This window comes from Zalophus californianus, chromosome 2, assembly GCF_009762305.2.
Source record: "Zalophus californianus isolate mZalCal1 chromosome 2, mZalCal1.pri.v2, whole genome shotgun sequence".
Classification (NCBI taxonomy): domain Eukaryota; kingdom Metazoa; phylum Chordata; class Mammalia; order Carnivora; family Otariidae; genus Zalophus; species Zalophus californianus.
The window spans coordinates 177,059,207-177,202,112 of NC_045596.1; the positions used below are offsets into that span (position 1 = coordinate 177,059,207).

The following is a 142,906-nucleotide window of genomic DNA, read 5'->3' on the forward strand; positions in this document are numbered from 1 at the left end:
CACACCCCTGTTGGTGTAACTACTGCATTGTACCCCGGTTTGGTTTCTGTGGCCGGTGCAGTTCCAGACACCTGTTGACATGAATGAATGGGGGAGGGAAGGAAGGAAGAGGGGGAGGGAGGGAGGAGGAAAGGAAGGAAGGAAGGAAGGGAGGGAAGGAGGGAGGGAGGGAGGGAATGGCAACATCTTTTACCGGATGAACGGCTCAGTGAAGCTAGTGTGGTCACCTAATATGGCCGTTTTACTAATTTGACTTCTTAAGAACTTAGCAATTTCATGCGCCCGGTTGCTCTAGTTTTTTTTTTTTTTTTTTAAGATTTATTTATTTATTTGGGGGGGAGGGGCAGAGGGAGAGAATCTTCAAGCAGATTCCCCACTGAGGGAGGAGCCCCTGGGGGGGATTGATCTCAGGACTCATGAGATCATGACCTGAGCCGAAACCAAGAGTCAGTTGCTTAACCAACTGAGCCACCCAGACGCTCCGCTCTAGGTTTTTTGAATGGGACGTTTCTCTCTAGATACCATTAGGAAAATAAAACATGGAAAAGCCTCATGGTGAACTAACATTTTATCTTTCTCGGCAGGGAGAGCTGTCGCAGTTGCTCAGCCATGGTGGTGATCTTCCCACGTCCTTGAGCGAATCAAGCATGTCGTACTGTAAAGAGTTGTTGACTCTGAACCCCAAGATTTGGGTTTGAAACTGGGGCTTATCATTTACCAGCTGTATGATTTTTCTGGACAAGGAACTTGATTTTCTGAGCCTTGGTCTGTTTCCTTGTTTGTAAAGAAGGGGATAAGAGGAACTCTTACGGGATGATGCGCAGATGAAGTGCCTGGCACAGAGGAAGCATGAAATAAATGTGGTGTTTCTTGGGAATATCGTCATTCTTATTTGCACTGGAGTGCCGGAGTGGGTGGGCTGAGGCCTCGTCTCTACCTCTGGCTAACTCTGGAGGGGAGGAACATGGGTCAGTGTGGACTAAGTGGAACTTCCTGTCTGAGAATGTGTGACCCTGGGATTCTACACTCGGGTCATCTCAGGGCTGGCAAGGGAAAATGTTCCTGGTATGAATTAATTGTGTCATTTTCATTTTCTTCCTGGCACGTAGATGTGTGTCTGTACGTGCGGGATACACACCATAATCATTGTTCCAGATGCAGCACAGACCGATGTTTAAGGGACCTTAGCAACAGCGAAGAATAGCGCGAAGGGCGGAGTGCTGTGCCCAGACTAGACTGTAGGTGGCAGCAGAAACTCAGGCATGGAAAAAAAGCCAGTCCATAAAGCCTTCCTTGGAACTGCCCTGTAGGGGGTCTGCTACTTGCTTTTAGTAATTTATGTAAAAGACCTGGAAGCATGTAACATCCATAATTTGTAGATTTGACACACCATTTGAAGCTATCTTATCTGTTCTTCAGCATGAATGAAGATATCTGAGGTCATTTGTACAAACTTCCCCAAATCATGTGTTTGTGGTTCTTTATGTTAAAAAAGAAAATCAGAATGTCTTCAGCAATAGGGCAGTATTAGGTGAAGTTCAACATTTAATTAGAGATAGCTTCCAAATTATGGCCTGTGACAGCCATCATTCATGTTATTCGTGGTGGGACAAGTTCTCCCCCCCCCCCCTTTTTTTTATTCATTTGAGACACAGAGAGATACAGAGAGAGAGAGCATGAGCAGGGGGAGAGGCAGAGGCAGAGGGAGAAGCAGGCTCCCCGCTGAGCCAGGAGCCCGATGTGGGGCTTGATCCCGGGACCCTGGGATCATGACCTGGGATCATGACTTGGGCCGAAGGCAGGTGCTTAACCATCTAAGCCACCCAGGCCCCCCAACTTCTCCCCTTAAAAAAAAAAATATTTATTTATTTTAGGAGGAGGTGGGGCAGAGGGAGAAAGCGAGGAACTCAAGCTGACTCTGTGCTGAGCGTGGAGCCTGAAGCAGGGCTCGATCTCACGAACCTGAGATCAGACCTGAGCCGAAACCAAGAATTGGCCATTTAACTGACTGAGCCCCCCAGGCACCCCACACATTCTCCCTTGTGGAAATAATGCAGACTCTCCGAGGGGTAGACAGAAGATGGCGAGGTCTAAAATGATTTCTTTTTTAAAAAAATATTTTATTTATTTATTTGACAGAGAGAGAGAGAGAGAGAGAGAGAGACATCGAGAGAGGGAACACAAGCAGGGGCAGAGAGAGAAGGAGAAGCAGGCTTCCTGCTGAGCAGGGAGCCCGATGCGGGGCTCGATCCAAGGACCCTGGGACCATGACCTGAGCCAAAGGCAGACGCTTAACCGACTGAGCCACCCAGGCGCCCGTCTTCTAAGTTTTTTAGAAAACAATTTTATGATTAGAAAAACAAAACTAGGGGCCCCTGGGTTGGCTCAGTCAGTGGCACGTGTGACTCTTGATCTCAGGGTTGTGAGTTCAAGCCCCATGTTGGGTATAGAGATTCCTTAAAAAGAAAATTAAAAAAAAATAAGAAAAAGAAAGCTGGTACAAAGAACATCTACACTGCCCTTTGTCAGACTTACCTATTAACATTTTTACCCCGATGTCCTCTATCATTTACTTTCCTGTACACACACACAGATATGGTTATTTTTTGAGGGTAACTTACATATATACCCTTATATCTACTCTTATCTCTAAACACTTTGTGTGTATTTCCTAAGAAGAGTGATATTCTCTTACAGTTTCCATTGTAAGAGAATATCCATTTGTCTTCCTCTGTCTGCTTTATTTCACTTAACATTATATCTGGCTAGGTCCTTCCACATTGTTGCAAATGGCAAGATTTCATTCTCTTTATGGCTGAGTAGTATTCCATTGTGTGTATATGTATATATATAATAAATACATATGTATGTGTGTGTGTATATATATATATATAATAAAAAATATATATATATATTTACCACCTCTTCTTTTCCATTTGCTTATAGATGGGTACTTTGGTTGCTTCCAAATCTTGGCTATTATGAATAATGCTGCAATAAACATCGGGGTGCATGTATCTTTTGGAATTAGTGTTTTCATTTTACTGGGTGAATACCCAGTGGTGGAATTACTAGATCATATGATATTTCTCTTTTTAATTTTTTGAGGACCCTCCAACTCTCTTTCACAGTGGCTGCACCAGTTTGCATTCCCACCGACGGTGCACGAGGGTTCCCCTTTCTCCACATCCTCGCCAACACTTGGTGTTTCTTGTGTTGTTGATTTTAGCCATTCTTACAGGTGTGAGGTGATATCTCTTTGTGGTTTTGATTTGCACTTCCCCTGACGAGTGATGTTGAGCATCTTTTCATGTGTCTGCTGGCCATCTGGATGTCTTCTTGGAAAAAGTTCACATTTTATAAGAGCAGAGTTTCCCTTGACATTTAAAAAATATAAGGTTGTTTACTTTGTACTTGTCTGATTCTTCCACCATGATTAATTCAGGTTATGCATCCTTATCTCGCTCTCATCAGGTGAGCTTGGGTCTCCCTTAGTTTATCTCATCTGCCCTCACACAATACCTACCTGCCCTCCACTGCTGATGTGAAGTTCGATCACCTGTGCAGACTGTTGTCTTATTCTCTGTTCTGTCATTATGGTTTTCTTTTTCTCCCTTGCCACTAATAAGCAGTCCAGAATGATATACCTCATTTCCATGCAACTCCCCCCTACATTTATCATCCACTGATGGTTCTTGCCTGATCCGGTCATTACATATGATGCTTGCAAAATAGTGATTTTCCAGCTCTGTTACTTCCTGCACATTTACCAATCAGCTTTTGGCATTTTGCTGTAAATAAGGGCCCTTATTTTATCTATCTATCTATCTATCTATCTATCTATCTATCTATCTATCTATCTATCTATCTATCTATCTATCTACCGAGCTACCTACCTATCGATCCAATCTATTAACGTGGACTGATTAATCCCGATATTTTCAATGGTTTGTAATTCAATACTGTACTTCATTATTTTGGCACTCAAATTGTGTCAGATTTGGCAGCGGGAGTCATATTTGTGTGTCCCTTCTTCCACATTGAGAACTTGGCTCCTAACAATCAGCATGTTTAGTCTGCTCAGTCCTTTAATTCAGCTAAAATAGTTTCAGAATTACTTTGTCCATGCTGCTAAAATAAGCCAATCACTAAAAAGAGTTCAAGATTCATTTTCAATTCTTCCCCCACCTCAATGGCCCAGAATGAGGCAATGTAGGCAAATACTGTGTTCACAAGGTACTTGGATTCTTTGGTTCTTTCTTTCTTTCTTTGGTCCTTCCTTCCTTCCTTCCTTCCTTCCTTCCTTCCTTCCTTCCTTCCTTCCTTCCTTCCTTCCTTCCTTCCTTCCTTCCTTCCTTTCTTTCTTTCTTTCTTTCTTTCTTTCTTTCTTTCTTTCTTTCTTTCTTTCTTTCTTTCTTTCTCTTCCTTCCTTCCTGTACACACATACACAATAACAATTTGAGCAAAGAGATGTTTAAAGAGTGGTATTGGGAGAATCGAGACCAGAGGCCGAACTCGGGATCTGACAAGATGGCCAGGCTGCCCCACAGGATTATCAAGGAAACCCAGCATTTGCTGGCAGAACCAGTTCCTGGCATTAAAGCAGAACCAGATGAGAGCAAGGCCTGTTATTTTCATGTGGTCATTGCTGGCCCCCAGGATTTCCCTTTGAGGGAGGGACTTTTAAGCTTGAACTATTCCTACCAGAGGAATACCCGATGGCAACCCCTAAGGTACGTTTCGTGACCAAAATTTATCATCCTAATGTAGACAAGTTGGGAAGAATATGTTTAGATATCTTGAAAGATAAGTGGTCCCCAGCACTGCAGATCCACACAGTTCTGCTGTGGATCCAGGCTTTGTTAAGTGCTCCCAATCCAGATGATCCATTAGCAAATGATGGAGTGGAAGACCAATGAAGCCCAAGCCATAGAAACAGCTAGAGCATGCACTAGGCTATATGCCATGAATAATATTTAAAATCGATCTGATCATCAAGTGTGCATCACTTCTCCTGTTGGGCCAAGACTTCCTCCTTTTTTGTTTGCATTTAACAGACACAGTCTTAGAAACATTACAGAATAAAAGCCCGGACATCTTCAGTTTTTTGTGATTAAATGCACCTTAGCAAATCTATGTCTTGTCCTGATTCACTGTTGTAAAGCATGAGCAGAGGCTAGAAGTACCATCTGGATTGTTGTGAAATGTTTAAAAGCAGTGGCCCTTCTCTGCTTTTATTCACTTCCCTCATCGTGGTTTAAGTATAAAGCACTGTGCATGAAGGTAGTTGTCAGGGTTAGCTGCAGAAGTGCGGGTGTTTTTTTAATTATTTTTTTTTGCAGCGAAGAGGTAGTTATTTTAATTTTATGGGCTCCTTTCCCCCTTTTTATGGTGATCTAATTGCATTGGTTAAAAGTAGTGAACCAGTTCTTTAGAATATGTTCTCTAGCCAAGTCTAACTTTATTTAGTTGCTGTAGATGGACAAACTTGATTGTTTGAACCAAAATGGGAACATTAAACAAACATCACAGCCCTCACTACTAATATTGTGACTGTGTAGAATCCTTCCTTCAAGAAAAAGCTTGTGACCATTTTGTATGGCTTGTCTGGAAACTTCTGTAAATCTTGTGTTTTAGTAAAATATTTTTTGTTATTCTAGAAAAAATAAAAATAAAAAGTAGTATTGGATTATGACAGAAAGCATAAAGTAAGAATCACTCAGTTCATGTTGGTATAAATACAGGCTTGAAGAAAAAAGGAGGGAAGGGAGAGGGAGAGACGGCATAACTTTGTATCGTTTGTGCTCATTTGCGTTTGGCCTTATCAATTTCGATGTATACATTTTATAGGAATATATACGCTTGTCACATTTTTTTTGTATTCTCACTTTTTTTCGTCATTAGGTTTTGGAATTGAATTAAATTTTCTTTTTCTTTCTTTTTTTTTTTGGAGCATTGTGTGATTTCCTTGATAATGGAACAAGGGTGATACATTTCTGAATTCTTGAACGTCTACAAATTTTCTTCTGCCCTCACATCTGAATGGCATGTTTCTGTCCACGGCTCCGAGATCACAGCCCTTGTCTACCAGAAGTCTGCACATGAGACGTTTGCTGCTAGCCTAGATTCTCTTATTTTGCAAGTACTGTTTCCTCTGTCTAAAACCTTCTATTTTCTCCGTTCTCGGGGTTCAGAAATTTCAGTGATGTATGGCCAGATAGAAGTCTGTTCTCATTTTGCCTGGGAATTGACAAGCACCTTCTGACAGAAAACATTCTCTCTCCAGCTTAGGGAGATTTTCTTCTACATTTATACAAGCATGAATTTTTCCCCATCTAGTGCTTTTTCTCCCTCAGAAGCTCTATTATTCACATAATAAATCTCCAGGAAAGACCCATTCTTATCTCTTCCTTCATATTTTCTATTTCTTTGTGTTTTGCTTAGTGGGCTCAGTTCTTTTTTTCCATTTCGTCTCCCAATCCCAGTTCGGCTCTCGGCAGTAACCACTGTACTTCTCATGTCTGCTGACTTTTTAAATCCATAAATCGTATTTTGAAGTTCCGAAAGTCTTCTATTTGCTCCAGTTAAATCTCCAAAGAGTTATTTTTATGTATTTATTAAAATGTCCTCCTGTCTTGTGTGCTGATTCTACCTCAACCGAACCCCCCTGTTCTCAACCAGCCTGCTCATCCTTCCTCACTCACTGCCTGCTAATGGGCTGCGGCGGGGGGGGGTCCCTCAGCTCCCACCGAAGTGAGGCTGTGGAAAGCCATGGTTAAGTGGTGAACCAGCAGGACATTGTGGCAAATTAGTTTGATAGTGGATGGGGGAGCTCGTTGTTTTGGGAACGGGGAAGCCATGCACACTGGGCAGAAGGGTTACAGGGAAAGTCTCTTCTGGAGGTGGCTGGGGAGCAGCTCATTCCTTATGTGGCTCAGCTCAGGATCTGCAGTCTTCCCCAGGACACATGCAGCAAACACGCAGAGTGCCAGAAAGATCCGCCGGAGTCTCTCTGTTGGGCTTCCTCAGACCGCCTCAGCATCTGCAGTCTGTATCCTGAAGCCTCTCTGTGGGAGACGCAAAGCTTTCTGCTTTCCACCAAGCATGTCCAAAGTCAGTCTCTGCACCTGTCCAGCGCCCGGAGAATGTAATCCTCAGACGCACTTAAGAACCCCTCAAGGGACCTATGCATGTCCAGCAGCAGAAGCAGCCTTACTTGGGAGTTAGAAATGCAGACTCTCATGCCCCCCTCAGATCTATTGAAAAGGAATGCACATAGTAACAAGATCCCTAGATCACCTGTCCATATTTTAAAGTATAAAAGAATCGTGCCCTGGGCCACTGCCCCCAGCCATGGACACCTGCTAGCACATCAGAGACATCTTGGTTGTTGGGTGGCCTTGGAAAGGAGGTCGGAGGCTGGAGGGTCCAGAAATGTACACTTAACCTGACATTTTCTCAGAATTCCATCCTTATAGGTTTTCAAGAGTGTTTTTAGATGCTTGTAACAATCTGGTTTTCAATTCATAGAATGTTGAAGTTTAGAAAGATCTGGAAGAGAATCGGTTTTCCATCATCTGATTTTATACGTGAAGTCCAAAGAGGCTCCAGAGTTTAATAAACGTCATCGAGCAAATCAGCAGCAGGGCAAGGGGAAGAATTCAGGTCTCTTCATTTCTAGACCATGGCTTTCTTTCCCCACTTCACCACCCAGATCTTCCTGGGCGGTAATTTTTATCGATGTTCTATCAGCGAATGAATATGATCTTCAAATATTACCAGGACACACCTAAACTAGAACCAAATCAAGACAACAAAAACCACCACCACCACCACCACCACCACCACCACCACCACCACCACCACCACAAAAGATAAAAAAGAAAAGGAAAGAAAGGAGGAGGAGAAAGAAAAAAAAATCCGGTAAATGAAATAACAAGCTGCACTTCCAAAAGTCTAATAAAATCAGGCAGCTCTGTCTTTCTCTTAGACACGATCTTGCAGTATCTGGTAAAAAGAAACAGAGAAAGAAAATTTCTGATACAGCAGGATCTGTATTCCATGGAATATAAGACTGCCTGTGGCCGCGTCAGAGAGCAGCCTGCTGCAGGGACGTGAACGGCCCCCAAGCACGCAGGTGCCAAGCACAGACACCGAATGCAAGCCTCTGAGAAGGGCACGTGGGAGGCGCCCCTGGGGCCAGAGCTGGGGTGCAGCCAGGGGACTTAGGAGGGGGGTGATGTGAGAGGGAGAACCAGGTAGAATAGGTGGAATTATTTGACCTGATGAATACCTGATGGAACCAACAAGGCAACTGTTATTAGGGTATAGAGGAAATTCACTAACAAATGCTTTTCTTCTTTTTTTTTTTAGGATTTTATTTATTTCAGAGATAGAGCATGAGAGAGTATGGGGGGCGAGGAGCAGAGGGAGAGGGAGAAGCAGGCTCCCCACTGAGCAAGGAGCCCCATGAGGGGCTTGATCCCAGGACCCCAGGATCATGACCACAGCAGAAGGCAGACGCTTAGCTGACTGAGCCACCCAGACGCCCACGAATGCTTTTCTTGTTAGAAACTTAATATGTAAATAGAACATTCTGGCACGGACACTGTCCCCAAACATTCGGCTGCAGCTCTGAGGTCTTGCTATATCTGTACCTTTTGTGGTCCCTGCTGTGATGATTCCATGCTGACGTTTGCCACTATTTTTAAGATAAAGACTAATAACGCTATAAAGGAAATGCCAGTACGGGACTTACTATTTTTTCCTGCTCCATAACTTCAAGATCTTTTACTCTCTGCCTTTTAGGTTGAGTGCCCCGGGGCATACTCTTTGGAGAAACACAGCAAGAGTTAAGATGACTCATTTTTACTGGTGACAATAACATTTGAATGACTCATTAGAAATGGAAAGTGTGGTGTTTTAAATGGAAATAATCCAACAACACAGATTTGGGCAAGGAGTGAAGTCAATGCATCCATGGAATGGAGACTCCTCCAAGAAACATGGTTAAAGTCATTGGTGGAGAAGCAGGTGGCCGTTTTCAAAATGTCTCATGTCACACCAGATTATATTAGCAATCTGTTAATCAGATGGCCCAGATGGACACCCGCAAGGGAGGCTGGGAAAAGGTGATTCTCTGGTATTTATACTCCAACAGATGGGTGCTTCCAACATGGTTCAGCTTGCCATTGCTGCCAATTCAACAGCTAGGGAAATTAACACAGATCTGACTTGCTACATAAATGATCCTCTGTAGCATGTTTCTTTTTTCTTTCAAATGGCTGCTTAAATTTCACCTCTTTCATGAAATCTTTACAGACTAATATCTCTTGGCACATCATCATTCAACATTTATTCCTTTTGGCTGTTTGAGACTTACGTGGACACCCACACGGTTCTCTGCTACCCAGCTTGGCAGAGTATAAGGTATTGGTGAATCAGCTCACTGACGCAGATTCACGATGCTTAAACATATACAAATTAGCAAATCCCACAGTTAGAAGATAAAATACTTATAACACCAAATTAATAACTTTAGTATCAATCATTCGTATAAAGCTTTGTAGCAATATGCCCCATCATTTTATTATTAATCGCAATCATAATAAGAACCGCAAGGGCCGATCCGGCCACAGTTTTGGTCGGGAAAAGTCTGTGGGGGCTGCAGTGAGTAGTGGGGCCCAGGTGAGCGCCCCAGGCATTCCTACTTGACAGGCTGAGGCCAGACCAAAACATTGGTTTAACGTCTGCAAGTAGATCAATATAATAGATCATATTAGTAGAAAATAGGATAAAAACCACATGATCATCTCAGTAGACTCAAAAAAAGCACTTGACAAAATCTAACTCCTTTCATAATAAAAATACCGAACAAACCAGGAATAGAAGGAACTTTCTCAACCTGTTAAAGGGCGTCTATAAAAAAACCCATAGTGAACATCTTATATAATGGAGAAAGTCTGAATGCTTTCCCTCAAGATTGGGAATGTTGCTGGCTTAAAATTCAAAGTCCCAGGGGAGATGAATGAATCAGCCATGTTTGGGTTATGTGCCTGCTCCCTTACCCTACTGGGGAGGGCAGAGAAAGAATCTGACCCTGGCCATTAGTGAGAGGCAGGGGCTAGGCTCCCACCAAGATGCCCCCACAGCATGGAGGAGGTAATTCCACAAAGCAATTTAGGTGCTCTTAAGAAGGTGCCCAGATCCCAAGGGGCCAAAAAATCAACAAAGTGTTGCTGTATGGTAATATTCAGGTCTTCTCACTCCAAGTTCTTTGCCATGTCACTACATTTCAGTATATCTTTGAGAGTTCAAAAGATTTTTTGAGATCCTAATTATGAACTTCAGTGTTATTAAAGAATCTATGGCCAATGGATTTTTGAAATAAAGGTTGTTGTCCATCCTCGCCTCCAGACCATTCCTCTCCTGGCAGATTCCATGTCTGGTGACTCTACCCTTCTCCAAGGGGCCAGGGAGAGGGAATTCGGCAGTATGGATATGGTTTCTTACTTCCAGTTGCTGGACCATGGCTCCATCTGGTTAGAACTTCTAGAATGGCTATACCTGCAACCTGTTCATCACCTCATCCCTTCCCCACTGGATCTCCTCTTTACCTCTTGAAGGCTCAACCTGGGTCTAGTTTGAATCTTTGTACTCCTATGTGGATGTCCAAAGTTTTCTTCAGCTTAGCTCATCAGGCGCCTCATGCTCTAGGATCCGCCTAGACAGTCCAGCTTCCTCGCCCGTTACCACCTCATGAGAACCCTTCACTCCAGCAATCCTCCATTAATGGGAATTTCTTAGAACATGCCTCAGTGTCTTCACAGTTTCTACCCTGTCTGCCTGGAATGTTCTTTACATAGCTAACATGTCTTTCAAAAATTAGCTCAACATCATGACCTCTCTGAAGCCTGTCCTGACTGTGCATCTCCCAGGCCAACCCCTGTCTCCTCTCTGTGTCCATAACATACCTCTGTGTTCCTGTGTTACATTTATCGTACTGTTCTGTCCTGTTGCAGCCATTGGTGTGCTAGGCTGTTACCACTGCTGTAAATTGCAGGACACATATCTTCAATTATTTTGAATCTTCAGGGCTTGGTGCTCCATAAAATTCTGTAAGAGCCGGGGGGTGGGGGGACGGGTTAGCCTGGTGATGGGTATTAAGGAGCACGTTCTGCGTGGAGCACTGGGTGTTATGCACAAACAATGAATCATGGAACCCTACATCACAAATGTAGGTAATGATGATGCAATGTATGGTGATTAACATAACAATACAAACATTTAAAGAAGGAAAAAAAAATTCTGTAGGAGCCTACTGCATAGAGTGCAGAGTTTCACTTCCTGACATTTTTTTTTCTTTAAATCAACCAGAGCGCAGAGGGAGGGCTGTTTTATTAATATTAATCAACTAAATTCATAAAGCACTTTAGTTTTTATAAAACAACCTGTATTTTCTAGATCGGATCAGAAGGCTGAGGCATTAAATTAAAAAATCGAAAATAAGAAAAAACCTTTAACAGCAGAACAATCATTAAGAGCAGTTCAACTTGGTTCCACATTTATCGTGTATATCGTGTAGGCAGGACACTGGTTACTAAGATATCGGTTCATTTTCACTAGACATGGAACTTCAGAAAAAAAGTAAAAATATAAAGTTTCAGAATACCTGCATGATAGATCCCACTTGTGAGAGTTCAGCATTGCAGATTATATTACATAATTTTTCTGTCTTGTTTTCCTTATATGGGTTGAAATTTTGGGGCATAACCATAAATGCAAATCTCCTGCTAAGATATGTATAAAAATAGGAGAACTAATATAAGATTTTTCTAGACAGAATCTTGAACGTGCCAAAAAATTACCTAATAGAACTCTAGAGGCTCAGGCGTTGGAGTCTAGATTTTGGTTTTATATACGGTTCAAATTTAGGATGACATTCATTCAAATTTCATGACACTGATGGATTAGTCAGGGTTCTCCAAAGAAACAGAACCAATAGGATATATAAAGAGAGACATTGATATAGATATATGGATAAGAGATTTATTATGGGAATTGGCTAACACGATGATAGGGGTTTATATATACCACGATATGCCATCTGAAAGCGGGTGAATCGGGAAGCCAGGGGGACTGCTGGTGTAAGTCCTGGAGTCCAAAGGCTGGAAAACCAGGAGCCCCGATGTTGGAACACAGAAGAAGATGGATGTCCCAGGTCAAGACGAAAGAGAGAATTCACAACTTCCTCCATGTTTTTGTTCTTATCGGGGTCCTCAATGGATTGGATGATGCCAGCCCGCATTGGCGAGGGTGGATCTTCTTTACTCAGTGTACTGATTCAAATGCTAATCTCTTCCAGAAACATCCTCACAGACATGCCCCAAAAATAATGTTTTACCAGCTACCTGGGCATCGCTTAGCCTCTCAAGCTGACACATAAAATTAACTATCACGACCGGTTCAGTTAAGCCCCTGTAGATGATTGCAGGATGTGTCTTGTTGGGCCACACCAAAAGCCAGTTAAGCATTTGACCACTAGGTTCTGGAGCATTGTTATAGAAGGACGCTGTCTTCAGTAGAGAACAGAACAGTTGGATCCTCTCCTTTAGAAGTTATTCACCCACACAACTATCACAGACTTTTCACTTATACCAAAAATGTGCTAGATGGTGGAGTTCAAAGATGATTAAGAAAAGGTTCTTACCAGGGCACCTGGGTGGCTCAGTTGGTTAAGCATCTGCCTTCAGCTCAGGTCATGATTCCGGGGTCCTGGGATTGAGTCCCACATCAGGTTCCCTGGTCAGAAGGGAGCCTGCTTCTCCCTCTGCCTCTGCCACTCTGCCTACTTGTGATCTCTCTCTCTGTCAAATAAATAAAATCTTAAAAAAAATTATAATAAAGAGGTTAAGGTCTTTCTATCTAGAAACATATGTATCTTTGTATTAATATTAATAGGAAATATTATAATATACTATTTTAATATTAATAGAAATATATTATAATATGTAACATATTACATTTACCATATATTGTATTTAATATTAATAAAATCTGGTAAGTTTTTATAGTCCCAATCTATGTCCTGTGTCTTTTTTATTGTAAGTATTTTATAGATTTTATTTTTAATTTTTTTTTTGCATTTCCATTTCCACTGCTTTTTTTGCTTTCAGAGAAGGTACTGTCATATTGTTTTCACCCATGTTAGCAAATTCTCTTACTAATTTTAGTTTGACTTAGGGTTTATTAAGTTTTCTGGATATAGCAGCATTGGTAAATAAAATATCTTTCCTTTTATAATACATTTTATTGTACTGTTATGTTTCCCTGTCTTATAGGAATGGCTGTTGAATTTCATCTAAGTTTTTGAGCATATATTTACAAATCATATGGATAATATAACATTAACCCTTCAATTTTTGAGTTAATTAATTAAAGATTTCCTAATGATAAATGAACTTTGCCTTACCAAAATAAACCATACTTATTATTCAGTACTGTTTTTTAAACTACTTGATACAATTTACTTTTATTGTGTTTAGACTTTTTGTCTCCATTTTCATATATAATATGTCTGTTATGAAGTATTAAATTATATTGATTTCATAAGATAAAGTGGAGTTATTTCCAAAATTTTCTCTGATCAGTAATGGTCTTAATAGCTTCCAAATTATCTTTCCTTTAAAAGTGAACTAGATCTCAGGCAAAAAAAAGAAAAAAACTCAACTGAGCCTAACACTTAAAAAGAAAAAAAAGCATCTTTTGAGCTATAGTTTACAATAAAATGCCCTCATTTTAAGAGGGTAGTCTAGTGAGTTTTAGCAAATGAACACACCTGTGCAAGCACCATCCCATGCACGATCATCTCTGAAAGTTTCCTTTTATAGCTTTGTAGTCCCTGTCACCCACCCCAGACAACCACTGGTCTGGATTCCATTCTATTGCTTAGTTTTGCCTGTTCTAGACTTTCATATAAATGGAATCATACAATATGTACTCTTCTGTGTATGTCCTTTTTACTTACCATGATGGTTTTGAGAATTATCCAAGTTGTTGGACCTATCAGTAGTTTGTTCTTTTTTATTGCTGAATAATATTCTATTGTATGGATATACCTCACACACTGTTGATCCACTGTCGATAAATATCTGCGTTAGTACAATTTGCGGCTCGAGTGAATAAAGTTGCTATAAAATTCACATAAAAGTCTATTTCTGAACACATGCTTTCATTTCTCTTTGTTAAACATCCGGGAGAGGGATCACTGGGTCATATATTAAGTAGATGTTTAATTTTATAAGAAACTGCCAAACTGTGTTTCTAAACTGGGTGTTGTATTTTACATCTTACCAGCGATGGATGAGAGTTCCAGATGCTCCACATCCTGATTAACATTTGGTATTATCAAGTTATTTTTTTACTTGAGCTTATCTAAGTGCTTATAAAGCTGTGTCTACCTAATTTGTATTTCTCTGACAATTACAAGTATAGAAATCTCTTTATGTATTATTGGCCACTCATATATCTACTTTTGTGAAGTGGCTGTTCCAATTTTAACCAGCTAAAAATTTTGGTCATTTAGCTTTTTTAAAAAAAATAAGCTCTGGCCAGTTTTATTAAAGAAACCTTTTGCGTGATTTACTTTTCACTGGTCTGTTCTGGCATGCTTCTAATGATATCAGAGTCACCTGGATCAATGAGAGACAGTGCTCATATCCTGTAGTATTTCCCACATGTTGGGCCCAATTCAGTATTATTGCCACTATTAGTGGTAGACACCGGTTCTAGCCAACATGGTGTAGTACTCCACCTCAGATTTCCTTAAGGCTGGACAGTTGTGGCAAGGATGACTGATTTTGCTTTGCCATGCCTGATCATTTGAGTCTGCTCGTACCCCAGCATGTACTTTCCACTTCTCATAATGAGTTGGAGCCTAGAGTTGATTGAATCCAAAGACTTTTGTTTTCTGTGCAGCCACCATCTTCCTGCCTTAGGTGTGGGACAGCCCCAACAACAGCAACTGCCAAGGTGGCTGGGAGCAAGAAAGGGGTCAGCTTAGGAACTCCATTCCTAGGGAGTTATAAGAGTTCTTTATATATGGTGGATATGAGAGCTTTCTGAGATGGTCTATGGATACCTGTGGGTCTACAAGGCCAAAACTATTTTCAAAATAATATTTGCCTTTTTTGTTATGTTGACATTTGCACTGATGGTAAACAAACAAACAAACAAACAAACACTAATGGTGGGTAGAACTGCTGCTTCCTTACCATGAATCAAGGCAGTGGTACCAAACTGTACTGTACTGTGGTCAGTATATTCTGCACAGCCACATCCTTGTAGTTTTAAAATATGCCTTTTTTTTTTAAAGATTTTATTTATTTATTTGACAGAGAGAGACGCAGTGAGAGAGGGAACACAAGCAGGGGGAGTGGGAGGGGGAGAAGCAGGCTTCCCGCGGAGCAGGGAGCCCAATGTGGGGCTCGATCCCAGGACCCTGGGACCATGACCTGAGCTGAAGGCAGACGCTTAATGACTGAGCCACCCAGGCACCTGTCTTTTTTTAAAACAAAACAAAACAAAACAAAAACTTGAGAATGTACTTCATGCGGTACAAATGATTGATTTTATTAAATTTTAGCCCGGTAGTACATAGCTTTTTAATGTTCTCTGTTACTAAATGGGGAGTTTGCATTAAGCCCATCGGCTGCATACCAGAGTTGGAGGAGGAAACCACCTGTACCACCCTCTGAGTTGCAAGCATGCCGAGCCCCACTTCTCACAGAATACCGTTTTTACAGGAAAGAATGACTGATAGACATCTGGTTATTCAGACTCGGGTACTTGGCAGACACGACCCTCAAAAATGAATGGTGCATATGTGTCCCTTCAAGGAAAACAACTGGCAGTATCTATTACCAATGATACAATTTGAGCTTTCGAGGAAAATTATAGTTTTTGGAAACTGGAGTCCACCATCATGCGCTTACCAGCTTTTCACCAGTCAAAACCTTTTCTGATGAGAGCAGTAGGGATGTTCACAAAGGTGACTTTTAAAATATTGTAGGATAGGGCGCCTGGGTGGCTCAGTTGGTTAAGCGACTGCCTTTGGCTCAGGTCATGGTCCTGGAGTCCCGGGATCGAGGCCCGCATCGGGCTCCCTGCTCAGCAGGGAGTCTGCTTCTCCCCTGACCCTCCCCCCTCTCATGCTCTCTATCTCTCAGTCTCTCTCTCTCAAATAAATAAGATCTTAAAAAAAATAAATAAAATATTGTAGGATAGAAGGTGTCAACATTTGGAATATCAGCGTAACTTAGCGAACCCCTATTTTCCAAATGATCAATGCATGATGTTACAAAGTCATGCATGGGTAAAAGATCCACTCAAAGTACAAAATAGGCTGATGGGTTTTATTTTATTTTAAATATTTTATTTATTTATTTGAGAGAGAGAGAGAGAGAGTGTGTGTGTGTGTGTGTGAGCCAGGGGAGTGGCAGAGGGAGAAGGAGAAGCAGACTCCCCGCCCGGGAGGGAGCCCGACGTGGGGCTCGATCCCAGGACCCTGGGGATCATGACCCAAGCCAAAGGCACACGCTTAACTGACTGAGCCACCCAGGTGCCCCTAGGCTGATGGATTTTAATAAGAACAGTATGAAATTGATGTGGTTTCGGATCCCACACTGCAGTTAACCTTTCAGAAATGACCACTTCTTAAATTCTGGTCTTCATATCTATACTAATTTCACAGGACTGACATAACAAACTACCAGCACTGGGTGGCCTAGAAGAACAGAAATGTGTCGCCTCACAGTTCTGGAGGCCATAAGTCTGGAATCAAGGTGTCCATGTTCTCTCTGAAAGCTCTAGCAGAAAAATCCTCCTGGCCTCTTCCATCTTCCGGGAGCTTCAGATGCTCCTCGGCTTGCAGAAGCATAATTCCTATCTCTGTCCCCACCTTCATAGGACCTTCTCCTTGTGTTTCTTCACACCGTTTTCCTTCTATATATATATATATCCGCATCCATATTTCTCTTTTATAAGGACACCAGCCATATTGGATTAGGTCCCACTCTAATGCCCTCCTCTGAACTTGAGTAAATCTGCATAGACCCTTTTCCAAATAAGGTCACATTCTGAGGTACTGGGAGTTAGGACATTGACATATTTTTTGGGAGGCAGAAAAATCAAACCAGTAACAGCATCAAAGAGTAACTACGCTTAACTGGAAAGGCTGTTACTTCTTCTGTAGCCCAACACTTCTCTGTGTGAGGCCAGATTTTCTTCATATCCTGCAACCAAAACAACAATAAATCACAATTTACAGGCTCTGGGGATTAGAATGTTACCTTTTTCAGGTGGTGGTGGGACATTATTCTGATCACCCCAGGCTGACAGAGCCGATTGAAAAGGTGAAATGTGGGGACAGACCTAGGAGAGGACAACACATGTCACTAAGAACGAGTCGGAATATAAGGATTTAAAGACAAATATAAACGTTACCGAAATTCTTACTTCTATCACTCATGTCTGTGGCTTTTTTCAGCTGGTGTGGGTTATTAAGAGTCGACACTGGCTGTTCATAACAATATAGCTACCACTTGTATCCACATATCACTTCATTTAGCTGAGACTGAACCCAGGTCTCCCACACTTGAATTCCAGGTACTCACCACTAGCTTCAATTCCTCTCTGGGAGGAAAACTAGTCTATATTCTTAAAACTCTGAGTTGCTCTATTGTGTCACTCAAGACCATTAAGCATCTGAGATAATCTGTTTCTAAAGCAACAACGTTTCAGCAGAAGTCAGTATGATATACTAGGAGATTTTTGTTAAAAGTGGAGGGGTCTTTTTAAGTGGCTTATGCAATCAGAGCATACAACGAATTTAAAGAAAACTTCAGAGCATATGGCATTCTGATATCTTCAAAGTGTGGTTTGATGGGACCAGCAGTGAACATGAAGAGGAGGTATGATTTTAAAAAAAGCCGTTGGAGTACTGTGTTGCAAATAAAATCTAAGAAGGCACTTTGCAATTCAGTTTTCTGTTTCTATTTTTTTTTCCTGGTGTTTTTTGCTGCTTGAGCTCCCAAACACTATAAATGTTCCTTGCCAGTTTAACGTTCTAAAATTCTAACTCGGTCGTGTTCTCTCCGAGAATGTGACACTCACTTCTCTGGGTGTACTGGAAAGAAGGAGTGCCACAGCTTAGCTAAAGAAGGGGACGGGAGGGTGGTCTATGTCTTTGGTAACCTGTCACCAACTCTCATTTTTATCCATAATCTCATCCCCGAATGGCAGCATTTGGATAAAATGACCTTCGAATCCTTCCCGTCCTAGAAGTCTGCGACCCTCCAGGGATTTCCACCCACCAAATCCATGTCGGTGTCCCATGGTTGATGAGAGCAAGCATTCCACTCCCGCAGGGACACAGACTGGAAGAGGAATGGTGTTTTTCAGGGCTTTGGAGCTTTTCAGGGCTGACACCTCAGAGCCATCAGCACAGACCCAGGTCAGGAGGGCCTGCTTCTGCCACGGTGCGCTGGGAAGGCAGGAGGCAGAGCGGGAGTCCTGGCAGAGAAGGGTTCCTGAGACCTGGGTTCCCAGTGCTACCCTAGTTTGGAAGCTATTAAGCCCTGGGGTTTCAGTGTGAGGTCTGAGGACCAGCAACAAAGGCATCACTTGATGACGATTTTGTTAGAGACTCTCAGGCCCCGCTCCAGACCTGTAAGATCAGAGTCTGCCTATTAAGGAGAGTGCCAGGTGATTCCTGTGCTCTTAAAAGTTTGGGAATCCTTTGGTTAAGCATGGCTGAGCGCTCCCACTTTGCCCCTCCTCGTGGCAATGGCTAGGCCCCGAGTTAGGCGAGTGTCTCCTGTCCCACCGCAGGAGGGGAGACCTGCGGAGAGGCGGGCGCCGCGCTCCCGGCAGCCTGGCTGGGGCCCGGGCAGCGCGGCCCCGGCAGCTGGCGGCGTCGGTGCTCCCCACGCCCCGCCCACGGCCCCAGCCAGGCCCAATGAGCGGCGCGAGCCGAGGAAAGCCCGCCCCCGGCACCGCCCGCGCTCCTCCCGCCCGCGGTCTCCTCCCGCAAGCGCCACGCCAGCCCCGAGGCGCCCAGTCCGCTCCCTGCCATGGGGCGCCGGGCGCTCCTTCTGCTCCTGCCGCGGGTGCTGGCCGCGCTGGGCGGCCTCGCGGACTCCGGGACCGGTGAGTGGGGCCGCGGGCGGGGCGCCCTGGAAGGGACGGCAGCCCGCTTCACAGGGTGCAGGGGTGGCGGGCTGGGGGGCCCTGCAAGGGGCGGGAGGGGAGCTTGGGGCACCCTGTCTGGTGTGCGCGACGCCCCCCAGCCCCCGTTCTGCAGTGACCTTCCACAGAGGAGGGTGACGTCGGGCCTTCGGGGGGGGGGGCGCCAGATGAGTCGCGTGGTCCCCTGCTTCTCTGCCCTTGACTCCTTCCCATTCTGCCCAGTGGGTGGAAGGGTAGGTGGGCTCCGCGGACACCCTCTGTGTCTTTCCTTCATCCTTCCCCAAGCGTGTGGGAGAGAGCTCTCTGCACACCTGAGTGCAGGGCGCACCCTCTTCCTTCCCCCAACATCCTGGCCTAGTGGGATCCGCTTTCTAGCCCTGGTCTCCGAGGGGACCCGCAGCTCAGGGATCACCAGGCAGCAGATTTAGCCTGGGTGGAGGCCCGGGGCCTCGGGAAGACATAACCTCACTCCAGAAACAGCACGGGGAAATGGGGCTTGGGTCTGAGGTGCAGTTCTGTGGCACTTGATATACCACTCAGGTTCAGGCAGACCCCAGGGCAGAGGAGAGCTGAGTCCATGCCCCAGGGTGACTGAGACACCCACAGTTTCCAAGTGGTGGGTGGCCGGTTGTTGGCTTAGCTATGTCTAGGAGGTGCCTAGCATTTGTCAAACTGTCTGGCCTGCGGATCTCTCCCGACAGGTGCTCCTCAATAGCCCTCATAGATTGAAGGCTGGTTTTAAATCATTTTAACTTATGCAGACTCTTGGTCAAGGGGGGTGTTAACTAATTTGGAGGAGGTGCCGCTTAACTGAGTTGTTGGTCTTCCAGGAGGGATTCTAACCCACAGGATTTTTGCCTCACCTGGTGGGGCATCTCTGCAGTGATGAGAAGCCCTTGCTCTGTGTGGTCTTTTTGCATCACTCCTGAAGCACCTTTACAGCTACTTGCATTTTTTACAAAGCGGTGGTTACCGAAGCCTTATGGCATGCAGCCCTCTTTAGGATGTCTGTTCTAGAATAGCATGTGATCACCCTACTTGGCATATTAACAGACTATGAGAAAGCTACCCTATACTTAACATAGAAGTAAATATATTAATACATTTCTGATTTATTCACAGTAAGCATCTACATAGGTGAGAAGTAATGTCTTGAGACCCATCTGCGGATGTGTAGAATCTACATGCACACTTGGTCTCCAGACTGAGAATCACCAGGGCAAAATATTGTTCAAGGTGTGACTCACCTGCAAGTGTGAGTCTTTGAGGGCTGACTGGACCCCTAATTGGGATCCTTCTGGAAGATCCTTCCAGAGTTAACGCTTTATGAAGATTTATATGGTGGGTATACTGCGCCAAGTGGCTTTGTGGCCATTTAATCTACGAATCTTTCTCTTCTGATCACTTATTTACTAGTCTCATTTTATAGGCAGAAAACTGAGATCCAGAGAGAGGAAGTAACTCTCCCAAGGTCATGTTGTTAGTAAGTGATCTCACTGAAATGCCAACCTACGTAGCCTGACAGCTAAATCTGTGCTCCATATTAATGGCTGGTAACATCACCTGCTCTCAATGGTTTTGGTCAAGCTAAGTGAGAGGGCTTGCATGGCACGTGAGTAGATGGCAGAGTTGTTAGCTACCCATTAGTAACCAATACTGTCTGAATATTTGAAATGTTTTTATAAGTCAGCCTTAAAACAAAATCAAACCTTGAGTAGCTAAGCTAAAAGTACTATCTTAGAGGGATACAAGTAAGACTAAGGAATGGTCGCTTACCAAAGAAGGTGTGGTCTACACAATGGCCTTCCATTGTCAATTTCCATTACACAACCTTGCGTACCACTTTCCATTCCATGTACAAATTGTGTCTGGGAGTAGGACCATGGAGGGGGGTTCTTCACTGCATCTTGCAGAGACTTCTAGTACAGGCCATGTGGTTTATCTTTTCTAGGAACTAAAGATTGGCTTTTTCTCTGTGAAAGTTAGGACAGTGTAGTAAATTCAGTATAGTCAGCCCTTCCTGGTGCTTCCTTCTGAGGACCACATTCCATAACAGGCTTATTTTTGAGCATTAATCATTCAAGGTTGATAAACACAAGTTCATGACTTGAATAAAACAGATAGTGTAAATCAGTCTCATGCAAATAACTGAAACCTAACCTTAAAGATTTATAACCAACCTATTAGAGTCATTCTTATGAAGATAGTATGTAGGACCCAAAATCCTAATCTAATTTTTAGATGTGTCTGCACATGCTTAAAAGTAAACTAGAGTCCAGGCGCCTGGGTGGCTCAGTCGTTTAAGCGTCTGCCTTCGGCTCAGGTCATGATCCCGGGGTCCTGGGATCGAGCCCCGCATTGGGCTCCCGGCTCAGCGGGAAGCCTGCTTCTCCCTCTCCTACTCCCCCTGCTTGTGTCTCTGTCTCTCTATGTCTCTGTCAAAAAAATAAATAAAATCTTTTTTTTTTTTAAAGTAAACTAGAGCCCAAACTTTGAGCTTAGACTTCTAAATGTGCAACTATTCATACAGAGTCTTTAAGATCAAACCAGATCTGGAGAAGTAGCTGGGTCTCTTTGAGCACAGTGCAGGTTGGCCCCATTCGAATGGGAAAACAGAGGTGAATGGCAATTTCCCAACTCCACACCACCAGAAAGAACAGTTTCCAAGGATCATTACTGCAGAAGTGCTATGGATTTTTATGGTACTGAATCCCCCTAGTGTTCTGGGTATTAGATGAAGGACCTTCCTCTGAATGACCTTTTCACTGCAGCTTCTCGTGGAAAGGTGTTCTCTTGTACCCAAGGAAGCCAGGAACTTGCATGATTTGCTCTTTGTTCATCCAATGCAGATGAAGTAAGGTGTAACATGACGAGGCAAGCTGCGTGTGGGGAAAGGTGCATTCCTGTGACCTGGCTCTACAATGGACAGCAACATTGCCCTGATGGGACTGATGAGCAGTGTGGTGAGCACTCCTCGCTCTATTGTGTTCTCACCCATGAATGGCCCTTAGTGCTGTGTGCCTGGCTGACGGTGTCAGGTCTTAGGGTTTTCCCTCTTAGGGGGTATTCAGGAATATTAGGTGTGCTGGGTTGTTGCCGGCTTTCAGCAGGTTGAGTCTAGGGATGTACATGTTGGTAGCACTGTTCTCAGGACAAGTGTGGGGGGCTAGTTGGAATAGAAAATCCAGCACAAGTCTGGCTTCTCACCTTCAAGTCTAGCTTAAGCATGGGACAAGTACTGAAACTGGGATAAAACATTTTAAATAAGTACCGAAGCTGGAAGGCAGGGGTATGGTGTGTTGTTTCGGGGTGACATGGAAAGGGCAGGCAAATTTAGGATGGACTCCGTGGCAGACCGGGACTTAATTGTACTTTTGCTAATGAAAATACTTCATACGAAACCCAAATTGAAAAGCTGCCAACGCCCTGACAAACACCTCTTCCTCTCTGCCTCTCGAACACTACCCCCGGCCCGCAGAGGAAGTGTGTCGTGGACACCCACGGGCCTAGCAGTGTGACGACGGGAAGTGTATTTCTGTTAGCTGGCTCTGTAATGGCGCAGGGGACTTGCCTGGACGCTCCGATGAGGTTAACTGTGGTACGTACAATTTATTTTCTCTTCGGACATGTTCTGTGTTAGCCACGTCGATGAACCTCCACGCAGTTAAGTGACACCAGCGAGTCACTGGATAGTCTTCTGCCGGATGTTCGATTGTCGCCGGGATGACAGGTGACCTTTTATCCACTTCTGCATTTTGCAAAATCACCTAAAAGATTCTTGCCTCTGTTGGCTTTTTAAACTGCTTTGGGGGTGAAACTTCAGTGTACAGAGTTGGGGGCCACATCTCCAGGGGCCCGCATCCCGTTCGGTTCTTGGTTTTCTGGAGAACAAATCCATGAGCAAACTGTGACTACCCAAATACACAAGCCTGCAGCTCAGCCGTTCCACCACACTGAGCCAACGCCTGCCTTTTACAGAGGTCTCCACGGCATGCCCTGGCCAGAAAGTCAGGTGTCCGGGACATTCTCAGTGTCGCGAGGCTTGGGAACTCTGTGACGTCCACGCGGACTGTGGAGATGGGCTCGATGAAGCACGCTGCTCCCCAAAGCGCTGCCTGGCGGGCCGGTGGCGGTGCAGGAACCAGGTGTGTGTCGCGGATAGCTGGAGGTGCAATGGGGTCAATGACTGTGAGGACTTCTCAGACGAGGACGCCTGTGGTGAGTGCCCCTCCCCCACCCCTCCCGGCCTGTCCTCTGAAGAGGACCGTTGTACCATGTGGGCTGCTTTATAAAAGTTGCATTTTAATTCCTATAACCGAGACTTCCATCCTATATCTAAAAACAGGATGTTTCCTAGCAATGACCAAGATGTAGTTAGCTGTCCATGGAAGCATCGAGCAGTGCTCGAATAGTAACTCTGCTGGACGCTCTAGGCCATATGGCCACGGCTCAGAACCCCGGAGCGTCCACATCTGAAGGAAGCCTCCTAACGGATGCCTCACGTCCTTGTGCAGTCAATGCCGGGGGGAAATTTTCATTAAAAGAGGACTCCCTCCCCCACCCCCCAACCCCTGCGAAGAACTTGATGAGTACCACGTTCCTTTTCTTTACCCCACATACACAATGCAGTGGAACCCCCAACTTCATGGCAAACCACAATCCCACTTGATCTTTCTAGAATTAAATCTGCAATATTGAATATATTCAGATTCTAACATTTTTATCATGTATAAACTGGTTTTGTAAGAGGGTCTTCCTTTAGGGTTCATGTTGACAGATTTTAACACCATTTCAATTACAACTACTTAATACTAATTCAATTCGAATTCAATATTATTTCAACCCAGCGCCCAGTGGCTTGGGTGACTTCATCGTTATCAAGTCTTAAGTCCCAATTCCCTGATAACTCTGCTTAAAATGATAAGACTTTCTTTCCTACCTCGACTTGCCTTGGTTCTGAAAATCCTGCCGCCTTACTGTAATTAATGGTTGTCTGTTTTGACTCCTCCTTCCCCCACGTGCTGTTGGAAAAGAAGGCTCTTCTTCCTACACAGCCTCCTGTCCAGAAGGCATGGTTAGATGCGATGAAGGGAAATGCATCCTGGAATCCCTGATGTGTGATGGGGAGGCAGACTGTGCGGATGGTGCTGATGAACCCACTACATGTGGTGAGGACCCAATTGCCCGGTGTCACGTGGGGGTGGGGAGACTCCGATTACATCAGCCAATGCCTTAGTTGTCATGGGGGTCCACGCTCTCTGGGAATGCTTGGACCAAACCCCTACGTCAGCAGTCACCCTTCCATGATGGGTCCCCCACATCCTACAAGTTCCGGGCCTCGGCTCTGGTCTCCTGAGTGTGTGCAAAGCTTCCCTGAGCTGTAAAACTTTGTGAGTTCTCCTCACATTATGGCTCTAGGGAAACAGACTAAATGCCTCAAACCACATTGCTCCAAAAATTCTGGAATAAAAAAACACAGACTTTGCCACTGAGAAGCGAATCACGTGTTCAAGACCATATGGTGAATTCTCTAAGGATTTAACTGAGGAAGGACTGAGGAAGACTGTTTCCTGGTGAGGAGGGAGGCTCCTGAGCAAGCATCTCAAACCTTAAAACCTTGTGATTCTCACTATAAAAATCACTGTTGTTTCAAGTTGGGGGGGGGAGCACCTGTCCCCAGGTCACTTTGTCATCTGTCTCACTTCCTCCTTAAATCTGGGCTTAGATGTGTATGATGAGACCTTTGTAGTGCTGCTAAGGGCTGTGAAAGCCGCTTTCTACTAAAGGAACACATAAGACACTGAAAGCATGAACAGTGGGACAAAGCACAGGTTTCCGGTGCTGTAGAGGTAATTCGCTGAGACTAAGCAATTACTATATTGCTTCCTGAGGCGAGGGTCCTGGCCACTCCTGTTTTCTAGAGAAAATAGGGAAGAGGTTGCTGGCCCTTCCGTGGGTGAGCAATACACTAGCATTTGAAATTATCCAGACTGTCTGCCTAGAAAAGTCCTTTCCCCTGCGCCATGATTCCTCACTTGCCCTGTTCTATGGTCTTGCCCCAAAGCCTCCACATTCCTAGGTCAGAGGGCAGGGTCAAAGGTTATTGTTCAGACATCCTCTATAGTCCTCTCACCGTGTAGGGGGTTGTAACACCACGTTTGATCCGGACTGTGTTCAGCTCTCCTGACCGCTGCCCTATCTCTACCAGGGAAAAACTGCTCCCTGGCTAATGGGGGCTGTGAGAGGCAGTGCAGTGACACCACCTGGGGAGTCCAGTGTTCGTGTGGAGCTGGGTGGCGGTTACAGCCGGACGGGCAGAGCTGTGCAGGTCAGAGTTCGTCTGGTGCATCTTCCGAAGTTTTTATGGCAGCGGGACATACATGCCATACAATTTACCATCTTAATCACTTTAAGGATGTAATTCAGTGGCCTCCACCACATTCACAACGGGTGTACACATCACCCCGATCCATCTCCAGAACTTTCTCATCTTCCCCAACAGACACTGTCCCCATTAAACAAGAACTCTGTCCCCAGTCCTTGGGAAACTCTATCCACTTTCTGTCTCTCTGAATTTGCCTGTTCTAGTCCTGCATCTAAGTGCAGTCATGTGGTATCTGTCCTTCTGTGTCTGGCTTATTTCACTTAGCCTGTCATTAAGGTTCATCCATGTCGTAGCAGGTGTCAGACTCTCCTTCCCTTTTTAAGGCCAAATACCTCATTCTATGTATATGCCCCATTTTGTTGATCCATCTGTTGATGGGCATTTGGGTGGTTTCCACCTTTTGGCTATTGTGGACAATGCTATGGACAATTGGTGTACATATGTCTGAATCCCAGCTTTCGATACTCCAGGGTATGCACCAGAAGGGGAATTGTCATATCATGCGGTAACTTCTACGTTTCACTCGACAAAACTTCAAACTCTTTTCCACAGGGGGCTGCCCCACTTGACATTCCCCCCAGCAGTGCACAAGCATCTTACCATTCATTCTGAATCAGCAACAGCGCCAACAGTGTTGCTAGGGTAACTTCCATCTGGATTCTGTACCAGCCACACATCTGGGGTCTCCACACTGACGTTCCTGCTGAATTACACTTACTTGTATGGCAACTCCATAGAGGCAGGGACTGTCCGTCCCAGCACCCAGCACAGGGATTTCCACATAATACATGTCCAGTGAGCATCTGAAAGGGGGCCCAGTGGCCCCAAAACACTCAAAAGATTGCTCCGTGGTCATCTCTGACTTCTGACTCTCTATCAGATATAGATGAGTGCTCCAAGGCCTACGGTCCCTGTGGTCAGCTATGCCGTAATGTCCCAGGCTCTTACTCCTGTGCGTGTGTTCAAGGTCACCAGCTCTACAATGGTACCAGTTGTCGAGTTACAGGTGAGTTTTGCAACCCTAAGCAAAGCCTAGCCCTTGCTCTGTCCTTAGCAGTAATTATAGATAGCAGTGCTATCGATGATTCACTTTAGGGTCTAATATTAGAGGTGACTTTATTCTTTCCATAAAGAAGCTGCTATTACAACATTCCTTGGCCAAATCAAGTATCAGTTGCTATTAAGTGTCTTTATTTTTCTTTATTTTTATTTCCCTAAGTAATCTCTACTTAGGGGGCTACATCTTACAACCTCAAGATCAACAGTTGCATGCTCTCCTGAGTGAGCCAGCCAGGTGTCCCCATATTAAGTATCTTTAAAATGACTTAGCTAGGGTACTTGGGTGGCTCAGTTGGTTAAGCAACTGCCTTCGGCTCAGGTCATGATCCTGGAGACCTGGGATCGAGTCCCGCCCGCATCGGGCTCCCGGCTCGGCAGGGAGTCTGCTTCTTCCTCTGACCCTTCCCCTTCTCATGCTCTCTCTCATTCTCTCTCTCTCTCAAATAAATAAATAAAATTTAAAAAAAAATAAAATAAAATGACTTAGCTCTTCTGTAGGCTATACACCTAGGTGCTCCAGAGACCCCCCCCCCCCACCGAAAAAATGTTAACTTGGCCTGCTCTGCTTTGACGATGGAATGGTGAATTGCTTTTGGCTGCCTAGGTAACTAGGTAACTCGTGTACGAGATGGAGGTGGTGGTGGAGGGCACCTCTGTCTAGGTGGGGGAAGGACTGCATCTGAAATCAAATAGGCCCAAAGTTGCAAAGATGAGTTGGAAAGTGTTGGACTTCAGAGGAGGAATTGTAACTTAGGGTGGTCAGCTAGATCTCCTCTGGACACACCTGAGTCCAGACTTCAGGGATAAGTGGATTTTAGCATGGGAGATGGGACAGCATCTTTGGTGAAAGAGAATGGCCTGAAAGAAAGTGTCAAAGGGATGTGTCACTGTTCCTTTTCCACCTTCTATTGCAGATGATGCTGTTAAAATTCTTATAGCTGCAGACAGAGAACTTGGTGTCCTGGATCGAAGAACAGGCCTCTATGAGACTCTGATACCTATAAAATCGAGGCCTACTTCTGTTGCCTATGATCTTGAGAGAAGCATGTACTTTTGGGGGGATGAAGTCTTACATGTGTTCATCCTTGGGCGGCCAAACTCGGTTCCTCTCTATCCAGGTATATTTCTTGACGTTAAGAGCCTTAACTTCTTAAAGCTACTTCAGCAGAGTATAAGCAACCTATGTATTTATCTGGACATCGTCTGTGGACTCACTTGTCATGAATCATGAGAGTGTATACAATCCCGATTTGAGATAAGACCACGTAATTTGGCTCAACAGGAGCTTTGGTAGAGCATAACCGGAGAATGAGGTCCCTCTAAAGAAGTACAGAAAGTTTGGGGATGTGGCCTCAGGCCAAGGTTAGTCTCCGCTCCATCACTAGGTATGTGCCTTTGAGCAAGTTGTTAACTCCTTTGAGCCACGCTCAGTAAGACGAAAGGGATAGCCCTTGTTTCATTGGGTAAGCATGGGTGGGGTGGGCTGGGGATTCAAGAAGAATGGTATATGTGAGGAGGTGTTTGACATTGTCCTGGGCACATAGAAATCCTCTGCTAGCAGTTAAGAGTTGCAATTCCTAATAATCCCCCTGAGACTTCTGTAATAGATGTTGCCCCAAACTGAGCTCATTGCATTCTCTTGGATTTCTTGGTTCTGCTTCTGCTAAGGTCCCTCTCTTTCCCTACTGCCCACTGTATATTGAACATAGCACATCTCTGGTCTTCCTTCCCTGTGTCCCGTTTGCTGCCTCATATGGCTTGAAATCAGAAGATGTAGAAAAGTTTAGTCCGAATCTTTTTTTCAAGGCAAGAAGAAGGTAGAAGAATACAGGAGCATAATCCTGTCTCATGTATCCCCAGAACTTAAAACCGTGGACAGCATCTCTTTGGACTGGCTCACGGGGCAGTTGTATTGGGCTAGCAGCTTCGCGAGGGTCATCGGTGCTGGCTTGAGTGATGGCAGAGGCTACGTCAAGATCTTGGAAAAGGATCTGGTGCCAGAGCAGCTAATCGTGTTTCCCACGAAGAAGTAAGTATTGTTTCTTTCAGAATATATCCTAAATCATTGGTTATCTTAGATACTTAAGTTGATAAGGGAGCCCTTCCACGTTTTCAGCATAGGTCTCATTTGCTCCAAAAATGTCTTCATTTTAAGTCTAAATTGAATCCTAGGGAGAGCAGCTTTTCAGCCCACTGAGCCTGAGGGCAGAAATCTCCTGCATTCTTAGCTGTGCGGTGACCTGGGGCCTGAACAAGAGCGCTAAGAGGGCCTGGCTGTTCAGGACAGCATATGTGCAGTGCGGCGGGGAGGGGGGTACTGTTAACACTTTGTGCTTTTGCTTTCCTCAGGTCCTTGTTTTGGGTAAATCGTGCTAAGAAAGGCAGGAGAACTATCGAAGCTGCGGGGATGGACGGCTCAGATCGGAGGGTGCTCACAGCCGTCCACATGGAGGAGCCTGTGGGACTGACGCTTGACTACGTGGCCGGCCAGTTCTACTGGATCAGCGAATGTAAAGAGGTACTGGAGAGAGGTTAGGAAGAAAATGGTTTTAGTAGGGGCTTGGTAGGACTGTAGGTAACTACAAAGTTCTCCTAAGTCTCGCATCAACACTGCAAGGTGCCTTCTGGCCATGAAGACTGAGAAAAGCAAGCTATGATGGCACAGTATCTTTAGGTAGAGCCCGACCAGATCAACATAGGTTGGGAGACTTAGTGTGACTTTCTCAAACACGGCAGTCAAACTTAACACTGGAATTTCCTGGTAGTATAGGTCATATTCCATGTTGTTACCCAGGATATAAAACCTTTTAAGATGGCAGACCACCTCCTTGAAAGCATGTCGTTAAGTACTTCTTACTTTGTACTTACTTGTACTCCTATTTCTAGGTCTTAATATTACAGTTGATTTTATCTTGTTTTTGGAAACATCAAACTGACAGACCAATATGACATGGTGGCTAAAAGCATAGGCTTGGGAGTCATGGTTTTTTTCTAAGACTTTAGTTGTTGTTGTTGTTTTTTTAAGATTTTATTTATTTATTTGGGTTGGGGGAGAGCATGGTGGGGAGAGGTAGAGGGAAAGGGAGAGACAGACTCCCCGCTAAGCAGGGAGCCCGACGTGGGGCTCCATCCCAGGACCCTGGGATCATGACCTGAGTTGAAGGCAGATGCTTAACCGACTGAGCCACCCAGACGCCCCCATTTTTTTAAAGGAATCTCTACACCCAATGTGGGGCTCGGATTCACAACCCTGACTTCGGGAGTTGCATGCTCTACCAACTGAGCCAGCCAGGGACCCCAGGAGTTGTATTTTTAAGTCTGTTACTTCAGCTGTGATTTTGGCAATTTATGGCACCTCTTTGAGCTCCCATTGCCCTCTCTGTTTATCTCAGATAGCAGTTAGAGAATGTAGGGAAAGGACTTGGTACAATGTCTGGATGCAGACAGTAAGATATAGAAGCTACTTATACAACATACCTGTGACCCCAGCCAGTCCAACCACTGGCTTTGGCCTTAGCGTCCGTGGATTCTAAGATGCTTTCATCTTTATCAAGTTGATAGCGTGTGAAGATGTTTAATTGGCGTCCACGCAAGAGGCGCACTGACGTCAGCACCTCTTGCTAATGCTGCCCGGCTCTCATGACTCTACCCTTCAGTCCATAGAGACAGTAAACGTGGATGGCAGTGGGAGGCACACCTTTCCTGAGATCTTCTTGGAAGATGATGACCCGATAGGGCTAGCTGTATTTGAGAACTCTTTCTTCTGGGCAAATAAAATACGGCTGTTTCACACTTCACCCCACACCCCAAAGGAGAGAGTGGTATTGCTCAATGCTTCCATATCTGCTTTCTCGGTCCTCCACAAATCCCAACAGCCCAAGGGTATGTCACTGACATGTTAACTGTTGATGACGTAGAAGTTTTCAGTTCTTGACAGAAAATTGAAGAAAGCCCAGCATCCTGTTTATAGAAGGAAGTCAAATATTCATTGACTAGGAGTTAAAAGCTTTTGTTAATCAGAAATTATATGTCAGATTCAACTCAGATAATACGTCTTAAATGGGTCCGAGAGACTCACCAAAGTAGAGAGCTGAGACCACTATTTACTTCTAAAGGAGTCTTCCTATCAGCAACCAGGGCAGTCCTTTTGCCTTAACTCTAGGGCAGAAGATGCTGTTAGTTGAAGACTTATTGGCCTGAGCTTAATATGGGTAAGTAATTGCTACTATCCGAAAGGGGGTCATGGGAGTTTAAAGGTCAGCATGCCTAACCTAGAAGGTAACGAGTATACTGGGATTCCTCTTAAGGCAAAACTAACTTAACTCCCCTTGAGTATTAAATTTTGAACTAGTGTGGAGAATTCTGAAATCATATCTAACCTATTTCTATTTGAAAATAGGCAAATACCCAGCATGTGCTCCGGGCTCGTGCAGCCACCTCTGTCTCCTGTCCCCTGTCCATCCCAAGGGCTATAAGTGTGTTTGTCCAGAGGGAATGTTCCTTTTACCTTCTGGGATATGTAGTGGTAAGTATGCTGGGTGAAATGGGCTTGGCTCAAGGAGGCACATTCCATGGTAGGCCTGGAAATAATGGAGTTTCCATTTTGGGATCAATCACTTTAACACTGACAACCTTTGATAAGTTTTGTTGTCCAAAGATCTTGATTGGGTTTTTTTTTGTGTGTGTGTGTTAAAAGTATAGAACGTAAAACTTGCTATTTTAACCTCTTTCAAGTGTATAGTGGCTTTGAGTGTATTCACATTTTTATGCAACTATCACTACCATCCATCTCCAGACCTTTTTCCTTTTTCTTTTTTTTTAAAGATTTACTTATTTTAGAGAGCGTGTGAGCAAGAGGGAAGGGCAGAGGGAGAGGGAGAGAAACTCAAGCAGACTCCCCAGTGAGCGCAGAGCCTGACGTGGGACTTGATCTCATGACCCTGAGATCATGCCCTGAGTCGAAATCAAGAGTCAGACATCTAACGGACTGAGCCACCCAGGCACCCCTCTCCAGAACTTTTTCATCTCCCTAAACTGAAATTTTATACCCATTAAACAATAACTCCCCATTCTTTTCCCCCCAGCCCCACCCTTAAACCACCATTCTGCTTTCTGTACGAATGTGACAACTCTAGGAACCTCATATAAGTGGAATCCTACACTATTTGTCCTTATGTTGCTGGCTGATTTTACTTTACTGTCTTTAAGGTTCATACATGTTGTAATATGTGTCAGAATTTCCTTTCTTTTTAAGGCTGAATAATCATTTTATTTATACTATATTTGATTTCTCCATTCATCCATCAGTGAATATTTGGGTTTGATTGATTTTTGAAGCAGGAAAAAATAGCTAACACCTCTCAGTTTTACCCAAAAATTAAGTTGGTATGAAAAAGAAATTCTCCATCGTCTTATGACTATTGTGTATTCTGACTTAGGTTTATAAGCAGGGTCTACTTCAGTATTGTTAATTGTTTTGTCTTTGAAATATTAAGGCTTATAAGCTCCATTGAGCATCTCTATCCCAATTACTTTTTTTTTTTGAAAGATTTTATTTATTTTAGAGCGTGAACAGGGGGAGGGGCAGAAGGAGAGGGAGGGAGAATCTCAAGCCGACTCCCCGCTGAGTATGGAGCCCAATGCAGGGCTCAATCTCACAATCCTGAGATCATGACCTAAGCTGAAACTAAGAGTTGGATGCTTAACTGACTAAGCCACCCAGGTACCCACCCCCCCCAATTACTTTTTGCTAGAGAACACTCAGGTTTTAAGAAGGATAAATGATGTAAATACGTTCATGCTCTAACTACCTTTAAAGAACATAATTCTCCAGGATAGCGACTGAATGTGATCATGGTGTATGTAATAGGCTGTTGTGCCAAACTCAGGACTTCAGCTTAAATTGTATCTTGAACATTATATATAGAGTTAAATACCCAAGTAACTTTTCTTTAAGTAGGCAATCACATTTAAAATTCTTTCTACTGAGGCTTGTGTGCCATGAGCAAGGATTTGAGGACATTACCGAATCAAATGGGGCACCGCCCAGCCCTAATCCTTGTGGTTCTGTGTAAACTTTCAGCAGAAATTCGAAAGACTTAGTGCCTTTGGAAAGCAGAGCAATTCTTCATTTGCCCAAATGACTCCCTTCTCCAAGGAAGCTAGGGCATTGGTGTTCCTCGGGCATTGGTGTTGTATATGTGTTTCAGAAGGGAACTTGATAAGGCCCCTTTAGAAGTGTACCTCAGCTGGAGAGATTGCTCAAGAAAGGAGCATGGGGCTTATCCGACAAATGGCCAAACAGTAAATCTCTCCTTTTTCTTGGTAGAGTTAAAGCTAGTGTTTTCTTCTGGCAAACGTCTCTACTTATTGAAAGTTGGTTTTATGGGAACTGCTATAGAGAGAACCCTAGTTCAAGAGCATCCAAGGAACATCTATTTACTGGATATTGACTGGAAAAGAAACCTCATCTACTGGACAAATGCCCAGGGACAGCTATTCTGCTCAACTGGCTATTCAGGAGAAAAGCAAGAGATTTGGACAGAGCATACAGGTAAGCTGGGTGGCAATTTTGGATTTTCCTCTTTATTTTCTGGCTCTAAAATTAATTAGAGCCAAAAAAAAAAAAAATCTACCTGTTCCTGATCTGAATCAACCTTAATGCCAAAGAATGGTTTTAAAGTAATTTAAATATGAACTATCTGACTTACCCTTTTACTTACGAAAGGTGCACAGGCTGTTAAAAGGCTACCGTGATTTGGGAAATCCTAAGGTCAATGGTAAGTTTTTTGAAATTCAATTCTATTTTTCTGGCCTTAAGTTTGGGTAGGATAGAAATAGACCTTAAATATTTCAATTTTGCATTTGCATTTCAGTTTTCTTGCACTAATTTAGAAATGATTTGCAATGCAGATTTCTGAGAGAACTAGCAAGATATCTTCTTATTGTGGTAATATATACTTTCTCTCCTCTCCCACACTGCTGAATGGCACAGCCCATCCTTATCACCCTGTACTCCACCTAAAGGCAAACATCTACTTTATAAAAGAGAACATGAGGCTAGAGCTCTGGGCTGAGTAATTTGATTTCTGAGTGTCTGGGCCCTGGGTACTCCAAGTACCAATGATGTGCTTTACTACAAGAAGCGCCATATTGAAATGCGTGTTCCTGAGACATCCTTCAGAGCAGTAGACTCTACCAAGTCCTGTGGGCAAGCACAACGCCTGGCACCTAAGAACTTCCAATACCTGCCCCGGAGAACTTTCAGGAAAAAGTGAAATGGGCAGCGTTCTTGAAATACATCTGATGGCTGTCTGAGGAAACTCGTCATCTCGAATTTCTTCCCATTTCTTCCCACCAATTAAAAAGCCACCTTCGCTCCACTGGCCAATCTTAGCCAATAGGTTTCTGTGTTACAATGATCACATCAAGGATTTGTAAGGGGGACTGGCAACTTCATTTGAGCTGGCTTCTACTGTGGAACGTTGAGTCCCTGTGATAGGTGACTCTGAAATAATAGGAAATACATAGGTCTCTGTCCCTGGTTACTGGCACAGAGTTCCTGAGACCTTTGTAACTTCCTGAGTGATAGCATCGGACACAGAGCTCCCCTAAGTCCTTTGGAATTTTCTAGGTGATAGGAAGAGCTTGGTTTGAATGAGGCAATTTTGGTGGGGTCTGCAGTGCAGTACAAAATTGAATTTAAGGTCCATTTCTACATTATCCAGACTTAAGGCCAGAACAAATTTAAAAACCTTGCCACTGACCCTGGGAGGTTGTTTACCAGAAAGACCAAGCCATGACTAGAAGCTTAGAACTTTCAGCCCCACTCCCTGTTCGCTGGAGGGTGGAGAGGGGCTGGAAATGGAATCAGTGATCAGCCATGCCTGTGTGATGAAGCCTCCATGAAATCCCCAAAGTAGGGGGTTCAGCGAGCTGGGTTGGTGAACACATCCGTATGCTGGGAGGGTAGTACTCCCCATCTCCATGGGAACAGAAGCTCCTACTTGTGGGCCCTTTGGATGTTGCCCTGTGGATCTCTTTGGCTGGCTGTTTATCTGTATCTCTTATGAAATAAACCAGTAAATGTGTTTCCCTCAGTTCTGTGAGCAGCAAATTCTTAAACTCAAGGGGGTTGTAGGAGCCCCGATTTAGAGCCGGTGGATCAGAATGCAGGTGACAACCAGAGTTGTGACTGGCATCAGAAGTGGGGGCGGTCTTGGGACAGAACCCATGGGCCTGTCCTCCTAGATGCTAGCTCTAGGAGGACAGGGTCAGAACTGAACTGTGGGACATTTGGCTAGTGTTGCAGAATTGCTTGGTGTGGGGACCCCCCCCACACACACACCCACATCTGGTGTCAGAAGTGTTGGAGAAGTAAAGGTGTAGAAGTAAAGGTGCCACACGGGTGTGTTTTTTCCTGTACAGTGGCTGAAGACTTGACAAAGCCAGGCAGGCCCTTCACAGAAGGGATCAGGCTGGTTACTACCTATCAGGACCTGTTTGCAGATCTCAGGACCTCCTTACAACTCATAAGCATGCAGCTTTTAGCTTATCCTTATATTAGAGGGTGCTAATATCAGTGTTTTCTCTTTAAAAAAAAAAGATTTATTCGAGAGAGAGAGATTGAGCACACATGGCAGGGAGGGCCACAGGGAACGAGATACGTAAGCAGACTCTGTGCTGAGCATGGAGCCCAACGTGGGGCTCTATATCATGACCCCAAGATCATGACCGGAGCCAAAACCAAGAGTCGGACGCTAAACTGACTCTGCCATCCAGGTGCCCTAGTGTTTCCTCTTGAATGAGTTAATCTTGTCCTCATTGAAAAGTGTTGCTGGGAAATACAGAGGAGATTGCTAATAAAAAATGGGAGGGCTTCAAAATTCTGTTTTAGGCAAGAGTTCATGTCTTTAAGAACCTGCATAGAATTGCTCAAAGAACATTCTGTGTCCCTGACAACTGGCCCTTCAACCTTGAATCTGCACGGTACTAGTTAGATGTAATGCCAGAGAGAACATGTCTTCTGTGCCGATGGCTGAGCCCAAAGGAGAAGAGAGAAGCTGAACTGGGTGCGGCCAGTCTGTTCTTAACTAACTGGCCAACCTCAAGTCCCTTCTTTCCTTAGAGTGACTTAAGGAATGTGCGGGACAACTCTGTGCAAGTTCCTCCACATGAAAACGTGAGGAAGAGTAAGACCTCCCAGCCTAACACCCAGGCAGTGGGAAGAACTAGAACACACGAATCATGTGTGTACAGGCTTCTCCATTCTGCTACCCATGGCCCAGCTTTGTGGCTCGTCTGTTTGTCAGCCTCCCTCGTAGTTAACATTTGAGTTCTGAAATACGTCCCAGCACACTACAGGGTATTCTATTATATAAAGACCCAGCTCTCTGGGGGGTGGGGGATGTGCGCATAGATAGGTTATATATGTTTGTAATAAAGCTTACTGATATAAAGGTTGTAACAGTTCACAAATAACAAAATATACAACGTCCTTTGTTGTAAATTTCATATAGCTACATGATTTTCAGATTGGCTACAGATCCAAGAATTCAGAACAAAAAAGCAGTTTATAGTTCAATCAAAATTTAACAAAATCCAACTGTGAATAAATGCTTGATTGCGATCTGATTTGGCAAGGAGTCGCTGCCATTGCTGAGTGAATACAGTCCTACTGTAATGTTATTTGACACTTGTTCCCGTAAACAAGCAAGAAGTGCACCAGTGAAAACTAATTGGAATGAGTTTATTGACCCAAAGGACTTATTCGTGGATTTGGATAATTGTTTTCAAATACTAGGAAAATGTTCCCCCAACTTTTGTGGTCTTTAAAATGTCATGGCCATAGGTGAGACTCATGTGAGTTTAATTTGCAATATTAATGTTTTTCCTCTGCCACTTAAGTCCAGGCCAGGGGTTGTCAGCCTCTTTCTAGAAAAGGCCAGACAGTAACTACAGTTAACTATTTCAGGCTAGTCGGGCACTCTGCCATTGTATCTGCAAAGGAGCCAAGGACCATATGTGCACGAATGACCATGGTGTGTTCCCCCGGAATTTACAAAAACACACCGCAGGCTGGAATTGGCCCAAGAGCCATTGTTTGTCAGTCCCTGGTCTAGAAAACAAAACCGAAAACAAATCAAGCCCTCCCAAGACAGGGACTGTTTGCCAATGGCTCTGGTTAAAAATACGCCCACAGTGCCAGGTTTCAAGCTCCCAATGTAATGTCACTTAACGTGGGGTTAGAAAGGGGTGTGCGGTAGCAAAATGCAGGAATGTGAGGACTGGAGTATTTTCATTTCAAATACGATTAAGTTGAAGTAATTTAGTTTTAATAATGATTATATCGGACAGCAAGCTTGCGGCATTCCTGAATTTAACAACTGGCCATTCCAGCACGTGGCTCTAAGATAACAGATGCTCTCCTAAGCTCTTCATGGGTGCGAACTCTAATCCTCAAAACTGAGAGAAGCACCGTCCCAACCAGGCATTTGCAGAAACTGAGGCATAGTAATTAGCTGACACCTTATTTTGGAATGTGCTTCAAAAACAGCAATCTGACTTGCTAGCCTAATACTGCTCTTTTATGCTATACTGCACCCCAGGGTGGGTACTTCCTAGCTGAGACCCACTGGTGCAGCTCTACTGGGCCAGGATGGGAGTAGGGAGCGCTTGGTGGGTTAGTGCCCATGTCTGTTACATTTAAAAGCTACCACTTTGTGGCTTTCACATACTTGGTCCCTACCCTATCTCTGTCTTCTAGCTGTAGGTCTCCTCATTATCCATCCGCTCTACCGGTGACCTTTCATACCACTGTTGTGGTGACACTTTACCCAGTCTCTGCTTTCCCATAGCAATTTCAGTTCTAGCCACTTGGCATATCATTGATTGATTTTCATACTTAACTGACGAAGAGGGAGGTGAATCCAAAGTTGCAGGTCTGCATGCAAATGTAAGCATTGCCACTTAGATATCTAACTTCTAAAAGGCGGTGGATATCATCCCTCACCAGCTGGTTGTGAGGATCACCTGGGCTCGTATGAGAGATAAGGTGCTGGAACCAGAGTAAGCATGATGGGACTCCTCATGTGAATGAGGCATGTAGACTTGTAGGGACCAGGCTTTGCATCTCTCTAAGCATCTTCTATCCTTGACCCAAGACGTTAAGACCGTGCACGAATGTATTTGAATGTCCTTTCTAATGGGAGTTCCTTTCTCCCCTCACAGTCTGCTCAGCAAATGTGGACATATCCACGGGGAACTTGTACTGGGTGCCCTGTGACCGAAGTGCTATCCAGAAGACTAGAATCCCTGGCCCAGACACCCGGACCCTCTACAGAACAGGCAGCATTATACTGCATCTTCTTCTCGATTGGCCAAAGAGAGTGCTCTACTGGGTAGAAAGTGGGAAATACTTGCAAAGTATGACCCTCGATGGCAAAACCAGACAGCAAGTCTGGACAGGCACCTGGACGGCGGACACCCACATGGCCTTAGACCTTGGCTCATCTAGCATCCTCTGGACGACCAAAGGGTCAGGTAAGCGCGACACAGAGCAGCGTGGTTGGAAGAAGCTGGGGGAGTGGTGGTGGTAAGGCTCATTTCAGCATGAGGATCGCTGTCGGCCCGAGAACTAGCTAGACCTCGGCTCAAATTCTGATTTTCATAGTTACAGCTTGGGCACACGTCCCTCAGCTCAAACTCAGTTTCCTTTGTAAGTCTAGATTCTGACTTGAGAGGTAGAAAACTGCAGAGCTAACATATACTTAGTTGCTTTTTGTTCGGAATCTGTTTCTGTCTCCATGAGTAGAAGTAATAGACCCAAACTTGCATTGCAAATGAAACAGAGGTGCTTTAGGTACACTGGATATCAGATACAACTTCTACCCTGCTGCCCACTCTGATGGTCTCCTCCTCCAGAAGCCACCTCCAATGGCTGGTGGCTGTGTGCAGGCGACCGAGCGTGTTAGCACACCGCCTGAAAGACAGGAAATGCATGCCTGACGCTTCCACGTGGCAGATCTCGCATTCCTGGAGCTTTAAACACTTCCTGGGACTATCTTTAACTACAAAACTAAAACCTACAAAACTCGATAGGAAGAATCTGTGCTTATTATCACTGGGGCTCACTGACCCTTAATCGAGGGCTACCCATGCCCTCTGTCACGGGTTACTTGTTCTCTGTCAGCTTGTAAGCACTTGACTCTTCCTTAGGGTTGCAAAGTCTGAGTCTCCTAAAAAATAGAACGTACACTTCGAACAAAACCTGGAGTGACGGCATTATAGCGGCTCACGAGCCCTACCTGGTGACCGTGCACAGCGGAGCCCTCCTGCTGTGGGACAGGAGGACGCCGGAGCCTTTCGCGGTGTCAAAAGAGCCGTACGTGAGGAAAATGATCATCCTGGCAGAGAATCAGCAGGTTTCAGGTGAGTCTTCCTCTGTGGGCTGCTTCTTTGAAATCCACTTCCTCTGCCTCTCGCCTGTGTATTTTCAGAGGATAAAATCCTGGGTATCTTTGTATTGGCAGCTGTCTTGACCCACAGTGCAGCGGGCCTTCTCCCTAACTTGGCCTTATCCTGGAGGAGTAAGAATCGGACACCTTTCTCAAAGTTGCTAAATGACACAAGACCGCAGGCAAAACTCCCGGAAGTTTGCCCACCATAACCCCTTTGGGGAGTCCTCTCGCATGTTAGCATCTTAAACCTCTTAATCTGGCAGTAAAGAGATCCATTTAATTTGTTCTAAAGCACTTACCCGAACAGATTTTACCGAGGAACCCCCGCTTCCCCCAGCAGCAGCATCTCGCCGAGGATCCTTTGCGAAACCATTCTGGGGCTGTGGATACCAACCAGGACAAGCAGTTCCTTCCGGCTGTTGAAGCTGCACCCGTAGTTCAGATTACCCTGCTTCCAGCTGCTTTTTTTTTTTTTTTCCCCTCTTCACATAAGCCTTTGGCCTGGCGCCAAAAAAATCAGATCCTGGATCTTGAGGCAGACAAAGCAGAAATCCTATCACAGGATCCGGGGGGGGGGGGGGGGGGAGGGCGGGGGGCTTTGTTATAGGCTATAGCAGGAAGCCAGACAGAACAAGTTCCTGTCTGCAGAAACTTTATTTATTTTTTAAAGATTTTATTTACCTGACAGAGACACAGCGAGAGAGGGAACACAAGCAGGGGGAGTGGGAGAGGGAGAAGCAGGCTTCCCGCCGAGCAGGGAGCCCGATGCGGGGCTCGATCCCAGGACCCTGGGATCATGACCTGAGCTGAAGGCAGACTGAAGCCTAACAATTGAGCCACCCAGGCGCCCAAAACTTTACTTTTCCTTCCTAGCAGATAGCATCAGGCAGTGAGAAGAAGTTATTAGGCTTGAAGGAGAAAACGATTTGCCCAAATATGAAGCCATTAGATGATGGACCGATGGACCTCATCTCACCTAAGGATCTAGGTTTTGAGGCCATTTCACTTTTTTCTTCCTACGAGGTAGACACATGTAGCTGCCCAACCCCCGCATGGCTTTTGGAGGAGGGGGACAGTAGAAGCACATCTCTGGTGCCGAGACCTCAGGGCCTGCCTCACTGAAGCCACTGTTTATTGTAGATCCTGAGCTTGAAGAGGCGGCCACAGACGGTCCTCCCCCCGCGCTTCCTGTAGCACTCCCGCTGCCTTGCACCCCATCCTCTGTCCCCTGTCGGAACGGGGAGGGATGTGTTTCTCAGGAGTACCTCTGCGATGGCAAGCCGGACTGTCAGGATGGCTCGGATGAAGGGGACTGTTCCCGGTTCTGCAACAGACCAGGTCTGTCTCTGTGCCAGGAATGCTGATTCAGCTTTGGGCACGTGGCGTGAATGACCAGCGTTGATCGCAATCACCCTTGCTTCCCCTAGGTGAATTGTCGTAGCTAAAGGTCCCAGTCTGTCAGATTACAGACTCTGCTAGTATCCGTGTTATCACAGTGAAGTCAGATGTTTTACCAGGTGTAATTTTTAACTATCGCTTCCTTGCCTCCTCAAATTTGCTTAAGTGTTCCAATATTTGCCTCTATGAAGGCTGAGCCATAAACTGACCTGAATGGACCACTTAGAACAGATTTGGCAGTGTTTTTCAACAAGTTGTTAAAGTCACCAAACCAATATGAGCCCTTATTACTTGAACAAAACCTCGTTTGGCTCGCTAATTTAATTGACCTGAGCACTTTATTAAAGCTTGTTTATGGATTAGATAAGCTATGGAGCTTGAACAGTTAGGATGCAGTCCACCTACCCCTCAACCTCCAGGATGAGGGTGAGTTAATCTAACTTTAAACCTTCAGTAGGACCGAGTAGATGGCACGAGCCCTTGGTCCTTTCCACTTAAGGGGTCTTCCAGTGTCTGAACAGAAACCAGTGCATCGAGGAGAAATACCACTGCGACGGGGCTCAGCAGTGCTCGGGTGGGTCTGACGAGCTGGGCTGCTGGAAGCCCACTGAAGATTGTTCTTTACGTTGTGACAACAAGACCCGCTGTATCCCCAAGCACTGGCTGTGTGACGGCAATGCAGACTGTTCTGACAAGAGAGATGAACAAGGATGCGGTAAGTACCGTGCAACTCATTTGTGGTAGGTTATGTTCTCCGGAGTTGCCACCAGCCCTGGATGAACAGATATCACATCATTGCTCATAGGAAAAATGTAAGGTGAGGTTTCCGAGAATCTGTCGTGATAATATTTTTGTCAACTAATCAACATATAATCTTGTTTTAGGTGTATTGCTGTTTAAAGACCACTTGATATACGTATTGTTGACTCATTAACATTGAAGTCACAGCCAACAGCATTATAATTCCTGCCCGAACAAAGCTTAACACATGTATTTGCTCTGTAAGGCAGCTCACAGACATCTCACGCTAGGAACGCGAGACTGCGTTTTCGCACTACCCTTGGGGGCCCTTTTCAACAGCAGAATCCCCCTAAAGTACAACATGGGAAGTATGGCTCTAAATAGACCACAGAAAGGACACTTGTTTGCAGTGTCCTGAACTGAAACGAGAAGGCAGAGCGTTGCCTTGTTCCACCTCAACTGGAAACATGCGCTAGGCAACGCAAGTGTTTTTGCTACTTTGTGTATGCTTATCTTCAAATGACCATGAAAGTGTGGGAGCATGGATTTGGGGGGAGGGTTACGAATTTTGGCAAGTAGGTGAATGTGCAAATAATGAATCTGCAGATAACGAAGATGGACTGTACTTACCACGAAGTTAGCAGACTAGGATGAAAGGGTCTGAGTTGGAGGGATGTTGGAAATCATGGTACAACGCTTCCCTCTCTGTAACGAGATTCCCATTAGTGGAAAACCAGTCTACTTGACACAATGTTTCTTGAGCTCGAATCGACCATCTTGAAGATTTTAATTTTGATCCTAGGTCTTCTCATGCGGTGGGCTGTCCTTATTTTAAGATGTGATTGCTTTCCCCTCTTGTCGATGGGATACTCAGTCTTTCTTTTTAGTCTTCCCAGTGACCTGTTTCAAGAGCCTTAATCACATTGTAAGAATAGGGTAGAAGAGAGAATTTGGAGAGTTGAAGTGGGCAGAGGAGGAGGCTGGGGAGGTACCATGATAGGATTGCGTACAGAGGTCACTGGGTAGCCAGACCATTATCAGTGCACTCGGACTTACGAGAAGAACAGCAGGAGGAGAGGCAGGAAGGAACCCCAAGTATAATTTACTTTTCAATGCATATTTATGGTTTTGCCTAGGACCTGAGCTTTTTTTTCTTGAGCCCAGTCAAGCAACTTCTGTCTGTAGGAACTGAGCCCAAGAACAAAACATGTAGGGTATGCTGGTTGTCATGAGAGGCATGACATCTCCTCATGGATGTTGTCAAGGTCCTGAGAGGAGCCCTACTCCTCACCCTACCCCAGTGTCCCTCATGTGTCCCCTGCCTGTCCCCCCACCCTCATTCTCCAAGACGGGGTTTTTCTGGGCTAGCTTAGTAGGCCTTTTCTGGCCTAACACTATTCAAACCACCTTTGAGGGCTGGGGTTTAGTTCCCCGGGTGACAGCAGAAGACTGGAGAGTCTTCACAACGCTTCACATGCCTTCAGATGGCTTCCACATCTGGCTGAGTTCTTACCTAAAGCTCTGTTTTCCAGTTCAGGCAGAATGCAGAGCCCCAGAATTTCGATGCCAGAACGGCCAGCGCATCTCGAGCTCTCTGCGCTGCGATGGGAACCAAGACTGCGTGGACCACTCTGATGGGACAGCTGTCCTGGGACCTGGCCACTGCGGCGCCCGTTGGGGGAGGTGAAGTGCCGGGGGAGGGAAGAATGCATGCCCGCCGCATGGCTCTGTGACCGGGACTTCAATTGTGAGGATGGGACCGACGAGCAGGTAGCGCACCCTTCTTCAGAAAAATTGATTTCTCCTCACAACTGCAACGCTTGCCTTCCTTATAGAAAATGTGAGAAAACCCAAGAACAGAGAAGGCTCTCATCCCTACTGCCCAGAAAACCACTCGTCACAACAACAAAGTGTCCAGAGTGAGAAGAGCTCTTGTCGAAAGACAAACATTTAAGAGGTTTTTATTGTAGGTTTGCAAGTGTTAGGTCTTCATGGCCGTGGTGTAAATGTCCCCCCAGAGATCTGCTCCGAAGCTCTGCTTCCCCATCACTGAGAAGTGCACTGACCCTGCCACGTTGTGGGACATGCAGCCTGGCTTGAATCCTGCTGCTTGCGTTTGACCTGAAGAAAGTACTAACTCCCTCATGTTCTACTTCCTCATCTGTCAAATGGGTAGGAGATAGGCCTCGTGGTGCCTGAGGGGTTGAGAATGCATCTAAAGTTTCGGGGCTATTAGCAGGGGCACAGATGTCCCCTCCCTCCTCTAGTACATCCTGCCCCAGAGCCGAGTGTCCAAGTCAGGAGAGGTGCGAAGGATGCCGTAATGTTTAATGTGCTAGGGGTGGTTTTGAACTGGCAAAGGAATCCTTTTTTTTTTTTTTTAAGATTTTATTTATTTATTTGAGAGAGCGAGAGCGAGCGCATGAGCAGGGGCAGAGGGAGAGGGAGAGGCAGAGGGAGAAGCAGGGAGCCTGATGCGGGACTCGATCCCAGGACCCTGGGATCATGATCTGAGCTGAATGCAGACGCTTCACCGACTGAGCCACCCAGGCGCCCCCAAATGGCAAAGGAATTCTAAAGGAAGGTTCCAAGAGCACATTCTTATGCTTAGATTTCTCAAATGAAGATGTCCTGGTTTGACAAAATAAGACCTTTCTTTTCACTTCACAGCCAGGTTCGCTTTACCTAGACCTCCTCACCTAAACTCTGGCTGCTGAAAACGTTTTTCTGAGTCTTGGGGCTTCCTCTGGCCTCGTTGCAGGAGGGACTCTAGTGTTGTCTTGTAAGCCAGGCTCGTTCTCCCTCCGAGAACCCCATCCTGGGCTCTGAGTGCAGGTGTCGCTGACCGAGTCACTGTCCCCTCAGGACTGTGACCCGGAGGAGCTTCGCTGTGGCCCCAGGCAGTGGGCCTGTGCCGGCGGAGAGCAGTGTGTGCCTGGCGTGTGGCGCTGTGACGGGCAGAGAGACTGTGAGGATGGCAGCGACGAAGCTGGGTGTAAGCGCGGGGGCACCCCCTGAGGGGAGGGGGCTCCCAGGGGCACCGGCTGCTTGCTTCCTCTAGGCCTGAGAAGCCAGCTTAGCCAGCAAGTGCCACGGGCCCTGACATCCATTCCCTGACCAGGATGGAGGTGTCTTGACTGTACATCCTTGCCGCGGGAGGGATGTTCAGGGCGGTGGGGAGCAGACTCTCAAGTAGAAAGTTATCCTCTCTAGGCCCCCCCAGGAAGTGCCAGAGCTCTGAGTTCCAGTGCCGCTCCCACGGCTGCCTCGCCCTCCGCCCGGTGTGTGACGGGAAGGAGGACTATGCCGACGGCTCCGATGAAGGTGGAACGTGCTCGCCGTCGGCATGCCACCGAGCGCGGTGTCCCCACGCCTGCTACCAGTCCCCGCACGGGCCGGTGAGTTCATGCAGCTGTGCTCACCAGCAGCTGTCAACTTGGTTTAGTGACGGGCGCAACCTCGTCAGTCAGGCTGGCCCCCACTGCTCATGAGGCCCTGAGTCTTATGTGGCTGAGCTGTCCTGATCGGTCCTCCCGTGTCCGCCGAGCCCTTCCTGGCTCCTGCTGAGTCCTGTCAGGTTCCTTCCCTGTGTCGTGTCTCCTGGAGTTTTACCACCTAGCCTCCAGAAACCCTGCTGCTGTGAGCTCCAGGCGACACTTGGGACTAAGCCACATGTTTTTGTGGACGTCTCTTCCGTGTGTGTATTTGGAATGTGACCTGCCCTTAAATCGAGGACTGCCCCATGTTCTGGTCTAGCATTATTAGCTGGCTGAACATCGTGAACTTAACTCTGATGGGCAAGTAGAAGGAAACAGTGTTCTGACGTCTGATCACGGTAACCTCTCCGTTGGCGGGCAGCCCGTTCAGTTCAGTCTCCCTGCCTCATACTGAATCTGCTGGGGTTCTAGGTGTCCTGGGCTGAACTTGGATCCCTTCCTTAACTCAGGACCCACGGTGGTGGCCAGGGTGTGAGGTGTGCGTCAGCGTTGACAAGACTGACGGAATGACGGGATTTTAAGTGAAATTGGTTCTAAGAACTTTTTTTGTTTTGAGCTGCTGAAATCAAGCTCATCGCCATGTGCTTTTAATAGCAAGGTCAGGCCTTTTCATCAAGGTTATGTCTCCGTGTCTTCAGGAAGTCTTAATGTTTTTGAAACCCATTCAGGTATGTGCTTGTGAGCGGGGCTTCGAGCTGGGGAGCAATGGCCAGGTCTGCAAAGATGTGGACGAGTGCGGGAAGCCGGGCAGTCAGCCTTGCAGTCAGACCTGTGTCAACACCCAGGGCTCCTACAGCTGCACGTGTCACCCTGGCTACTCGCTGGAGCCCGATGGCCACACCTGTAAAGCAACAGGTACGCTGGAACCGGGATGTCTCCTAAGACCTGGGTCAGGACCTTCGAAGTCCTGAATCTCCCAGGAATACAAATGTAAACCTTCTTTCTCAAGTCTTAAATGCTCCCGCCTGCTTTCTGTCTGCCGCGCAAGCCTGGCACATTCTCCAGATCCCCTTTTTAAAGGCAGCAGTTCAGATGGAATTAGATCTGAAGGTGTCGACAGATAAGCCAGCATGATGACAGAACCACGACTCTGGCCCCTGTAGCCACAGGTCAGCCTTACCTCAAGTGAGACTAAATGTCAGAAGTCTCGATAAGCCCTTCTTTCCAGCCCACCTACGCTTACATACTTAGTTAGAAATTTTTTTTTCCAGTTTGTGCTACTCATGCCTTTATTCTAAGTATCTTTAAACTGTGGGTATTAGCACAAGCATCACATCGAGGGGAGAACCACCAGCCAGCTGGTGTCCCAGTCCTGGCAGCGAGAAGGCCAAGACTACTTTATTCTCTTATTCCTTAGCCAGGGCTGAGTCCAACATTCAGGCTCCGTAAGGCCACATGCTGAACACAGTTCTTATCTGGCAGGTACTGAACCAATCTTGCTGGTGGCGCTTCAGTTCAACCTCCTCCTCTATGGCTTGAGGAGCTTGAAGGAAGGCATTCTGGCAACTGTAGACAAGAATGTGATGATTGTCTCTATTGACTATGACTTAGTGGGGCAGAAAGTCTTCTGGACTGATCTCGGTGCAGAAAGCATTAAGTGGATAAGTATGGACACAAAGAAGAAGGGGACCGTGGTGAAGGGTGTGTCCCCTGTGCAGGCTTCATCCTGCCCTTATGAATGACACATAACATGAAAAATGGCTGTTAACATTCTAAACATTGGTTCAGTGAAATCTTCTTAACTAAAAGGGACCAAGGCCTGCTAGTGGGCTAGAAATGGAAAGCTGCATTGTTACCTCAGTAGACCACGCGAGTCTTCCAAACTGTCAGCCAGTGGCTGTTGTTTCTAATGGTCATCTTCCTCTACAAATAGAACCTTGGAGGAACTTAAAGATTGCTCTGATGGAGATGTGTATACCAGTTGTAAAATGAATTAACATGGTATTCAAGTCTGATGCCTATGAGCTGAAACCTGGTAAAAGCCATAATGTAACCTAGATCCACATGGTGACTGGTTTCTGCTCTCTCTTCAGGGATAAAGTCAGACTGTATAGCGGTTGACTGCATTGGGAGGAACCTCTACTGGGTGGTTGGGACAGCTGGCCGGATTTTGGCAGTTCAGCTGACCGCTGTGTGGAGAGGAAAATCCGAGCACACGATTGTCCTGGATGACTTGACTCAACCGCGGTCTTTGGCTTTAGATCCCCTAAATGGGTGAGTCTGGGGGTCAAAATGCCAGTCAAGTCTAGTGCTACTTTGGTTGTGTTCCCTCAACACAGAATGAGTAAAAAAAACCTATCTGACTTGACTTTAAAATCTTATGGTGATGTGGGTCAACCATACGTATAGTAATCTTAAAAGCTTCTGATAAAAGTTCTTTATTTCAGTGAGGTGAGATATAGGTGTTCTCACTTGGTGGCCCACCTGTACTTTCTTCTGTGAAAATAATTCTCCATTCAGAGGTATATTTTTTTATGGCTTTAAATGGCAGGAGGAAGGAGAATGGAACTAGGGATAGGATTTATTTTTTTTTTTAAGATTTATTTATTTGAGAGAGAGAGAGAGTGCAAGCAGGGGGAGGGGCAGAGAGAGAATCCTCAAGCAGGCTCCCCACAGAGTGCAGAGCCCGACGCTTGGCTTGATCCCAGGACCCTGGGATCATGACCTGAGCTGAAATCAAGAGTCGGATGCTTAACTGACTGAGCCACCCGGGCGCCCCGGGGCTGTGTTTAATTTACACTAATGTGCTTGGTAGTAGTGGGGGAAATAACTGTGTTGTGGTTGAATCTAGGTTCTTCCCTCCAGAGTCCTTTCTCTCTGGAAAAGCCCGGGAACTTAGAGACAACATTTCCTAGCTGTCAGAGCCAAGCCCTCGTTGGGGTGGCCATGTGTGTGTCAAATGTAAGAACAAGATGGAGCAAAACTTAGGACCGAAAGGTGACCCAGACTGGGTACACTCTCTCTGCTTTTCTCACCTTTTCAATACCTTCAACCCGGAATCTGTTACCATGGTCCTCAGAAAATTGGCAGTAGTTTCTGTGGCATCTAATGGCCTTGACTGCGACCCGTAAGGTCCGAGGTGCACATCTTCCCATAGAACCAGCCTGTTCTCTAGCCCAGGAGAGATTGGTCCAGGAACTACTGGATTCCTTGGCTGCTTATAACTGTCATGATATTTTATCTCCAAGTGATGACTGAACAAGCATCATAAGATTCCAAGGGAAACTCTTTTTACTTCACAATTTCACTTAAGGAATAGACCAAGTTTGAGGAAAAAATAATTGGGCTAGAAATCAGTGGTTTAAGGGATGAATCGATATTGTCTGTCAGGTAATACTTTAAAGCTGACTTTTATCCACACAGGTTAATGTACTGGTCTGAAATCGGAGGAGAACCTCAAATAGAACAAGCTGGGATGGATGGTAGCAGCAGAAAAATCCTCGTCAGTCAAGGTCTTGGCTGGCCAACCAGCATAGCTCTCGACCAGTTGAGCTGGAAGATATTCTGGTCTGATGACAAATTTCACTGTATTGGCTCTGCTAATCTAGATGGTACTGGTGTTCATGTAAGTATTCCTTGGTATTAGGCTGTGTGTGATGTCTTATGCCTTGTATAAAACTCATCCCAGAAACCTCATCATCCCCATTCGAGATGTTGCAGCTAACGCAAATCAAGCGCCCCTTTTCAGTCGCTGTGTTCGAAGATGAAGTCTTCTGGTCTGAGATGAAGACGAGAACAGTACAGCACATGAAGAAGACCACAGGCAAGAACAGAGCTGTCCTCTTCAAGCGTTCCCAACAGCCTCATGGACTCAAGGTCTACTGTGTACTCTTCAAAATATCCCCCCTAATTCTCCCTGAAAAGGCTACATGTATGAGCTTCCCAAGTACAAACTGTAGTGACTGTCTTCCATCATGATTAAAACAAGATTTATTCATTTGCTGTTTGTAAGGATTCAGGAATGCATAGTGACATCCAGCTATGCTCTTGCAGATAATGCACAAAGTGCTCCAGCCCAAGTCTCCTAATCCTTGTCTGGACGCTGGCTGTTCTCACTTGTGCCTTCTGAGCCCGCGATCCAAGGGGAGCTGTCATTGCCCAGTGGGACTCCTGCTGGCGGATGATGGCATCACCTGTGTTCCGCTCGAGGAGTCTGCATTTCTGTTCCTCGTGTTGCCCACAGTTATCATGCAGGTACTGTACCGTAGCCTCACTCACATGTCTGTGCCTGGGCTGTGGTCTGTTTCAGAACTGAATAATTAGAATTCTCCAGGCACAGTGATACATAGTAGGGCCCCTGGCCCTTGGAGTAGTCTTTTTTTTTTAATTTATTTTTTATTTTTAATTACTCCTTTTAATGTAATTGCTACACCCATCGGTCTCAAACTCACAACCCTAAGATCAAGAATTGCATGCTCTGCTGATCAAGCCAGCCAGGCGCTCCCCATCCCCCACCCCCGGAATATTCTTCAAAAACAACTTAAATTTTAGTATTTACTGTGTGCTGGGCGCTATCATGACCAAAATAAAAGGCGCTATGTGCTAAAGACTCCTTGAGAACTAGTATGCCAGAGCTAGGTTAGGGATCTGAGATAGGGTTCATCTAGTGTAGTTGTCCAAGCATCTCACTGATGATAGAGAGTAATTCTAAATCCAAGCAACTCAGCTGGGTTCTAGCTTGGTGAGGGGGAAGTACATTTTATGAGGGAACTTTTCTTAAGTCATAGGAGATACCAACAAACAAGTCACTTCTGACTTCTACCATATAGAGGATTTATCAACTTGGACACTTTAAAATGACAAATGTTGGGGTTGGAGGATTGACTTCAGTTTCAGTAAGATATTACTAGTGGAGTTTCATTTAAAGGGGAGGGCCTTTCATATATGAATGTATCCAAACAACACATTATACACCTTAAACTTAGACAAATGTTATGTCAATTATAGCTTAAACATTTACAAAATAAAGGGGAGGGCATTTAACAAAGGAGTCAATCTTTGAACCACGTGGATTCAAGGACTTTTAAGTGCTTAGTACTCCAGGAAGGGGGAGAAATAATGGCTATCTCTTTTTAGATGACAAATTCAGGTTTTCATACATTCTAAATATTGTAACATTAATGCAAAATCAAGATGAATTATACTAGATTCAGCTGGTGCCATCCACCTAATTTTTTTCCCCATAGATTTATCTGAAAAATCTAGAAGCTTTACTAGGACAACCAGCTTTACCAGAACATAGGATACTTCCCTTTACCAGTGTGAAACAGCTTGCATCCCTGGACTACATAGTCCAGGAAAAGGCTTTCTACCTTTCAGAGTTGGATAATGGTGATATCAGGCTACTGAGTCTCAAAGAATCTGGAAAACTCTCTTGGAGGAAAATCATATCTGTGGAGGGAACAGTGATCGACCTTGCTGTGGACTGGTTGAGTGGAAACATATATTGGATTGACAGTGAGAATCCTCACATCAATGTAGCTTCCTCAAAAGGCCAGGATCCCACTGTCCTGGTCAGTGAAAATCTCTACCGCCCAACCTCTGTTGTGCTGCACCCACCCTCTGCAGTCATGTGCTTTGTGGACCTGGGTGCCCAGGATGATGGTAGGCGTGGGTCCAGCATTGAATGTGCCTCCATGGACGGCAGCAGGAGGAAGGTGCTGTGGCAGAAATCCCAGGTCCCTGAGGGCCTGACCTTTTCGGATTCGGGAACCCGAGTTTACTGGGCTGATACTGGTAAGCAATTATAACACCCCCTAACCGTGAGTCTGAAGGACTTTGACCAGAGTGAAATAGTGACGTTCTGCTTTCTGGTCTTCAGCCATGACTTCAAACAGCTTTTAGGTCTGAGTTTACATATTCTACACCACCTTCCAAACAAACCCAATGATTCCCCATTCTGAGTAGAATGTAATAGCCTGAAGAATCATGCAGGTGTCCCTTTGTGAAGGAATAAAATCGAGAACTTAACAAATGTGCATGAGCAAATCTTTGGTGTATCACTGTTAGAGTAGAGTGAATGAAGAACCGTCCTTCAGAAAACACGTGGTAGACAATGTCCTCCTGGAGGGGAGGCAAGACATGCAAAGAGCTGTAGGATAGAGTGGAGCTGTGCAGGCTAAGTGAAATTAACTGAGCCTCTCTTTCCAGGGAGAGGACTCATAGAGAGTATTCAACAAGATGGCTCTAGATACAGAGTAGACCGCAGAGGAATTGAGGGCCTTACCCTCTTTACATTTGGCCAAGGCATGATGTTCTGGATGACAACTGATGATGGTAGGTCTTATTCAACATCTGATTGTCTTTGTGATCTGAATTTACTCTTGGGTCTCTAAAACGAATCTGCTAATGCCTAGCACTGATCTTTGGCAAGGTCTTTCTTCTGGAAGAATAATTAAGCAACTTCCCTAATCTAACATGTATGTATAACAGGGATTCTATGATTTGGGGAAACTTTGACTTATTTGGTCATTCTTTATCTATGAAGATGCTTAATGCTGTTCTGCCTGAGATTTCTGGCTTTCATCTGAAGCTCTCTGCTTTAGACGTTGTGATGTGGTACAGAGAGAACTGGACCAGGAATTGGAACCAGGTAGTGTAACTGCTCTGTCAGTTAGTAGCTACAACAGCTTACCCGTAAAACGAGGGCAGTACCTGTCTCAGTTGACTCACTACATATAAAAGTACTAGGTGAACTACAGAATATTCTGTACTTGCAGGATATTACTAGTATTTAAAGAGATTTGCCTAAACAACAGTGTCCTAGTATGTTTTTTTCTGGCTGGAGTCTAGATTTGGTGAAACTGGAAAGTGCTATTTAAAATCTCTCTCTTTAATATTTCTAAATGCTGGTCCATTGACCAGTTGGGCTGGCCACATCACAGTTGCAAAAACAAGTTGTCAGATCCTACCCCCAGAGGTGCTAATTTATTAGGTATGTGGTGAGACCTTTGCTAACTGTTTTAAAATCCACTGGTGACACTTATTGCAGAAAGCCATTTGCATATATGTTCTAGAACAATGTTTAAAATCATTACCCATCATTTGCATGGACTACATTTAAGTGTCTCATATCCTAATTATCTATCTTTGCATATCTGGATGTATATGAATGCTCAACATAACTTACACTTGACTTTATTTTGGAGGAAGGCACAGAACTAGTTTTCTTTGTCTTGAAATTTCTTCCCAGAAAAAAAAAATTTAGAAAAACACATGTCTCTTCTGTAAAACTCTTGTTATTCAACTGGAGTTTATGCCGATGGGTGACGGTTTTCATAGGGAGCAATTTTCTTTGCACAGGAAGTTGTCTTAAAATTAAAATTTGCTTTTCTTAAAAGTATTTAAAATTTGCTTTTCTTAATGATTGTTCACTGGCTTTTGTTTCAGCCCAAATCACTAAAGTTTGGTACAGCAAGGCAGAACTTTCAGAAAACCAGTGGTTCCAAATAGACCAGAAGATTGTGGATTTAAAAGTTTATAGTAAACTTAGTCAACAGGGTAAGCAACTTTGCAATGATTACAACAACACTGAAGCCTGCTGAATTTCCCCGTGAAGGGGATCCTCTGTCTCCTGCAATATCTCCTTGAAATGGCTTTGTATTTCCCACCAAATTATTTCTCTGGCAAGTTCTTACAGATCTGCATAACTCTCTTGTCTTTATTCAGTTATATATAGTATAGTTCTGGTATGTAATGAGTCCTGTTACTTTTCTAGGCGACAAAACAGTGGTAAATATTTGGGGCTGGAGTTTGGTATAATTTTAAGTTCTATTGTAGATGGAATTCATCTGTGGTATAATTGAAATCGTCTTTTAGTTCTTCAGTGGAACTAGTCTTTATTCTACTTATTGTCACTTGTATCTACTTGTGATGTTAACTAATCCTTGAAATACCAACTTGGGGGTACTCAGATGTTTTTCTCCAGTGTTTCAGTAGAGTGATGATGGGCTTAGTTAAAGTAGTAATATACAGTCTTTTCCTAGTCAAGATGAACACAAACAATGTGAGCTCAAATGTTAACCACATCTACCACTACCATGGATGTTGAGTATATTGGTCTTAAGCGCCATGTAGAGTATATTGGTCTTAAGTGAATGCTGCTCCATTGCTTTGTTTTGGAAAGCTAAACTTTGTAAACTAGTGTTAGTCATGCTTAAACTTCTGAAGTCTTGGCTTTTCGGAGAGAACCTTCTCAGAATTCTTCAGTGTGATTAATGGTCATCCAAGTGGTGATCATCTGTGGCTTAGTTCTGAGAAGCAGAAGGTGGGTCCTTGCCACTCTTGTGGTAGGTTTTATCTGTGCTGTATACATACCTATTCCACAGTTTCTGGAATATCTCAAAATGAGACCTTACTAGAAGTTAAACCTTGAGATCTGAGCCTTGCAGAGCCACGGTCAGCTATAAATGGCTGACTTACTACCCGGATTCTTAGGGATAACAGACACCACAGCCTTCATGTTTTCATCTAAAGAGAGCTTTATTTCTAAGACCCTTCTAGTTTTGATGTTGGGTGCTTGGTATGAGGGGAAAGGAGAGCTCACAATGGGGTCTTGGACGGGCCAGAGTTCAGCTCAATTTTTATTAAGCTGGTCCCTTGTCTGAACTCCCAGCCTTCTAAAGCCATCCTTACCCATGAAGAAGAATCACCGATCACTTCGTACCTGGTTGACCAAAAGGAGTTAAACTGAAAAGCTATCCACTCTGGAAAAAACATTTGGGTCCTGTAACTCTGATAGCGTATTTGTAGAACATCTGCAAAAGACCCTTCTGAAACCACCTAAATCAATGTGTCTTTTTGGGGGTCGATCCACAGGTAGTAACAGCTGCTCAAAAGACAATGGAGGCTGCCGCCATATGTGTTTACCCAACCCTGAAGGAGTGACTTGTAAATGTCCCAGTGGGCACTACTTGGCTAACATAAGCAAATGTGTTGAAGCTATCCCGTGCTCTGAACCATCCCAGTCCTGTAAGGATGGTCAGAAGTGCATTTCCATGGAGCAAGTTTGTGATGGTCATGCTGACTGGATGGATGGATCCGATGAGCTGAGCTGTGAGTAATTCCTATCTGGGAGCCCACTGTTCATCACCATACATGACATACTTTGAATATTTAATGAAATAATTCTTAATATCTCAATCTAATTCTTAATATCTAGTTCTATAGTATTCCTGAAGCTTTTATGCTCTCAATCATTGCCTTTTATTACTGGCATTTTTAAACTGAACAACATAAAACATCTAACTATGGGCAATTGGCTATAGATTACGTGGACGCCTTCTGGAAAGCTAATGAGCTCTCTGATTCAGTTTTAGAATGGGCAATATGATAGCTCCAAAGTGCTCAACAGTTTGTATGTTGTCTGAAATAGCACTTATTTAACAAGATTTGATTCTGTCCATTTAAATTGATCACATAGTGAGCATAGCCCAGGAGGAGGAGGTGGGGTTAATGATTTAACCTGTCTTGGCTCGGTTCCCCCTTTTAATATAGAAATAGCACTTTCTAGGGGCGCCTTGGGTGGCTCAGTTATTAAGCATCTGCCTTCGGCTCAGATCACGATCCCAGGGTCCTGGGATCGAGTCCCACATCGGGCTCCCTGCTCGGAGGGAAGCCTGCCTCTCCCTCTCCCACTCCCTCTGCTTATGTTCCTCTTGCTCTCGCTATCTCTCTCTGTCAAATAAATAAATAAAATCTTAAAAAAAAAAGAAATAGCACTTTCTAACTCAAAGAGTTACGGAATACAAGAGAGTGTGAATAAAGCTGCCATATTAGCACATACCATTGTCAAGTGACTTCCTACATGCTGGCTAGTAGATGGTTGTTACAGAAATGCTGCTGCCGAATACCGCCTTCATGGAAGGGTGTTGTCATGGCCAGTCAGCTGAGCAACTGTGATATCCAATTCTGTGGTAGTCACTATCCTCAAATTCTACACCACTCCAGGGGTAGCCAAGTCATGTAAGCCGTGGAATTGAAGAAACCGTGGGCTCAGCCCCGAGACTTGTCATAACTAATAAGGAAACAAACTGGAAAAGGAATCTTACAGTGAGGAGTGCTTACCGACTTCTCAACTTAAATCCTCATCCTCCTCAAAGCTGAGGAGTTGGAATACGAGTTGTTCCCCCTAATGACTTCATCTTAAATAGAAAAGCTAACAGATTTTGATTCCCAGAATTGATTCTCGTGAATGAGGGTGGTTTTCTCAAAAGCCCCATGTTACAGTGACTCTAGGAGGCAGGTCAGTGAGTGAGGAATGGATCGCCGTCCCGATCTGGTTTTAGAACTAAACCGGAAGCCTAACCCACCCTCACATGCCCTCCCATCCTGATGACCAGGGGTTGGCTCTACTCCTCAATAAGTATTTCACGCTCACTTGTACATTAAACTTTTTCTGGGGGGATGGTACTGAGCATATAAAGCTAGACTGCCTTCCTCTGTATATACCCAACTGTCAAGGACCCCAAACTGCCCAGGAGAAGAAATGCTCCTGTAACACCGGCTTGAGGCAGAGGCAGCGGGTGGTTTTATTGGTAACACTGCTGCCTTCCCTCTCCGTAGTTTGGTCTTTGGTATTTCCGTATGGAACGATGCTCGTGCCAACAATGATGGGGGATAGGGTACAATGTCTTACACGCAAACCTAACTTTCAGATTGTCGGTTAGAAGCATCTTGTTGCCTACTCCCTCCCGCCCACTACTGCCACCAAATCTGGTCCAAGATTTGCAGCTGGTAGATCTTGTGAAACCAACAGTTTACTTGAACTAAAAAAAAAAAAAAAAAATTATATTTACAGATAAACATACATCTCAAAAATCTTTCTAGATATTTACCACTTAGACCTACCATACTATGCTTTATAGAAGAAACTATTTTGGTAGCTGAGGGAATCTGCCATGGCTAAAACTGGGCATACCATCGTTTAAAAATAGAGTGGTATGATAGACTGGTCCCCAAACCAAACATTTTAAGTGCCTTAGGATATGCAGGGATTTTTTTTTATATGTTTTTAATAGTTTTATGGTTGGCCAAAAGGTAATGGTAATGCTTTGATGATTTCATAAATTCAAACTTATCTGGTTGTCTTCTAGAGTTCTTGTTCTTCCGAAATCCTTTTTAACTGACAAATATGTGTATATACACGCACTCATACCTGTTTTTGTAGGTACCTATCCAGATAAAACCCATTCAACACCAACATCTAAAAATGCAGAGGCTGGAAAAAGGTTGACTCCAAAAACTGCCCTACCTCTCCAAGCTACCAAGTCCACCAAGGCTAGATATCCAGGTCCAGAAGGGATGAGTTATCCTGTCAGAAAAACACTAATCCCTCCAATTCCTGCTAGAGAAAGCAAGACCCCAGAAACCAAGGAAAAAGGCGAGCTTGTGCAGCCCAAGGACTCACAGAGGGCAAAACATCTGCCCTGTAGCACGGACTTCTGTAATGGTAGGGGAATCTGCACAATGGTAGGCGAGCTGAGGAAGTGCCGCTGTCTGATGGAATATGGCGGGGAGTTCTGTGAAGAGCCAGCGCATGGACCTGCCCCTGGCTACGTCGCCCTCAGCTTAACCATGGTCTCTCCAGTTGTGCTAGTCCCTCCGGGAGCATTTGTCTGTTTCAGAAGGGAGCACAAATTAAAAAGGTGAGCAGCTCTTAATGTCCTCATGGGAGAGTTCATTTCAAAGAAGGCTTATAGGATTAGTGGGGGTAGAGGTATGACTCTTCCCCTAAGAGCTTGTCCTCTGAGGAAAGATTTAGGGGATGAAGCAGATGACCCGGAGAGACAACAGAGGCCACCTCTTTGAGCCCCGGGGCAAATGCCATTGTAAGGGATAGGAGGCCTTCGTGCAGGTAAAATCTGCCCCAGCAGCAGTCACTGGCTCAATTGCAGGGATGAAGTGAGGAGATTCTTTACCAACGAGGCAGAGTTCGTGCCAATGACTGGAGAAAAAAATTCAGAGATGGGTTAGTTTGCCGGGGCTGCTATAACAAACACCACAGACTGGGTTTCTTAAACAACGGATTTATTTTCTTCGTTCTGGATGCTGGAAGTCTGAGATCAGTGTGTCTGTGGGATTGGTTTCTCCTTGAATTATAGATGCAGACTTCTCCCTGTGCCTTCACATGGTCTTCCCTCTGTACATGTCTATGTCCTAATCTCCTCTTAGAAGGACACCAGTCATATTGGATTCGGGCCCAAACTGATGAACTCATTTTAACATAAATACCTCTTTAAAGACTCTATCTCCAAAAACGGTTGGTTACACTCTGAGGTACTCGGGCGTAGGACTTCAACATACTAATTTGGAGGGGATACAACTCAGCCCATAGCGGGAGGGGAAATGAACTCGGGAAAGATTTAAAGCAAACACATTAAGTTTTGCCTGGGAGCAAGAGAGATTAAAGAAACAAACAAGAATAACAAAATGCTGGCTTAGAGTAGGAATGATGACAAAAGTGGCTTTAGTATAAGAAGTTATAGTAACTGAAGACACTGATTAGGTTACACATGCTGGTTAGGGTCCACGCATATGCTGAGAAGGGACATTAAGCAGCCTATGTATCAAGAAATATAAGGAAAGTTTGAAAAGTTACATCTCTGTCCAGCACTCACAGACTGAAGAAAAAGGCAAGGAGAAATGGTGTACCTTTGCCTAAGGTAACCCTGGTTAATAGATTACTAATGTTAAGACTGACTGAAATGCTACCCATGGGGTTTTGATGGTCGCCTCAGGTCTTTCCACCACATTAACACGCTTTCTTAGCTCACCTGCGTCCAATCGCCACTAACTTGTCCTTGGATTCTGTGCTGCCTGACCCCAATTAGTAGAGTCCCCCAGTTGAGAAGATGTATTATTTTGGAAGTGAATGCCTACTAACAAATCATAATTGACACAAGTATCACCCATTCTAGGTCATTTGATTTCATTCAAAAGACAGAAAATTCCCATAACAATAGCCTTTGATAGGGGTTGAGCTGGCCCTTTCCAACCATCGACCCATCCCAGCTTCAATCTCAAGGAAACACTCTTTTCTTTCTTTCTTTCTTTTTTTTGGAAAACTTTTTTTGACTCTGTTTCTTTGATTCTTAGAAATAGTGCAGCAGCGTCAAAAAATTCGACCCGCCATAAAGAAAACGGTCAAGAAGAGGAGAATCTAATGAATAGTGAGATTTTGTCAACGAAGCCTATGATGAGCAGGTATGCCTGGGAAGTGTCTTTGAGGAAAACAGATTGTGAGATACAGCTAAAGAATGCCCCTTCTGAAAAATTTGCGCTGGGTGAAAGTAGGCAGTGTTAACTTACAGAGCTTTTTGTAATGGGTGGATGATGCTATTATGTGTATCAAATGAATGTTCAGCAACTTGTTTATCTTTAGACTCTGTTCAATCTCTAGTTCAAACCAAAGTGAAATGCACATGAAATAGTAATCAAGACATTCAGCTTTTGGTGAACTTCCACAAGGGGCTCAGTCCTATGGTGGGGTGGGATGTTATTAGGGTTAGTTGGAGTTACCCCTAAAATTATGTCCCCCTGTGATCTCTCCTAACCTCTCTGTCACTCGACCACCTCTGTGTTTTGCTTTGTTTTAATGTAGTGTGTATTCAGGGGCATCTGACTGGCTCAGTCAGTAGAGCATGTGACTCCTGATCTCAGGGTCATGAGTTCAAGCCCCACACTGGGCATAGAGCTTATTTAAAAAAAAAATAAATCAATAAATAAGAATCAAAAAAAAATATATATATATATTAAGGGGTGCCTGGCTGGCTCAGTCAGTGGAGCATGTGACTCTTGATCTAGAGTTTGTGAGTTCATGTCCCATGATGTTGTGTATAGAAATTACTTAAAAATAAAATCTTTAAAAACCCAAACCAGGAAAACTATCGTAGTGTATATTCTCTAACTTGAAGTCTCTTTTCCTACAGGAATTGTTAACTTTACAAAGTGACTAACCTGATAAAAAAGGAGCTGAAACATCTCAATAAAAATTGTTTAGATGTTGCACTGTGTACTGTTTTAACGTCTGTAACTATGTGCTAAAATGGTAACTTATCAAAATAACTGCTTTTTAAATTGGAGGAGGTCATCCGGGTTTGTTGGGGGGTGCTGGAGGACTGAATAGTCACAGACAGGGTCCAATTTCAGTACAGGCTTTGTGTGATTTAGGTTAGGGTTCACCTGCAGGAACTGTCGAATCCCAGCGTGCCTGGCCCATTGCTAGTCAGAGGTTCTGGATTTGAATCTTGGCTCTGTCACTAACTTTGAGGTGTACTTAATTGCTCTGAACCAGCTTCTTCATCTTACAGAAGGGAATGATCTCTCTTAAATCTTTACCTCTCAGGTAAAGGTCAAGTTTCTGCAGTGTAGCCAGTGTTCAAGTATTAGTTCTTTATCACTCCCTCACAGATACGTTTTATTACAAAGTTAGTATTCGCTTTTGTTGGAACTTTATAAAAACTGTTTTTCTTACACTCTCACTTGATTCTAAAACTAAGCACAGTTGACCTTGAACAACACAGGTTTGAACTGCACGGGTCCACGTATGTGCAGGTTGTTTCAATCAGTACGTACAATACTGTGAGTGTATTTTCTCATGATTTTCTTAGTAATATTTTCTTTTCTCTAGCTTACTTTATTGTCAGAATATAGCATATAATACATATACAAAATATGTGTCCATCGACTGTCATGGGTAAGGCTTCTGGTCAACAGTAGGCTGTTAAGTTTTGGGGGAGTCAAATTATATGTGGATTTTCTACTGCAGTGGGTGGGTCCCCACCCATCTGCCCAAGGATCAACTGTACAAGTGAATCCACTTTACTGATATAGAAACTCAGACAAGTGATTTGTTTAAGACTTAAAGTGGGTAGACACTGGGAGCCTTAACATAGTGTTGCAGGTATGGACTGAGGTTCATCTTAATGAGCTCTTGCCTGCTGGGGAAACACTCGGATGCTACTTAGATCCCAGACTCCCTTTGACCCTCCAGATGACATCTTATTTCACATTCTTTTTTTTTTTTTTTAAAGATTTTATTTATTTATTTGAGAGAAAGAATGAGAGAGAGAGAGCACATGAGAGGGGAGAGGGTCAGAGGGAGAAGCAGACTCCCTGCCGAGCAGGGAGCCCGATGCGGGACTCGATTCCGGGACTCCAGGATCATGACCTGAGCCGAAGGCAGTGGCTTAACCAACTGAGCCACCCAGGCGCCCATCTTATTTCACATTCTTATGTAAGGAATCAAGGGCACTGAATTTGTGTTGGGAGATGGGTGACAGGAGTGTTGTCTAAAATTCAATAGCAACCTTGAGCAAATCACTTAATCATGAAACTGTTTCCCCGATGATAACAAGGGGACAACAGAACCTACATCAGGCCAATGGATCATCGTTTGAAAATACAAAAATGCCTGTGCACTCCTTTGGGCATGGGACCAGAGGCTGAGAACCTAAGTCCAAATTGTAAGCACGACTTGACTTGGAAGTCTTTTCTTGCTTGGATTTTTTTCTAGAGTCTTCATAGTTTCTTGCAGAATGCATTTGTGTAGGCTACCAGGCATAAAGAGAAATCCTAAGCTTATTACTGTGGGTATGGCACATAAAATCCACTGTGCCTTGCAGTCAAGTATAAAAATTCTCAAGCACAGATCAACGTGACCGGAAAAACAAATGCTGGCGGCTCCGGCCTTCCTGAGGCTGGGAGACACACGCAGCCGGAGTTCAGTTTCCTCCAGCGCTTAGCTGTGTTTGAGGGAAACCCTTTCAGCACCGAAGCGCCCGAGACCCTTCTCCGCCACGGAGGGACTCTGGTTTCTCTTGCCACCTCTCCCAAGAACCATCTCCCGGCCAAGCTGGCCCTTGGCAAGGCTCTGCCTCCATCTGTGGAAAAGTGAGTAAAAAAGACATGAGAGTCTGGCTTGAAAACACGCACGAATGACGTGCAGCAGCATTATCACTTTGTCCGGACAACTTTAGCTGTCGCCTTCACCTCCTTCACACCCTGAGCCTCCACCAGCCTTCCAACGCTAGAGTTCTGGCTAGCTCCGACTTCCCACTTCCGGACTTCCGCAGGCCCCGCCTCCTGGTTAGACTCCAGACACATTCACCATTTCCTCTTCCAGGGAACAGCCAAATCTGTGGGTCATGGAGGCACTCCTTGTCTCTACTTCTTATCGTGGCTTAGTTATGTCTTTTCCTATCCTTGGTTTCCTGTGAATGTGTGCCTAAGTATTATCCCACTTGAATCTAGTTTAATGCATCCTGTTTTGCTTCCCCAATTCAAGAATTTACAAGACACCGGGCTCCTGGGTGGCTCAGTGGGTTAAGCGACTGCCTTCGGCTCAGGTCATGATCCTGGAGTCCCGGGATCGAGTCCCACATCGGGCTCCCAGCTCAGCAGGGAGTCTGCTTCTCCCTCTGACCCTCCCCCCTCTCATGTGCTCTCTCTCTCTCTCATTCTCGCTCTCTCGAATAAATAAGATCTTAAAAAAAAAAGAATTTACAAGACACCTCTGAAAGTCCTTTTCACTGGAAAGTCTTAAATAGAAATAAGTACCCATTCATAAGATTAACAATCCTTAGGCACCCCTGCCCCCAAAATTGGCTTTCATATGTCAGTTACATAATCTTACCTGTTTGGAGCAAAGGCATGTTAACTGTTAAGAACCTTCTTTTGTGATGATCTCAGTATCAGGTGTTAATTTCTTAATTTCTCTCCACCTAAATAGATGAAGCAGTAAACCCCATAGCAGATGTAAAATTTGAATTTCTTTATAGAAACTCAACATCTGTAACTTGGTGGTAGGTCTGGGTTTTCTTCTAGAAGGACAAGGAGCTTTAGAAAAGTTCATTGGTGGGGGCGCCTGGGTGGCTCAGTTGGTTAAGCCGCTGCCTTTGGCTCAGGTCATGATCCCAGGGTCCTGGGATCGAGCCCCACATCGGGATCCCTACTCAGCGGGGAGCCTGCTTCTTCCTCTCCCTCTGCTGCTCCCCCTGCTTGTGCTCTCTCTCTCTCTCTCTCTGTCAAATAAATAAGTAAAATCTTAAAAAAATATAGAAAAGTTCATTGGTTCATGCTTTAGGTTCAAAGAGCCCTATGCAAAACTTGACCTTTTAGGTTTCTAGCTAGCAATTCAGTTAAACTCTTGATACTTACTCGTTTTAGGAAACAAATGGGGGAGAGATCATTGATGATGGGAGGGATGCACCACGTTGCTACTATTTTAACTGCTGGAAGGCTTGTGAAATTCAGAGAAACCAGGAACTAGAACTTGGAGTTTGTTGCCATCAGATCAGTTACTATATTTACAGATCAGTCTGCTTCCTCAGCCTTCACTATTCACATTTACTGCTCTCAGCCTCATCTCATTCTTAAACTTCACTCTTAAGATACTAAATTTATTATTTTTTAAAGATTTTATTTATTTGACAGAGAGAGACACAGTGAGAGAGGGAACTCAAGCAGGGGGAGTGGGAGAGGGAGAAGCAGGTTTCGCGCCGAGCAGGGAGCCCGATGTGGGGCTCGATCCCAGGACCTTGGGATCATGCTGAGCCAAAGGCAGACGCTTAACGACTGAGCCACCCAGATGCCCAAGATATTAAATTTAGAAAGGCCGTGTCACCACAACTAACCCGTCTTCCCACTTGTACGGATGAGAAAACTGAAATCTCACAAGGGCAGGGCTTCTGCTATTAGAAAGCCTCTGTCCCCCAAATTCTAAAATTGCAGTGGCCCTCAGCCCTGTGATGAATGGCAGCTCTTTGGGAGGCACCCGTGGTGGTTGGAGAGAGCCATGGCGGGGGCAATTGTTGAGTGAAGAGCAGAGGTGCTGGGTACCTGTGAGTGCACATGCTGGTCGCCGCCTGGACCTCACGCTGATTTAGGCGATCGGCTGCGCCCACCTGCCTGTCGGAGGCGGCGTTGGACAGGCCCAGGCCAGTGGGACCAGAGGGCGGTGGAGTTGTCTTTACCGCGGGTTTTAAGCCCTCCTCAACACACGCCAAACTGAAGAAGCAAGCCTCTCGTCAGCCTTGCCCCCCCCCTCCACCCCAAAAGCCTTGTGGGTAGTTTCCTTGATTCCGACAAAGGTCCTTGTTTTCCTGGGTTCAGCCCTGTGTGATGGAGATTTGCTGGAGGGGGTCATTTAGCTGCGCACAGTGAGGAAGGAGAGGAATGTACGCGGAGGCCATTGGGAAGATTGGATGAGAAATGCATACGAGTTTGGTTTTTTTTCCCGTCCCTGGCCCCTCACACAGGTTTTTATTTGAAGTCGTGATGGTGTCTCTCATTTTGTTCCCTTCACATGGAGAAAACCTCTTCTGTGATGTGTTGGGACCCGGGGCGGGGGGGCACCAGTTGCGTTGGACTGGTCTTTGCCAGCCGTTCACGAAGTTGCTCCTGTGGCCCATTCCCCCCACACCCCGTGTCAGTGCACCTCCACCCCGGGTAGGCCTGTGGCCCTGTACAAGACAAGTTGTGTATAAGGCGAGGAGGCACTTAGGGTACAGAAACAGATTTTAGAGGTAACTTTAACTTAGAAAATTCTGACGGGCCCTGAACAAGTGTTAATACCCATTTTGGGACTACAAAGATACATAGAAACCATCACGCCCTTACCTTCAATCTAGAGGTAAAACAGTTAAGTACATCAAGAAAATGCCACACTTGAACACGGGAGTGATATGTTCCAATATGACCCCTCAAAGCTGATGGGGGAAAGTAGCCATTTAGGGTATGTGGGGGTGATAACATAAGCCTTGGCCAAGCCATGAATGGAATTTAAGCTGAGAGTGGATGGCAAGTAAGGAAGGTCCCGAGGCTTTTAAAGACATGATTGACAGCCCTTCATTTTCAGAAGGTGGGATTGAACGTATGGGGTGGGTATGGGGGCGAGATCCACAACTCTGGGGATGTGATGAGGCCTGGAGATTTGAATTTCTCTGCCCACCGCGCTGTGGGCTGTCTATGCGTTGACAGAATAGGATGTTCCTCATGAGGTAGTCACAAGTCAAATTGTTTATACTTGATTCCGAAAACATTCTATAAAAGGCTGAGTTTGTGCCAGACTTCATTCCCTCCTCAAGAAGCTCTTAGCCTGACAAAGGGTAGAGGGCAAGATTTTCCCAGCCACACTCAAAGACACCGCTAACTTCTTCCTGTCCTTAGCAGCCAGTTCTAGAGCCAAGGAGAAGCAAAATATGCTGCCGGTGCCAGGCCTGCTATGCCATCACTGTTCTCTGGGCCTGGAATGTGCCCCCCTCCCTTCTTTCCATTCTCTCCTCAAGCATCACCTCCTTCCTGACCACCTTTCCTAAAATAACACGCTTTTTTCCTCCAGCCCTTTTCCCTGGTCTATTACTTCGTCATTTTCCTCGTACATAGCTCTCAGGCTGGGCTTGGGTGTATAAGTTCCCCAAAGGCAGAGCTGGAATGGTGGCTTCCCAAGGTGGCCACAAGTGTGCTGACAAAACGACAGGTGTACCCATACCTACTGGTTGGCTGATCTATGCAGTGAAGAGGAGAGGGGTCGAGAAACCTCTCTGGCAGCACCTCCTACCAGCATCTGCAAAGGTTCAACAGCTTGTGTGCTAAGAACGTCACCCCTCCTTAGTGAGGGCATGCTTCTAGATCAGAGCCAGACTGGCCAACAGGCAGAGCAGGAACCCTGTGAATGCCGAGTCTGCTCTACTTTCACACATTCCTCGGTCCCTGCAGGCACAATCTGAGTAATCTTGAGAAGACTTCGCCCATTAATTGGGGACACATACTTTGTATGTGATTGGGATCATTAACGACAGGTTGTGATGGTGCAAGGGGGCAGGGCTGTTTCCCATCAGTGTCTTCCCTGTGGGGAAGTTGTCTGGCTAGTCGGTATTCAGTTTAGGGTAAGTCCATGCCCACAAGAGAGGCTCCGGAGGCTCCCGCCTGGTCCAGCGTCTTGCATGTCAAAGTCATTGTGTCTCTGTGCCGCTGGGACACAGAATGACCTGTGTGCCCAAAACAGATCCCAGCCTGACACAGGAGTGCCTTGCCATGCTGTCTTGACTATTTTTATAGCAAAAACCAGGTTGCATTTTTTAAGGGAGTTTTGGTTTCATTTCTGTTGCTAGGGCAAAAACAGAGCTCTATTCTTGACAACAATTCCTTAATCAGCAGAGGCGGAGTGTTCTGAATATAAGCCCCCAAGAGGATAATTGGGCAGGGAGGAAAAGTAAAAACACACAAAACACTAGTTTTGTTTTTACCCAGGCCTCCCTGAGAAATATTTGGAAGTATCATGCAGACAAAATTCAGTAGATTCAGTACTTGCTAGGAACTCAAGTCTCTGTTTGTTATTGGCTAGGTCCTGACTTCCCAGACGCTTATCCCTGCCTTTGGAGGTGTTAACTGAGAAACCAGGGTTGCCTTTTCTCCATCTGGCTCTGTTCCCTGGAGCAAGTGCCCTAGCTCATCCAGGCGGCAAGCTCTCAAAGGTCTGATTCTCTGCCGCCAGTTGGGGTCGCAATTTGAGCGAGGCACGTCCCAAGGAAAGTCTCGCAGCCCCAAGTGGGGGCCAGGAACCATCAGCTCTGGCTCCCTCCTGGGAGTGGGCTAGGAAATCAGTTTCAGGCCTCACTGTAGACCTACTCAATGAGAATTTGCATTTGAAAGAGATCACCGGGTGATACGCCTGCACTTTAGGGTTTGGTTGGAAAAAGGTAGAAACAGGTGATTCCCGTGTAAAAATAATAGTGTATCGGTACTATTCCTTCCACTGCTAATGAGTAGTGTGTGCTCTTTAGTCAGTTCTGCTATGACTCTCTGTTATCAGTGCTTACTGAACTGAACGTTCCTACCTCTGCATCGGCTGCCAATGGTAGGTTTTAAAGATGAAATTCAACTCAGTGAAAGGTGTGCATAAATCAACCAACCCCTTGAAATTAGAGCGGGCCCTGCCTGAGATTTAGTCCCCTTCGTGGAACACAGGGCTGCCTACCTGTGATTTTAGGCTCCACTGTTTACAAGAGGAAAAGATTTCCAGTCTCACTTCATGTTGGAAACTGGTGCTTCTAGTTTTTTCAACAATAGACTTGGCTTTGCCCAGAAACAGCACGGACTTGAAAATAAAGCAATCAGGGATTTGAGTGGGGCCCGTTGGCTCCTTTTAGTAATCTTATGCTAAAGAGGGGCAAAGATCTGAGTGCCAGATTTCAGGAACAGTGCCAAAGCAGCCAGGGAATTGTTAGTAATGATGAGTAAACTCCCAAAGTTTGTATTGGAGACAAAAAAGCTTTTGTGTGTGTACTGAAACTCTTGTGTTCAGCTTTTGTTTATAAATAAGAGATATATGCCCATGTTCTTTAACCTAATGTGATTAACAGGTTCCATTCTGTACCAAATATTTAATTTATGGTCCTCTATGTCCCGTGTGAGGTAGCCAAGGAAAAGAGCAGTATAGAGTTTAGTTTGTTCAATCCCACCTGGCTTCTAGGACAGAAACGCCAGTGACCTCAATTTTCACACCAAAAATTAGTAATAAAGATAAATCCTGTGTATACTTGAAGAAATGTAAATAAGAGTTAATCAAGTTATTCCATAAAAGCCACAGAAGCTGCTGGTGTTTGCATGGCTCTACGTTTATTTTAAGAGCTTCAATCAAACATAGCCAGTATATTGGTCTCTTGAGAGCCTGCAGGAGAATAAATTATACAACGGAAAAAACATTATATTTATGTAAGGTTCACTGGCATTTCCGGATACTGTTTCAAGGTGTTAACATGGTTCCTGAGCCTCTATTTGCTGATTTTGACTTTTCGTCCCATGTCAACACGATGCAAAGGCACCCTTTCTAGATCTCTTTCAGCTTCGAGTATGAAAAGCCCGTCACTCCGTAAGAGGATCCTCATCCCTCTGGGGAGGAAAACTAAATTCTACAGACAGAAAACCAAACCCAACCTGACCTAATCGTCCAAGAAGTCTCGCTTAGCCACAAGAAAGGAAGATCACCCTCCAAACCAGTTACAGGAACGCGTCCCGGGTTCGGACTCCGAGTCAGGTTATTTCCAGCCGCAAGGTAACAGGCAAGTTCAAGGCTGGACACGGTGGGGCAGGTCCTTGGTCAGCGCATCACCGGCCCAGAGCAGGCCTGGGGGGCGGGGGTGGAGGGCGCCGTCTACAGGTCCGAGTCGCAGGGCAGCGAGGCGTGGCAGGGCTCGGTGCTGCCCAGGGAGTCGCCGGCGGAGTGGGCGTCCTCCCCGCGGAGCACGTCTAGCTGGTTGGTGAAGGCGCCGGGCTGCGGCCGCGGCATGGGGAAGCCGGCCTTGGGCTTGCGGGCGGCGCCGAGCTCGGCGGGCCGCGGCCGGTGCTGGCCGTCGCTGTAGTACTTGATGGCGGGCGGGAGCGCGGGCTCGGGCCAGTCGACGTGCACCGTGCTGATGCTGCTGCGGCGCGGGCTGCCGGGGGGCTCCTTGCGGCGGCGGCGGCAGCGCCCCTCGCACCAGGGCGCGAAGCTGAGCGCCAGCGAGAAGCCGCCCAGCAGCAGCAAGCAGCTGCCCAGGTAGCCCAGCACCAGGCTGTAGCTGACGTGCACCGTGACCGGGCTGGCGTCGGCGGGCAGGACGGTGCGGTCGGCCAAGAAGTGGTTGTACCAGGAGACCGGCACGAGGCTGAGGAGGCCGGCGGCGAAGAGCACCACGCCCGAGAAGCCGGCCAGCGCGAATCGCGGCTCCTCCTGCCAGCAGCGCACGCCGAGCGACGCCAGCAGCAGCCCCAGGGCCGTGGTGGCCAGCGACGTGACCATGAGTGCCCGCGCCACGCGCACGGGCTCGGCCTCGAAGTAGCCCCACAGGTCCGGCTGGTTGCAGTGGCGCTCGTGGCTGCTCTGCTCGCGGCACATGTCCCACAGGCCCTGGTACAGCTCCACGTCCACCGGCTGGTTGAGGAAGCCCTTCACCAGCCGCCAGCCGGGCGCCAGCGTGGCCGTCAGGTTGAGCAGCAGCCCGCAGGGCGCGAGCACCATGCCCAGCGTCATCACCACCGGCGTCCGCATCCCGGGGTCCGCACTCCGCGCCCCACCGCGCACCTGCCGCCTTAGCCCAAGTCGGCGCGGGACCGTCCCCACTCCGCCGCGCGTCGCCCGCCGCTCCGGCCTCCCGCCCGGCCCGCCGTCCGCAATCGAAACCAGCTCGCGGGCGGGTCTGACCGAAACCGCCCGCCAAGGCGCGAGCGCCCGGACACGGCCGGCCGCGGCCCAGCCCGCCCGGGTGGGAAGGGCGGGGGTGGGGGTGGGGATGCGAGCGGAGAGGCGGCGGGGAAGCTCGCGCGCGCGGCGGGCTCCGGGCGACCTCCACAGCGCGCCGCGCCGCCCGGGCTCTCCGGGACCGAGCAAAGGTCGCCCCGCCCTGCTCCTCGCGCAGCTCCGCGGCCCCGGCCGGCCCTGGGCGGGGACCGGGTGGGGGGAGGTGGGGGGGAGAGGGAAGAGGCGGCGCCGCCGGGACAGCCGCACCTGGCTCGGTGGCCAAGCAACTGCCTTGCTTCGCGGCGGATCTGAGTTTTGAGTGTCTTCCGTCCCCGCCCGTCGGCCCGGCGCAGGCAGCCTCTCCCCGCTCCACTCCCAGCGGGTCCGACGTCCGCTCCGAGTTTTGCGCGGTTGACTTTGGGCCACCCGCGGCCGAGTGGGCGGTGCCAGCGCTGCTCTCTGCGCCGCTGGGGATGCGCCTGGCGGGTGTGCGCCCGGGGTCCCTGTCGAGTAGCGCGTCCCGGGATGCTGCGCTTAGGTTGCTTCATGAACCTTGTTCAGCGTGCTTAGTGAAAGCTCCGTACTCCACTCCCAGTTCGACTCGAAGGGAGTGTTTTTCTGGGATGAGGCGTTCCAGAGGATTTATTTTTATTATTATTATTATTATTAGCCCCATGGAAAATTTTGAAGAGGCCAAAAAAGGGAAGGGTGTTACTGGGTGTCCTGTGTGGCACACTTTTCATTTGTATCTAACCATATAGGGTCCTGTGTCCGGTCATCGCCTTTGAGCTACTTTATACCTCCGTAAATTGTAGAAAGCCTATAGTACGGCCAGTGACTTTTGTTCATAGGAATGCAGATGAGGGGCGCCTGGGTGGCTCAGTGGGGTTGGGCCTCTGACTCTTGATTCCCCTGCGGTGGTGATCTGCAGATGTGGGATCAAGCCCAGCCTGGGGCTCTGCACTCAGTGGGGTGTCTGCTGGGGACTTACTCTCTCCCTCTCCCTCTGCCCCTACCCCTTACATCCTCCCCCCTTTCTCTCTAAAATAAATAAATAAATCTTAAAAAAAATAACAAAGAAACGCAAATGGGCTTGAGTCAGTAGAACCTAAATGATGATTGCTCAATGGATACTGACCAATTTGACATTGATTTGTAAATTCTTTAGCTGTTTACCTGCAAATGTGTTCTTTGCATTCTTCTTTGAACTGGTTGTAACATCATACCTCTTCCCTTATTAATAATGAGTTAAATACAATCTTTGACACATGTTCATTTTATATTTGAGAGTCATGATCTTACATTTTTCTAAAAATTATTCTTAATATTTTTCTCATTTTCCCATATTTCTTACAATGGAAGTGTGTTACCTTTATAATTGGTTAAACTGAAAACTATTTCTAAAAATCAAAGTTGTGTTGATTTGAAATAAAACATTCTAGAATGGATAATAACCAGGTATAGGAATCACTACCCTTGTCTTTAAAAACATTTTTTTTTTAAATTGTGGTAAAATACACACGGCATGGAATTTACTGTCTTAACCATTTTTAAGTCTACAGCCCATTGGCATTAAGCATATTCATACTGTTGTGCTACCATCACCATCTCTCGAACTTTTATATCTTCCCAAACTGGAACTCTACCCATTGACCAATAACTCCCCATTCCACCACCACTCCTCATGCTTCCAGACCCTGGCAACTACCATCCCACTTTCTGTCTCTGTGAATTTGAGTCCGGGAGATACTTCATATAAGTGAAATCATACAGTATTTATGAGGCTGATTTCACTTAGATAATGTCCTCAAGTTTCATCCATGTTGTAGCATGTGTCAGAATGTCTTCCTTTGTTTATCCATTCATCCTTTGATGCACACTCTGCTCCCACCTTCTGAGTTGCTGTATGGGTGATTAGGTGACATTTCAGAGCCTTGAATCAAAAAGTCACCCTCCAGAAGTCGAAACTACAGGCTTCAGCCATCTTTGTCTCCAATCAGTACCAGGGACTTTGATAATGAACACAATACCTGTTACTAATGCTCTTTCACTGGCAAAGTCATTCCTGTCTGAGATTTGTGGATTGGCTAGAAATACCAGCAAGGCATTCTTGGCCCTCCAGGAACAGGGTGCTAGAATCTAGACACCCAATATCTGCAAGAATACTGCCCCCGCCTTGATTTATAAATCACCCTGTGATTAGAGGCTGCCTCAGAGAAGCCTATCTCTCTTGACCCCGGCCCGAAGGTTAGCTAATCCTGCTGCTAGAATATTGCTTCCAGTCAATTTTCCTGAGAGATGCTCTTGGAGCACCTCAATGGACAGAGAGAACTGAGATTTCATCTAATTTATGGAACAGATCCAAAGACTGTTTTTGCACCTGCTTGCTAATACGTTGTTGATGAATGTGTTCTGAAATTTGATCTAAGACGCTCTGAGACTGAGTATTGGAAGTTACTGACCTATATATATTTTTAATGAGGTATAAATGACATACAGTGCAGTGCACACATTAACTTTTCTAAGTTTTGATATATACATAACACCTGCGAACCGATCACCATAATCAAGATGGTAAACACATCCATTACCTACAGAAGTTTCTTTTCTGCCCTTGCTAATTCTCCCTCTTCTCTCTCCCTGCCTATGCCCAGGGTCCCCAGGCAACCACTATCCCCAGGCAACCATTGATCTGCTTTCTGTCAGTATAGATTGGTTTGCACTTTCTAGAATTTTGTATGAGTGCAGTCAGACAACAATATAGATGGCATACAAGAGACTATCAGCATGTCTCCTCGGGTCCAGCAGCCCCCTAATTTGTCTGAACTCGAGATCAGCTGGGGCTACCACTTAGGGAAAACACAGATTCCCACCGAATGGGATTCCCCGGGGCAGTGTGAGGGTTTGCAAGCCCCCAGGGGATTCTTAGGTTTAGGGAAGTATGGGACACAAAGCCAGTGTAGCCAAAAACAATTGAAATCCCCTTCAGTTCTGAGAGGACATTTTTGCTTTTGAATGCATTTCACAGCTTATCTCTAATTTACTGTTGTTTAGAAGAGCAGAGAGACTTTGTAAAGACTTTACGGGATCTGAATCCTTTTTCCGTGTGGAGTCCTGCGTGGAATGAATGAAGCCCAGGCAGTGTGACCTGGGAGGAGCATGGGAATCTGCTCTGTTCTGCCTCCTAAATCTGTCTCCTGCCCTTGCACATCCCCTTCTTCCCTTTTGCCTCTACCTCAACCCATGACATTCTACCATCTTCCCCTTCAACAGGCTTTTAAATGGTTTCCTACACCCACGCTTTCTCTCTCTCCCTTTCTCTTAGCCACCCAGGCCCTCAGAACTGACACTGTAAAACTGAAACTGAATCTTGTGCCTACATTAACCACCGCCTTTAAAAAAAATTTTTGAGAGAGAGAGCACTGTGCGGCGGGGGGGGAGGGGGGAGGGGGGCGGGGTAGAGGGAGAGAGAGAGACTCTTAAGCAGGCTCCACGCCCAGTGTGGATCCTGACTTGGGACTGGATCTCAAGACCCTGAGATCATTACCTGAGCTGAAATCAAGAGACTGAAGCTTAAGCGAGCCACCCAGGCGCTCTTACATTAACCCCTTTTAAGGCCACCTACATCCCAGCCCGAACTACCCGCTCCTGCCCACCTCCCCTCCCCCCACCTCTTTTTCCACACCATTACCCCCAAAACCTGGATGTTTTTTCTCATTTTTTCCCCAAAGCGTTGTGCTCCTTTTTGTCCTTAGATCTTTGCATATGCTGTTTCTTTTCCTGGAGTCCTGACTGCCCTTTCCGGACCCCAAGGCACCCTTCAGATCTTTGCTTTAAATACTATTTTCTCGGGGAGGGCTTCTCAATCTCCTGGGTTGAGTTAACTTTTCCTGCTGTGTCCTGCCGTCCACTCTCTTCTACTATAGCACCTGCCACAATTTCTCGTTACTTGAACCACCTGGTTGTCTGGCTAGGTTGTAAATTCTTTGAGGGCAGGGGTAATGTTTGTCTTGTTCTGCTCTGCCCTGAAATCCATCTTAGGGCCTGGCCACAGTAGCCACTCAACAACCCAATTGTATCTCCTTCTGCCCTGCATTCTTCCCCATAGTATCCGCAGACTTCTCTTACAGATGACTGCCTGGCCAAAACAGGTTGTTACTGCATCTCACTAAACAAATTTGCTTGTTTGTTGTATGAGCACTTTAGTGTTCATCAGCATAGAAAACAATGAAAAATAGGCTAGCTCCAGATATTTCTGACAAAGAAGGGTAGCCCTGTGGGGGTAACTTTCTATGGTAGTAAGAGAAAGAAAAGATTGCAGTAAGTGTAGCATCTGATTGTAGACCTGCATCACTCTCTCTCTCTGTTCCATGGGCTTCCAGGTTCATCGTAAGGCTGAGTGAGAAACAAAGCACGAATCATAGTGCGGCAGGAATGAATTATTGCTAAGATTAGTACCTGTCAGTGTAAGCTGATCCCCAGGCCCTGTAATAGCTTTCTTTTCTGAAGACAGGTCCTATTGTGAGACAAGAATCTATTTACAATGCCCTAGGTTTCCAGATGAAGAGTGAGCTCCCAGCCACTAATTCTAAAGGGACTAAGGCTAGGTCCCGTTAGCCTTCACAGGCTGGGTCACAGATAACACCTAGCACACAATTCCAATTTTCTGCAGTGACTTTATCTTGGAAGTCACACGACAAACTTTGGCAGGCCCCAGGGGGCCCAGCTCATCAGTGTGCTCCTTTGAGGTGTCCTCAGAGTTGCTCTGCAAGGTCCTTACATTTTACTCTCCACAGACAAAGGCCCTAAACACTGTCGTTAGTCTGTCAGTGGCAAATTCAGAAGGTTATAGGATAAAAAATAAATTATAAAAAGTTAAACTATAATCATTATTTTGTTTTTCATTCTCTATTTTAAAACAGCATTCAAACCGCTAGAATTGAACAAAGTCCCTTCAATATAGCATTAGCTTTCCTTGTTGGCAAATAGCCCAACAGCTCTTTTGCTAGTCTTTGTGCCTCATATTATAAAAAACTAATAATAACTTTTGATATCTCATTTAAAGGAGAACCCAGTCAGCTCAGTATCACATCACCCTAATTTATTTTCTTTATGGAACTTATCACTACCAAAATTTTGTTTTGTTAATTATGTATTGACCTATTTATAGTCTGTTTCTCCCACAGCTTTGTTAAGTTCCAAACACTAGGGACCTTGCTGGTCTTGTTTGTGGCTGTATTTCGGCACCTAGAAGAGTACCTAGCTCATAATGAGTACTCAGTCGTTGCAATATGTAAATATGTACTAAGCTGATGAAAGAAGTTTTGTAAAATGTCCACGCAATAACACATAAGGAAGTTATAGCATACAGAAGATTTAATTATTTATTTTAGAGGGGGGAGGGGCAGAGGGAGAGAAAGAGAGTCTCCCCCTGCGCACAGAGCCAGACGCAGGGCTAGATCCTACCACCCAGAGATTATGACCTGAGCCAAAATCAAGAGTCAGTTAACCAACTGAGCCACCCGGGCACCCCACAGCATACATCTTAAAAAAAAAAAAAAAATCTATGAATTTGACTACTCTGTGCAACTTATATACGTGGAATTATAAACTATTTGTCTTTTCATGACTGACTTAGCATAATGTCCTTAGCGTAATGTGCTCAGGGTTCATCCACATTGTAGCATTTTTCAGAATTTTCTTTCTTTTTAAAGCTGACTAATATTTCATTGTATGTGTATACCACATTTTCTTATCTGGTCATCTGTCGATGGGCACTGGGTTGTTTCCACCTTTTGGCTTTTGTGAAGAATGTTTCTATGATGGCATATTGCTTCTAATTGATTCCATTTCATTCTGCATGGTGATTACCTATCCAAAGCAAGAACCTATTTGCCATCCCTTGCATACATATCAGAAGGTATCATGCCACTTAAAAAAAAAAAAAAAAAAAGCTTGCTTAAGTTTTATCTTCTAAAGACTTCAAACCCAGGCCCCTGGGTGGCTCAGTTGGTTAAGTGTGACTCAGGTCATGGTCCCAGGGTCCTGGGATCGAGCCCTGCATTGGGCTCCCTGCTCAGGGGAGAGCCTGCTTCTTTCCTCTGTCTCTCCCCCCGGCTCATTCTCTCTCTCAAATAAAGACATAAAAGCTTTAAAAAAAAAAATAAAGGCTTCAAACCCTTCTTGCCTTAGCATCAGGCTGCTACTGGGCAAAAATGAGGCTGCACGGTGTGGGTAGGGAAAGGCAGCCCCTGCTGCCTTACAGAGCCTGCTTCTCTCCAACACTGTCCATCCCTGTCCACCGCAGAGCAAAAATATTTGCCAGGCCATGGACGAGGTTCCTGTAGGCCTTTGAGATAGTTTTCGGTTTAAGGATGGAATTTTTTTATTTACAAGTCTTTGTGTGGGTGTGCGTGCGTGCGCTTGTGTGTGCCAAAAATTTATACTCCATGGTAACCGTGGCAAACTGCTAAATGGAAAAACCAAGTACACTAATGATCGTGATGCTTTCCAAAGTAATGCAAAGATTCGATGCCATTCCAATAAAATGTCATGCTAGGATCAAATAGGTAATTTCAAAGTTCATTTGCAAAAATAAATGAGTGAAATACACTAAGAAATTTCTGGAGACAGCAGAAGTGGAAAGGGCATGCACACTCTGGCTGTTAAATGTGCTACGAAGCTGTAATTAATAATTCAACGGTGTGAAATTAGCACTAGAATAGGAAGGTGGATTAATAAAATATAGTCAAGGCCAAAAAGTAGACCCCAGTTATGTACAAACTTATAAATATGATAAAGTAGGATTTCGGCTTGTAGAGAAAGGCATGAAAATTCAGGAGTGTTGTGGCAACTGCTGAGCTCTGGGGGAAGAAAAAATGTAAGTCTCCGTATCACAGAATATGTAGAAAAACAAAGGGAAAAATGTCTAGGTGGGCTGCATAGTTACGTAGAAAAGGGAATCCTGAGGAAGAGGAAGGAAGAAGAGGGGAAGGTGAATATATAGGCTGAGAAAAGACTTTCTAAGCAAAACATCAAAGATGACAATTATAGAGAAAAAGCTCGATAGACTTAACTGTATGGAAACTTAATATTTTAAATTTAATAATTCCTCAAAATTTGGACAAATCTTTTTAGTTTTCGTGGCAGAAAAGCAGTTGATATTTCATATCTATGTGGCAAATCAATAGTAATACTTAAGAACAGAGTGAAAAACGGGCAAAGAAAATGCACAATCACAGAAGAAAATAAACATCTAATAAGCCTTGTTCAGAGGTGATCGATTAAGTGATTCTTTTATACTCATAAATCCAAAACCAAACCTGGGGGCACCAGTTTTCTTAAACCGGAAATGTTAAGGGGGGGAAAAATGCTACCCAAGTTTGGCTAGAGTTGCAGAAAAAGTCATTACCGGAGGGAAAGTAAATCGTGTGTTTATTGTAGAGGTAATGTTAGTTTGTTTTTTAAAGCCTTAGATATGTGCTGTCTCTTTGATTTATCAATGAATGTTCTAGGTATTTGCCCCAAGGAAATAAACTGAGGACTTTAGCTATAAGGATATTCACTGTGGTACTCTTTATAATAAACAGATTGTAAAATAGCTTTGCAGCATGAAACCAATTATGTTAAAAAGATGTGTGTGTATACTGGAAGATACTAGAAGGAAACATACTAAAATGTTAGCTGTTCTTGAAGTGATGTGATTTACGATTGCTTTTCATTTTCTTTGAGCTTTTCTAAATTTTCAAAATTTCCTTCCTGTAGACTTTTTTAAATTTGAAAAACACAACTTTTGAAAGTTCACGGTCAGTTAAGTTCCCCTGTTTTTCTGACTTTGAAAGTCAAGTTCCATATTCTTACGACACAAATATCTCTTTCACTATTGTGAATGCCTCATCTTTTCTGGCCGCAACTAGGCCTACTCTTAAGTGAAAAGTGAAAGAGCTGAATTCTATTGTGATGTGGCATTGACTTGTTCTCAGAAATGCATGCACAAGAAATGATATGCACTTATTTCAGGAAGAAAATTGGGTGCTGTTTTTCTATATTTCTGGGTATTTTTCATGTTTATACATGATATAGAAACATTCTTTACATAGCAACAAATATATAATATATATTAATAAATATAGAAACACTGTTTACATAGCAACAAATCTATACTCTATAATCTATAATAAAGATGGGAACCTGTAAGTCTCAAGGGCATAGCAGAGTAGTGTGTTCGTGTTGATGATGTGGTAGTGACTTCAAATAAAAGGCAATATCTTAAGCAATCAGGGTGTGCTGAGTCATGGCAAACCGGGCTTTGGTCACATATCTGTCTACCTATTAGGTTAATGTCAGTGTGCAGATGGTCTTTTTTTTTTTTTTTTTTTTTTTTGCTGACATCTCGGGACTTATGTCTTAACTGCCCCTTGTCGGTGATATTGACAAATGCTTTTTTGTGGTTAATTACCTTATTTTAGGACGTTTTGCGGAAGTCATTTCTGCAAAGGCTGCAAGCAGAATGTTAGTGCGGGTCCTGTCTAAGCTGCAGAACAGGATGTCAGTGCTATTTTATTTTAGCTGTCCTGACTTCATATTTTCTTGTTGGGGGACCCTGGCCTGACTGACCATCCACCTCACGGTCCAACTCACTCCTAACCGAATGACCATACATCCCATTTTCTCATTTCTATGTTATTTCTTCTTTTGGAAAGGCATTTTTAATGATATGTTCATAATTGTGGTGAATGCTTATACTTATGAATATAAAGAAACATATTTCTCTCCTTTTCTTCCTGGAACTCTGAATACACTTTCCTGTGGTTGCTAAGCAGATAATACAATTCTATGAATGACTCAGTGTTGTATTTACCATATTATGCTACGTCTGAATACCTGTGGGAAATGCAGTGAACCCAGTAACAGGCAGAAACTGTATACTGCTAGTCCATAGGCTTCAGTCAGGAAGTTTAAATTAGACCAAAGGGGAAGTTTTAGCCTAAAGATATCAAAACTATAGTGCCTTTAAAGGGAACGATTGCCCTATCCCATAGGATGTAATTTAACCGGACAAAGTAAAAGGTAATAAATGTAGCAAGCAGGTGTTTTGCTTGATGGATGCTTTGGACTCGGTAATGAAAAAGGAGTACAAGAAAATGTGTCTTCCTCCTTATTTTCAGAGCAAAGATAATCCCCCTTGTCTGGACAGTTGCACATTTTCAATCCCTGCCCCTCATCCCTAAGAGGAGACTGCAGTATAGACTGCGCTGGAAAGTTCTTTGCCCTGTCTTGCTGCCGTTCACAGTTATGTTTCACATCAACAGACAGAGACTGGGGGGAATTTCACCGAAACAACTTGAGTATGAGAAACAGAGGGGTTTTATATCCCTGACATCTGGATAGTGATTTCACCAGCACATTACCGAGAAACCTGCCGAAATGTGTTATTACTCCCTTTCCGGTTGGTGTGGGGTTTGGTTAGTCTAGTAGCTGGCAAATGAATGCCATACCAGAGTGCCATTTCTCAGCCAGAGCTTTTGAGAAAGACCCCTTTCTCGCCAGCCCAGCATTCTTCTTCACCTCCACGTTGTAGAAGCAATTCCAAACAGAACCTGTTAAACTTGTAAAACTCGTCAGTTGTTTGCGAAGCTGGATGCCATCAGCCAGGCATTTTATCAGTTTTCGGTTCCCCTGGATCAATAACCGCACATAATGTTAATGACTGACCAGGCACACTTCAGTTCCTGACCCTGTTCTACATCAGAAAGACCCCCCCAGACGAAACCCAGCAACAGAGAAAGGGGCAAGCCTACCAGGGTGCGTCCAAGGAAACACATGTTGGGGCTGGCAGGACCTTCAGGGGGTTCCAGCCTCTTTATTTTCCCGATGTGGACTCAAGAGGTGCGGAGAGAAGTGACTTTCAGATCTATGGAGTGAAGGTATTTAGCTCCTGCTTTGACGCTAAACTGATGTGAGTGTTAAGTCCGGCGCTGCCACGCTTCGGTTGCCTTTGGGCAAGTTCGATTCCCAGAATCTTTTTTTTTTTAAGATCTTATTTATTTATTTGTCAGAGAGAGAGAGAGAGAACAAGCAGGGGGAGCGGCAGGAAGAGGGAGAAGCAGACTCCCCACTGAAAAAGGAGCCTGATGCGGGACTCGATCCCAGGAGCCTGGGATCATGACCTGAGCCGAAGGCAGCCGCTTAACCGACTGAGCCACCCAGGTGCCCCTCAATTCCCAGAATCTTAACTTATAAAACAGAGCAGTTAGTTTCTGCTCAGCCAGATTGTTATAAAGATAAATGAGTTAACCTTTATAATGTTTCCAAAATATAATAAAGATGGGAACCTGTAAGTCTCAAGGGCATAGCAGATAAGTTGTGTGTTCATGTTGATGATGTGGTAGTGACTTGAAATAAAAGGCAATATTTCGGTGTATCTAGTTTTCTGTAGCTATGGGGTATAAGATAAAGAGCCAGCATGGGGTGCTGTGGCATTAAAACCTGTGGGTCCAGTCTACAAACCAACGTAGCATTAACAACAACCGGAATCCTTAGCTCTTGTTCCATTTATCTTTAGATTTCAGTTATTCATTCCATAAAGTAAATTCAAGTGTTGAAAACTGACATACTTTAAAAATTCAGTTCGTTTTGCAGAAGGGGATACATAAAAACTTAGAAGTTGGTTCTGGCCTGTGTTGATACACAACTCTAAAGCTGATTAAAAATATTTTCTCTCAGTCACTGAAAATGTAGTAGAACATTTCTGAAAGTAGAATGCTTATACATAATTGGACAATACACATGTAAATTCTAAATTGGAATAACACTTTGTTGAGGACATACAAGATATCGTTGGCATAACGAGGACGACAGTGAATCAAAAGAAAGTGACCACATCAGAATTGGAAACTTTCTGCCTGACACCTAGAAGGACGGCCAGTTGATAGCCTATGCTATTATGCTATTATGCTATTATCGGACCCCAGCCACCTGTTATTCACGTTTTTTATTTAAATATGTTTTAAGGGGCGCCTGGGTGGCTCAGTCGGTTAAGCGTCTGCCTTGGGCTCAGGCCATGATCCCAGGGTCCTGGGCTCGAGCCCCACGTCAGGCTCCCTGCTCAGCGGGGAGTCCGCTTCTCCCTCTCCCTTTGCCCCTTCCCTGGCTTGTGCTGTCTCTCAAATAAAAACAAAATACTGAAATAAAATAAATATGTTTTAAATTTCTTGGGCAATTGGTTTTACTAGAGTGCAATTCATAAACAATTTTAGTCGTGATGTTACTTGGCTGCTGGCTCTGCTATAAGTAACAGATTTAATTAATTGGAAGATGTGCTCCCTCTTTGGCTGGGGGCCCTGCCGATCCCACTGGCAGGAGGCTGGCTGTGGAGGGTGAGTCAGCTGGAAGACTCCCAAGAGAAGTAATGACCTAGGATTCAGAAACCTGGCTGTGCTACTGGTTAGTCACACCACCTGGAGAAAGTTGCTTATTGTAGGGGCAATAAAAGTCACCTCCTGGAGGCAAGGGTGCTTATCTATAAATGGTTAGGAGAAGAGGAAGTTTCTTGAGAGAGATCTATAAAGTATGTGAATTTTGAACTGCATGATAAGGCAGGTAAAAGAAAGGGAGGACATTGGTAAGAAATGACATCCGTGGTGACCCATATGGCTACTTTAAAACCCATCGTAAGATGCTTTCGAGAATCTGATAATGTGGTTTACATTTACACATAATTAAACTGAATTATGACTAATCCGATACCTACAGCATGCTTTCTAGCTTCAAGACTGAAAGTACCGAATCGGTTGGCCTTAGCTGCATAAAAATTATATCAAAATTCCAGGGCTTAAAACAATGACAGTTCATGATTTCTTCTGATTCTGTGGCTTGGCTGGGTGATCCTTCCGCCGGTCTTGCCCGCGGACGTCGGGGCTGGGGGCTGGGCTCTGCTGGGGCGGCTGGGATGCCCACACAGCCTGGCCTCTCCTTAGGGTCTCTCAGCCTCTGGGAGGCTGCCAGGGATACTTCAAGTCTGGTTCCAGGGTTCTAGCAGCAAGAGAGGGTGGCCCTTAATGCACCAGCTCTCTGCAAGGCTCTGCTCACTTTTCCCAAGGCACACGGCCAAGGCCAGAGTGAGCGTGGGAAGGGATTACTCAGGGCGTGGAGAGAGAGAGATGAGAACAAATTGGGGCCAGTCCTGCGACCATCTATCACAGGTACATCCAATTATCTTTGAATAAGACTATCAAAATGTCTTAGAAATATTTATAACCAAAGAGTAGCCTTCATCTGGATTGGTGCGGTACAATAGAGGTATGTGTAATTACATATGCATACAGGTATCTATATATGTAAAAGTAATTTTAAATGTTCTAGTAGCCACATTAAAAAGAAGTAAGCAGAAACAAGTGAAATTAATCTTAATATCATATTTTATTTAACCCAATATATTCAAAATAGTATCATTTCAACATGTACTCAATATAAACATTATTAATGAGGGAGTTTACGTTTTTGCGTGTGTGTGTGTGTGTGTGTGTGTGTGTGTGTGCGCTAAGCCTTCAAAGTCTAATGTGTTTTACACTTACGGCACAGCTCAGCTCGGAACGTACCATTCCAAGTGCTAAATAACTTCGTGCGGCTAGTCGCCCCTGTGCTTTGGGGCGGTCCAGATGTGGCCGTTCCCAGATGAGGAAGGGGGAGAAATGGGACTGGAAGCCCGAGATTAATCCCTAGTCCAGAGGCGGAGCAGTCACCCCCCCCAGCCCCGCGCACATCCCCGGCAGCAGGGGGCAAGGGGCGGGGAGGGAGGCCCTGGATAAGAAACGGAACGAACGCTCAACAGCAGGGCATCTACTAATACAATCCATCGTATTAATGAACCCAAGGAAATAATCATCCTAAAAGATTCTTTTTTTGTTGTTGTTCACATTCAATATGTATTGCTATAACTAAAACGATTAACAACAAAAACCCTTAGTGAAATAAAAAGAGCGATTTTCCTCAGTGGTAAAGAACACGTACTTAAGTCAGTAGCCAACAGAAAAGCGGTAAATTCCTAATAAATTCAGAGCTGGTTTTCCATATTGAACTGGAAGGGCTAAGCAATGAAATTAGATAACAGCCCGAATTTGAGGGTAGATGTGATGGAAGATGGAAGCAAAAAACAAAAAACAAAAACCCACAAAACTCCTGAAACTCCCTTTGTTTTGGGGAAATTCCCTGTCTTCTCCAGCCTGACATGGACTGCGTATTTCCACTTTGGTGGAAAAAAACCAGTGTCTGTTCAGTTGTCCAGGCTGATGAGGTTTAGAACTGGGAATGATTCTATCTAGGTTTGCTGAAGGGGTCAAATAAACTCACATTAAAATGGCAGTTAATCGGGGTGTCTGGGTGGCTCAGTCAGTTAAGCGTCTGCCTTCGGCTCAGGGATCGAACCCCGCATCAGGCTCCCTGCTCGGAGGGGAGTCTCCTTCTCCCTCTCCCTCTGCCACTCCCCCTGTTTGTGCTCTCTCTCTGTCTCTCTGTGTGTCAAATAAATAAATAAAATCTTAAAAACAAACAAACAAACAGCAGTTAATCTTGTTTATCTCAAAGTTTTCTTGGGTAATTTTTAAGAAAGTTTTGCTTGGATGATCGATGGGATTACATCTAGGTCTTTTCCAAATAGGATAAAGTGCTAAAGCATTGATCACCGGACATAGGTTTGCGCCTTTAAAGGATATTTGGGTCTGTTGGTAAAAAATGGTGGTTAATCTTGTCTGTCTCCAAGTTTTCATGGGCAATTGTTAAGAAAGCTTTCAAAGTTTCTGGTAAAGGATATTTGCGTCTGTTGGTAAACATGCTAACTCTCCACCCAAACTCAGGAAGACAATGCCAATGGTTTTCCTAGAAAGATTGAGAGAGCCTCTCACTAAATACACAGCGATCTCCCCGGGTTCTCCCAAGGCCAAGATCATTCTCAAAGATGCAGTTGGCCCCAGATACGCGGAAAAAACTACAAAAGTTGCCTGTTGGCCCCGAGGGGACCCGAGAAATGCTCTAACGAGCTGCCAGGAGGTTTTTTACAGTTGGGACAGAGGGGAGGGTGAGGAAGAGAAGCTAAAGAGGAAGGTTGAGACTTTGGTTGCAGCCCTTTGTTGCCAGCTCAGCCTCCCAAGGCTCTGGCCTCCGCGGCCGCCCAGGACACTCGAAGTGCGTGTGCCCCCAATGGCAAAAAGCAAGGCCCAGTAACCCCTGTCCCGCTTGTGGAGGGGGACACTGGACATCTGAATGCCCTCGGGGACCTCAAGCTGCGAGGGCTCAGGTGGCCGGCGCCCCTGATCAGGACTGATGGGGCCCGGGGCTCTATGTGGTGTCTCTTCCAAAGCAGCTCACCATAGGGAGCCCAGAGCCTCAGGGAATTTTGGACATAGAAGGAAAACCAGTCGATTTCCTTCCTGATACCGGAGCCACCTTTTCTGTTCTACTCTCCGCCCCGGGGCCAACTGTTCAACCACAGTGTTGTCATTAAGGGGATCACTGGGGGACCCAACAGTCAAATTCTCTCCCCCCTTCCCCCCCCCCCCCCCCCCCCCCGCCTTCTGGGATGCCCCTGGGGAGCTCTAATTTTCTCTCACTCTTTCCTAATGCCTGAGAGCCCCACCCCTCCCTTAGGTAGAGATACCCACTCTCCTACTGGGAGCCCCTGGGCAGACTAGCAATTGCCTCCCCTTAATAGAGGCTGATATTAAGTCCCAGGTCTGGGCAAATCAGGCTGAAGTGGGTCGGGCCTTAACAGCAGGGCCTGTTCCCATCCTCCTTAAGGACCCCACAACTTGCCCTTGTCCCTTGAAAGGTTTTTTGGGTTTAACAGGACACTGTCACTGTTGGACTGTGGATACTAGGGTATGGAGAAATAGCATGCCCCCTCTATCGGTTGATCAAGGACACCCCGACAGCCGGTACCCGTCTATTAATGGGGGATCCAGAGTCAGAAAAAGCTTTTAAAGATCTCAAGAGGACCTTGCTCAGTGCCCCAGCTTTAAGGAGAATGGCCTTGGCCCCGGGGGCCAGCGCAACAGCAAGTGGGGTATTCACGAAGTGCTTGTTAGAGCCAGTCTGGGAAGGCCCGAATACAGTGATTTTAGCCACTCCAACAGCCTCAGAGTGCCTACATTTGAAGCCTGGGTCCACCATTCCTGAGTCAAACCCTGGTCCCCAACGGGCCTAGCGACGAGGAACTGAAATTCCTCTGTGAACCCAGAGAAGACCTCAGACTAGGCTTGAGGTGACAAGATACAGATAAGGCTTCTGAAATGTTACTTTCCCTGTATCCCATCAAAATCATAATTCTTAACTGAATTCCTTTGCCCGCCCTCTCCTCGCAGTAGTTGGGGGTTCCCTAAAACATGCTCTCTCTCTCTCTCACTTGACCCCTGGCTGTGCTGGGTCTTGCACTGTGCTTTGGGCCTTGCCTCCTAAATGCCCTAACCCACTTTTTATCCAGAATAAAGGTCATCAAACTCCAAATGGTGGTTCAGATGGAGCCTCACACAGAGGTCAAATTAGACATCTACAGGGTCCACTTGATAGATGGGGACGAGAGGAACCCCGACTGCCGCCCCGTCCAACGCGCCCCGACCAGCAGGAAGTAGCTGCGATCGGTCGTGGCCCTTTTTCCCTAACAGTAGTTAGGGTCACCTCTTCAGAGAGGGGAATGATGAAGATAGTTGGAAGACAGGCAGGCAGGGACAAGGGGCTCCGCTCTGAGAGGAAACCACCCTTAAAAGGATTTTACACCACCCTGAAAGGAGCCCTCCCCCCTTTCCCACATGATAGATAGATGACAAAGACCTGATTGGATGATAGGCGCAGGGAGGGTTCATCAGATGAAAACAGCCCTCCAACAAGCCCATAAAACCCCTTAGACTCAGAAACTCCAGGAGCAAACCTCACGGGTCCCCTCTGTCCTTGGGAGCTTTGTACTCTCACTTTGCTACCGTTCTATAAACCTTGCTTTGCTGAGCCCCTGCCCCCCTAAAAAAGAAAGAGAGAAAAACAAAGAAAAAAGGCCCCATTCTCCATTTGCAACAGTGGTGACAACAAAATTAGCCTAATAGTGTCTCCGTGATGTTGTAGTGGATTAAAAATGATTTACAGGGATGCCTGGCTGGCTCAGCGGGTGGAGCTTGTGACTCGATCTCCGGGTTGTAAGTTCGAGCCCCACATTGGGTGTAGAGATTACTTAAAAATAAAATCTTAAAAAAAAAAAAAGTGACTACAAAGTTTTTGCCACTTTTTCCACAAGCGGTAGAGTGTAAGCTCCTTTTCACGTTGACTAGTCTTGATCATATGACTTGCCCGGGCCCATGGACACCCGCATGGAAGCCATAAGGGAGGCTTGATCAGTGCGTGCTCAGTGGAGCTTGTCCAAGTAAGTGAGATAGTCTAGTGGATGGTGGGTGAGAGGCTTGGGAGAGAACCGAGGCACCAGCTAGCACCAAGACCCCTGACATGTGAGTCCCTCTTAGCCCTTCCATCTCAGCCAGCTGAATGCCATTGCATGAGAGAGCTCAGCCAATCAAACTGCAGAGAAAGAATAAATAGTAAATCGTTCATTCTTGGGGTGGTTTATTATGCGGCAATAATTCACTGATATCGAAGGACACGGGCATAGGATCCTAGAGTTGTAGTTATTTTAGAAATCATTTCATTGTATTTCCTTATGACAAAGGGGTACTGGAAGCTAGGATTAGGGAGGTCAATGAGGGGGTGATGTCAGCAGGCTCGTGTCCAGAAGTTTACTTTCCATTAATGCGTTAATTTATTCACTCTTTCACCACACATTCATGAGTGCTCACTGAGCTCACTCACTGGGCATTAATTCCCGGTAACGGAATACACCAGCTCAGTTTAGAGGGAGAGAGAGAACTGTAAGTAAACGGTCATGGATATAGAGAGAGAAACACTGAGAGAAAGGTCTGCATGGAATGTCATTTCTGGGGACATGGAGCGCGTGTGGAAGGGTCACAGGCGTGCATGTGCTCTGGGCCCTAAAGGGTGAGTAAGACGGGTGAGCCAGAGAAGGTTGGAAAAGGACATTCCAGGAGGAGACAGAGGGACCAAAGACCCAGAAATGGCTAAGTGCAAGCCTGTTTTCGGAAATGCTGAGCACTCCCCAGCTGGGGGGCAGGGCTGGATTTGGTTTGCAGTGATCTTGTTCTTCTAATCCATTTTGTTTTGTTTTTATTTATTTATTTGATTCATTTATTTTAAGTAGGCTTCGTGGAGCCCAACCCGGGGCCTGAACTCACAGCCCTGAGATCAAGACCTGAGCTGAGATCAGGAGTCAGATGCTCAACCGACTGAGCCACCCAGGTGCCCCATCTTCCAATCCATTTTGGATCGACTTCCCCCAATCTAACTCTTCACCATCCTTTTGGCAAGAAGTTCCAGCTAGGGTTTGTAAAGTTAAAGGGACAACTCTTGTAATATTTTGCTAGGGGGTTCAGGATTTACACTTTGTGTCCTTTCTGCTGTTTTTTTAATATGGCATAAATTTTACTGCTGGTTAGTTTTATCCTAATGGACAGGTGAACATAATTCCCAACATGACTTTTGGCTTTTGGAGATAATCTGCATTTCTGAAATGAATGGATTGATTTCCTTCTGGGCAGAAGATGGAAGATGAGACCTTATGAATTCACCCTGATCTGTTTTAGCACACTCCCCTTTGTCATCAAAGCATGCCCTTGAACTTCCTGATGCAATGTATCTGAGTATCATTTTTTGGAATGTGGCTCAGACTCAAGTGTTTCTCTTTGTCTCATTATGTAACTAAGGAAATGTGTTTCCTGGGAGTTTTAAAATTCCAGTCTGGGGCGCCTGGGTGGCTCAGATGGTTAAGCGTCTGCCTTCGGCTCAGGTCATGATCTCAGGGTCCTGGGATCGAGCCCCACATCGAGCCCCGCATCGGGCTCCCTGCTCGGCGGGAAGCATGCTTCTCCCTCTCCTTCTGCTGCTCCCCCTGCTTGTGCTCTCTCGCTCTGTCAAATAAATAAAATCTTTAAAAAAAAAATTCCAGTCTGTAATCTAGCTAATCTGTTTATCCCTGTAGATAAAAGGGAAAAAATATTTCAAATATTGTTTTTATCTTGACTTACCCCAATCTCATTCACAAGTTGCACTGTTGACACAGAATCTTTTCTGAGCACCTGACAAATTACTTGTTCTTGGTGAATGTGGAAATAAATGGCTCTTTTTTTTTTAAAGGCTGCATTGTACTATTCCAGTGCTTAAAGTAAACTTGGACAAAATGTCACATCAAGCCACTTGAAAATAAAGAATCATCTCGTCTCATTTTGCGAGTTAAAAGTATGGACACATTGTCACACATGCTTCATTCTTCTCGTTTCAGTGACTCTTGCCTTTTCATTTAGTTTGCTTCCGTATTTGTCACTTTAAAACGATGTCCTCTTGTTGCTTTTTCTTGAGTGGCATCATCCACCCTCCGTCCCCACAATCCTAGGCGCACACGTTGATTCTGCCGGGTATTGGGCGGGATCCTCAGGAGGAACAGTGCCCACCTATCACACAGGGCGGTGACCCCCTTCCTGGATGGGAGGGGGCAGGGGGTGGCTTGAGGAAAGCCAGAGGGAGGACACAGGGTGAACTGGTCCTTGGGAGATGAGACTTCACCAGGCCGATAAAGGGGAAAGGGGGTCAGGCAGAGGAACCTGTAGGAGCAAAACCGCGGAGTGGTTCTTGATAATCAGCAAATGTGTGTTTGTATAAATTGTGCGTGTGTAATCTCGTGGCCGGCTGCATCGGCAGCACCAGATGGCGGCCACCGCGCGTGCTCTGAAAGAAGTGCCCTGCTCAGGAGCGCCCTCATTCCGCAGACAAGAGAAGTGCCGCGGTTGTAAAACAAGACACCGCCAGGTTCTGACTTGGTTTTGAGCCATCTCTTGAGCAGAACAGAGAGAAGTGGGAGGCAGAGAAACTGGCTAGGAGGCTGTTTATTGTAATGCTTCAGGTGACAGATGTCAGACTTGGACAGAAGGGATTGTACTGGAGAAGAGAAAAGCAAAATTAACGTGGTGAGGGAGAGGTGGGGGGTGGTGTTTAGCCTGGTGTCTGGATGAATGGTGAAAACCACGTCCAAAAGTTAAGATGGGGACTCGTAACTCTTAGGTGTTGGCGAAGGAAGAGGGTTGTGGATGTGAATGTGGGTGAATTTGCCTTTGGATACTTTGGAAGTTAAAAAAAAAACCCAACAGATTCTATATGCTCAACATCACTTATCATCAGGGAAATGCAAACCAAAACCATAATGAGATATCACCTCACACTTGTCAGAATAGCTAAAAGAAAAAAAAAAAACCCAAGAAACAACAAGTGTTGGTGAGGATGTGGAGAAAAAAGATCCCTCTTGCACTGTTGGTGGGGATGCAAACTAACGCAACCACCCTGGAAAACAGTATGGAGTTTCCTCAGAAAGTTAAAAACAGAACCACCTTACAATCCAGTGATAATCACACTCCTGGGTATTTACCAAAGAATACAAAAACACTAACTCAAAGGGTTACATGTACCCCCATGTTTATAGCAGCATTATTTATATAAGCAAAATTATGGAAGCAGCCCAAGTGCTCATTGATAGATGAATATATACCATCGGCTGAAATGGACTGTTCTAATATTTAGAGTGAAACTGAATACAATACAGGTCAACCCACTTGAAAATAAAAGTGACTAACATAACAATACTTTTTTTTTTGAAGAGTATAGAGCTGTCTGTTTTCCTACCTTCCACACTCTGTTTTTACCTTTATACCCATAGCTCATATTTATCTGCTTGTGTTTCCTCTCTCAATATTCTTTTCCCATCTTCCCATATAGAGGGAAGTAACAGACACTGGGACGTCTTTCCGGTCTGTGCCCTGCAGGGTTGGTCAACTACCGCCTACTCTGTCCTTCTCTAAATGTCTCCTTGAAGCATGGGGAAGCTCAGATTGATAGCATTTTCATCCCCTTTCATTGAGCGTTGAAGCAGAGGGATACATGCAAACTTTATTATTCCGGAAGTGGAATTTCCGATCATGGGTACAGTTCAAGACTTTGGCGAACTTCAGCAACTCTTCTGCCGAGTGTAAAATTGAGCTTATGTATCTTTCATGACGAAACAATAATGCCTTGCATTTTCTGGGTGCCTGTGGTGTGCTAGTATGGTGCAAAACCCTGAGCTCACACCAACTCATTTTATGCTTTTGTAACGCGAGGTTAAATGTGACATTTCCGAATCCTCCATGTATTTGGCAGTCTTCGAAGCAGGAGAACAATAGATGCCAGACATTGCTGTAGAACCTGTTCTGCCACCATCACCCGTCACCCTCCTCCAGGCTACACAAGACAAAATGGAAAAAACAATCCACCGAGAGAAATCAGGACTTGAGTTTGTCATTCCGCATTTTCATGCTGTAATAAAAAGCTGTGTTCTAAAAGACAGCTTTAGAAGCATGTCAGACTCAATCTGTTGTATGGTTCAGGATAGGTCGAGTTTTTTTTTTTTCTCTCTCTTTTTTAAAAAGATTGTATTTATTTATTTGTCAGAGGGAGAGCACAAGCAGGGGAAGGGGCAGGCAGAGGGAGAAGCAGGCTCCCCGCTGAGCAAGGAGCCCGATGCGGGGCTCCATCCCAGGACCCCGGGATCATGACCTGAGCCGAAGGCAGACGCTTCACCGACTGAGCCACCCAGGCACCCCTCGAGTTTTATTTCTTATAAAAACCAAAGCCCCTTGGACTCCACATGTGTCCTTTTTGGTTTCCAGAGTTTGGAGTGAAGGCTCAGGATACCCCACAAACCGCAAAAGTCCACTTTCCCATCTGAACTAGTAAATAGTAAATAAGTAAACTAGTAAATAAGTGGAAAAGAAGTGTTATTGTGAATATCTGCCTAGAATAAGGAATGCAAGGATCTTGTGAAGGGAGCTTATGGACTCCCCCTTCCCTTTCCTTCTTGTATTGCTCTTGTGCAATGTTGGCATTTAGAGTTTGTTTATTTTTCAGTGCACACCTCCATTAGTTTTCTAGGGCTGCTGTAGCCGAGTAATACGAATCGGCGCCTTAGAACAACAGGAAGGTATTCTCTGACAGTTCTGGAGGCCAGAAGTCGGAAGGCAAGGTGTTGGCAAGACTATGTTTTCGCTGAAGTTGAGTGAAGGCTTCTTCCTTGCATCTTCCAGCTTCTGGGGGCCCCAGCCCAGCGCTCCCTGGCTTGCGGCTGCATGACTTCATCACCGTGTGGCCTTCTCCCTGTGTGTCTGTGTCCAAATTTCCCTCCTTTTAGAAGGACACCAGTCATAATGCATTCGGGGCCCATCCTGCTCCAGTCTGACTTCATCTTCATGCAGTGATTTACATCTGCAAGGACCCTATTTCTAAATAAGTTCACATTTTGAGATCCTGGGGTTTAAGACTTCAACATATCTTTGGTGGTGGGGGTGGGGGGACACAATGCAACCCATAGCAACACTCAGTTATGTTTCCAGGCCACCCGGAAGCAGAATCCCCAAACAGGGCACTTTTGTGGAGAAATCTCAGGTTGTCTCTGAAGGCTGCCTCCTCCTGGGAGCCTGTACCAGCCAGCTCTGGGCATCCAGCATTCTCAGATTCTCCACCAAGACACAAGGGATTTCCTCCCATTGCTGGCCCTGAATCATGTTGGTTATGCCTCCTAGAGTCTTTACTTTATAAATGTTGACCATTTGACTTGAGCTGATAGAAAGAAAAAAAAAATTCAGGACAGAGCAGAGACAGAGAAAGGAGCAGGGGATGCCAGGGTGCCATAGGAATACATCAGAAAGGGGCGCCTGGGTGGCTCAGATGGTTAAGCATCTGCCTTCAGCTCAGGTCATGATCCCAGGGTCCTGGGATCGAGCCCCACATCAGGCTCCCTGCTCAGCGCGGAGCCTGCTTCTCCCTCTGCCTCTGCCTGCCGCCCCCCCCCCCCCCCGCTTGTGCTCTCTCTCTGACAAATAAATAAATAAAATCTTAAAGAAAAGAAAAGGAATACGTGAGATACATCAGAAACACGGTGCCAGTCACCCCGGCTCCCCCTATTCTGCCTCTTACAGAGCCTGCAAAATGGACGTTGGTCGGAATCACTCTTCAAGTGCAAGTTGTGCAGAGCGGCTCCCGGCGAGCTCACCCTATCTCCACTAGCATTACCGAGACACAAGCTAGCCGGGGAGCCCAGACAGATCTCATTTGGCAGTGACGGTCAGGCGGAATTCCAGCACGGACGGTTTGGGGCATTTCCCCAAGAACGACTGATTAAGTTTGTGATCTAAAATTAAAAAAGTTTCATATAAATATACTTATATAATAGATGTAGTTTTTATATTGTGTTATATATAATTATATGTATATAATATTTAACCTAAAACAGAAAGACTCTTAGGAAAAAAAACTAATTCTAGGACAATTCCAAACAAGTGAAAAGCTACTGCCTTCTGTGTGTAATGTATCTATCTATTGTTTTGCATAGGAATTCAAGAATAGAGTCTGCTCAGTTCATACCGAACAGGTTACTATGTATTTCTGCCGTTACAACCTTGGCAGGGACTTTGGCCTCATTCTTTTTTTCTTTTTTAATGAGGTATTATTTATTTATGCCATATTTACATACTTACAAAACTGTTCTTATCCAATACATCATTCTTAATAGGTGCTCCCTTTGTGTCTTCCTCCAGCCGCATCTAACACCATACCTGGTATACAGTGGATGCTATACAAACAAACAAACAAATATTAATCTCAGCAAAATAAGCGATTGATTTTATGCCTTCTGAGGGAAATCTGTCATGGCTAAAGATGACATTTGACTTTGCAAGCCTCGGTAAGCCTTAAAATCTCGAGGATAACTAAGATTACTACTTTTAAGAATTAAAAGAGCACTTTAACAAGAAACTTTTTGACGCCTTCAAAATTTGTGTCGTTTCCCACAAAAGACTTGAGAGGTGAAGCTAGAAGGGGGACTGCCGGCCTGGAAACCAAATTCAGGCTTGATCAAGGCAAACACGGGATAGTGACTAAAATGTGACCAAATCCTTTCTGTATTTAATGAATGATTCCAAGGCAACAAATAACAGGAAGATAAAAAAGTATAGCCATTTATACTGCTTGGCATTCAGCTGGGTCATTGTGTTGAGCAGGTAAACAGAGGTTCTTAACCTTTGCTTTTCTCTATTTTGATGGGAGGTGACAGGGTTTAGTGGAAATAATTCGGGTCTTATATGCTACTGTTGTAGCATTTGCTGTGTGTTGATTTTAAACTTTTGGCAGGTGGGAAATTAACTTTTCTTTCCGTTTTCTCACGCATGAAATCAAGACAACAGTATCTGTACCATAATTTGATGAGAAGGACTGAGATGGTAGAGTGCACCGTGCTGTCTTTCATCCTCTGATTTCTATACCTCTTTTCAGAGACTGGTGCAGGACTTGGCTTCCTACCAGGGTAAGTCTCAAAGGAGTTGCTGCTGAGCCTGCCCTCTCACCCTTGTCCCTCCCCACCGCACTCCAGTCAGCCCTCTGTCCCCGGAGTTCTACGGGCATGGCTCCCGTGAAGTTCGCCAGTGACTTCCACCTGCGATCTCATGTTCAGGCTTCTGTCCTCCGAGCAGCGTCTCAGAGTTGAGCGCTCTGTCCTTCTGACGACACGTTTCTCTGGCTCCCAAGACTTCACAGCTGTCTGGAATTCCTCTCACGGCACAGTTCTTTTTTCATGTCTCTGTAGTTCCCTTCTCTTTGTGGGTTTCTAAGTGTGAGGGTGCTCCAGGACCCCGCTCTGGGACAAATTTCTCTTCTTCTCCCCTCCCTGCCTAGGCCATCAGGCCATCTCACGCACATGCCAATGACTCTTGGTCTGTCATCTCAGGAGATGACCTGTGGCCCCGTGGTCCACCAGGAAGTCTCACAAGCACCTCAGCCTCAGCCCCACTGAAACTCCCCCAACCTCCATTGCCCTCCACCTCTTGGCTAGTCTTCCTTTTCTGACTCCGTGGCTCTACCTTCCACTTAGTGGCTAGGGGGAAAAACACTAGAAGTCATCCTGGACCCCATTCTTTCCCTTTTCCCGTCCAACTCATCAAGGTTCTATTGGGGCTGCTTCCAAAATGTATCTTGAATCTAACCCTCATCATCTCCATGGCTAAAACTGGAATGCAGACCACCCTGATTACTCACCCGGATTTCTACCTGGCGTCTTGTCCCCTGATGATCCCTTATTCATATAGAAACGAGAGTGATCGCGTAAATCAGATGACACCACCCTCCTGCTCGAAATCTCCCAATAGCCCCTGTTGCTACTAGAATAGAATACAAGCTCCGTGGCCCAGCCTGTAGTTCCAACAGGACCCGACGCCCGACGTGTTCTCCACCCGAATCCTCAGCAGTTCCTCCTTGTCCATCCAGATCCGGCTTCAGTGATCACCTTTCTGTCTCTCTAACATGTCCCACTTCCTCCTCCCTCAGCCCCTCTGCACCTTCTCTACCTGAGATTGTCAGGGGCTCCCTCCTCATGATTTAGGTCTTAGATGCTTCCTTCTCAGAGGCTGTCCCTGACGTGCCGGGCAAAGGGAGGCTTCCACCCCATTCCAACACTTCCCCGTGACCCCATTTTCCTCTCTTCTCAGAATCCAGCTCCACCTGATGGTGTATTCCTTACTTATCTCTTTACGCATCAATGGTATGTCTCCTCTCCGTAAAATACACACTCTGTGAGGACAGAGAAATCCATCTTCCTCACGATACATTCCTGGGCCTGGCACAGAAGTCAGGCTCGTGACATTGGCGTGGAGTGAGTGAAACTTTTAAAGTGCTAATAAACAGTAAGCATTCAATAGATTTGGTTTCTTCTGTCCTTTTTTTTTTTTGAAATGAATTTAAAATCTATGATTTTTCTTTGTATTTTTTTATTCTGACGCCCATTATTGTCTCTGTGTGGCAGGTTCCAGGCTTGGGGTTGAGGATACCAACATGAGTAAAATCTGGTCCTTTGGAAAGTTGCAATCTGGTAGGTGGGGTAGGCATGTAAGTACAAGTGTTAAAAAATTATGTAAATATACATGTGTGTATATGATACATAATATGATATTTATAATTTTAACCATTTGTAAGTGTACCATTCAGTAGCATTAGATACTTTCACAATGTTGTGCAACCACTATCTATCTCCAAAGCTTTTCATCATCTCGACACAACTCTGTGCCCATTAAACAATAACTCCCCCACCCCTGATCCCAGGTCACCGCTATTCTACTCTCTGGCTCTGTGAAGTTGCCGATTCTGGGCATCTCCTGTAAGTGAAATCATATAATATTTGTCCTCTGTGTGTAGCTTATTTCACCAAACATAACGTTTGCAAGATTTATCCATGCTGTAGCATATATCAAAATTTCATTCCTTTCTTATTTTTTATTTTTAAATTAATTTTAATTTTTAAGATTTTATTTATTTATTTGACAGAGAGAGAAAGAGAGCACAAGCAGGGGGAGTGGCAGGCAGAGGGAGAGGGAGAAGCAGACTCCCCACTGAGCAGGGAGCCTGACGCAGGGATCAGTCCAGGACCCTGGGGCCTTGACCCTAGCCAGAGGCGGACGCTTCACCGACAGGGCCACCCAGGCGCCCCTAAAGTGTCATTCCTTTTTATGACTAGTATTCCATTATATGTAGCTCATTTTGTTTATCCATTCATCTGTGGATGGCATGTGGAAATGCTTGAAATACAGCAGGTACTCAATAAACAGTTTCTTTCCTTGTTTTTTGTTTGTTTTGGTCAGTACAGTTGAGGAAGAAGTAGCGTCTGCGAGGTGGAGCATTTTGGTATTTTGATAGCATGATTTGCGAATTTTAGGGCTGAGATTAGAGAGAGATGTACTGGGTGAGAGTACCCAGGAGGGAGGCAAGGTCTGGCGCTCAGAGCTCCCATCTATACACAGTGGGGTGGTTTGGGGTTTTGGCGGAAGAGTAAGTTATGCATAAAAGGATGGCTGATGTGGGGGACATATAAATGAGGATGGCTATGGGCTCCCTAAAACCTTGTTCACTGATCCCACCAAATTTAAAACTGCCTAGTGCTGGAAAATACTTATCAAGGCCCAGGATAAGCTTCGGCTGATCGTTTGGCTCCCCCTAGTGGAAAAAAGTGGTATTTTGTTGTCTCAAAACCCCAGACGCGGTGGTTGTCTCTAGACCCAACGGTAAAGGGGATGCCGTTTGTGTGTTTATGTTCATGCTGGTTTTTATCTAAACATACCTGTGTCAGTAAGAGGTTAGTTAGGATATCTCTATGATGTGTCTCATATGCTACCACAGGACAACAGAGGCAAGGAACTGCAGGGATCTGCTCACGGTGACTCCGCGAGTTCAGTACTTGCCTTGCGAGAAATGAATCCCCTATTAATTACATGCCGACCAGGACACAGAAACTCTGAGACCATAGAGTGTTTATAAGGCGCAACGGGAAGTCCTGTGGCTCTATCTGCTTGGCCTGAGACCGGTGGGCAGGCTCAGAGCTCCTGGTGCCTTTTCTAGTGCTTTCTGCGCTTCTCTTATGGTCTCCTGCGGGCAAGTTTACACTGGCCTCTGCCCTGTGGCTTTGCGGGGCTGCTCAGGGGCCTTTTAAAAAAAAAAAAGTCTTTACTCTGGGCTATTCTTCCCTTTGTCAGCAGGTGGCAGCAAATCTCAGGGAGTAAAATACATTGTCCCAAGATGCAGTCCTTTGTCCCCAAATGGGAAGCAAATGGGTAGTGATTTACCAGTAGGGCCTCTATCAGAGTTTGCTATGGCTTCCCTAAAAGAGACAGAGTGTCGTCCTTGAGAAATGGCTTGCGATTGGGGGTAAATATCAGGGCAAATCTTTCAGGGGCTTTGTCACTTTGGGTACTTCCATGACTTAAACTCTGAGTCACTGCTAACTCATCTGTAAAGATGAGAACAAATCCCTCCCTACCTTTCAGGATAAGGTGCCGCCAGAATGCGTTAGCCTTCTCTACTTCTCTACTTCCAGAGTGCACTCTAGGAGTACTAGGAAAAAATTTTGGTGAGAGACATGACTGAATGCTTCCCCTCATCGTTACTTGGTCAGCTGACAACAGCTCAATTTATATTAACAACTTGACTTCTAGCCTCTGCACAGATAAGTAAAGGAAGGGTTTATTGGTTCCCTGTGGCCGCCCCAACAAGCTCCCACAGAGGTTGATTCTCTTGCGGTCTGAAAGCTGGAAGTCTGGCGGGGTTGTTCCCCATTCTGGGGCATTCTGTGGCCTGTGGCCACATCACTGCAGTCTCGGCCTTGGGGTCACATTGCCTTTTTCTCCTTTGCGTGCAGAATCTGCCTCGGCCTCTCTCTAATAGGGAAAGATGAGTTTGTATGCAGGACCCATGCAGATAATCCAGAGTAATCCCTCCTTCTCAAGATCCTTAATTTAACTGCATCTACAAAGACTTACCATTTAAGGTAACATTTGTGGGCTCCAGAGATTAGAACCTGACATCTTTGGGCAACCAAGCTTTCAGCCTATTGTGGAGGGGATTCGAGAGGCCGTTTGCTGCCTGGCATGGCACCCAGGACGCGGGCAGTGTGGTTATCTGGGCTGAGATTCCGCAGTAATCTCTCTTTCCTCCATTCCACAATAGGTGTTCAGGGAGTTTCAAGAAACTTTCCGGCCTGGCAAATGTGGGAAAGGCAGAAGTGATGGGGTATGGAAGATTTCTGTGAAGAATTAGAAAACATTACATCGAGGCCCTCAGTGTCTGCAATTTGGCGAGACGCATGGAGTGGAAGAGAGTTTGCCAACGTTGCCTCCAACTATTCAAATGTGCCATTCCAGGAGGGAAGGAGCTACAGACAATATGTGAAGAAAGGGCCAAGGCTCTGCTCTGATTTTTGTAAAATAAATTCAGACTTCCCCTCAAAGAATGGCTAAAGGAAGTTCTCCAAACATGAAAGAAATGGTAAAATGATAAAATTTGGAAAACCAGGGAGAAAGAGACAACAAAGCAAGAATGTCGGTTTTCAGGATTCAGATTCAACATAATGCTAGAAAGTCTAGCATAGAATATTCCCCCGACTCCACAAAATACTAAAGCTAATGAGTGATTTTGGCAAGGTTACAAGATATAAGATTACAATACAAAAAGCAATTGTATTTCTGTGTACTAACCGTGAACAGGTGGACACTGACATTAAAAACACAATACTATTTATCATTTACTAAAAAAAAGAGACAGAAAAATAGGTAGAAATCTAGCGAAACATGTACAAGACTTGTATGCTAAAAACAACAAGTGCTAATAAAAAAGCAAAGAAGCTAGGGGTGCCTGGCGGCTCGTTGGTTGAGCATGCAACTCTTGATCTCAGGGTCGTGAGTTCACACTGGGTGTGGAACCTACTTAAAAAAAAAAAAGCAAAGAAGGCACAAATAAATGGAGGGATATACCAGATTCATAGATTGGAAGACCGAATATGGTAAAGATGTGAATATCTCCATATTGATTTACAGGTTCAACACTATTTCTAACAAAGCCCTAGCAAGATGAAACTTTTGTAGATGCCAAAATTATTCTAAAATTCACATGGAAAGGCAAAGGGACGGAAGTATCTAAAACAACTTTGAAAAAGGATAAAGTGTAAGGAATCAACCTACCCAAATTTGAGATGCCCTTTACAGTGACAATCATCAAAACTAGTAATGGCAGAAGGATAGACACACAGGTCCATGTGACAGGAGCAAAAACGCAGAAACAGTCACATGAATACGCCCCACTGATTTTTGACAAAAGCGCAGATTCAACAGAGGATAGTGCTAGAGCACTTGGATCTTCATGGGCTGAAAAATAAATAAATACCCTCAGTGTTCAGTCTCACACTTCATACCGAAAGATTAACTTATGAGGGATCATGGACCTAATGTAAAAATGTAAAATCATGAAGGTTTTAGAGAAAAATATGAGAAAACGTTTAGGATCTAGGTCTAAGTGCAGAATTCTTAGACATGATTAAAAAAAGTAGGATCCATAAAAGGAAAAACTGACAAACTGAACTTTAGCAAAATGTTAAGAAGATGAAAAGACAAGCTGCCGTTCAGGAGAAAATATTTGCAAATCAAACCTATGGCAAAAAAAGTAGCATCTAAAATATATTTTCAAACTCTCGAAACTCAACAGTGGAAAAGCAAACAAATAACCAGATTAAAAATTGGACCAGAGACCTTAGAAGATGTACATATGGGGGGTACGTGGGTGGAGCAGTAGGTTGAGCATCTGACTCTTGGTTTGGGCTCAGGTTATGATTTTGGGGTCCTGAGATTGAGCCCCACGTCGGGCTCCATGCTCACTGTGGAGTTTGCTTAAGACTCTCTCTCTCCCTTATCTAGACACGTAACACCCTGCATCCCCTGACACCTTCTGTTGGTGCTGGGCGGTCTCGGCTCCCCGTGTGCTGCTGATGTGGACTCTTCCGTCATTGCGCTAGCTTCTGGGTGTGACTGTGGCCCTTGGCCACACAGCCCTTTCGTGGCTTGCTCCTGCGAGGTTGTTTTGACCGAAATAGAACCACAGATGTGGTTGGGGTGGTGGCGACACCGCCATCTGTCACTTTGTTTTGGATGAGCCCTGATGGTTTGAAAGCCAGGAAAGAGGCAGTACGGGAATCCAGTCTCTTGTGGAGGTTGGAAAGCTTGCCTCAGTGTTGGGCAGCAGGCTGAACGCACACGTTGTCAGCCAACTACCAGCAGTCCGTGTGGCCTCTGTCGTGGCTGTTCTCAGTATTGGAGATTCTGTCGTTGGTGACCTCGCTGCGCGTGGTCCGCTTGGTGCCCCGCTTTGCCTTCCGGAAGGCTGATTGTCATGCTGTTGGACGGTGACCTCGCGCTCAAGAAGTGCAGCGCCTCACCTCGGGCAGCAGGGGGAGCTTGTCCGGCTCTGCGCTTCTCTCTGCGGTGAGTGCCTGGTCTCACGCTCCTCCTGCTTGAACAGGCGTCGTGCGGCACGTCTGTCTGGCTCTGGTCAGAGTCCCTGCGTGCCAGTCTCCAGGCTGAGCCCGGCTCCCTGAGCGCAGGCGGATGCGTGTGCCCTGAGAGTGGGGGTGTCTGGCGTGTGCACTGTGCGAACGTGGCGCAGTGGCTTTGGACTGAAAACCAGTGTTCTTTGGAAGTATCCTGAGGGTTGGGTCAGTGGAAACCTTTCCAGCCTCACTTAATGATTTGCATTGTGGCTTTCCTGCGAGTACCTTTAGCACCTTCAATACCACATGGTCTGCCACTCTCCAGACGATTATGACATGTCATGATCACCATTATTTTCATCATTGTTCCATTTGTTGCCTTTAGGGTGGAAGGAAGGGGAAGGGGCTTTTTGTTGTTTTCCTTTTTTCCTCTGTTCTCTTTTCTTTTGGTGGCTTAACCCACACTTGTGTGGTGACTGATTCCACTCCCTCGCCCGGTACTTCAGGCTTCGTTCTAGGCCAACGTTTCAGATCTGAATGCATTGCTTGCCTTTTCCTGGTATCAGAATGTTGGTTCCTTGTTCGAGGAGCCCAACATGAGTTTCCAAAATTATCATGGGACTTGTGAGTGCACAAGCCCTGAACCTGTATAAAATGTCCCGGCCTTGCTCACTGACCTGCTATCGTGTCCCCGTGTCGTGTGCGTGTGACGTCCGGCTGTCACGTGAAGCTTCCGAGGAGAACCTTAAACACAGACCATCCTTTTTGCATGCTCTATTCTAAATAGGATGTTAAATGTAACTAACTGAACTTGCATGTGAAAGATTTTTAGGTTTTTTGTTTTCTATCTTTGTTTTTATTTGTTTTCAGTTCTCTGTATATTGCTTCCTGTGCCGTTGTAGTGGTGGTAGGATGAAAATGCGCTGGTGGCACCACGCAGTGCCGGCGGAGGGTGGTTCCCCACCTCTGTCTGTCGTGCAGCATTTGAAGGGACTGTGCGTGCTCGAAGCGCTCGCAGTCACCTCTAAGCCAGAGTTCATTCCTATTCCTCTTTTACGTGCCAAACCCCGAAGTGCATTGGGCTCGAATCTCTGAGCGCTCTGGACCCATTAGAAGATTGTTCTGATTGTCACAAATTGTAGTACCTGAAAACACGCGTAAGCTGATTGTCTTAAAAAAAAAAAGAAAGAAAGAAAGAAAGAAAGAAAGAAAGAAAGAAAGAAAGAAAGAAAGAAAGAAAGTTCTCCAAAGACAAAACAGGAACAATTATTATAACAAATAATTATGGTTGAAATGTCTGTGGTTCCTTGGAAATGCTGCGCTTTTTGTATTTCCACCATTAGTGCGGTGTGAGCGGATGTATATAGTTCAGAGGTCTTCGTGTTCGCATCTTACAATTAGGTAAATGACCTCATCTTTCAGGCTTGAATTCATTTTTAATTTTAACTTTATTTTATACAATGTGTAGACCGTTCCCCGTTCTCTGCATTTAGAAGTATAAACAATATAAATCTGTTAATTCTGTAAGTAATTTTTATAATTATGATGTAACTCTATCCTATCCTTAAAACATTTAAAATAAACCCTTTATGTGCAAAAAAAAAGACTCTCTCTCCCTCCCCATCTGCCCCCCACCCTGGGCATACTCACTCTCTCTCTCAAATAAATAAATCTTAAAAAAAGGATGTACAGATGGTAAACAAGCACCCCCCAAAATGCTCCATACCATATATCATCAGGGAAATGCAAATGAAAACAGTGAGATACCATTACACTATTAGAATGGCCAAAATCTGGAACCCTGACAATGCCCAGCGCTGGTGAAGATGCACAGAAACTGGGTCACTTGTTCATTGCTGGTGGGAATATAAAATGGTACATCCATTTTGGATAACAGTTTGGCAGTTCCTCAAAAAGCTTGCCATGTGGCTACCATATGACTGAGCAATTGTGCTCCTGGACATTTGTCTCAGATAAATAAAGACTTATGTTCATAAAAGACTGTAGATAAATGTTTATAGTAAGCTTTCTTTGTGATTGCAAGAAACTGGAACTGTCCAGATGTCCTCCAATGGGGCCGCATTCATGCCATGGAATACTACTCACCAGTAAAAAGGAACAAAAGGTTGGTACACATAACAACATAGGTGGATCTCCAGAGAAATTATGCTGAGTGGAAAAAAAAATAACCAACAATCCCCCCAAAGCTCCATCATTTCATGAGTCCATTTACATAACATTCTTGAAGTGGGGGCAGGTGGGAAGGAGGTGTGGCTATAAAAGGGCCACATAGGTCCTTGTGGCGGAAATGTTCTGTCTTGATCGTATCAGTGTCAATACCTTGGTTGTGATACTCTATGATGGGTTTGCAAGATGTTACCACTGGTGGAAATTAGGTAAAAGATGCACAAGAGCTCTCTGTATTACTTCTTACAACTGTGTGGGAATCTATAATTTTTTTTAAATTGAAAATTTAATTTAGAAAATGCTAGAATAGGGGTGCCTGGGTGGCTCAGTCGGTTAAGCATCTCCCTTCAGCTCAGGTCATGATCCTGGGGTCCTGGGATTGAGCCCCGCATCGGGCTCCCTGCTTAGCGGGGAACCTGCTTCTCCCTCTCCCTCCCCCTGCTTGAGCTCTCTCTCTCTCTCTCACTCACTCTCTTTCTCAAATAAATAAATAAAATCTTTTTAAAAATACTAGAAAAACACTGTGTTCTGGAATCACAGCATTTTTTTCACTTTTTATCTTTCATTATCCCTCTCAGCCTTTATTTTCTATAGCCTTTTATATTACTGTCTACCAATGGTTGCAAAGGAAAAAATGTAGAAAGAAAAAACAGATTTCTTAATAAATTAGTGAAAAAAAATCAGAAGAACCGAAAGGTAAGTTGAGGAACACAGATGAAATGGTCTGAGCTATTGTGAATAGCACACAATCATATTCATTTATGAAGTTTCCTTTTAAGAGGCAGTGTCTTCATTCAGGTCCTCCGAGAAGCAGGTGCCAAGGTGGAAATACAAAAGCAAGAGAATTCTCGGAGGAAGACGTGCGGACGGGGTTTATGAGGGAGGAAGCGGGAGTGGGCAGAGAAGACCTCCACCCCTTCATGAAGCTCTGGCATTATGAGAGGAGCAGGTAGGACACTTGGTCCGCATCGCCTCTCTGAGAAAGTCTTGGCCAGCCTGGTGGGTAGTCCCAGAGCGAGGACTGACCATCAGAAGATTCCTCCATCAGGCAGGAATGGCTGGGCTCTAGTACCCCTGCCTTGCTCAGTTGTTCTCTGGGATCAGACAGGAGGGGATGGGGCTTTGGCATTAAAGCTGTGGACCCAAGGTGTGGCAGGTGTAGGCTCTGCTCCAGCGACACTCAAAGATACATGTGAGTGATATGCCTCAGGATTTCCAAATAATACCTATGCTCTTTGGTGAAGTTAACATAATCATTCAGCTCTTTACTTTATAGCCGTAATGGAAAGCTCTTCAAATCATGAACAACTATGCAGATTTTGCCAAGGAGTCGGGAGTAGAAGAAACAGCTGTTAAGTTAGATGCCAGGGTAACTGGGTGATAGCCCCCAGCTGTGACAGTTTCATGCGTGGGTGACTCACTTGAACTTCCTGAGCTTGTTTTGTCTTGCACAAAAGGCCAACAATACTTGCTTTCCTGTTAGAACTTTCAAAGTATAGTCAGAAGCCTGAGGTTCTAATCCCAATTCCGCTATTTACCAACAGGGCAATCTTGGACCCATTTTCCTCATCTCTACCCTGGAAAAGACAATAGCACCCAACCTTCCCACTTCCAGCTCATGCTGCAACTCGCCAGGGATTGCTGGCAGACTCAAGGACATAATAAGGGGCTAAAACCCAATAAGAGTTATCAAAGAAAAAAATACAAAATAATGGATGTAAATATTACTTGAAAGGATAAGGAGTCAAATGTCATTTTTGTCATTAGCTGGAGGATGGTCCACAGCCTGGAACCCACTATGCAGGTGGGATGGCTCACACTCAGCCGCACCCCCCAGGGCCTCCGACCCTCCGTTCCCCTGCCAGGTTCAGATTTCTCTCTCAGATTTCCAGTTCCATTTCCCCTGTTCTGCGGCCTGCCAGTGCCCCTGCACCAAAGGAAATGCCTTTATTGTAATTTCTCACATGGCCCTGGAGTAAGATTACTTGCCACATTTATTTTATTTGACAGAGAGAGAGAGAGAGAGAGCACAAGCAGGGAGAGAGGCAGAGGGAGAGGGAGAAACAAGACTCCACGCTGAGCAGGGAGCCCGATGTGGGGCTCGATCCCAGGACCCTGGGATCATGACCTGAGCCAAAGGCAGACGCTCACCCGACTGAGCCACCCAGGCACCCCTACTTGCCACATTTAACTGAATCGAAAATGCCCCCTCCATTTTAAGTCATACCATTGTTTTATGTACCGCAAAGAGAGGAAAGAAAAAAAAAAACCCACCAATGAGGCTGTGACACAGTGTCTTAATGACATACCTCCGTGTGCGTGAAATGCTCACACGTGCCTCTCCCTGTGTTGAAACTTCTGTCATCCATTCTGAAGGACTTGACAATCTCCCTGCTTGGCTTCTGACAAGCATTTCTTTGCATGTATCTCAATAATTCAATGTGACTGAGCTTCACGTCATGTCCTTTAAAGCAGTGCTCTTTAAACTTTTATGGGCAGTCACCTGGGGATTTTGCTGAAATGCAGATCCCGATTCGGTAGGTTTAAGGTAGAGCCCGAGATCCAGCATCTCACCATCTCCCAGGTGACGCTGCCGGTCCGTGGACCACAGTTTGAGTAGCGCGGGTAAAGCACTTGGTTTGCTTCGCAAGCAACAATGGAATCGCAAGCATTTCTCCTCTAAGGAACATTCACTTCACAGATAACAAATGTATGCCCCACTGCTCTGTCCCCTTGCCTTTGTGAATATACGGAGGTTTTCCATTCAGTCCTGAATCACGGTGGAATCTTTCTGAAGACATTTTACATGGCAATGAGACCCTGCGCATGTAGTACCCACAAGGTACAGTAGATCCTTGTTGAAGTGGTGACAACAGCAACGACTATGAACGAGTTGGCACACACAGGCAATGACAACTGGGTCTCACTGATACCCGGAGGACAGCAATTGTAAGATGCTCTGCATCAGAAGATGTACTCCGATTTCAGAGTTTAGAGTTGTTAAAATATGAAAAAAATGCGCATCTTAGAATCAGTGCAAAATGGAAATTAACTCCTTGCCATTTCTTTCCTACTCTTTTTTTTTTTCTTCTCTTTCTTAATTTGAAGAAATTTCTTTCAGGGGTTGATTTAACCTAACGCCTGCTGGAAATTAGCTTTGCTTTTTTGGGGGGTGAGTTCTCTACCCCATCCGGTCCCATCCAAGACCCTGCTTGAGAGGTCATGGCAGCAGTCACCCCATCACCTTGTTGGAGGTTCTCTGTACTGGGGCTGAATGTCACTTTCCAGCCTGGCTGCTCATCCTCTTGCCCCAGGAGCCTCTGGGGGTTCTGTGAGTTAGGGCCACACCCCTGTAAACCTGCAAAGCCAGGGTCCTGCTGGCACACTAGGAATGCACTGAGCCTAGCCCAAAGTCGGTTCCTAGCAGACGTCTGGTGAATGCTTTGTGGTGATAGTTTTGAGTTCCAGAGGATGCCTTTTATCTCAGGAGCATCGGCGCTTTCCATCAGCTTGAAGTGAGGCTGGGGCAGCAATTTCTATTTGAGAGTAGTTATGCTAGGGATTTTCCCCACCAATTCACATGCTATCAACACTTGGCCTAGAGTGGAGTATCATCGATAGCATAAGTAAACACACGATCAATTTAAATCGGTAGATCCACATTTCTCAAAATATTTTCCATGCAAAAACATTTGAGTGTCTAGGGGATAATAAGTGTGCCAAAGAAATGACTCTGCCTAGCATGTGAATTAAACCCATGCCTCTCTTTGCCTCCCACTGAACTCAACTATAAAACCTGGACAGAATACATAGTTAATAAATTTGAGAAATGCTGGCATAAACCAAGTTAAACAGGTCCTGGATTGTCTTTATTAAGTGTTGTGAATCTATTAGAGGGGCTGTTTGTATTCAGTGTTTTCCAAATAGTTGATTAGAGATTTTTTTTTTCTCAAGGAGTATCCCAAAAGATACGCTGTCTTGTTTCTATGTGTCCCATGTCCCCCCATATGTGGATTAGATGGGTATGACATTTCTCATCTCTCACCAGGAGATCATGCTTTGTTTAGACAGCTGTTAAATTTGGGGGAAAAAACTTGTCAGTTCATGGTGACCTTAATTTGGCATATCCGATTGGTGGCTATAAATGGCTACTTCCAGTTTACTAATTATAAAAGGCTTGCTATTTGTCCCTGTTGGGTGATTCATGTGGTAATAATTAATACAATAATTTAATAAGATTAGCTTTTCTTCCCTAAAACTCAGTGAGCCTCATGAGCCAAGAGGAGGGAAGGAAATGAAAGTAACAAAGCAGCTTGTGATCACACGCAGATGAGTTGCTACCTTGAACTCTGCCAGAAAGTTGATAGGGAGCAGATCTGAAACGTTGAGCTATTTCCCTAATACTATACTGGGAATTCAGAGGAAGAAAAACCAACAAAAACCTTTGTTAAAAACATATTGAGAAATAATCAACACTTTTGGAATAACATTTGCTCATAGAGTGCCGGCACTTTGTTTCCAACACTGTTGCGGGTAAGAGAAAGTATATTAGATTTTTGTAGTGTAACACATTATCACCAACACAGAGGCTCAAAGCAACACTATTGATTGGGTCAGTTTCCCAGTTTCTTCGAAGTCAGAAGTCCAGGCAGGGCTCAACTGAGTCCTCTGCTCAGGATCTCACAAGATGGCAATTAAAGTGGCAGCTGGGGTTGTGGTCTCATCTGAGGCTTGACGGCTTCTTTTCAACACATATGCTACTGGCAGAATACATTTCCTCGAAGCTTTGCAGAATTCAGCTGCATTCTAGCTGTATCGTCAAGGTTAGCCAGAAAGCCTATCTGGCTTTGAACCTCTTTTAAGGGCTCATCTAGTTAGATCAGGAGCATGCTGATCTAATCATCTCTTTTGATTAATTCAAACTCAACTGATTAGGGACCTTAATTACATTTGCAAGATCCCTACTGCTATATAAAATAACATAATCTGGGAGATTTGCTTGCTCAGTTGGTAGAACATGCAACTCTTGACCTTGGGGTTGTGGGTTCAAGCCCCAAATTGGACCTAGAACTTACTTAAAAAAAATACAAAGAGCTGTAGGACTACATCAAAATAATTAAAAAAAAAATAAAGTCACATAATCATGGGAGTGATATGCTATTATATTTATGAATTCTGCTCACACTCATGGAGAGGGGATTATGAAGGGCATCTACACGAGGGGCAGGAATTTTGGGACCTATCTTAGAAGTCTATGAATCATGTGAAATTAACACACATCTCCCTTTATTTCCTACTGAGGTCAACTCTCAAATCTGGACAGAATACTAGAACAGCTGTTTGAGAACTCTGAAAAATAAATCAGCAGGCAGACTGGGGAGGAGCCCAGAATTCTAAGTCCTATCAAAGTAGCAGATATAAATAAGATCAATTGTCTCATAGCATAATACCAAAATGTCCAGGACACAAACCAAAATTACTTGACATATAAAGAACTACAGAAACCGCCACTCATATGGGAAAAGACAATCAACAGACACCAATGATAAGATGATATAATACTGGAATTTTCTGACAAGGACTTTAAAGCAGGGATCATAAAAAATCCATAAGTGTTAAGCGAACTCAAAGACTCTTATAAGTAAAGTCTGCATTTAATTTGGTCTTCCTTTTTCTAGTTTCTTAAGGTAGAAGTTGAGGTAATTGCTTTAAGTATATAGCATTTAGTACTAGAAATTTCCCCTAAGAACTGCTTTAAGCGCATTTCACAAATTTTGATATGTTCATTTCACTTCACTGAAAATATTTTCAAATATCTTTTTTTATTTCTTCTTTAATTCACTTAGTATTTGTTAGTGTATTATTTAGTTTCCATTAGGCAAAAATTTGTGATTTTCCAGAGATTATTTCCACAGGTTATTTTTAATTTAATTCCACTGTGACTGGAGAATATAGTTTGTATAACTTGAACATTTAAAAATTTATTGTAATTTGTTTCATAGTCCAGAATATGGTCTATATTGGTAAATGATCTGTGTGTACTTAAAAATAATGTGGATCTTGCTATTGTTAGGTGGAGTGTTTTGTTTTATAAATGTTAATTATATCAAGTTGGTTAAGAGTGACTTTTTAAATCTTCTATATGCTTGCTGGTTTTCTTTTTACTTGTGCTATCAATTAGAGATAATTATTGAAATTTCTGACTATAATTTTGGGTTTATTTATTTCTCTTTATAGTTCTGTCAGTTTTTGCTTCATGTAATTTGAAGTTCTATTATTATGTGCTTCTGTTATTTATATCACCACTCCAGATTTCGTTTGATTTGTGTTAGCATAGTGTATCATTTCCTATCCTTTCACTTTTGACCTGTGTCTTTATACTTATACTTTATACTTTAAGCACATTTCTTATGGAAAGCATTCATTTGCAACTTGTTTTTTTTTATTCAATGTGTCAATCTCTGTCTTTTAATGAGAGGTGTTTAGATAATTTACATTTAATGTGATTATTGATATAGTTAGTTTATTATCCTGCTATTTCTTTTTATCTGTCCCATGTCTTCTTCAACCACTTTGTCTTATTTTTGGCCTTCTTTTGGATTAACTGATCTTTTTTTTTTGTGCTTCCATCGACCCTCCTTTTTGCCTACTTAGCTATAAATATTTGTTTCATTATTTTAATGGCTGCTAACATATGGTGTGTATAGTGTATAAGGTAGTACACAGCTCTAAATTCTCACTGTCTTTAGTAATTATTTACCACTTCGTGCATGTAAGAACCTTAGAATAGAATATTTCCATCTACCCCTTCTGGTTATTATGCTATTGTTGTCATATATTTTACCTATACATATATTATAAACCCCAAAATACATTGTTATAATTTTTGTTTAAATAATTATAATATAAAGAGATTTAATCAGAACAAATAATATTTACCATTTCTGGTGCTTTTTATTCATTTAAGTAGATCTATATTTTCATCTGGTATTATTTTTCTTCTGCCCAAAAGACTTTCTTTAAAATTTCCTATAGTGTGTGTTTGCTGGTAAATTCTTACAGTTTTTATCTGTCTAAAAACATCTTTGAGGCACCTGGGTGGTTCAGTGGGTTAAGCATCTGCCTTCAGCTCAGGTCATGATCCCAGGATCTGGGGATTGAGCCCCGCATGGAGTTCCCTGTTCAATGGAGAGCCTGATTCTCCCTCTCCCTCTGTCCCTCCCCCCATTTACGCACACTTGAGCCCATGCGCTCTCTCTCTTTCTCTCTATCACAAATAAATAAATAAAATCTTTAAAAAAACAAAAACATCTTTATTTCACCTTTTTTTTTTCACCTTTGTTTTTGAAAGATATTCTTGCTGGGCATAAACTTCTAGTTTGACAGTTTTGTCTTTCAGTATTTTATTTTATTTATTTATTATTTTTTTAGAGATTTTATTTATTTATTTGACACAGAGAGAGAGATAGCAAGAGCAAGAACACAAGCAAGAGGAGTGGGAGAGGAAGCAGGTTTCCCACCGAGCAGGGAGCCCCATGCAGGGCTCGATCCCAGGACCCTGGGATCATGACCTGATCCGAAGGCAGATGCTTAATGACTAAGCCACCCAGACTCCCCTGTCTTTTAGTATTTTAAAGATATCTTCTTGCCTACATTGTTTCTGATGAAAAATCTGCTCCCACCCTTATCTTTGTGTCTTTTTATGTAATATCTTTTTTTTTAAGCTTTCACAATTTTTATTAAATCCTAATCTAACAGTATCTGATTTTATAGACATCATTCCATGGTGAACATGTTTAATAAGTGAAAGTAAATCAGACATCGAAGTCATTATTCTCTGCAGACTAAGCAATAAGGTAACTACACAGAACACTACAGGTAACAACATACACTTACTTGCCAGAGTTTTCATACAAGTCATTTTTTTTATCAAACTATATCTCCTAATATTTAATACAGTAGAATTAGTGATTGTAGCTCTCATATAATATTTTAATTACAAGTACCTTATTGAGATAACTAACATTTTGACAGTTTCACTGACTTTCCAAATTAGTATAATATATTCAAGAAAGAGAACAAAAAAGTGAAATGAAAACTGAACATAACATTAAAGGAAAACGAAGTAAAAAAAAAGGGAAAGTGAAATATCACTGGGGTAGAAAAATCCAACAAGTCTAGACATTGGGCTGGAAGAAAACAGATCAACTATGGATTTCACAAGTCAAGAGTTTATAAATTCAATGCAATACAAATCCTTTGAATGTAAAAGCCAAGGTGAAACCAACAGGTCTATAAACTGTTACTTTTGGCCTTAAACAGTACCAACTCTTGATCAAAAAAGGCCACAACAGTTAAGATTGTATTACTTGATTTTATTTTACACTAGGTGGCGGGCACAAAGCAATCCTCCTTAATAAAGTTGACAATTAGCTTCACTCAGAACACTTTTAATAATGCACATAAAAAAAAAGTATTCATCTTACAAATTGTTCTGCAATCCAAATATACAATAGCTTAACGTTTAGAAAACAAAAGCCAATGTAAAAAGACAGATTAAAACAACTAGAACAGTACAGGTTTCATGTGGCTCTGATTTTACAGCTTTCTTACTGCGTCATCAATGTCCGCAATCTGTTCCTTCAGCTGGCTCCATTGCTCGGGATTTAAAGAAATACCTTTTCTTCCAGGTTTCATTTCACCTTCTGGATCCATCCAATATTCTCTAATATCAATTAGGACTTTCCCTTTAAAGTCCCGAACACTGACATACCTCATTTTCCCAATCTGGAACATGTTATCATCTCTGCTGCTGCTCTGCTTAGAGGACGACAGGGCTCTTGAAGTTTCACCAGTCTTTTGCTTCTTTACAGGTTTTTCTGGAGTAACTTGCTTTTTCCTCTTTAACTTTTTGTCAACCTCACTGTCAGAATCACTGCCAGAAGAGCTTGAAGAAACAAGTTCCTTTGATTTAGGCATTGCTCCACTCTCGCAGCCGAACCTCTTTCTGCTCGCTCGCTTGCAACTCTATGTAATATCTTATCCCTTTCTCTGGATGCTTTAAATTTTTCCATTTATCACTGGTTTCTTTAGCAATTTGATTATGGTAGGTCTTGATGTAATTTTTTTCATGCTTATTTTGCTTGGAGGCTGGTTGAACTTGGATCTGTGGGTTTATAATTTTAATTAAATTAGGAATATTTTTGGCCCTATTTTTCTTCAAATATTTGTTCCATCATCTCTCTTCGCTCTCCTTTCCTTTGGCAACTCCAATTACACATATATTAGGCCACTTGATACTCTTCATTTTTTCAGATTTTTTCTCTTTGGGTTTTATTTTTCTTAGTTTCTATTGCCATGTTTTCAAGTTTACTAATGTCTCCTTTTTTCCTTCCTTCCTTCCTTCCTTCCTTCCTTCCTTCCTTCCTTCCTTCCTTCCTTTTTAAAGTGGGCTCCACAATTCAGGGCTTGAATTCACGACCATGTGATCAAGACCTGAGCTGAGATCAAGAGTTGTTTGCTGGGGCACCTGGGTGGCTCAGTCATTAAGCATCTGCCTTCAGCTTAGGTCGTGATCCCAGGGTCCTGGGATCAAGCCCCGCATTGGGCTTCCTGCTCTTCGGGAAGCCTGCTTCTCCCTCTCCCACTCCCCCTGCTTGTGTTCCCTCTCTTGCTGTGTCTCTCTCTGTCAAATAAATAAATAAAACCTTAAAAAGAAAAATAAAGAGCTTTTTGCTCAACTGATTGAGCCACTCAGGTGCCCCTCAAGTTTACAAATGTTTTTTTATGCAAAGTCTAATCTACTATTAATCCCATCAGTTTTTCATTTCAGATGTTGCAGTTTTCATCTGTAGAAGTTCAAGTTGGGTGTGCTTTTCTGGAAATATTCTTTATGTTTATACTTAACTCCTAATATCTGAAATACAGTTATAACTACTGTTTTAATATTCTTGCCTGATAGTTAATATTCTAATACCTATTTCAGTTCTGAGTCAGTTTTGATTGATTGATTATTCTCCTCATTATGGGTTACATTCTCCTTATACTTTTTTTTTTTTTTTAAAGATTTTATTTATTTATTTGAGAGAGAGAGAGAATGAGAGATAGAAAGCACAAGAGGGAAGAGGGTCAGAGGGAGAAGCAGACTCCCCGCTGAGCAGGAAGCCCGATGCGGGACTCGATCCCGGGACTCCAGGATCATGACCTGAGCCGAAGGCAGTCGCTCAACCAACTGAGCCACCCAGGCGCCCTCTCCTTATACTTTGAATGTCTGGCAATCCTTGATTGGATGCCAGCCATTGTGTTATTACCTTCTTTGGATATGAGATATTTTGTTTTCGTATAGCCATTCTTGAGCTTTGCTCTGGGATGCCATTAAATTACTTGGAAATAGTTTGAGCTCTTCAGATCTATTTTCTGATTTATGAGGTGGATCTGGGTCAGTGTTTGGTCTGGCTCTAAATATTTCCCACTACTAAGGCACTGTCATAAGTATTCTGCCCAGTGTCCTGAAAAGTCTGATTTTTTTTTCCAGGCTGACTGTAGGAACAGGTTATATTCTTGGCCCTTTGAGAGTGCCGGCTGCTTTTACCCAACCCTATCAGATTGTGTCTTCCTCGAGCATTGGGTAGTAGGTTCCCATGTGTGTAAGGATGAGAACTCTGCTGAATACTTGAGGGGACCTCCTCCAGATCACCAGCATTCTCTCTTGGTCCCACTGTCTCTGGTCTGGTGCTCTGTCTGTACACTCTAGCTGTCTGGTCTCCCTCGACTCTCATCTGCATCTCCTCACCTTGGAGAGTCCACCAGGCTGTGCCTGGACTCCCCCTTCCTACCCCATAGCTTGGAAACCCTCTCAAGGTAGTAAGCTGGGACAATAGTAAAGCTCTCCAAATTTGCTTCCTGTCTTTCAGAGACCACTGTCCTCCATTGCCTGATAGCCAGTGTCTTGAAAACTGTTGTGTCATATATTTTGGTTTTTGTTTGTGCATCTGTTTCTTTCAGGCAGCAGGCAAAATCTGTCCTTTTTACTCCATTTTGAACAGAATGCCTCTTTACCATGCTACTGAATGCATATTAAATGCATATTGAAACACAGTGTTTTGCTGATGGGAAAATGAGACACTGAGAGGTTAAAGGTCACAGGACCAATCCATCCTTTAATCATGATGCTGCCTCCTGGTGGAAGAACATGTGCTTCTCACATCTTTACAAGAGAAATTGGCAATGGCATCTTTCCAACACAGCCCATACTTGGCTCTAATTATATTTATAAATGCTAATAGGAGTTGCAATAACAATTATGCTAATCTCTCTGTTTAGAGCCAACTGTTACAACCAATTATGGTCAATGAGTTCAATTTATAAATTGGAATTTATTAAATCTAGCCACTGAAATATACCTCTGTTTTAGGCAGATTGCCTCTAACATTTATGACTAAAGTTATTTACTTTAAAAATGTCCTAATAAGACATAAGCACTTAGAAGAAGTCTTTTCATCTTTATTTTTCCTTTGATGGAATAGAAAAGGAAAACATACCTGCAGTCAGAATTTTGGTTTATTTATTAGATAACAAGGGCTCTGTGAAGCTCTTAAAAAATATTTCAGAGGATGTTTTCTTTTCTTTTTTTTTTTTTAAGATTTTACCTACTTATTTGACAGGAAGATAGAGAGAGAACACAAGCAGGCAGAGCGGCAGGCAGGGGGAGAGGGAGAAGCAGGCTCTCCGCTGAGGAGGGAGCTCGATGCAGGGCTCGATCCTGGGATCATGACCTGCGCCGAAGGCAGCTGCTCAACCAACTGAGCCACCCGGGCGCCCTGAGGATGTTTTCTGAAGAAACTGCCCAGCTCTGGCTCAGAGCCTGTATAGGATCTGCAGAGGCATTGATTAGGAGAAAGCACATATTCTGGATCGTGGCAAACAGGAGAGTTGGCAGCCCCATTAGGCAGTGGAAGACAATTAGAATAGGAAATTAAACACACATAAGATTTCTTTACATTTGCAGGGTGCCTGGCTGGCCCAGTAGGTAGAGCACACGAGTAAAGCACACATCTCTTGATCTCGGGATTATAAATTCGAGCCCCATGTTGGGTGTAGAGATTACTTGAAAATAAAAAAATAAACAAATTTCTTTATATTTTCTTTTCATACATTCATTTGGGCATCCATAAAATGTAGGTATGTTAAAAGGATTTAGAACTAGATTTAGGCAAGATTCTGAAGTGTAAATTATTCTCATTGGTAAACTGAGAACTATAACTGAGGTGGTCTTAAAAGCATTTGCTTTCTCTGAGAGTTTATGATTCTCTGATCCAGGCCTTTTGAGGCTCTAGGACCTCATGCTGGCTGGGGCCTGCTTGTGGTACCTGGCAAGACCCACCACAGGGGAGGCTGGCATTTACCAGTGTTTGATCTTCTCTCCCAGGTGTCAACATTTACCTTTTCTGTGACCCATTTCCTCAAGGCACCATCTTCCTTGGCTAATCTGATCACCCACCACAAGGAAGTTATCACTTGTATTAGGGATGAACTGTGGGGTGCAAGAAGGAGGTGTGTCCGATATTAACCAGGGTAAGGGAAGAAAACAATAGAATTCTTATTTATATTTATTTTTATTTCATCCTTTCTTATTTACATTTTGTTTCATAATGTGCATAATATATTAGTTACAATACTACACGTATGCCATTTAATTATATACACCTACAATAGTACATATATCTAATATACATATATTTAATCCTAAACTTTCCCTAATTGTGTAAATCTCTTCTCTCTATGTGGTGGGTCAATGAATCTTGAGGACATCACTGTACTATGGTTCTCTAGGCTTGCTGCATACCTGTCACCATGGGCTCCCCCTTGGCTGCCATCTTGGGACTTCTCATTGCTTCTTTCTTCCATTGGTGCATCTATTTCCTGGATCCCTTGTGTCCCTTTTCCTGATATTTCTTCCAGTTCCTTGCCTGAAAAAGGAAAGACCTTGTATGTTTGAAAATATCATTAGTGTAACTTCACAAGTAATTGATAATTTAGCAGGATATGGACATCACTTTCCTTCAGAAATTTGAAGGCACTGCTTATTATGTAGCTTCCAGTTGCAGTTGAGAAATTCAATATTACTCTGACTTGCGATTCTTTGTATAAAACCTGTTTTATTTTTATTTTTGTATTGGAAACTGAAAATATTTTCCCCACACCTTCTCTCCAGAGTAAACATCATGCTGAATTTTAACACTGTAGCCTTTTTTTGGTGAACATTATATAGGTGGAATCACAGAATACATACTTTTTTTGTGTCTGGTATTTAATTTCAACATCATGTTTGTGAGATTCATCACAATACACAGCAATAATTATTCAGTCTCATTGCCTTATATAACTCTACTGTATGAATAGAATGCAATTTATGTATCCCAAACATTCATTCTGTGCATTATCTATTCTTGCTTTATGGATCTGAATATATCTTATCTCTCCAAGAATACTAATTAAATACTTTTTTTCTTACCCCCATATAATCTTTGTTTCTTCCAACTACCTTTAAAATACAGGTTAAGTCTTTGTATTTCATTTTATATGATTTCCTCAAATGTCTGGTGATCCGTGACTTTCTGCTCATGTTTATGCATGAGGTACTAAACAGCTGATTGCTAGAACCCTGTGCTCGTGGGTGGTCTTCCTTGTAGGGTGATCTTGCTGCAGTATTTTCTTGGAGGAGATTCCTGATGTTAGTACCCTTCGTTTTTTCCTTCCTCTCTTGAGCTGGTCATATTCCACAGAGAATGAAATTTTAAGCAGAAGTCCAATCCTGACTTCTGGTATTTTGGGAGCCAACTAGGGGAAAAGGCTAGAGAAGCTCTACATTGGTATGTGGGCCCATTTTCAATGTGGCTCCCCACCCTCCATGGGCCTGGTCTTTCTTGTCCAGAGACCTTCTGTTTTACCCTATAGAGAATATACTTCCAGTCTTCTCCCGGTGAAGGCAAGAGAATCTGCCTGGTGCTTGGATTTGGGGAGGCCACCTGAGGGCCTCACTATTTTTTTTAACAAACTAAGTAGACCAATTTTCTGTCTTTAGCTCCATCTTTACCTCCAGTTTCAGAAGTATCTGGTGCTACTCTTGAGTTTCTAGAAGCTTCTACAAAGTAAGACAGGGTTTCCATGACATTGCTTTCCATTTTCTAAGTTTTGCTCTTGTCCCCTCTCTTTCTCCTTTTGTTTTTCGCATTTATGTCTTTCAAAATCCTTTTATTGTTATTATTTCATGAGGGCTTCAGGAAGGGGTGGCCACAGGTAGGTGCATTCATTGCTCTATTTTCACTCGGAAGTCTTGTTCAATAATTTTTCAACTCAACTGTCTACACCTTGACTCTGGTTTTTCTAGAATGGATAAGTTTCCAATACCCCAGGAAGAAGTGATAGTCGTGTCAGAGTTGACAAGCATTTAGTTTTTGTTAATATTTATATGTTTATACACCTAGCCTTCTAGAAAAGCCTAATACATTTTGGTTCCTTTGCTTATGGCCTACAGTGACCATAATGAGGTCTTTTTGTTTTTCCAAAGTACACGTATCATGTGCTGAGTTATCTTCCAGATTACTTAGGAATCTACTGCTGCGGGAGGAGACGTGGGAAAAGAACATTTTTGATGCTATTCCAAATCCACTCAATCATTGTATTCAACTACAAAGACGAGTTGATACCTTTCTCTTTAAGGAGTCTGCCATTAAAGGAGGCATTATTACTCATGTTGAAGGCTAGTACCACAGCCCTTTTAGCACAGAGGGCAGTGCATCAGTCTCATAATCTGAAGGTCCTGAGTTCGAGCCTCAGAGAGGGCACAGCTATTTTGCTGTGCTATAAAAGGATGTTTGAAGAAAATAATAAAAACTTTCAGCAAAGGTGCTTAGAGGCTCCCCGTGGCCAGGCAGATACAGGGATGCCCCCCACAAAGGCATTGGTGGGTAAATGCCCAAGTCCGCATGCAGATCATTCAACCTCATTCACAAGAGAAGGGATGCAAGCCACAGCCAAAAGGAAGTTGTCTGCTTTCCCAAGAATTTAAAAAAAAAGAAAAAAGTGGGAGTTTTGAACTTAAAAAAACAGCTCCAAATCTCAGGTCTGCCACTTCTTACCAGTGACCTGGAACAAAGTTTTTGTTCTGTTTTGTTTAACTTTTAGAGGCTCATTCCTTATTTGTAAAATGGGAATAATAACACCTAACTGGCAAGGTGGGTTGAACACATGAAATGATACTGATATATTACAGTCAATGTAAGATACTTATCCCAGATTTTGGCAGGTAGTGAGCGGTCTTGTAACTGATGTTCTCAGTGTAAGGAAAGGGATGCCGAGAAGGGCACTGGGGTATTTTTCCTTTAGAAAAGGGTTACCTGCATTGCCTGGAGATGACAGGGAGTGGTATTGTTGTCCAGGAGCTGCACGTCTCTTCAAAGAGAATGAGGACACAGACACTGCAGGATCCCAGCAAAGCACCTGACTGCTGACACAGACACGCCGGGATCAGAAAGTGTCACTGAACACAAGCGCACAAACACAAATGCTCACCGTGCCGGGCGGTGAGGGCAGAGTCCCTCCGCCGTACGGTGTTTTCAACACCAGAACCAAGAAGGCAATGTCAAGATGAAATAAATGAAACGTTAAGGATTCTGAGTGGGGTAATTCTCTAAGCAGGGCCCAAACCTCCCACTTCACTTTTCTCCTCAGGGCGTCTTAGGGTGCAATTTCTGGCAATGTCCCTGTGCTCACCTCAACCCTCTTCCTGCTTTGTCCTACCTTCCATATTTAACAAGAATGGTCACTTGGGTCTGACAGTGGAAAAAAGCATGTGAGGGACAATCTTGATATATACCTTTTAAGGAGATAAAAATAGTGAGATAATGGATGTGCTATCTATCTCATTTTTTTAAATAAAAAAGTTTTTACATCAAAAACTAATTATGTACTATATGCTGGCTAATTGAACAGAATAATAAAAAAAATAAAAAATAAAATAAAAACAAAATCTACCCCCCCCCCAAAAGAAGTTGTGCCATCATGGTGATGTGTATTCTCTCTCCCCCTCTTTTTATTTTCTTTTGTGGCCGTGTCATCATTAATTTCTGTCTGCAGAGTTCACCCAAGTTCAAATTTGACCACTTTCCCCTGACGTCACCATACATTTTCTTAGTTGTTGCTATAATTTCATTAGCTCTTCTAGAGTTTGGAAGGAAATGGTGCTCCAAGAATGACTTCGCATGATAGAACTTGCAAGGTACAATTACCCTTAACTTTGAGATTGGGATGGTGTATATTCCATTGGAAGACACACAACGGAATATTATTCAGTTGTGACAAAGAAGGAAGTGTTGCCATTTGCCACAACATGGATGGACCTTGAGGGCATAATGCTAAGTAAGATATGTCAGATAGGGAAAGACAAATACTGTATGATATCACTTGTATGTGGAATTTTAAAAAGGTGAACTTGGTAAAAACAAAGAACAAAATGGTGGTTAGCAGGGGATGGGGCTGGGGGATCCGGGGGATGTCATTTAAGTGTACAAACTTTCAACTAATAGATAAATAATTACTGGAGATCTAACACGTGGCATGGAGAATACAGTCGTCAATTACTGTATTATAAATTTCAAAGTTGCTAAGACTCTATATCTTAATTGTTCTCACCACAAAAAAGAATAATTATGTGATGTATAGAGGTGTAGTTAATGCTACAGTGGTAATCACATTGTATAAAGTCAACACTTTGTACACCTTAAATTTATACAATGTTATATGTCGTTTATGTCCCAATAATAATAATAAGATTAGGACGCAAAGAAGAGAGCCTGGGCACGCGGGTGTTAGCTCCAGTCCTCTGACATCAGGCATGGTCAGTGATCTCATTGACCTGATTGAGCTGATTTTCTTTCCAACACAGGTGGCCAAAACTGAATACCACTGAAGAACTGCTCCAGCTGGGGGCATTAAAGCAACCCATAATCAGAGATGTTCCATGAGAATGTCATAAGGAAGTGGCAGGGTGAGCTGCGTCTGAATTCCCACAGTCACATTAACGCTTGCAGCAAGTCAGGGTTCGCATTTCCAAGGTCTGGGCCATTTTTGCCTGGAATGTTGTCCTTTTAGATGTGGAATGCTGTGTACTATTTGCAGATATTTAGAATTTGAAAGCTTTTGACACCTTTTAGGGTCAAGCAGACACTCCTGGCTGATGCACATACCAGAAGACTGAAGTAAAGTTGTCCTTTTGCCTGAGCACACAACCCAGAGACAATTCCTGGCAACCAAAGGCATAATGAATGGGACCCAGCTCTCCTCGTGTTGGTGAAAAAAAAAAAAGAGAGAGAGAGAGAAAAGAAAAAGACAAAGAATTGAATCTGGGCCAGTTAATAATGCAGTCCACTGGTTTGTGCCCAAGACCTTGAATCTGAGAGGAGTGGCCTTTTCCAAAAGGTATTCTGTGCTTGATGGACATGCTTAACCTGTCCCCCATTTGTGTTTTAAGGCTCTGTTACCTTGGAGCCACCTCTTTATACCAGCAGCAACACCCCAAATTAGTCTCCATTCACAAATTACCTCTGAGGCAGCCTCCCTGGGAAAACTTAAAAGCCTATTTAACTGAAGGAATGTCTGCTGCCAAGAAGTTGGCTTGGGAGAATGGCAGTAATTAAATGATGATAATATTTAGGATCTTGCAGGTATAACAAAGGCTCCTTTCTTTGTCTCAGGTGGGGACACGTTAACACATTGCCTCTGTCTGGCCAGGGAGGCAGGCAAGGGAGGAATGCAGCCATCGTGGGGGTGTGAGAACGGGGAATTGGAGCACCGAGTGCCTGGGGATGGGGGCTGCTTCCTGAGGTCTGGAGGAAAGCTTGGTGCTGGGAAGGAGAGGGGTTTAATATTAATATTCATCAGAGATGGGCCCTGCGGCATTTCAGCCTAAGATGTCTTAGAACAGGTGAGGGAGGAAACAAGGCCAAGCTCTTTGTTAAATGGTTTCTTGTCTGTGGGAGAAGGGCGGGGGGTGGGGGGTGAGGCTCTGTGTGGAGCCTCCAGCCGGGGTCTCACAGCGGCGGCAAGATGGAAAGTGGAGTCCCAGTGACCAGTCTTTCTTTTCGCCAGTTGTGGGATCTCGCGAGCATTGCTAAATCCACCCTACATGTAGAAAGGGGAGCAGCCCAGCCCGCCAGCCCCCGACCCACGTGCATGGATGGGGGCCACACCGCCCACCCTGTCGGCCCTGAGGCATGAGTGCCTGGCCCTCATCTGTCTGCTCAAGTGTGTACTTATCTCATGATTTGAGTTGATCCAAAGGTCGGTATGATGGATGCATCCTGTGAATCTAATACATAAGTAAATTCATGCCACTTTCTTCAGCTAAAGCAATTTCATCTGTTCAGTCCACAAAGAGGATAAATGGAATGCTGGGCTCAGGGCTTGGGGCCAGGGTTCCAAACATGTGGGAAGGAATGGGCCTGTGTTCCTCATTCATCCTGTCCGAACTGGACAAATTCCATCCAAGATGGCCGAATGCCAGATCAGTCAACTTCTGTCCCCCACCCCCTTTCTCTCTGTCTCTGTCTCTCCCTCCCTGCTTTGCTTGCTCTCTCTGGGGATTTCACTCTGGCTAGGACAAACGGAAACTTGCAGGGCCATGGTGCGAAGACCAGGTTGCTGTTTGCAGAGTTTGGGAGGATTCTCTGTGTTGGAGTTGGGAGTGTCAAGGGCCTTGGGAAGAGAAATGAGGAGAGGAGTTTAGGAGAGTGACTTGTCTTAGTGAAGAAAAGCAAGGTTGACCTGGCCTAGGTATCAGATCCAGATCCAGCACTGTTCACTTTTTAGGGGGCCACAGGAAGAAGTGGGGAAATTCCCCCACAGAAGGCCCAGGGTCCAGGTGGGAAGGTATCAGGGAAAGAACAAGACATGGGTTCTTTCTTATGCGTCCACTATTGTTGTTGTTTTTTTTCCTGTTTATAAATATAACACATATTCATTATAGAAAACTTAGAAAATACAGAAGAGCCTAAAGGAAAAAAAAAAAGACTAAAGAAGAAAACTAAAACACTCATATACTAAAACTTAAGGATAAATACCACTAGCCTTTTAGAGAATGTTATTTTAATACAGTCTCATAGCCTCCTTTTTTCTTTTAATAATTATTTTGTGGGCATCTTCCAAAGACGTTGCAAAATCTGCAAGAATTTGTTTTTAAATCAGCTGATTCATATTTCATTGTATGGATAAAATATACATTTTAAAATCATTTCCCAATGCTAGCACTTAGCATTGTCTATTATATTTTAATTTTTCCTGTTATATAAGAAAAGCTCCAGTGAACACCTTTGTGTGTGTGTGTGTGTGTGTGTGTGTGTTAGGAAGGGAGAAGAGGGTGCAGCTGAACTGCTGTATCCTTGTTCTGGGTGGTCCCTAGAGTGTCTCTGACCTCTGACCTGCCTGGACGCTGGAGCAGACCCCCCCAGCAGTTGTGCTCATCCTCAGGTACATGACTCACTGAGGTAGATTTGCTGAAAAGAACTTCGGATTACTGGGGGCTGGTGAAGGTGGGGAGAGAGGAAGCTTTCTTCATTTTCTCAGACACATAGAAAGAGGATCTCATTAGTCCCATGGAGACTACAAAGGGCCCCCGTTCCCCCTTCCCTCCCTGGGCTCCTTTGGGGACATTTGCATGAACGCTCACAAGACTTTAGTGCAGGCGCAGTGGAGAAAGACCATGAGAGCATCAGGGAGTGGCCAGCCTGGGGTGCAGAGAAAGGACAGCAGGGGCAGGGCTTGGCAGTATTCACCCAGAACGTCTAGGGGAGACAGGCACCTTCCCCTGGGTTCCCCACTGGAAAGGCCATGACCGTGGTGGGTCAGGGGAGGAAAATGCAACAGGCTTCACCAGGCTTCACTCCCAGCTCATTCAGCATCCTTCTAATTCATGTTAGGATGTTAAGCTTCTGGGCTCCTGATAGAAATGGGAGCATTTTTGTTACTGGAAAGAAATAACCTTCAGCAGAAATAAAAAGCTGGTATCTCAGTGTGCGGGCTTGAGTGTGAGGTGAGTCAGCCTCCGGGAATCTGTTCAAAGGGCACTGGTGGGGTGAGAGGTAGCCCCTGCACACGGCAAAGGCAGTGAGCTAGGGCTGTGTGCCTGAAGCCTCAGAAGCCTTGTGTCACATTCTCACTGGGACCCTGCATGCCTCTTGCCCCACCTTTGTTGTGGCCATTAGCCAACGAAGCCAGCTGTCTTGTAAGGCACCACACCGGAACTTGATCACCTCCCCTTGGCTACTTGGAATTGTCATGGCAGTTCCCAGAGTCCTACTTCAACAGTGGTAGGCCCACAGACATATAGTCTACGAGCAGGCGCAAGTTGTTTGTTTTTTCCTTCCCCTAATATAGCCCTTGAATGACTGAGACCTATTACTGATAACAGACATGGGCATGTCAACACAGGACTGTCCTCCCTGGGCAACTGTATTATCGCTTGCTGTCACAGGTTTCATTGTCCACCCCCCAAATTCATATGTTGAAGTCCTAATCCCCAGCACCTTATTTAGTGACCTTATTTGGAAATAAGGTCATTGCAGATGTAATCAGTTAAGATGAGGTCACAGTGGAGTAGGGTGGGCTTCTAATCCAGTATGACAGGTGTCCTTATAAAAAGGGCGCCATTGGGCGCCTGGGTGCCTCAGTTGGTTAAGCGTCTACCTTTGGCTTGGGTCATGATCTCAGGGTCCTGGGATCAAGTCCCGCATCGGGCTCCCTGCTCAGCGGGGAGTCTGCTTCTCCCTCTGACCCTCCCCCCACCATGCACTCTCTCTCTCTCAAATAAATAAGTAAAATCTTTAAAAAATAAATAAATAAAAAGGGTGCCAGGTGACACACACACACAGAACACCATGTAAAGACTGGAGTTATGTTGCCTCAAGCCAAGAAGCTACCAGAAGCCAGAAGAAAACCTGGGAATGGATCCTTCCCTAGAGTCTTCAGAGGGAGCATGGTCTTGCTGATAACCTTGACCTCTAATTCTAGCCTCCAGAACTGTGAAACAATACATTTTGGTCATTTAAGGCACTCAATGCGTGGTCTTTGATTAAGGCAACCCTACCACACTAATGCACTTGCCATCACCAAGGAGCTCAGAAGCCTTCTGACCTCGGAAGAGCTCCTTGTCCTCCTTACGCCTCTGCTTCATACAGAAAGGTCAAGCAGGTCATGTCTATTTTATAGATGGAGAGACTCTATCCCAGAGAGATGAAACGATTTATTTGAAATTGCTTTCTTGTGAAACCCTTTTTAAAAGAACAAAGCTGGGAAAAGTTAGCTCTGGCAACATGCTAATTGTCTGCCAACTGCTAACCTCACATCCCATGCTCCTAACCACCTTGAGGTTTTGGCCTTTCAGATGCCCTGTTCTTGGAGATGGAGAACAAATGAGGAGCAAATCAGGGAGTGCTGAAGAGGAATGCTGAGCCTGGTCTCACAAGAATGTTAAAGGACCCCTTTGTGGAAAATCCGCCAATAGACAAGGGTGTGTACACTAAAGTATTTATTTTCATGCTATGCAATGCCAAAGAATGTTTTAAATTAAAAAAAAAAAAAGGATTTTCACTCTGATTGTGGAACTCCCTGGGTTCCCAAATTCTTGGGCAAATATCTGGATCAGAATCTCATTTTAAGTGCCCAGTCATGACGGGTTAAACATAGGAGATGCTAACAATAAGCTGTGAGGTGTGGGGGGCCCTGTAGTCAAGAGATGTGGTTGGAGTTCCAGCTCCTTCTCGCTGGAGGTACAACCTCAGGCAAGATGCATTCACGCCCTTGTGTCTCATCCCTAAATGGGATGACAAACCACACCAAGTTCCAGAGGGTTCCAACGGAATCAGGTATATGGCAGTGCTTTATAAAGGGCAAAGTCACACCGCAGCACAAGCGGTTGGCTCTGAGGCATGGAGAGAGGGCAGTTCAGATTTTGGAGGCGGCTCTGCCCCAGGCAACATCCTGGTGTTGCCTGCCGGGGTCACACAAAGAAGGGGCTGGATGGGGGCTCCTCTGGGGAGCTCTGAGGTGGATTTCTGACTTGCAGAAGCAGACCATGGGAAGCACTGGGGGAGAACCAGAGCTGAAGTTTTTTTGCAAACATGTGTGTGTATGTTCAATTTCTGGGGAGAGAACCCCTGGCTATAAGGGTAGGTGACCACTGATCCTTCCTCCCAAAGGCTTCCTCCTTTCTTTAGGAAGGGTGCATGGGGCGCCTGGGTGGCTCAGTTGGTTAAACGTCTGCCTCCGGCTTAGGTCATGATCCTGGGGTCCTGGGATCAAGCCCTACATGGGCTCTCTGCTCTGCGGGAAGCCTGCTTCTCCCTCTGCCTGCTGCTCCCCCTGCTTGTGCTCTCTCTCTCTCTCTCTCTGTCAAATGAATGAATAAAATCTTAAAAAAAAAAAGGAAAGGAAGGGCTTGTGTGCAGTGGTGGGGAGCTCAGTAGAGTGGTAGGGAGGAAAGAAGCTGGGGCAACTTGAAAGATGTGCAAATAACAAACCACAAGACCTATATTCTCAAATCAGATCGAATAGAATCAACCTGAATCAAAATTCCCTTTTCCAGCCTTGCCCACTTTAACGAACACCCCACCATGCCCTCCAGCAGGCTGTTGTGGGGAGGGGGGAAGGGGAGGTGACCCTAGAGTATGTGGTGTCATTTGCTTCCTTGGGACCCCCTTACTGGAGCTGGTGTTCTCTGTACACCCACAAGGGGCTCTGGTGGCAGAGTGGCAGTGTGAGGGAGTCAGCCCGCTCTCACACCTGCCCCAGCCCCTTCCCTCAGGAAGATGTGGGAGAAAGAGCAGGAACCCAAAGGGCCGATCCTGCCAAGCTCCTCGGGTTTGTGAGACCTAGAGGATACGTGCTGGAGGAGGAGTGGGCAGGGGGAGGGAGGGGGGAAGGAAGGTGAGAAGACTGTGACTCACTCTGAAAGAATTGTGCTGTCTGATTTTATAAATTCTCAGGGGCTGGGAAAGCAAACGCAAATGACCTCAAATTTAGCTAATAGAGAACATTGATTTCCTTTATGTGGCGCAGCCAAATGCATTTAGCTTCTGCTCAAATATTGCCAGCAAATTATTTTTCAGTTCTTATAATAAAACCCCCTTTTTTAGGTCACCTTTAAAATTTCCCGAGCTGTCCCTTTGAAGAGCTGCATTCAGTGATGATGTCTCAATTCAGAAAGGAGGCTATTAATTATGCTGCCAATATGCATTTCTTCCTTCCTTTTTTTTGGAGAGGAGAGAGAAGAAGACAGCCATTCACTCTTCTTGAGCTATTTCATTGTCCGGTGTTTTTATAGCACTACTGTATATATATGATCCCCTTCTAGGCTTACCTGTCCACAACACATTCAGCCAAACCCAATGAGGGCATTTATTAGTAGCAGGAAAGCAGGAGCTTAATAATAGCAACAGAATGGGCAAGAAGAAAGTGTGTTCTTTCTTGTTAGGTTCCCTGGCTGCCCTACATCATAATTATCATTTCATATGTCTTCTAAACTCCTTTAATCTGACTTCAGGTGACAGTACAGAAAGCAAAGGGTGCTTTTATTGTCATGTGCCTTAATGTAAAAATGTATCTAGAGTTTGTGAACTGACCATATCGAGGACTAAAGAACATTTTATTATCTAAACTGGTGATATTGTCGTATTTAGTTTCACAATAGGAAAATTTCAACATCCCTCCTCCGGGGAGACTGTCTAGGAAACACATCTCAGCAGTCTGAGAAATTCTCCTGCCCTGGGTGCTCCTGGCTTCCTGCTGTTTTTTCACTCCTGCTCCCCTCCACCCCCATCCTAATGAATATTCAGTCTGCATCCTTCAGCCAGATTTTGAATAGGATGCTTCCTGTTTTCCTATTAGAGATTAACTGTTGTCCTGGGTAAAAGGGATTGTTTGGTAGGACCTTGCAGCTGGGAATTCCTGTTTCTTTTTCATTCTGACTCTGGCTCTGGGAATAACATAGATCTCAGAGTTTCAAATAAAGTCTAGTATATTCCAATGCTTGTTAGGCCTGACTCTATGTTACAAATATGGAGACGTTTTAAACCTGCTTACTTCTACCATCTCACCGTGAGCAATTCAAAGGCAGGGATTAGGTTCTATTAATTTCTCTTTTCTGGTGCCCAACACAGTGCCCAGAACAGAGCAGAAGCTTAATAAAATTTGTTGAATGGATGAATAGGCAGAGTGATTATAAGTTCCAGAGAGAGATGGTCATAATCATCCATCACTGTCCTTAGGCTAGAAAGGGATAAAGAAAGATGAAGATTCATGTGTACCTATTGTGTGTCCCTGTTGGCAAAGTAGTGATTACCTAGGCATGTTGCAGCATGACCCACTGGGTCCTGGAATTGGGTTTTAATCTTCTGGCTTTTCCGACAGTGCATTTTTCCACTTTCTCTAATGGGCTCAGTATCTACTACAGTTTTCCCTGGTTCAGGGCTGTGGTTACTCATTCGTTGCGGGCCTCCGAAACCCATCACTGAGGGTGGTTTGGGAACATTTGGTGGTTGCTACATGGGTAGACTCGAGGTGTTTGAGAAGAATTAGTTCACAGGCCAGTGATGGTTTTGCCACTTTACAGAGAATTATGAACAAAAGCATGTTTAGAAGTGTAATTCTCCCAGAGCTGTTTATAAATATGTTGAGATTTGCCCTTTAAGACATGTGGAGTTTTGATCTGTGACTTGGGCTTCTTGGGATTTGCTGTGAGGAAATGTCTGGGAATGCTTTCACAATTAAAAGGAGATCCATGGGTTTCTTTCCTCAAGACCTTATGGATGATGTCTTGCATTTACCATCTCGGAGAAGAGCTATAAACACCTTGCATTTCCTTCATACTCATGTTTCAAGGCTGCAGATGTACTTTACAAATATGATTTCATGAATCTTTTAAACCAGGTCTGGGAAAGAGTAGATTCACTTAACATTGACTGAAACCTTTCAATAGCTTCTTCTTGCCCTAGAGATAAAGTCCCCTGCAGCCACCTCTGCCTCCACTCTCCATATCCCTTCTCAGTCACTCCATACCCCCTCCAGTTGCGCCCCATGCTTGAAGCTTCTAATCTCATGCACGCTCTTGCCTTCAGCTTTTTGCGTCATCGTTCCTTCTGCCAGAAATACTTCTGCACTGAACTGGGTTGGGTCCCCTTGCTATTTGCTTTCTCACAGAGGGACCTGCAGAGAGAAATTGAGAGCCCACAGGGCATACATTTTCAAAGGGTGATCACAACTTTTCAGTCATTTTAGATGTAAATAGGAAATGTCTGAGCTCAGTCCTGTCCTCTTTGTAATAATCCATGTCCTTCTATTTGTGTATTTGAATTGATGTCCTGTCAAAAGTTGCTGCCAAAATTGTATTTTAGAGGAGCCAGGAAGAGCTTGTCAGACCTCTTGACTTGTAGTTTGGATGGTTTTGTTTTGTCAGATTACTTTGGCTGTCTAAGGAAAAAGTAAATCACACCTCAATCCTTGACTTCTTCCTCTGGATATTTTTACATATTATTAGTAGTTTGACCATCATTCAAATTCCTTTATTAGGAAATCTGAAGATGATCTGACTTTTCTGATTGTATTAGAACATTCTTTTATTTAATATTACTTAATATAGTAGTATGAAGAGGCTTAGAAGCCCTTGGGTTATATAAGATGCTTTGTGATACTATTATTTTAATCATGTCAGGTATTCATTATTCTTAATAATATGCAGAGCAGCAGGAGGGTCTAGAGAGCAGATGCTGAAGGAGACCCTGCCAGTTGTGATATATTAATTAACATCTCAGTGGCTCAGTTACCTCATCTCTGCAATGGAAATGACAATAGTACCTACCTTGTGGGATTACTAAGGGGGTTAAATAAAAAATGCATATAAAGAGTTTAAGATTATATACAGCACAAGGTAAGGTCTCCATGAGGGCTACTGTGAGAGTGCTGACTGCACAGATTCCATCTTTGGCCCTCCATCTTGTTTGTGCCCGTGCATTAAAGACTCCCTTGGAGGTAAAGGCGAGAGAAGAGGCACTCACTGACACATATGGGCTTTATTATTTTCTATCCCTTCTTCAAGAACACATATACTGTAAAAAAAAAAAACAACAAAAATAAGACCAGTATCTTTTTTTTTTCCCACTTGCCCATCAAAAATGGCTTCTGAATTTGAATAGAAAACTGTTCGAAGTCATTATCAGGCCCAAGTTTGAAGCCTGCACACCCCCTTTTCATCTACTGTCTCCTACCAGTTAGTGTGGTATCCCAGAGGGACATTGCTATGGGAGTAAGGGACTCTGATTCTCCTTTGTCAATAACTGTTTTGTGTAGAGAATCAAGAAGAAACAAAGCTGATCAGCCATTCACTCCATAGCAGCCTAACTCCTACGGTCCTAGGTCTCAATTTCCTATCTGTCTGTCAAAATTGCAATTCTTTGGATAAGGCATAAGCACCCTTAGAGTTGTACTATTTTTTCATTTACCTGTAGGAAAAATCAGAGATGGTCTCAAGGGTTTGTAATACCCTGAGAAGAAGGGAATTCTACTCCTTAAAAATTCCATGCTGCTTAGGACTGTTAAACTTCATCCCATAGAAATACTTGACTTAGATACGTTATCTATTTAGATGGCAAAGTTGTGGATATTATGATTTATAATATGATAGCTGCTTCCTGTGCTAAATTCTGAGTTTGTTTATTCATCCTGGAAACCATTATAATCAAGTTAATAGGAAGAAGGAGATCCCTGAATTCTGTGTACCTGGCAGTTCCTAAAAACAGCCCAGAGTTTGTAACTGGATGACCTCCAGGTAAGACCCATGCAAACAGGAGTGGTGGGACCCCCTCTGGAATGCCCTCCACCTCCTTTTCCCTTATTTAAATAAATTCAAGTCACTTCCTTAGAACCATGTCATTTTAAGATAGATCACTGAAGACTATTTTTAGTGTAGTGCATTTTAAGGCAGAATATTTTATAAGTATGTAAAGATGCAATTAATTTGTCCTTAGCCTAAGGTATGTTATATTTGCCATGTGTAAGTGCTTAACTAAGAGTTAGTGCATTCTGATACTTTGAGGAGAATCCATAGTATTTAAACAAAAGGTTGTAACCAGATCACTTCTTTGGAAACTGTTATAGTATGTCTGAGTTTGTTTACTGCAGACGGCAAATGACTAATGAAAATAGTTAACATGAATGGAATTTTCACAATTAGCCATTGGTAAGATGAGGATTAGAAAACCTTTCTAAGGGGTTGTGGGTTGGCACGATGGTTCAATGGAGGCAATTTGTGTAAAGAATTTTGAAGAGTGCCCAGCATTCAGATAGTTCTTTAAAATGTTAGGTAGTGTGGTTTCATCACTAACAAATGAGCTTGAGTCTATGACGAGTGCTAGACATACTTTGTAGTCAGTATAAACTCAGGTCTCAAGAAGTTACGATGGTCCACTATGCTCTAGTGTTTGACAGAATCTACAGAAACACTTGTCTTCCACCCTTTTCTCTCCTAGGCCCTTAATTTAAGGAAGCCATTTGGTTTAAATATCTAACAGGAACCTGTCAGCAAGATCTAAAGTCAAGATTTTCCATCGTTATGGAAGCAAGTGTTTATGGGCCATTTTTATTCTCAAAAGGATCCGGTGTTTTATAGCCGTTTAAGAATATGCATTGAAGCTTAGAGGATTACTAGGAGAGAAGCAAGCATGTTCTTGGTAAAATGACATGAAAATATGAAAACATATATGCATTAGAACATGGAAAAATGTCTAGAATGTCTGCATTAGGGAACTTCGGGAACCTGGGGAAACCTGACCATCGGTTTCTGAAGAAGGAGCCAGGCCATTCCTCTTATAGCCTTGACCTGTGTCCTGGGCTTGCCTTCTCTCCCTCCAGCCTGGAGGCAGCAGGGCCTTTGCTTTAATCCTACAGTTTCAGCTCAATCATTAGCCCTTCCGGTGACTCTCACCTCTGACCCGGATGTGATCACCCCTCCTTCGTGCCCCTGCAAATGTCTGCTAGCACGCATAGCGTTGCTGTCCTTGAATAACGTCAAATCTCCTTATAGTTTCCTTCCTGGTAAAGACGCTTTGTTATTCATCTTTATATTCCTGTGTTTAAAATAGTGTCTTGGATTTAGCGGTGCTCAAAAAAATGTTTTAAATGAAGGAATAAAATAAAACTAAAATTAAATTAAATGGTGGTAGTATAAATGCCTGACATTAAATTTTTGATTGCCACAGCATCCATTTCCAAGACATCCGTCTGAGTAAACACGTTGCCAGCTATAGGACACAGCTACTAGCAACACAACCAGATAATTAACCAGGCCACCCCCACCCCCCAGCCTCCATGAAGCTCCCCCGTTAGAAAGCCCTGGGTAACCTGGATAACTGATCACTTGAGTGACCCCCACTTACTCCCCGCTCCCTAGTTCCTGCTTTTATGCTTTAAATTTGTAAATAAAGAGTGAACCCTAGAAACCCTAGGCACTTCACTCTTGACCCTAATAAAGGCAGAACCCTGGTCTGCATTCCCTTCTACCTGTGACCTTGCTGTGTGGCCCTTAGGCGTGCCATGCACCCTCCAGGAGCTGTGTGTAATAGCTTGTTCTTCAAAGTTCCCTGATGGTTTTTGCTCAGGTGTGTCTGTGATCATGATAAGGACCACAAGAGCCAGTCCAGCCACGACATTGGCTCTGGTAGGAAATGTCTGTCAGGGTTGCTACACTACAGGTAATACGGGCCCAGGAGAGTGTCTCAGGCCTCATTAGCAATAGGCTGAGACCCACACAACAATGGTATACAATGTTATCTTGACACCCGATATAAATCATGTACTCAATAAACAGTAGTTTGATTATGATGATAAATAATAAATAAATGATGTCATGTCATGTATGACATTTCTCAACTAGTATCTGAAATACTACTTTAGATGAAAAAGTTATAAACCATATGTTTTAAAAGTTATTAGACAATGGGGGCGCGTGGGTGGCTCAGTCGTTAAGCGTCTGCCTTTGGCTCAGGTCATGGTCCCGGGGTCCTGGGATCGAGCCCCGCATCAGGCTCTCTGCTCGGCGGGAAGCCTGCTTCTCCCTCTGCCACTCCCCCTGCTTGTGTTCCCTCTCTCGCTGTGTTTCTCTCTGTCAAATAAATAAATAAAATCTTTAAAAAAAAAGTTATTAGACAATGAAAGCCTAAATATACAGTTGAATTTCTCTTGTGTGTTAAACTTTTCAGAAATGCTCCTGAACATATTTCTTTTACCAAATAAATTTTATTTTTTCTGTTATGAACCTGCTAGGTGTTAATTATCGTAACTTCCAAAAAATTACAATAACTTTTAAAATACAGAAGAAAAAATCATGCCTAGCTCCATTATCTAGAGAAACCATTTCAAGGTATAAATATTGCTTCAGTCTCTTTTTCTATGCAAGAATCTTTTCTTTTCTTTTTTTTTTAAGATTTTACTTATTTATTTGACAGAGAGAGACACAGTGAGAGAGGGAACACAAGCAGGAGGAGTGGGAGAGGGAGAAGCAGGCTTCCCGCTGAGCAGGGAGCCTGATGCAGGGCTCGATCATAGGGCCCTGGGATCATGACCTGAGCCGAAGGCAGACGCTTAACAACTGAGCCACCCAGGTGCCCCAAGAATCTTTTCTTTTTAACATAATTGTGATTCATTCCTTTATTCATTTCATAAATATTTATAAAATGCTATGTGTCAGGACTGTGCTTGCATTTTGAATACTATGATTATACAGAAAATACAATTTTGCATCCAGTTTTTGAGTTAATAGAACAACAGACATTTGCCAATATTATTAAAATCCCTTTGTAAATATGATTATGCCTTATTTAATTAGCACCCTCCTGTTGAACATTTAGGTACTTTTCAATGCTATAATACTGTAAAAACGTTTTAGATGTTTAGGGTGCTTTGTTTAGGAAAGATTCCCACACATGGATTTACGGGGAGAAAACCTATGAACAGTTTATGACTTTTGATACATTTACCAAGTTGCTTCCCAAAATGCATGACAAATTAATTGAAGGGAGAGTTCATTAATATATACAACTATAGACAAATATGTATAAATACACAGAAAATGTTTTCTATATTTTTGTATTTCTATAAAACATAGAAAAATGGAGTGGGAAAGAAAGTAAACTTCACAATTAAAGCTTGAGCACAAAACAGTGAAGAGGCGGTGATCAACTCAAATACTTGAAATTCATTTAGAGTAGCTGGCTTGTCTGGAGGCTGTGAACATGCTCAGAGGGACCGGGGAGAGTCTGGCTGAGGCGCCTTGTTCCTAATCCAGTGTCTCCTAAAAGCACAGAACCTTGGTAATTTAAGCAAGATGTCTCTTTGGTATGCCTAGAAGCACCTAAAACCACGACAAAGTGAGGACAAATATAGCCACTTGAGTGCACACAAGAGTTTCATGTAACCAGTGGAATCAAGATTTTTTTTTTTAAGGCTTAGGATTTCTTTCATGTTAAATATGCTTATTTATTTTTAGATAGGAGGAACTTCAGGCAGAAGCAAGCAGTGTAATATCATCTTGTATTGTCTTGTCTTGAAGGAAATTAGCCAGGAATTTGATTCATTTTTAGCCATGACATTCCAGGAAGACTTTAAGCTGACTACAGGGGACTCATATTTTCTGAAAGTGATTTTGGCCAAAAGAGACACAGACCTCTGAGGCAGAAGATGCAAACATTGCATGCATGCTTCGGTTTCATTACATTCTCAGCCCCCCACCCCCCGTCTGATATATGATATATACATATGATTAAGGAAATCAAGGTGATTGCAGTAGCATTACAAGATTTTCCTTACAACTGATAATGCATATAAAGCTCAGAAATTTCACTATAAGTAAAAAAGTTAGTGTATTTACCTGTCTAGCTCTGGGAGCCCCTTCCTAAGGCATGTCCCTTCAAGCTGAACTTTGTTTTTTCCACATGATTACCATTATTTTATTGGTGAAAACATTTCAGATCTAAAGTCTCAACAGCTTTCAAGTTTATAATAAGCATTGTTAGCTACAGTCATCCCTTTGTACATTAGATCTCCAGAAGTCATTCATCTTCAAACTGAAAGTTTTTACCTTTGACCAAAACTCTCAATTTCCCCTACCCCCAGTCCCTGGCAACCATCATTATTCTCCATTTCTATGAGTTTTGGCTTTTTAAATTTTTCTTTTCTTTTTTTAAGTTTTTATTTAAATTCCAGTTAGTTAACATACAGTGTATTAGTTTCAGGTGTACAATATAGTGATTCAATCCTTCCATAGGACACCTGGTGCTCATCACAAGTGCCCTCCTTAATTCCCATCATCTATTTCACCCATCCCCCCACCCACCCACCCCTGATGACCATCAGTTTGTTGTCTATACATAGTTAAGAGTCTGTTTCTTGGTTTGCTTCTCTTTCCCCCCCCCTTTGCTCTTTGTTTTATTTCTTAAATTCCACATATGAGTGAAATCACATGGTATTTGTCTTTCTCTGATTGACTTATTTCGCTTAGCATAATTCTTTCTAGCTCCAACCATGTCATTGCAAATGGCAAGATTGCATTCTTTTTATGGCTGAGTAATATGCCTTTGTGTATATATGCTACATCTTCTTTATCCATTCATCAGTTGGTAGACACTTTGGTTGTTTCGCTAATTTGTCTATTGTAGATAATGTAAAGCTGAACATTTACCTAACTCTTATAAATGCAAAGATTTATCATCTCTTCACTGGTTACAAGTGTTACACACATGAGGTCCTGATTTCAGTCCTTATATGACACAGTTAATTTCATTCTGTTTCATAACCAGACTACCCTATCCCCCACTGAACGGGTGTATGTAAGGAGAGTGGGAGTGAGAGGTATAAGGAGACCTTGGAAAGGAAGAAGCATGGAGGTAGAAGCTTCTATTGTCAGGCCACTAGTATGTGCCATTCATTTTACAAGCAGGACCAGACAAAAGAGTAATGGTAGATCACTCACTACAAATTCATCACCAGCATGGGAGGAAATAACTGCATTAATAGTGGAGCAGTGATATTTATGTGTATGAAGGACAGTTCATTGAAAATTATATTATATAAAAGCACTATCTACAAATAAAGACATGATCATTAACCATTTTCAGTCTACATCCCTTATTTCTTATCTAGCTCATTCACTTGTTCAATAAATATTTATGAAAGGCCCATTGTGTGCCAAAGTTCATACCATGAAAGATTAATTCCTCTTATCTAAGAGAGGGCTATATGACACAACCTTTAGGAAATCATAAAACCGACCTAAACCCTGGTAGATCATCTGATCTAGGAGTGACTTGGGAAAGTCAATATATGGGTCTCTTGTTCTGGGGAGCAGCTACATTGGTATACTAGCAATCTATAAGGTAATTGTTTTCCTGGGAATAGATAAGGCCAACTAAAATGAGAAAGAGTGAGAAGAAAAGAGGGCTGGATATGAGAACTAAGAGAACCTAACATTAAAGGGATATTGGAGGAGAAACCATTGAAGATGGTTTTGGGAGGAATGATGGAGACATAACCACTTTTTCTCTTTAAATATTTTTAAAGATTTTATTTATTTATTTATTTGAGAGAGAAAGTGAACGAGAGAGAGAGTGCACGCACAAGCCAGGGGAGGAGCAGAGGGAGAGGGACAAGCAGACTCCCCACCAAGCAGGGAGCCCGACATGGGGCTCGATCCTGGGACTCCGGGTTCATCATCTGAACCAAAGACAGATGCTTAACCGACTGAGCCACCCAGGTGCCCCACACTTTTTCTCTTAGTCGAGATTTTGCCACATTAGAAATGTGAAAGGGCAACTTGAGCAAAGCAGAGATTCACCTTTCTCTGTCTCCAGAAATCAGTGCAGCTCTTCTACTGTCTGAGGGAAAGTTTTCTCTTCCTGTAGAACTTTGGTTCGAATGGGGATATCTGACACATTAGTTCCCATAGCATGACTGAGGCAAAACTACTCTATTTTCATATGACATAATCTCAAAAGCAGCTTCTCTCATCCTCTCCCTCCATCTATAGCAATAGACATGGTGGGTGATGTTCACTAGGGCCATGTGGGTAAAATGCAATCACAAGTACACAGAATGAAAGAAATGGTAAAACCTACATAACATGTTAAATTCTATCATATACATAAAGAAAAAAATTTCTTTTTAAAATAAATTAAATTTATCTTTTCTGTTATGAGAACAAAACATGCTCATAACAAACTTTAGGCAAATTTCAGGATTTCAGAGACAAAGATGGCATTCCAAACACACACTTGGCTCTTTCTCTCTCCCAAGTTCTTAGTGAAATGATGAAACAATGTAATTATAAACATTCTATACGTTACTAAAAACTAGAGAAGGGACCCACCCTGTTAGGAGACAATTCTCCATGAGTTTCTTGTATTTTTGTACAGTTTCTGAGCAGAGGCACTGGCTGCATTTGTCCTGGAATATCTTTTCCAGACTGTATAGCAAACAGTTTTGAAAGATAGAGATAATGTCTTCCTACAGAACAAAGGGCAGGCATGCTTAGTGCTTATTACAAAAGATTTGGATTCCCTAAACTCAGGGTTCCTCTCTCGTAACTCAATCCACTGCATTTGAGACTTGGAGAATCAGAGCAGGAAAATCAGAGCAAGAAAATGCTAATGCTCTAGCTATTGTTATTGCTGTAATAAAGTTCTTTGTCTCTGACCCACGAGTCTCATGTCTTCTGCCAACATCCATGAAACTGTGATGGGTTAATTTGTTAGCTTGTAAGGAGAGCAAAATTTCAGACCTTCTACAGTTGTTGACATGGATGAGATGCCAACAGAGACATGACTTTCTAGAAGAGGAAGGATGAGGGCCTCCAGGGTTATTGAGTGGGATTTGAGGGAAGTCCATGAGAATCAATAGTGAACATATTGGCTACATTTTTTTTCTTTTTTTTTAAACCAATGCCTATTTCCAGTCTGCTTTGAGTTTATTTTGTGGTCTCTGCTGTAGATTCTTGAGTGGAATTCACAGTTAGTTCTTTTCAATATTTTTAAATAATAAAAGCATTAAGAGTATATCTTCCCCCAAATCCAAAGAGCAGCATCTGCTCCACTGGGAATGGCCATGAAAGTTCCCACAGCTGGCCCAACAGGGAGGAGGAAAGGGAAATGGTTGGAGGTTGCCTGAGAAGTGGTAGCCCTACCCTTTGCTGGCTGATGGGGGAGTACCCCAAAAAGTTTAAGGGATTCCAGACAGGAGGGACCAGGGTTTAGTGTACTGGGAATTAGCTGGGGACTCTAGAAGACTCATAGAGAAATTCCACGTGTATTTTTGTGCATCGGCTGGACAGTGGCTGGAGGTGTGGTGAGTAGGTGGGCCAGAGAGCAGCCCTTCAGCATGATATGTGTCAGATAAGCTCCCCCTGTCTGCAAGGATGTGGTTGAGCACAGACCTCCCAATGAGGTCCTGTTGAGGAGAATGCAGAGAAGATGGAACGTGAGAGCAGAAACTGTGGGAACATGGGAGAATGGACGTGAGCAGCATGTGTCAGGTCATGGTTTTGCCCATGACCAGGTGCATCCCCCTACACTGCAGCAGAAGCCAAAGTGCCAGGATGTGGAAAGTCAGATCCCTCCTGGGGAAGACAGAAGAGGAGGGAGGACAATCTTTAATATCCAATTACCTGAGTTTAAACCTTGAACTGACCCTACTTTAAACCCAAAGTGACAGAGATCCTGAGTTGAAATGGCTAATAAGCTAAATTAGGTTCTATGACAGACAAGGAGATAAAGTTGCACATGTAAACACTTGAAGGATAAGTTTTAAACCTGTTCTATCTTAAACACAGTCTGAATCCTGTCTCTCTTGCCTATTTTGGGACAGTATTTTTGCCCCCTTTCTCTCTGGTGCAGCCAACCTCTTGTCTGCTAGCAGCTCTGGGTTAGTCACGCTTCTGCAATTCATTACCCTGCTCACCAAAAACAATCCTTTCCTTGACCTCTCCTGCCCCTTAAGCTAAATCTGCATTTCTTATCTTTCCTACCTCAACTTCCTATAAACACACCCACTATCTTTACTCACTCAATTCCTGCTCATTCCTAACGCAACTCTCATTTGGGTGCCATCACCATATTGAGTTTACCAAGTTCACAAAAAAATCATTGCTTCTTTTGAGTTTCCCTGATCTCCCATGTCCCCGAGATATTTGTCCGTGTTGACCAAGCTCTCATCTCCTTTTTCAAATTCTTCCCTTTTAAAATTCTTTCTTAGTCTACTTTATCTTAAGTTAAAATGTTCTGAATTTCTGCAGGCCTGCTGAATTCCAGACACTGAAGTTCCCTTTGTGGATTTACTTATTCAAGTTGTATGTTAGACTGAATTGTGCCTGTTTATTCTTTGAAGGTAAAGAAACAAATTACTGTGGCAAAACCTAGTTGGTGACCCAGGTACACTGCCACCAAACTGAAGAACGGGTGTCTGGAACTCCCTGTGCAGAGTGGGAAAGTCTGCGATTTGTGCTATTTGGCAGACACAGTCTGATTTATGTGGCATACATTTGCATAAATTGGTCTCATTTTCCTTCTTCCTGCTTCGCTTTCAAAAGAAAGACCTCCCAGCCTTTGGGAAGATCGGAGCCAGAAGGCTGAGCTACAGTGACCATCTGACACTGGGGAGGGTTGGCCTGAAATTAACCATGGAAATGACTGCAGGACGACTCCTGACACAGAAAGGCTGGCCCCTTGTTTGCTTACAGAGAGGACACATTTCAGGAGTCACACTCCCTTTTGTATTTGGGACTCAACTGTGGCCCTCTGCTCTCTGACCTGGAAAGGGCATTAGATAAAATGTTATTTCTGCTTGCTTTTTGGTTTTGTTTTTAACATTTTATAGTCAAATAGAAATAAATGCATCTTGTTTCTGAAATGACCTCAGATGATGTTGGTGAAGCTTGAGGATATCATATACAAATGTGGCTTATCAAGTGCAAGCACATGGCGGTAGGGGACCAAACTGCTTCAAGGGATGCTTCCTTGGTGGACCCAACTACTTGTTTCTATCCATCTCTGACAATTTTGAAATGAGACATTTTTTCCAGGCCCTTTTGTGGTTTGTGCAAATTCCCTCAAACTCAATTTGTAGTGTTTTCTTTCTGATGGTGAAAGGCAAAGTACCTGTTGAAGAAAAAGATACTAAGAGAGGGGCACCTGGGTGGCTCAGATGGTTAAGCGTCTGACTTCAGCTCAGGTCATGGTCCCAGGGTCCTGGGATCGAGCCCCGCATCGGGCTCTCTGTTCAGCGGGAAGTCTGCTTCTCCCTCTCCCACTTCGCCTGCTTGTGTCCCTCTCTTGCTGTGTATCTCTCTGTCAAATAAATAAATAAAATCTAAAAAAAAAAAAAAGAAGAAGATACTAAGAGAAAGACTTAAGCTGTAGAGGATCCAAAAGGATCTCAGAACTGCTAAGCTCTTTGTACCACCTTCTCTGTCACTTTGGGTTTTATTATAAGAAGTAGTTGTGATAACATCAGTTGGGTATCACCATGTAATAAACCACCCAACATCTCAGTAACCTAGAAAAAGAAGCATTCATCTTTACTCATGGGGCTATAGGCCAATTGGGCAATTCTATTGATCTGTATTGGGCTCCCTCAATATCTGTGGTCAGTAGGTAGGGTGGTTGGGGCTGGATTGGTTAGGATGGCTTTAGTGACATGTGTAGCTATTGGCTGGCTGTGAAGTGGGGCAACAAGGTGATAGAACCACTTGTTTCTCATTATCAGACAGGCTAGGCCAGGCTTGTTTTCACTGTTTCTGGACAGGATTCTAAGAATGAGAGTAGAAATGAGGCTCAGAACTGGCCCAACACAGTCTCCACCTCTTTCTATTGATCAAAACAAATGACAAGGCGAGCCCAGACAAAGGGAATGGAAAAACAGACTCTACTTCTTAATGGAGGGAGCCACAGAGTCACATTGCAAGTGGGGGAAGGGTGGATATAGGGAAGGGAGAAAAAAATTCAGGAAAATTTGCCATCCACATACTATAGGGATATTTCTAGTAGCATATTATTTTTTAAAAACTTTGCAAACAGGGGCGCCCGGGTGGCTCAGATGGTTGGGCGTCTGCCTTCGGCTCGGGTCATGATCCCAGGGTCCTGGGATCGAGCCCCACATCGGGCTCCTGGCTCAGCAGGGAGCCTGCTTCTCCCTCTCCCTCTGCCTCTCTCCCTGCTCATGCTTTCTCTCTCTCTGTAGCTCTGTGTCTCAAATGAATAAATAAAATCCTTAAAGAAAAAAAAATTAAAAAAAAAAACTTTGCAAACAGACTTACCAAGCAGTGTACTCCAAAAGACATGGTGAGCATTCAGATTCACTACAATAATGGTAACACATGAATAAAACCTTCATAGACTTTCATAAAAATATTGCATAAATCTGACTTACATGTTAAACTAAAGGGTCTTCCTGGAAGGAAGTGAACATCACAGCAAACCCTCTGAAAGTAAGTATTGGTGAAGGTTCCCTTACTTTAAATAGCTTCTCCTTTTATGAAAATTAAACTTTGGCAGTTTTTCACATAAACACAGCCTCTTACCTGAGAGATAACCTAGAGGTTATCTAGTCTAGTGGTTTTCAAACCTTCTCAGTTCTGCCAGCACTGAGGTTTGCATGGAGGTGTTCCAGGGGCCACCTCCTGCTGGAGGGAGGCACAAGAGGGATAGAAGGGAGAGAGTTGGGATGGGAATCCCTTGGGAAGGTCTGGGCCAGAGCTCTAGGCACTCCACATTGATACAAATCAACCAGAGTCGCACTGCCTTTTCCTGTTTTGTATATTGGGCTTAAACAATTTCATTAAAGATAGTAGTTTCCACAGATTTTTAAAAGGTTGGAATTCAACAACAAAATAATAAATAACCCAATTAAAATATGGACAAAAGACCTGAACAGACATTTCACCAAAGATGATCTACAACTTGCTAATTAGCACATGAAAAAATGTTGAACATCACTAATCACTAGGGAAATGCAAATCAAAACCACAATAAAATATCCCTCACATCCATTAGAATGGCTGTGACAAAACAAAAAAACAGAAAATAACAAGTGTTGACAAGGACATGGAGAAATTGGAAGCCCCGTGCACTGTTGGTGGGAATGTAAACTGGTGCAGCCACTCTGGAAAACAGTATAATGGTTCCTCAAAAAGTTAAAAATAGAATTACTAAATGATCCAGCAATTCCATTTCTGGGTGTATAACCAAAATAATTGGAGTCGGAACTTGAAGAGATATTTGTGCATCTGTGTTCACAACAACTTTATTCACAATGGCCAAGAGGAAGAAGCAACCCAGATGACTAGATAACATGTGGTATGTGTGTACAATGGACTAGTATTCAGCCTTAAAAAGGAGTGAAATTCTGACGCATGCTACAACCAACCTTGGATGAACTTTGAAGACACTATGTCGAGTGAAATAAGCCAGTCACAAGGGACACATACTGTACGGTACCTAGAGTAGTTACATTCAGAAGGACAGGGGATGCCTGGGTGGCTCAGTTGGTTGGGTATCGGACTCTAGGTTTCAGCTCAGGTCATGATCTCAGAGTCATGGGATCGAGCCCTGAGTTGGGCTCCGACTCAGCAAGGAGTCTGTTTCAGATTCTCCCCCTCTGCCTCTCCTCCTAGAATCTCTCTCTCTCAAATAAATAAATAAATAAATAAATAAAATCTTAAAAAATTCACAGAGGCAGAAACTAGAAGGGTGGTTGCCAGGGGCTGCAATGAGGGGATGTGGGGTGTTAAAGTTTAATGGGTACAGAGTTTTGGTTTGGCGATGAAAAATGTTCTAGAGATGGAGAATGGTGATGGTTGCCCAATAACGTGAATATACTTAATACCACTGAATTGTACACTTAGAAATGGATCAAATGGTAAATCTTCTGTTATGTATATTTTACCATAATTTTTAAAAAGGCTCAGGAAACCACTGATAAAATCCAAACCCATCCAGGCACCTGGGTGGCTCAGCTGGTCAAGTGTCTGCCTTCAGCTCAGGTCATGATCTCGGGGTCGTGGGCTCGAGCCCCATGTCAGGCTTTCTGCTCAGGGGGGGAGTCTGCTTCTTTTTCTGCCTTTCCCTCCGTGATCTCTCTCACTTTCATTCTCTCTCAAATAAGTAAATAAAACTTCTTTAAAAAAAAATCCAAACCTATCATTTTACATTTGAAAAACACAGACTGCTTTTTTTCACGTAGCCATACAAGTTGGAGATCTTTCCACATCAGTACTAAAGATCTGCCGAGGACTGTTTTCCCAACAGCCTATTATTCCATGGTATGGATGTACCGCAATTGACTGAACCAGTTCCCTGATAAGAGGCACTGAGGTTGTTCAATCTTTTGCCATCATGTCTATCTCTTTATTTCTGCCTCCTCTTCTGGACTGTGTCTTTTGCAGGCATAGGTTGTATCTTATTCATTATCAGTTCTTCAGAACTCTGCACAGTGATCCAGCCTTAGTATTTTTACTTATTAAGGAAATGAATGAATATAGACAGCATGTGGCTCAGTAAATACAGATTCTGATTCACTATGAATGGGCTCCCTGGCCTTGAGCAAACCCCATCCCTTTTTCCAAGCTTCAGTTTTTCTGTGGCTGTAAGTAGATAAAATGAGATGTTGCTCCCAGCTCAGAAATCCCATGATTCCTAGTGTTAGACTGACCCAGGGTCTGACCCGCTTTTCAGCCTCAGGAATGGAGAGGGGGTTAGATTCCCTTTCCTGCCGTGGGATAGAGCCTCCCCTTGGCTGGGCCACCATTGAGAGCTCAGTCAGCTCAAAGCCTGATCCTTTCACCTGGGAGTGGAGACAAGCCGTGTCAACTCTTTCATGTGAGGGCTATGTGAGGTGACTTTGCACTGGGATGAAAATCCCTCCATAATGGGTATTTGCTTGGGGGACAGTGACTGACACAGAGCCGCTTCACAGAGTCTAACTGCTTTGCATAAAATGTTCCCATAATGCAGGGCATTGTGCCTTTTCTGCAAAGAAAAAAAACCCCGCATCAACAAAAGCCTTCACAGCGATGGGAAAATGGATGTTAACATTTCTGCCTGACTGATAATCTGGGATGTTACCCTTGGGAAGCCCCAGCTTTCAGAATGATGTATTTGCCGGGGTTTAGAGGTTTTTACGCCTGTAATGGGTTATCTGGCAAACACAGCAATGGGCCGTGCAGGGAGCCCCTGTGTGGGAAGCAAACAGGGGAGAATTTTATGTTTTCTGGCCATTTTCTTTTTTCCTGATTTCCAAGGTGAAATTTTAATTTCAAACAAAGAGAGAACAAACAGGAACAAAGAATCAAGGGGCTGTTTTTGTTTGTTTTGTTTTTCTTTACATGTTTTGTTTTTTGTTTTTTTTTTTTTGTTTTTTGTTTTTTGTTTTTTTTTAGTGCCAAATTCTCACATCGAATGTCTGGCCCCCAGGGGTGAAGCTGAGGGTGAGGTTTTTCTGACTTTTCCTGTGATATCTTTGGTTTTGTATTTCTTTGGTGTACAGAAACCTTGTAGAGACATTATTAGAGAATTCAGAGAGAAGAGATCTTGCCAAGGGGCCAGAGCAAAATCCGTTTTGTAGCACACAGCAGGCATTGTGAGTGGGAGAGATGTGGAAAGGCCAGAACCCCAGGGCTCCTTTCTGAGGGAGGATACAGGAGACTGTTAGTTATCTGCTTTCCTTTGGCTCTTGCATTTGAAAATCATCTAACCTTGGCTAAGGCTCCCATGTGCTTCTCTTTAATGTCCACGCATAGAATAGCTTTCTTTCCACTTGCTTCTCAAAATCCCCCATTATCGTGAGAAAACTATCAAACTTTAATGCCTAGAATTTGAATCCAGGGTTCAAATCAACACCTATTAGCAATAGTGCTAGCTTGAGGTCTATCCTGGGTTCCAGAGTTGCATGGCGTCCTGCTTATGTAGATGAAGGCCCCCTTACTACTCAGCAGATACATATTTATGGTCAGCACTGAAATGGGCGTGCTGGGGTAGAGCACGTGGCTTCTTCTCTCACTGAACTTACAACATAAGAGAAGTAAGAACAACTAACAACATAAGATACATCATAAGGCTGCTTTTAAGTATCCAGGGAGTGGAAGAAATAGTCATATGTGCTAGGTGTGATCTTTGAAAGAATCAGAGTCAAGAGGAATCAAAACTTTATCATTATGTCAATGGAGTATCCTTCTATCTATAAACAAAAATGTGAAATAACCAGGTAGACAAACCTTTTGCTTCAGGAATTCCACTGGCAGTACTCCCCGACCTGGAACTTGTCCCACATATGAAAGGTTTTCACTCTAGTAGGAAAGAGAAATGACTCAGATGGCCTCCATTGGAGGGATATAGTGTCTAATTTATTAATTAAAGGAAAATTCTTCAGGGAGCTTTATGTGGTCCTTGTGATACCAATTGCTGCAGCCGCCCTTTTGATTTACCATGAAACAGCATTTGGGGACAAGGCTTTGGCACAGAAAATACAATCAGAATCTCTCTTGCAAGAAGTGTAATTACATGGGGATTTAAATTGACAGTGGCTGACAAAATTTCCACCAGCACATTAGAAAATCAATGACAAGCCCACTTTTCAACATCAGGGCGTTGTGATGGCTTCCCCTTAATTGATAGCCAGGGAAGAACGTGTAACTGCTTGTGGTTTACCTAATATTGGCATCTCTATTTCTCTACCGACTAACAACACAGTTTCCAGCCTCCCTCTACCTTCCCTTCGCCAACTCTGCAGAGGAGATTACATTTAATTTCATTCATTATCACATCCTGGAGAGAAATTCAAACATATCACTCTGAGGCCTAAAATAAGGTCTCTACTCCAGAGTGGATAAATGAAAGAAGTAAAATATGGTTCAGAAAATTGTTCCCCCGTAATGGTTAAGTCCTTCTGCTGCATTAGAGAGGGATGTGCTTTTAGTTTCTCCCTCCACACTTTAGACAAATAATAGGAGCCGTCAGTTACCATGTGTGTATTTTTGAAGCGGGGAGGGGGCACACATCTTAGCAGTTTTCCTAAATAAAAGCGAGAATTTTAATTTGGTCTTGTAATTTTTTTAAAAGCATTCTCTAGTCACCCAGTTGGTTCCTAGGAGTAAAACTCAAGACACTAGTTTGTTTTTTGGTTGGACTCTATGAAATTGCTATTTTGTGGGATAAAAATGATGGAATATCAGCAATTTCATAAGGGTCAACCTAATAAATCAGCTAAGAGCCTATGTGTTGTGATTTCAGGAGTTCTAAAAAAAAAATCCATAGCCTGTTTCATAACTAAATGAAATAATAATTATAAAATAATAAAGAGTAAACAGTGTATAGATAAAAAATATTAAGGAAAATGCCTACCCTAATTTGAAATAAAGTACAAATGACTAACATCATAGTCTTTCCTTTGAGCTAAAAGAGGCAGGAAAGCAGCAGGACCCCGATGGCTAAAAGGGGGTGGTAGGCAGAGGTAGATGGACTTGGAGAAGAGGGGCAGAGTCTCTGTAACAATTTTGCCAAACCTTGGCACTTACCTCTCTGAAAAGGCATTGTTCCACATTATAGTCTGCGTATTGGCTGAAGAGGGGTGTTCTCTGTTCTACCCAGGTCCACTGGATCCTCACTG

General features: G+C 44.1%; 5 protein-coding genes, 1 non-coding gene and 1 pseudogene across 9 annotated transcripts; 5 read left to right on the forward strand and 2 right to left on the reverse strand.

The window, feature by feature from the left end:
* Positions 1-4,530: 4,530 nt before the first annotated feature.
* On the forward strand, positions 4,531-4,980 carry LOC113925217 (annotated as a pseudogene).
* A 17,744-nt stretch (positions 4,981-22,724) lies between these two features.
* On the forward strand, positions 22,725-43,006 carry LOC113924125 (low-density lipoprotein receptor-related protein 4-like). Its single transcript, XM_035725668.1, has 14 exons — positions 22,725-22,843; positions 23,224-23,463; positions 24,300-24,413; positions 26,511-26,636; positions 27,604-27,807; positions 28,550-28,718; positions 29,039-29,220; positions 31,089-31,214; positions 33,018-33,242; positions 37,919-38,230; positions 38,906-39,118; positions 40,288-40,485; positions 41,045-41,260; positions 42,819-43,006. Exons 3-14 carry the CDS (start codon positions 24,317-24,319, stop codon positions 42,971-42,973), a joined length of 2,223 nt encoding a protein of 740 aa, XP_035581561.1. The 5' UTR covers positions 22,725-22,843; positions 23,224-23,463; positions 24,300-24,316; the 3' UTR covers positions 42,974-43,006.
* Positions 42,997-48,395, forward strand: LOC113924127 (vitellogenin receptor-like). 2 transcript variants are annotated; one of them, XM_027597439.2, is made up of 6 exons: positions 42,997-43,056; positions 44,152-44,281; positions 44,500-44,684; positions 45,452-45,638; positions 46,817-46,997; positions 48,147-48,395. In XM_027597439.2, exons 1-6 carry the CDS (start codon positions 42,997-42,999, stop codon positions 48,367-48,369), a joined length of 966 nt encoding a protein of 321 aa, XP_027453240.1. In that variant the 3' UTR covers positions 48,370-48,395. The 2 variants fall into 2 exon arrangements, with proteins under 2 accessions (XP_027453240.1, XP_027453242.1); XM_027597441.1 differs by lacking the exon at positions 46,817-46,997 and having other exon boundaries at positions 48,147-48,223.
* On the forward strand, positions 48,209-58,788 carry LOC113924126 (putative vitellogenin receptor). 3 transcript variants are annotated; one of them, XM_027597437.1, is made up of 9 exons: positions 48,209-48,348; positions 48,472-48,599; positions 48,777-48,977; positions 49,970-50,519; positions 50,934-51,059; positions 52,173-52,283; positions 53,601-53,837; positions 55,951-56,428; positions 57,879-58,373. In XM_027597437.1, the coding sequence occupies exons 2-9, from the start codon at positions 48,507-48,509 to the stop codon at positions 58,084-58,086; spliced, it is 2,004 nt and encodes a 667-aa protein (XP_027453238.1). In that variant the 5' UTR covers positions 48,209-48,348; positions 48,472-48,506; the 3' UTR covers positions 58,087-58,373. The 3 variants fall into 3 exon arrangements, with proteins under 3 accessions (XP_027453238.1, XP_027453239.2, XP_027453237.2); XM_027597438.2 differs by lacking the exon at positions 48,209-48,348 and adding an exon at positions 58,712-58,788 and having other exon boundaries at positions 48,383-48,599; positions 57,879-57,986; XM_027597436.2 differs by lacking the exon at positions 48,209-48,348 and having other exon boundaries at positions 48,383-48,599.
* Positions 58,789-66,385: 7,597 nt separating this feature from the next.
* On the reverse strand, positions 66,386-67,812 carry CLDN23 (claudin 23). Its single transcript, XM_027599072.1, has one exon. It carries the CDS (start codon positions 67,810-67,812, stop codon positions 66,937-66,939), a length of 876 nt encoding a protein of 291 aa, XP_027454873.1. The 3' UTR covers positions 66,386-66,936.
* Positions 67,813-108,516: 40,704 nt separating this feature from the next.
* LOC113924957 (activated RNA polymerase II transcriptional coactivator p15) lies at positions 108,517-109,184 on the reverse strand. The gene has a single exon (XM_027599342.2). The coding sequence runs from the start codon at positions 109,139-109,141 to the stop codon at positions 108,761-108,763; it is 381 nt and encodes a 126-aa protein (XP_027455143.1). The 5' UTR covers positions 109,142-109,184; the 3' UTR covers positions 108,517-108,760.
* Positions 109,185-114,935: 5,751 nt separating this feature from the next.
* TRNAM-CAU lies at positions 114,936-115,008 on the forward strand. The gene has a single exon. It is a non-coding gene; the product is annotated as a tRNA-Met (tRNA).
* Positions 115,009-142,906: the final 27,898 nt, after the last annotated feature.

Coding starts and splice junctions, on each gene's coding strand:
- LOC113924125 (XM_035725668.1), top strand. CDS start 24,317: ATGGTTAGATGCGATGAAGGGAAATGCATCCTGGAATCCCTGATGTGT. Junction 33,243..37,918: donor GATTTGGACAGAGCATACAG/GTAAGCTGGGTG, acceptor CTCCCCTCACAG/TCTGCTCAGCAAATGTGGAC. Junction 40,486..41,044: donor CCGGTTCTGCAACAGACCAG/GTCTGTCTCTGT, acceptor TTTCCACTTAAG/GGGTCTTCCAGTGTCTGAAC.
- LOC113924127 (XM_027597439.2), top strand. CDS start 42,997: ATGCCCGCCGCATGGCTCTGTGACCGGGACTTCAATTGTGAGGATGGG. Junction 43,057..44,151: donor AGGATGGGACCGACGAGCAG/GTAGCGCACCCT, acceptor CTGTCCCCTCAG/GACTGTGACCCGGAGGAGCT. Junction 44,685..45,451: donor ACCAGTCCCCGCACGGGCCG/GTGAGTTCATGC, acceptor AAACCCATTCAG/GTATGTGCTTGTGAGCGGGG.
- LOC113924126 (XM_027597436.2), top strand. CDS start 48,387: ATGCCTTGTATAAAACTCATCCCAGAAACCTCATCATCCCCATTCGAG. Junction 48,600..48,776: donor AACAGCCTCATGGACTCAAG/GTCTACTGTGTA, acceptor ATGCTCTTGCAG/ATAATGCACAAAGTGCTCCA. Junction 50,520..50,933: donor AGTTTACTGGGCTGATACTG/GTAAGCAATTAT, acceptor CTCTCTTTCCAG/GGAGAGGACTCATAGAGAGT.
- CLDN23 (XM_027599072.1), bottom strand. CDS start 67,812: ATGCGGACGCCGGTGGTGATGACGCTGGGCATGGTGCTCGCGCCCTGC.
- LOC113924957 (XM_027599342.2), bottom strand. CDS start 109,141: ATGCCTAAATCAAAGGAACTTGTTTCTTCAAGCTCTTCTGGCAGTGAT.